A 113,342-nucleotide genomic window follows, 5' to 3' on the forward strand; every position below is an offset into this window, starting at 1 on the left:
CCAGCACCAAAGCAACCCCAGACCATCACATTACCTCCACCATGCTTAACAGATGGCGTCAGGCATTCTTCCAGCATCTTTTCATTTGTTCTGCGTCTCACAAACGTTCTTCTTTGTGATCCAAACACCTCAAACTTGGATTCATCCGTCCACAACACTTTTTTCCAGTCTTCCTCTGTCCAATGTCTGTGTTCTTTTGCCCATCTTAATCTTTTTCTTTTATTGGTCAGTCTCAGATATGGCTTTTTCTTTGCCACTCTGCCCTGAAGCCCAGAATCCCGCAGCCGCCTCTTCACTGTAGATGTTGACACTGGTGTTTTGCGGGTACTATTTAATGAAGATGCCAGTTGGGGACCTGTGAGGCGTCTGTTTCTCAAACTAGAGACTCTAATGTACTTATCTTCTTGCTCAGTTGTGCAACGCGGCCTCCCACTTCTTTTTCTACTCTGGTTAGAGCCTGTTTGTGCTGTCCTCTGAAGGGAGTAGTACACACCGGTGTAGGAAATCTTCAATTTCTTAGCAATTTCTCGCATGGAATAGCCTTCATTTCTAAGAACAAGAATAGACTGTCGAGTTTCAGATGAAAGTTCTCTTTTTCTGGCCATTTTGAGCGTTTAATTGACCCCACAAATGTGATGCTCCAGAAACTCAATCTGCTCAAAGGAAGGTCAGTTTTGTAGCTTCTGTAACGAGCTAAACTGTTTTCAGATGTGTGAACATGATTGCACAAGGGTTTTCTAATCATCAATTAGCCTTCTGAGCCAATGAGCAAACACATTGTACCATTAGAACACTGGAGTGATAGTTGCTTGAAATGGGCCTCTATACACCTATGTAGATATTGCACCAAAAACCAGACATTTGCAGCTAGAATAGTCATTTACCACATTAGCAATGTATAGAGTGTATTTCTTTAAAGTTAAGACTAGTTTAAAGTTATCTTCATTGAACAGTACAGTGCTTTTCCTTCAAAAATATGGACATTTCAATGTGATCCCAAACTTTTGAACGGTAGTGTAATTCTTAGCCGATTTAAGCTAATGGCTAGTTGGGCCATTGCTATCTATTAATTTTCAGTTTTCTTTGAATTAGAGTTATATAAAGTCCAATTAATACAATCTAAAAATACAGGCGAGTCTTATTATATTACCGGAGTGACTGTAATGTCGGTCATAGGGCCTGGAGTTTGTTTCCATAATTTATTATTAACTTGGGGGGGGATCCGACCAAGATGGCATCTGCGTAACGTCAGAGATAAGAAGCTCCGCCGATAAAATTCTGAGTTTACGTTTTTGGCGCTTGATCTTGCTCTTTAACTACTCCGAACGTGTTCTGATACCTTTTCCTTTCTCTTAACATCCACAGTTCAGACTATCTTGTGTTTGAAAGTTTCTGCCAGGCTGTTGTGAACTCCAAGTGATTTGTGGTATACCACATGTGCCGATCATGGGATCCGACGTAGAAATTCTTAACATTATGCACAATTATGCCAAGAAATCATTAGAAACCAGATATGATGAGCTGAAGCAGAACTCGCTCTGCTACCTGAAACCCCTTCCTTTCTCCCTGCTAAGATAAAACCCAGTACCGATACTCCGGAAGCTCCTTCTGCTATGCTAGCAGTGATGCTACATGTGGAAAAAATACAAGAGGAATGTTTGCGGGGACACGTATCTGTGGAAGTGTGTGTCAGTAATAACAGTTCGTCGATAAACAACCTCACTGACTCTCTCAACTCTTTAGGCAGACAGATGGAAACCGTAGCTGAAAAGTGGATTCCATTGAAAGTAAAGTCGTGAACTTGGAGAAAGAAAATGCTACTCTTCGTGGCAAATGTGAAGAATTGGATGCATGTAAGAGAATCTGGAACCTGAGAGTTGCAGACATGAAGGAGAGAGCGGCTGAGAATGTGAAACAGCTTGTCATCAGCCTTTTCAGTGAGATTTCTCCGGACATCGCAAACCAGCTCCCCAACTCGGTGGATATTGTGCACAGACTGGGTCCACGTTCTGATGAGATGGTATCATCTCGGCAGGTAATTATGGAATTTGTCTCTCGCACGCGCCGGCAAAATTTGGAGGGATGCCAAGTCATCAGCTATTCTTAAGTGAAAGAACATCAGGATACTGGAGGACCTCTCTCAAGGAATTGAGGATGCCAGGAACAAGCTTTGGCCTTCAGTTGAACAGGCAAGAAAAAGATGGGGGGAAAAGCAGGGTTTTGAGGTCCGTTTGCCTACATTAATGGTAAAAAAACTCACAGTGAATGATGTGTTAACTTTGTCACACATACCAGAACAAAACTACTACCTCTGCTTAAACTTCTGTTAACTTGAAAATTATCCATCCATCCTTTATCTTAACTGCTTATCCTGCTCTCAGGGTCGTGGGGATGCTGGAGCCTACTCCGGCATGTTTGGGCAAAAGTTTGTTGTATTTGGAGTATGATAATTTAGCTTAGAGGCTGATATCATTTGGAGTGCCCAGTGCCCATAACATATATTTTCTAACTTTCTAAGCTGTTTCTTTTTTGGGATAACTGGTGTCTAGTTTCATCGCGCCCTTATTAACATAATAGTGATAGAAGTAATAATAATATTAACATTTATAATAACAATAATAATATAGAGGCAAAAAGGATAAGAGGGTAGTTTAATAAAGGGTACAAATTACGTGTTTGAAACACTATGCAACTTCAGTTTTGCATCTTTTATTGAAATATATCTTTGGCGGCGCCATCTTGTAGGTTATATTCGTACACCATTTTATTACAACCTTTAGGTGAATTATTTTTGTTTGTTATTGTTTTTATTGTTCTTGTTCAACATATCGTTGTCTTTGTTATCTGTTGATGTCAGGGGGCTTAGAAAAATTGAAAAAAGGAAAGCTTTATTTTTTGCAAAAGAGCACAAGACAGATTTATGTTTTTTTTCAAGCATGTCATCCATCTAAGGAAGATTCTAAGTTTTGGAAATTACAGTGTGGTAATTACGTTTGGTTGGCACACTGCACGCAACATTCAGCTGGGGTTGGTATCTTTAGGAATATATTTGAGGGTGATGTCATAGCTGCAGACTTTGATTCTTTAGGTCACTTTTATATACGTTGTTCGTAACACTAAACCAAATTACATTTATTGCCGTCAACATATATGGTTATAATTCCTCTTTTGATAATAATAATTTTAAACTCTAGAAGATAAAATTTCACACTGATTACAAAAATATCTTACTGCGTCAATCATAATAGGAGGGAATTTCAATGTAACAATGGACAACACAGTTGATAGATGGCCTCCCAGAAATACTACCTCAGCTAATTCAAGATTAAGAGTTTTCATGGACAAATTTAGCCTTATTGATATCTGGAGGGAACAATTTCCTAATATTCGACAGTATACATGGAGTAACAAGAACTGTTTTCACCAGTCCAGAAACGACTATTCGATATTGTCTAGGTGTTTAGTCAGTAACAATATATCTATCAATATTATTAATACCCCTTTGACTGTCCACAGGGCAATCTATATTTCAATCACCTTTTTTCTACATTCTGACAAAAAGACTTCTTTATGGAAATTAAATAATTCACTCCTTCAGATTTCAGAGGTAAAGGAGGTAATTGCCAATCTTATTAATACCTATTGGAACAAGGCAAAAATGTAAAAATTATATGGCTCCAATTGGGAATTACGTAAATATGAAGTAGGAAAATGTTGCAGAAAATTTGGTAGCAACTTAGCTAAAAACAGAAGTGCAGATGAAAAAGATACTCTTTTCAAGTTATCCTCGTTTCAAAGCAATACATTTTGACTGACATACAGTGCATCCGGAAAGTATTCACACCCCTTCACTTTCCCCACATTTTGTTATGTTACAGCCTTATTCCAAAATGGATTAAATTCCTTTTTTTTCTCATCAATCTACACACAATACCCCATAATGACAAAGTAAAAAAGGTTTTGTAGATATTTTTGCAAATTTATTAAAAATAAAAAACGGAAATATTGCATGTACATAAGTATTCACACCCTTTGCTAAGACACTCAAAATTGAGCTCAGGTTCATCCTGTTTCCACTGATCATCCTTGAGATGTTTCTACATCTTGATTGGAGTCCACCTATAGTAAATTCAATTGATTGGACATGATTTGGAAAGGCACACACCTGTCTATATAAGGTCCCACTGTTGACAGTGCATGTCAGAGCAGAAACCAAGCCATGAAGTCAAAGGAATTGTCTGTGGACCTCCGAGACAGGATTGTATCGAGGCACAGATCTGGGGAAGGGTACAAAAAAATGTCTACAGCTTTGAAGGTCCTGAAGAGCACAGTGGTCTCCATCATTCGTAAATGGAAGAAGTTTGGATCCACCAGGACTCTTCCTAGAGCTGGCCGCCCAGCCAAACTGAGCAATCGGGGGAGAAGGGCCTTGGTCAGGGAGGTGACCAAGAACCCGATGGTCACTCTCACAGAGCTCCAGCGTTCCTCTGTGGAGATGGGAGAACCTGCCAGAAGGACAACCATCTCTGCAGCACTCCACCAATCAGGACTTTATGGTAGAGTGGCCAGACGGAAGCCTCTGCTCAGTAAAAAGCACATGACAGCCTGCTTGGAGTTTGCCAGAAAGCACCTAAAGGACTCTCAGACCATGAGAAACAAGATTCTCTGGTCTGATGAAACCAAGATTGAACTCAAACGTCACGTCTGGAGGAAACCAGGTACCTCTCATCACCTTGCTAATACCATCCCTACAGTGAAGCATGGTGGTGGCAGCATCATGCTGTGGGGATGTTTTTCAGCGGCAGGAACTGGGAGACTAGTCAGGATCGAGGGAAAGATGAATGGAGCAAAGTACAGAGAGATCCTTGATGAAAACCTGCTCCAGAGCGCTCAGGACCTCAGACTGGGACGAAGGTTTACCTTTCAACACGACAACGACCCTAAGCACACAGCCAAGACAACGAAGGAGTGGCTTCGGGACAAGTCTGTGAATGTCCTTGAGTGGCCCAGCCAGAGCCCAGACTTGAACCCCATTGAACATCTCTGGAAAGACCTGATAATAGCTGTGCAGCGACGCTCCCCATCTAACCTTACAGAGCTCGAGAGGATCTGCAGAGAAGAATGGGCGAAATACCCCAAATATAGGTGTGCCAAGCTTGTAACTTCATACCCAAGAAGACTTGAGGCTGTAATCGCTGCCAAGGGTGCCTCAACCAAGTACTGAGTAAAGGGTGTGAATACTTATGTACATGCAATATTTCAGTTTTTTATTTTTAATAAATTTGCAAAAATTTCTACTAAACCTTTTTCGCTTTGTCATTATGGGGTATTGTATGTAGCTTGATGAGGAAAAAAAAGGGATTTAATCCATTTTGGAATAAGGCTGTAACATAACAAAATTCGGGGAAAGTGAAGGGGTGTGAATAGTTTCCGGATGCACTGTATGTAAAGAACCCCATTGGATGTTATTTTGTTATATTTTAAATGTATGCTTTTTCAACAGTGCCCCAGCCCTTTAAGTCCTTGCTTTTTCAAAGCGAGCCCCAGTCTCTCTTCCATTGGTTGTAATCTTTCTATAGTTATTTTTCAAACATTTCCTATCCTCCTATTGGTTGCTGTGCACTGTAACTAGGGGCGTGGTGCGGGGCAGTGTGGTATTTATTGCCTGTATCTTCTTTGTTGTTTAACCACCATAGTAGCTGATGAACGTGTGGCACGAAACAGGCTTGTACTACTATGAATTAGATTTTTTTCATATATGTATATATATATATATATATATATATGACATTAGCAGCTGATGAGTGCGCGACGCATGAAACAAACTTGTACTGCTATGTATTAAAAGTTTTTCCCCCTACATCTATCTTGATATTCCTCTCCTCATTTGTTGAGCACTTTTATCAACACCATTGACAGTTTCCAAAAAAAAAGAAATGCTCTCTCTCTCTCTCTCTCTCTCTCTCTCTCTCTCTCTCTCTCTATATATATATATATATATATGTATGTAGTATATATAATTTGTAATTCTTTTAACTTTCATCTTTACTATTTACTGTTAATTTTTGCCTCTTGCACCAACATACCAAGACACATTCCTTGTATGTTCTTGCATTTGGCAATAAATATGATTCCTGATTGATTTCTGTCCTTTGATTAAACATATTGGGGCGCCAAATTGAGGGAAGAGGTTGATTGGATAATGATATTTCCCACAGGATATATTCAGTTGCCGTCAAAGAGGAATAAAACGGACTTTCAACCTGTCTTTCATACTTTTAACAGGGTTTTTTTCTGAATCTTCTGCGTCATTGCTGAAATCGGATGACCCCAAACCATTCAGCTTCTAGAGGTGATTGAATCAAGATTTAAACAGCAGCTGAAAATGCTGTCTGATCCAGATGCAATCCCTTGTCATCCTATTAGAGTATGTTTCAGACTGTAAGGTCTCTTGACATCTTCCTAATTGCCTCCTCTCTCCTTGCCAAATGTAAGCTGCTCGCAGGCCTCATCATCACAACTCCATCCAACAGCCAGACAAGGCTCATCACACAGGGAAAGAGCAGAACTCAGTGTCCTGAGGTTTCATTCTTCCAGCCATGTTTATTATATTAACACGGTGACAATGCTGCGGATTCCTTTTGTCTGTCAGTATTGTGTTGACATACAGCTCGGAGGGGAATTGCATAGCTAACCCATGATCCTAGTGAGAGGGTAAACAAACATGTCTCTGCTGAAAGACCGTTGGTAAGACCATTAACAAGTCATTAACTAGATTGCCCACAGTAGCTGCCATCTATTGTGTGACTCTAGTCGTGTGTGTGTATGTGTGCACGCGTCTCATGTCTTGTCAGTTCTGCCGCCATATACATTATACGGTGCAAGACTGGAGAGTTCATTAGCTCTGTCAAAGCAACAAACTTCTATGACCTCTCATATCCAGCTTTTACTGCCAGCACATATGAGCACCATCACTTAGTATACACATAAAAATATAGTACACTCATAATAGTAACCACTCCCATGCACAAATGCATGTACACACACACACATATATATATATACACTACCGTTCAAAAGTTTGGGATCACCCAAACAATTTTGTGTTTTCCATGAAAAGTCACACTTATTCACCACCATATGTTGTGAAATGAATAGAAAATAGAGTCAAGACATTGACAAGGTTAGAAATAATGATTTGTATTTGAAATAAGATTTTTTTTACATCAAACTTTGCTTTCGTCAAAGAATCCTCCATTTGCAGCAATTACAGCATTGCAGACCTTTGGCATTCTAGCTGTTAATTTGTTGAGGTAATCTGGAGAAATTGCACCCCACGCTTCCAGAAGCAGCTCCCACAAGTTGGATTGGTTGGATGGGCACTTCTTTGAGCAGATTGAGTTTCTGGAGCATCACATTTGTGGGGTCAATTAAACGCTCAAAATGGCCAGAAAAAGAGAACTTTCATCTGAAACTCGACAGTCTATTCTTGTTCTTAGAAATGAAGGCTATTCCATGCGAGAAATTGCTAAGAAATTGAAGGTGTGTACTACTCCCTTCAGAGGACAGCACAAACAGGCTCTAACAGGTGCTATTTAATGAAGATGCCAGTTGGGGACCTGTGAGGCGTCTGTTTCTCAAACTAGAGACTCTAATGTACTTATCTTCTTGCTCAGTTGTGCAACGCGGCCTCCCACTTCTTTTTCTACTCTGGTTAGAGCCTGTTTGTGCTGTCCTCTGAAGGGAGTAGTACACACCGGTGTAGGAAATCTTCAATTTCTTAGCAATTTCTCGCATGGAATAGCCTTCATTTCTAAGAACAAGAATAGACTGTCGAGTTTCAGATGAAAGTTCTCTTTTTCTGGCCATTTTGAGCGTTTAATTGACCCCACAAATGTGATGCTCCAGAAACTCAATCTGCTCAAAGAAGTGCCCATCCAACCAATCCAACTTGTGGGAGCTGCTTCTGGAAGCGTGGGGTGCAATTTCTCCAGATTACCTCAACAAATTAACAGCTAGAATGCCAAAGGTCTGCAATGCTGTAATTGCTGCAAATGGAGGATTCTTTGACGAAAGCAAAGTTTGATGTAAAAAAAATCTTATTTCAAATACAAATCATTATTTCTAACCTTGTCAATGTCTTGACTCTATTTTCTATTCATTTCACAACATATGGTGGTGAATAAGTGTGACTTTTCATGGAAAACACAAAATTGTTTGGGTGATCCCAAACTTTTGAACGGTAGTGTATATATATATATATATATATATATATAATATGATTATGGCATGAAACATACTTGTACTGTCTCATATCTATCTATCTATCTATCTATCTATCTATCTATCTATCTATCTATCTATCTATCTATCTATCTATCTATCTATCTATCTATCTATCTATCTATCTATCTATCTATCTATCTATCTATCTATCTATCTATCTATCTATCTATCTATCTATCTATCTATCTATCTATCTATCTATATATATATACACCCCCCCGGAAACTGTCAATGGTGTTGAGAAAAGTGCTCAATGAATGAGGAGCGGAATATCAAGATGAATGTAGGAAAATAAACTTTTAATACAATCTTGTTTCATGCTTCATGCACTCATATATTGTTACGGCTGGCTCACAGGTTGCAACAAAGAAGGGAGATGCAAACGGATTTAACGATACCAACCAGAATTTGATTAAAGAAAAGCAATTAAATAGTACAATGAGGTGTGGTAGTCGGGGTCAGTAGTGCATGAAAGTGCACGGGTTCAGTGATCAATGTGTGGATGCATATTGTTTGTGTAAAGTAAAATAAGGCAACAGAGGATAAAGAGCAGAGCCGATTTCAACACTGGCGTCTGGGCAGGCGGGCTTAAGTAATCTGGAACACTGGCCAGGTGTTCCCAGCTCACCTGATGGCTCCACCCCCGACCAAGGACCTGCAAGGAGAGAGAAGACAGACCAGTACACCGGCCCAAGGCTTTGGGGCCGTGACTATGTATGTGTGTGTGTATGTATATATATATATATATATATATATATATATATATATATATATATATATATAGTTTCATCCATTATCCAAACCACTTATCCTGCTCTCAGGGTCGGAGGGATGCTGGAGCCTATCCCAGCAGTCATTGGGCGGCAGGCGGGGAGACGCTCTGGACAGGCCGCCAGGCCATCACTAGGCCCACACACACACATTCACATCAAGGGACAGTTTAGTATGGCTGATTCCCCTGACCTACATGTCTTTGGACTGTGGGAGGAAACCAGAGCACGCGGAGGAAACCCACGCAGATGCGGGGAGAACTAGCAAACTCCACACAGAGGATGACCCCCAAGGTTGGACTACCCCGGGGCTCGAACCCAGGACCTTCTTTCTGTGAGGCGACCGCGCTAACCGCTGTGTCACCGTGGCGCCCATATATATATATATGTACTTTACAACATACAGAGCATATTTCAAATTGAATATTTGTTGTAGTTACCGCCTGTTTAATTGCAATGCTGAAAAAGTGTCCCAAAAAAGATAACAGAAAAGCTTGAAAATGGGAAATGGTGGAAAATCAAACAAACCAGTGCTGCCATGAAGACCACCATGAGGACCACCATGATCATCAAGTCTGCCGCAAACACTGACAAGGGTCCAATCCAAACAGGAATAACGAGACATAATAATTACAGACACATCATCGATAGTAGAAAAATGCCAGGAAGAGCAGAGAAACGATGTTTAATTTATTGATAAATTTCCTTCAAAAGGTGAGAAAGGGAAAAAAAGGAGTCATGTTGTAAACTTGACTGTTGTGTCCTGGCAGCCCTGTTATGGTCTTTTTCAATCACCCCCAGTCATCTGAGGAGAATGCTTCAGTGTGCTTTCAGGAGAAAGGTCATGGAGATTTGTATATCTGGCTCGGGAGCATGTTTCAACTGTACCGCCGGCCTCCTCACCTGCTGGGAGTTTTACTGCATGTGGTAAATGAAAATCGCTCAATCCGACGTGGCAGTCAGGATATGAGACGCCTTCGCGGGTGACTTTCAGCAGTCTCTCGTTACTTTCTCTCGACCCCCTGCACCACAACCAAATGTCAACCGGCAGAGGTGTTCACATTTTCCACAGCTCGTTGCCCCCCCCCCCCCCCATGGAGACACACAATAGACCAGGCTGAGATAAAAACAGACAGAATTTAAGAAGAAAGAACGAACAAAGACACTTTATTTGACATTGTACAGTCACAATGAAATGCGTTAAATGTGTTCTCCGCATTTAATCCATCCTATTGTATAGGAGCAGTGGGCAGCTGCAGCACCGAGGAGACCGGAGCACCCCGGAGGAGACCCACGCAGACACGGGGAGAACATGCGAACTCTACACAGAAAGGACCTGGGACGGCCTGGGGTTCAAACCCAGGACCTTCTTGCTGTGAGGCAACAGTGGGCCACCGTGCTGCCCAATTTCCTTAAGCATTTTGCGGCTACACAATTTCTCTGTAACTGGAGGATGTGAAAACCGTGAGGGGTGCTCCATCCCACCATATCTATCCTTCCCAGTATAATCAGGATCCAATGCTGGAAAAAGTGGATTTCATCCCCATGGAGTCACCCATCGCTCTTATTTTCCCGTGCTTTCCCTCTGAGCCTACTCTCGGCTCTCCGAGTTATTTTTCCTGGTTTTCTATTGGGCTGGTACGCTGCTATTTGAAACCGTGGGATTTAATGAATCAAAAGGTTAGTGCGCTTTTTATGAACTCTGATGAAAACAATATCCACCTGGCGCTAAAAGGGCATCTGTAATTTTGTAACTGTATGAGGCCTTAAAAACGTGTCCCAGTTCTTTTTGTAACACGTAAACGGTATAAGTCTTCCTGTTGTTGCGCAACCAAAACATCTGAACACATCCTTTTTTGGTCTCTTTGGATGAACGTGGCATCCCCCCAAATCCCACACAGTTTATAATGCAGTGTGCTCTCTCACATTACATCCTGATGCTCCCGCTGTTCCTTCCCTGTCTTACCATGCAGGTTTCTTCTCTCCTTTCCGCCTGACTTGTCTTGCTATATATCTATCCACTGTCTGTCTGTCTGTCTGTTTGTGTCTGCTTGTCTGTCTGTCCATCTATCTGTCTGTCTCACGGGTCTGTTTGTCTGACTGCCTATCTGTCTGTCTGTTTGTGTCTGTCTGTCTGCCTATCTGTCTATTCAATTCAATATGTGCTTTATTGGCATGACATACGTTTGTGTACATATTGCCAAAGCATGTAAAACAACACAACAGTGATTATATTAATAACAGCAACAACAACAATGATTATTATATCAAACAACAACAGTGGCAATAGGTGCCGTCACCCACTGTCTCTCACTGTCTCTCACTGTCTCTCAGGTTGTGGCAGGAAAATATAAATCTTGCTGCAATGCTCGCGGCTGGCCCCCCTCCCAGGACCACCCGCAGCTTACCTGCGTCCTCCATTTCCTGCTACTCTTGAATCACATGTTCCAGCTCCTGGACAAAAGCCCGTTGCTGTTTTTCAAATTTGTCACATTTAAGGAGGAAGTGCCCCTCTGCCTCTACCTCATCTGTCATGCACTGACCACATGTTCGTTGCTCTTTTGGCAACCACGTCTTTTTGTGTCTCCCCTTTTCAATGGCTAGACTGTCTATCTGTGTCTGTCTGACTGTCTGAATGTCTGCCTGTCTGTGTCTTTCTGTCTAGCTGTCTGTCTGTCTAGCTGTCTGTCTGTGTCTGTCTCTGACTGTCTGTCTGTCTATCTGTCTCTGACTGACTGTCTATCTGCCTGCCTGCCTGCCCGTCTCTCTGTATCTGTCTGTCTGTCTGTCTGATTGCCTATCTGACTGTCTGTCTGACTGACTGACTGTCCATCTGTCTGTCTATGTCTGTCTGACTGTCCATGCCTTTCTGTCTATCTGTTTCTGTCTGTCTGTCTGTCTGTCTGTCTGTCTGTCTGTCTGTGTCTGTCTGTCTAGCTTGTCTATCTGTCTGTCTTGTCTGTGTCTGTCTCTGACTTTCTGTCTGTCTGCCTGTGTGACTGACTGACTGACTGTCTGTCTGTCTCTGACTGTCTGTCTATCTGCCTGCCTGTCTGTGTCTCTCTGTATCTTTCTGTCTGTCTGTCTGTCTAACTGATTGCCTATCTGACTGACTGTCTGACTGTCCATCTGTCTGTCTATGTTTGTCTGTCTGTGTCTGTCTCTGACAGTCTGTCTGTCTGTCTCTCGGTCTGTCTATCTGCCTGCCTGCCTATGTCTGCCCGTCTGTCTGTGTCTGTCTGTCTGCCTGTCTGTCATGCACACCTTAAATCTAGGCTTCTATTGAGATGTGTGTCTGTGTGTCCCTGAGGCAGCAGGCTGATCACACCTGACCTCATTCTGAATCCACATCTTTCCTCCTTGTCTATCGTTTACATATTTATCAAATCCACCCCTAACGGATGATTTATACACGCCATAGAGATGCTGTTCCCAGAATTTGCATGTTATAAGGTTCTGAGCACAATCTGGGTCAAACAGTAACTGCAAACCATTTTCACGATTTGTTTCAGCCTCGCTTGGTGCTAGGTGGGTCAGCAGGGTCACCTAGGGCAAATGGTAATGATCTGAATTAGGATTTAAGACAAAATAACTGTTTGCAAATTATTTTGCACTTTTCTGTTAATGAAATCTTATGTAGCGTAATCTGCACCCTCCTGATGTGCTGAACCCTACCTATCTGGTGCTCCTTGCAGATTTGAACAAACGCATTGGCGAGAAAATCCAGGGTTTTCACCCATTTCTGTTCCTGCTGCATGTGGGGAGGCGAAATCAACAGTACTTGCTTCTCATAGCCGTACTCCAGTTAGGGTGGAGCTGATTGGGCTGACTTTTCCCCGAGCAGTGGTGTGTTTCTGGAGAACAGAGGAAAGGGCCGCCAGGAGCTGGGTTGTGTAAGAGGAGTCGCCTGTCCTCCCTTTCTTCCAGAGAGAGGTCATGTCTTCACAGCGGTGAGGAGGCTTCAGAGGAGGGACACTTACTTTCTGTCGGGGAGGGGAGATACTCCCAATGCCTTCAGACCCTTCCCTTCTTTACCATGGGTGTGGATTAAGTTGAGGACAGACAGCTTTTAGGGTCTTTTTCCCACCATTGTTATAGTGAGATGCAAAACCTGTCTTTGTCAAATGGCCTTGTCACCAGTTGATAATTATCTCCACAAATCTGTGTTGAGTTATCGAATAACCAAATAATCTTACCATTTTTGAGCTACTATCAGAGCTCAGCCCCCCCCCCCACACACACACCCTCGAAAATCATCACAATTTTACCTCCCAAAATATACATTTAGAAAAAAGAAAATGGCACTTACACATGCCATTTGGCACTTATTCATGCTTGCACAATATCATGGCAACCACAGATGAATAGACTCGCTAGCCTGTTGGCTAACGGGTCTGAGCCTTTAGCTGACTGCTCAGCGCAGTCGCCCCGGGTTCGTGTCCTGGCTGCGGCGATTCCCGGCTGCCGCCGGAATTCGCTGCAATATGCTGATATGTGTATGTAATGTAAGCGTGTGGTGCGAGCAGATGGGGGGGAAAAAACTCTTGTCCTGATGAACCCACACAACCAGTTCTACACCCTTGCTCCAGTCAATATACTCGCCTGTCGGATGGACAAAACAGATTTTGTTGCATGTGTAACGACCGCGGATTCGCTGCACACGCCTGAGAATGTCTTGAGCTGAGGGTGATGCAACTCTGCTCTGCTAGAATTCAAGGCACGACCTCTCAACCTCCCCCTCAAACAGCTCACGGCATACTAAACTCAGACCCCCTATGCTGTGGTTGGGGAGCGTGCAGTGTGCTACAGGTTTCTCCAGCAGAATGTAACGTGTGTGAAGGCTCATGCTGTTTTGCCCAGATCCTTCCATAGCCACACAGGCACCCCACTATCTGTAGGAGTCACTGTTTTTGATGGAATCACTGGTTTCAACATTACCCCTGCTGGCTCCCCACCCAGGGGCATGGCTGATGGCATTCCCTGCGACATCTGGGCAAGTCAGAGGCAACACTGGAATCCAAACAGTGAACCGTGGTTTTGGAACTGCAGTGAATGAGTTCATAGCGCCACCCAAGTGCCCAAAGAGCCCTCTTCAGTCGACCAGCGTTGGAGCCCTCCTTAATAGTCTGAGAACTTAATTTTAAACTGAAGCAGTACAAGCATTCGAGACATGCATCAAAAAGGATGCCAAAATACTCCTTTGCAGGACTGCCATTGTCATAATATTATATATTATACTATTATATAATATAATATCCATTCATCCATTATCCAACCATTTATCCTGCTCTCAGGGTCGCGGGGATGCTGGAGCCTATCCCAGCAGTCATTCCCCAAGGCAGCAATATAATATAATATAATATAATATCCATCCATCCATTATCCAAACCACTTATCCTGCTCTCAGGGTCGCGGAGATGCTGGAGCCTATATAATATATATTATATCATATGTTATCTAATGATATTGTCATATCATTATATATAGGTTGAGTTGATTGGCCCATCTACTAGTGACTTTGCTTCAGTGATATATTATGTTTTTACTCTTTTTATCCCAAGGCAGCTGGATATTCACAGATTAGGGCCAAGGTATGTATCCAGATGGAGACAATATCAGATGAATTCAACAAAACACAGTGACAGCTCTAATCTTTCAACTTGCCGGAGATTTGATACAGGGCCTGTTTTTTTTTTTTTTATATAACAGCCCCAGCCCTTTTTTCTCATTTGAAGAACTATCTTATACATACATACACCTTTCAGCCAAAACATTAGAACCACCTGCCTAATGCTGTGCCTAATGTCACCAAAACAGCTCTGACCCGTTGAGGCATGGACTCCACAATACCTCTGAAGGTGTCCTCTGGTATCTGGTACCAAGACCTTAGCAGCAGATCCTTTAAGTCCTGTAAGTTGGGAGGTGGGGTCTTCATGGATCAGACTTGTTTTTCCAGCACATCCCACAGATGCTCGATTGGATTGACTGGTTCCTCAAACCATTCCTGAACAATATAGGCTGTGTGGCAGGGGGCATTATCCTGCTGAACGAGGCCACTGCCACCAGCGAATACCATTGCCATGAAGGGGTGTACCTCATCTGTAACAATGTTTAGGTAATTGGCACATGTCAAATTGACGTCCACATGAGTGGCCTGACCTGGGATTTCCCAGCAGAATACTGACCAGAGCATCCCACTGCCTCCGCCAGCTTGCCTTCTTCCCATAGTGCATCCTGCTGCCATCTATTCCCCAGGCAACTGACACACATGCTGTTCACATGATGTAAAAGAAAACGGGATTCATCAGATCAGGCCACCTTCTTCCACTGTTTCATGGTCTAGTTCTGATGCTCACATGCCCATACTTTCCTAGGCTCGACACTGCTTGGCATCCTCATCATCATATTCTTCATATATATTATACTTCCATTATAATTCTGTTATCTCTTTCAGTGTTGCATTGTGTAAACATAACATCCATTGCACGTGTGTCCGTCTTGGGAGAGAGATCCCTCCTCTGTTGCTCTCCCTGAGGTTTCTTTCTATTTTTTCTTACTTTTAAAGTTTATTTTTTAAGTGAGTTGTTCTTTAAACGATGCGAGGGTCTAAGGGCAGGATGTTATGTTGCTGTAATGCCCACTGAGGAAAACATGTAATTTGTGATAATGAGCTATACAAATAAAATTGGCTTGACTTGACTTGAGGCGGACAGGGGTCATCATGGACACTCTGACCGGTCTGCAGCTACACAGCCCCACACGAAGCAAGCTGTGATGCACTGTATGTTCTGACACCTGTCTATCATAGCCAGCATAAACATTTTCAGCAATTTGAGCTACAGTAGCTCTTCTGTGGGGTCAGACCAGATTGGCTAGCCTTCACTCCCCACGTGTATCAATAAGCTTTAGGCGCCCATGACCCTGTCGCTGGTTCACTGGTTGTCCTACTTTGGACCACTTTTGATAGGTACTGACCACTGCATACCGGGAACACCTCACAAGACCTGACGTTTTGGAGATGCTCTGCCGTAGTCGTCTAGTCATCACAATTGACCCTTGTCAGAGAAACTCAGATCCTTGCGCTTACCCACTTTCCCTGCTTCCAACACATCAACTTCAAGAACTGACTGTTCACTTGCTGCCTAATATATCCCACCCCTGGACAGGTGCCATTGTAACGAGATAATATTATTCACTTACCTGTCAGTAGTTTTAATATTTTGGCAGATCGGTGTAAATTAACTTCCCACCACAGTGATTCTCAGTGATTTACAACTTCAAACTCTTTAACTTCTTGACCGGGGTGCAAGATGGAGGAAGATGGAAGCTATTGTTTGGGGGAAATTTAATCCACTCTGTGCATGACTGTAGTCCACTGACTTCCGGTTTCTACTGCAGTGGTCATACCAGTTTCCTGTTGGCGTGTACTATTGACAATGGCATATTTTTCACGATGCCTGCAAGATTTACCATGGATAAATGTCAACGACAGGCACAGAATTATCGAAAAACTTTCACCTGCACCTTCCAGCAAACGGGTGAAAAGTTTCAAGTTTTACATATCAAGTTATGTCCACAAATATGAGGATACTCATCCTCATGTTGAAGTTATTCAGCAGAGAGGCAATTAGGGTTTCAGCCCTTTGGGCTGGAATGAGTGTCTGAATTGAGCATGAGTAGCTGAAATGAGTATCTGAATTATGAGGATGAGTATCCTCATAATTGTGGATGTAACTTGATATTGTAGCAAGTTCGGGTGGCAGCCAGGAACGGAACCCGTGTCTCCCGCACCATGGGTGACTACGTTAACCAGTCGACTAAAGGGTCTGACCCGTTAGCTAAGGGCTAGCGAGTCTTGTTATCCGTGGTCCTTACACTAACCCCCTCCTTCGGGAAGCGTGTCCCCACGCTTCAGCATACCAGCTCCCTCACGCCTCTGGGTGCACGCGCTTCTGACGGCCTCGCGGGCTCACCCTCTCACTTCTGACGCCAATGTAGCGAATTTTGGGGACAGCCTGGGAATCGCCGCAGCCGGGATGCGAACCCGGGTCTCCCACACCATGGGCGACTACGTTAACCAGTCGACTAAATGGTCCGACCCGTTAGCCCAGGGCTAGCGAGTCTAGTTATCTGTGGTCGTTACAATATGTACAACTTGAAACTTTTCATCCGTTTGCTGGTAGGTTCAGGTGAAAGTTTGTCGACAATTCTGTGCCTGTCGTTGACATTTATCCATGGTAAATCTTGTAGGCATCGCGAAAAATATGCTATGGTCAATAGCACACGCCAACAAACAGGAAACTGGTATGACCGCTGCAGTAGAAACCGGAAGTCAGTGGACTACAGTTATGCACAGAGCCAGTTCAGGTGTTTGCGGCAAAGGTTTTACACATTTCTGTTGCTCCAATTACATCAGATGAATGTGAGTGATGGTTTACACTGTAATCAGCTGTCTTCTGGCAGTACTATCTGCAGCTGAATGAAAGCAGCAAAGCAACATCAGTTGTGAAAGCTCCCCACTGAGCCATCCACAAGGACACATGCATCATGCAAGTAGCACATGATGTGCTGGCCAGGAAAAGATATATTGAAGGTTCAAGTGTGTTTTGATTCTGAGATGCACATGGGACAGTGAAGTCATACCTCATGTATAAAGTCTTGCCTACTGGAGGACACGAGTTAGTTATGGGTGTCAAAGAAATGTCTTCCAAAAATAAGGATTCGCAATCATTATTGTGCTGTTTGTTATTGCGTTGCAAAAGCTAATATTTTTTTCTTGCTTGCCCCCCCCCCCCCGAGTTAAAACCTGCTGTGTGTGCATCCAGTCTATTGAATGATAACAACCATGATAATTCCAGACCAGACACAAGGCAGAATTAATAAGCCATCCATTTGCAATGAGGTGGTTGATAGCAGATCTGGTAGCTTGGACATATTGCCCCCTCCTCCCCCGTACAAAGGCCCCCATTCTGCCCCCATTTATTCTTTGATCTCTTTGATTTGAGATATTTTAACACTGCAGAGGCATTGTCTCACTCTTGAAAAATTAATGTTTCATACATGTAATCTGATTAGGTCCCCTTTTGAGTTATTTATTCTCCAGTCTGTTGCCAAGGCCTTGGGAGGTGACAAGTCTTCAAAAACATCAATTGAGTCTATGTTTGTATTAATCATTTTCTCCTATTAACAAGACCCGGGTTCTTGAAATATCTCTTGGCTGAGGCGAAGAGGAAATTTGATTAAGCATGAAAGGAGAGACTCCATTGTTTCCATAAAAAACAGATTACGCGCTAAATATTTAGTTTGATCCCGTGTTGTAAAAACATGAACCCATATTAGGGGAGGTCCTATAAACCACCTCCAAATGGCTATTTCTTTTTGCCATTTTTTATGCACAAAAAAAAGAAACTTGTACAAAATTAAGTGGCCCATCTGCAGTCTAATTTGATGAGGTTAAGTAAGGCAACACTAGATTTATATAACATCAAGGTATACATGTTTTTATCCCTAAAAGCCTTTGTTTTTCTATGTGTGTCTCAAAGTCATCATTCCACCCGCGGTTTCTCATCTATTTTGAGGCCTTCAAATGTGGAAGTTATTCAGCGGAGAAGCAATTAGGGTTCCCGCCTGAAGACCTGAACCCCCATTGTTTTTGCCTGGTTTATCGTTTTCCTTCAGAAATGTTTGCACAAATTCCCGTGAGATGGTAAATGGGCAAATGCCCATTGACTGGAAGTTGTGTGCAAATGTTGCCCAAGAAATTAGACTCCAATGGGCCAAATGGGGGCCCTATAATTAAAGGCTAACTTTGAAAAGCCATACCTCCTACTCATGAAGTCTGATTTACACGAAACCTGGTACAGACCTCCATCTATCACCCACTCTAGAAATTTGCTTCAAGAAACACAAGAGTCTAGATTTTCTGCCATTTTGAATTTTTTGAATATCAAATTTTTGACATCTCCTAAACCGTGGGTCCGATTGCCATCACATTTTCTGTGGCTCATCATTGAGATCAAGGTTGTCAAAACTTGTATAAAGCTTGTTGATATCTTATTTAGTTTTCAAGATATTTGTAACTGACGCTGGTAACCAGTAAAGTATGTGTTGCTATGACAACATCAGACGTCAATCAAGTGCGTGATGATTGTGCCTTTAAAAATGAAACTTAAGTTTATCTTTGAGATTAGGTAATTTCTTTGTGAGTGAGATTTATTATTTTGCCTTTACCGTTTTTATGTTGATTTAAAAAAAAGCCTTGTAAGTCGATCCGCGCTCAAGGTACAACCGGATGTGTGATCCATTGAAGAAAAGGGCGGGTTAAAACGCAATGCGTGACTGCAGGCACAGGAGAGACAAGATCCCGAGATAAATACTCAATTATATTCTACAGCTGGTCTAAAGGAGCACACGGTAAATATCTATCTAAATATCTATCTGCGCGTTATACAAATCTTGTTAGAGAAATTAAACAATGTAATGTAAAACGTTTTGGCTAAACTGTATGTGAGCACTCGTTTCTTTGTGTTGCCTTGAAATGCACATGCTGGTTGTAGCTAGCTAGCCTACTGGCGCATGTTCGTTTATAACTGACTCGAGATGCTTGTGTTGAAATGAAGTGGTGCAGAAATATCTGTGAATAGGAGTAGCCTAGTGAAATTGCATTTGAGTTGGGGCTACTTTGAAAGAGCAGGCTATCTTGAGTTCCAAAACTGAGTGATATGTGTTTTGTGATATTGGGCTGTACACTGACACAAATTCATTGGTACTTTTTAGCTTTCACGTTGTTCAATGGGCGCTGTTCAATGAAGAATAAACGCCTGAACATCAGTGTGAAGCATGGACTTGATTAATGACCAGATGTGTAGTTAAAATATTGACCAATGACCTTCAAAAGGGTATGGCTCAGAGACCAAAGTCAACAACTGTTGGGCCTATCATTAAAAAAAAAACTTGCAGGACGCGTCCAGGTATGTACCTGAAATAGACCCTGAACGTTTCATTCAAATCGACATGAAAAATGTGGGCATGGGATAACACAAATCAGGCTGTAGATCAGAAATTGTTTTTTTTCCAATCATTACAAAACTCGCAGGATATGTTTCATAACAGTGTTGAACCACGTGTGTAAAACTATTTTGAAATCCCTCAACAGGGGGCACCACCAGTTACTTAATTTTGTTTATCATCTTTTGGGAAATTCTTTGTGTCTGCGTCAACTGTCAAACAAATACAACCACAACAGAAAGACATTACAATTAAAGACAGACATTTAACAACAAAGTGCTAAACAACAACATCACGAACAATTAAGAATTAAGTACAACAAAATACAAGTGACACACTCCTCAAATCATCAGGATTTATTTAACAACGCTGAACTGGAAGGTTATAAAGGATCTCTGGGCACGGGAAGTCCGTAGAGGTAGTACCCTGTATCTCCATCCTGATAACAGGAGGGTGGGATACATTGCCCCTTTCCCCGCCACTCAGGACTCACAGAGCAGTGTCATACTGTAGTTGACCGACAATCTTGCTAGACAAATTAAAACAATTATTGAGTTTGATCTTGTTAACTACAGACAGCGAGAAATACCAAGCAAAAGGGCGGCACGGTGGCCCAAAGGTTAGCACTGTTGCCTCACAGCAAGAAGGTCCTGGGTTTTGAACCCCAGACCGTCCCAGGTCCTTTCTGTATGGAGTTTGCATGTTCTCTCCATGTCTGCATGGGTTTCCTCTGGGTGCTCCGGTTTCCTCCCACCATCAAAAAAGACATGCATGTTAGGGTTAATACTCCTGGCTGTGCCCCTGAGCAAGGCAATGGAAAGAAGAACTGGAGTTGGTCCCCGGGTGCTGCAGCTGCCCACTGCTCCTATACGATAGGATGGGTTAAATGCAGAGAACACATTCATTATAAGAATACAATTTGTTGTAACAATACAATGACAAAATAAAGTGGCTTTCTTCAATAAAGCAGAAAGTTAGAATACTGTCCACAAATGAACGATAAAAAAGAATCAGTCTGTCTGTCCACTCCAAACTGTCGAAGCTTCTGCATGAAGTACTATATCGTTGCAATGCTGTCCTATAAACGACACCTGTGTTTAAATCCCATGACATTTTTTCATAAATTACTGTCCCTACATATTCATTTACGACTTCAATACAGTCACCATTAATAGATACTTGTTGGTGTGTCCTCGTGCTGAAATCAAAGATCATTTCCTTAATTTTCTTGGTATTTACCTGAATAAAACTAGCGTGAGTTAGACCTGCATGCAAATTTGGCCATAAGTTTGTCCAAACTTCACCAAATTTGCTGGATATTTTTAACTAAGCGTTCGAAGCTTTCACCTTCTAATGGTCTGTGTTGGCTTGAACCCCGGAATGCCGTTTGCGGCAAAATTTATTTTTCTTTTTTCCAATTTCATTTCATTTCAATTCATCCATTCAGTCATTTATTTATTTATTTATTTACATTTCCCCCCACGGCCAATTACCCCACTCTTCCGAGCCATCCCAATCGCTGCTCCAATCCCTCTGCCAATCTGGGGAGGGCTGCAGACTACCACATGCCTCCTCCGATACATGTGGAGTCGCCAACCGCTTCTTTTCACCTGACAGTGAGGAGTTTCACCAGGGGGATGTAGCGCGTGGGAGGATCACGCTATTCCCCCCAGTTTCCCCTCTCCCCCTAACAGGCGCCCCGACCGACCAGAGGAGGGTCTAGTGCAGCGACTAGGACACACACCCACATCCGGCCTCCCACCCGCAGACACCCGACCAAGCCGGAGGTAACACGGAGATTCGAACCAGCGATCCCCGTGTTGGTAGGTAACAGAATAGACCGCCACGCAAGCCGGATGCCCCTCGGCTACATTTGCTTTTGTGCTCTGATTATTACTCAGCGAGTGTGTTTTCTCTGTCACCAGGGGGTTACTAATAATTAACCTCAAATTAAAGGATGAGACTATAAATTATTAACCGGGTGTGCATTTGTCTTGTCAAGTGGAGCTCAGCCTAACAAACGGGCATTTTGGCAATGCCGACTGAGTGTTTGGGGGGTGGGGGGGCTTGTCATTTGAGTGGCTGCATTTACAAACCAACACTTGACCTTTGCCTTGTTTCAGTCTGGGGCAAACGTCAAGAGGTTTGAAGCCTGAGGGGAGTAAGAGCCTCTCAGACAAACAGTCACAGACAGCAGCCCAGTATGATCCCCAACCCCAGGCGCGTGGGAAGATATTTTAAGTAGGGGGGGCTGCCAACTAAAACGAAAAGTATTGTGGCGAGCCGGCGTGGGAGAATGAATCGAGAGGCAGAGAGAGACGTCTTTTTAATTGCAACTTCCGTGCCCTGTACACCGCACGACCCCAGGAGTGCTCTTTTATTCACACCGACCACAACTGACAACAAGAACGTAACGAGTCCCCCCCCCCCCCCCATGTCCTAAGTGGCGACATCAGTCACGGTGCTACGGTCAGCTAGTCAGCAAACGGTCTCCCCAATAGTCTGAGTCGAACCCCCCAAAACAACAACAACAAGAATAACCACAACGTGAACAGCACATCATTAAAACACAAAATAAATCTAACATTACCAGTCCCATCAGCCATTGCACCAACGACAGTCAGAGCGACCGCCACCCCCAGTCACTACAGTATGACATCATTGTTTTGTTTGTAAGGTGCGTGTGTAGCAGATTTGGGATGGAGTGTTTTCTCACTTTATTATTAAAAATGTACATTCCACGCAGCCCTAGCCCACTGTTTAAAATAAAGGTATGAGTTTTTTTTTGTACGTTAGGAAAAGTTAGGCATACTGTTGGGTCTAAGATGTTACACAGCTACCTGCCACTACCACCACCTGCCTTTCTGCACTAATGCTCGACCCCTCACCTTGCACCCGAGTGACACCCAAAGTGGCATGGCTGCTGGACTTTTTACCAATCGCAGAAATAATGGGTGGTGGTGGTGGTTTTTTGTTTTTCAGTACAGCATGCCATGGATGACCTTTCAGGATTCCCGAAGCATGTGATCTTTAAGAGGGCAAGGTGGGGTTGACTGATATAATCTGCTGTGTAGCTGGGAGGACAAAATGTATCCTCTCAAAATACATTGGCCCATAAAGTTTGCGACGCCCCCCCCCCCCGTTTCAGTTTGTATGACTCTCCGCACTTAGCCAGGAGGCATAATTAGCTGTGCCCAGTGATTACTGGTTCTCACCTTTTCCCAGGATGCTGTCACTCCCCGCTAAGTCTTTGCAGCTTGACTGTTGTGATGAGCATGTGTCAGCCTTGTCGTTGTGAACATTTTGAGTAAGAAACCAGACGACGCTCTTCATGCACACATCCGGTTTACATGTAATGAATCCACGTATACCCGATGGTTGTACAGAGTGCAAAAAATAGCTGTTCAAGAAATGTTTGCCTCACCTGGTCCATAAAATTAATTCTGACGATCTGATTTGTTTAACTTATTTACACATACGAATACGCATGTTACTGCAGTGGTATCTGAGCAGTGTCTATTGAAACCCCGGAGATTCATTAAAAACAAATTGGGTCCATGCTGCTGTCGTATCAGCACGTTTCCCAGCTGCCAAACAATTAACAAGGGCATTATTATTGATGCAAAGCACTAAGATTGATTTTGTCTCTGTCCATAAAAATGTATTACCTTTGGTACTTCTTTACCTCAGAAACGTATAATTAACTCTTGCATCTTTAATGAGCAGTCAGCAGCCATGTTTTCTAGGTACTTTTCCAGTCTGGCCAGCTGCCCCCCTCACTTCACCAACATTAATGACCAAGTTAGTTGGTTTAATGGTTTGTGTACATCTGCCCTTGATTTTTCGGCTCCATATACTCCCAGGGCTGTCCCAGTTATTACCACAACTCCTTGGATCAATGTAAACATACGTCAAAAAAGAAGGGAATATACACTCACCGGCCACTTTATTAGGCACACCTGTCCAACTGCTCGTTAACGCAAATTTCTAATCAGCCAATCACATGGCAGCAACTCAATGCATTTAGGCATGTAGACATGGTCAAGACGATCTGCTGCAGTTCAAACCGAGCATCAGAATGGGGAAGAAAGGTGATTTAAGTGACTTTGAACGTGGCGTGGTTGTTGGTGCCAGACGGGCTGGTCTGAGTATTTCAGAAACTGCTGATCTACTGGGATTTTCACGCACAACCATCTCTAGGGTTTACAGAGAATGGTCCGAAAAAGAGAAAATATCCAGTGAGCGGCAGTTCTATGGGCGAAAATGCCTTGTTGATGCCAGAGGTCAGAGGAGAATGGCCAGACTGGTTCGAGCTGACAGAAAGGCAACAGTAACTCAAATAACCACTCATTACAACCGAGGTAGTATGCAGAAGAGCATCTCTGAACGCACAACACGTCGAACCTTGAGGCAGATGGGCTACAGCAGCAGAAGACTACACCGGGTGCCACTCCTGTCAGCTAAGAACAGGAAACTGAGGCTACAATTCGCACAGACTCACCAAAATTGGACAATAGAAGATTGGAAAAACGTTGCCTGGTCTGATGAGTCTCAATTTCTGCTGCGACATTCGGATGGTAGGGTCAGAATTTGGCGTCAACAACATGAAAGCATGGATCCATCCTGCCTTGTATCAACGGTTCAGGCTGGTGGTGGTGTAATGGTGTGGGGGATATTTTCTTGGCACACTTTGGGCCCCTTAGTACCAATTGAGCATCGTGTCAACGCCACAGCCTACCTGAGTATTGTTGCTGACCATGTCCATCCCTTTATGACCACAGTGTTCCCATCTTCTGATGGCTACTTCCAGCAGGATAACGTGCCATGTCATAAAGCTCGAATCATCTCAGACTGGTTTCTTGAACATGACAATGAGTTCATTGTACTCAAATGGCCTCCACAGTCACCAGATCTCAATTCAATAGAGCACCTTTGGGATGTGGTGGACCGGGAGATTCGCATCATGGATGTGCAGCCGACAAATCTGCAGCAACTGCGTGATGCTATCATGTCAATATGGACCAAACTCTCTGAGGAATGTTTCCAGTACCTTGTTGAATCTATGCCACGAAGGATTAAGGCAGTTCTGAAGGCAAAAGGGGGTCCAACCCGGTACTAGCAAGGTGTACCTAATAAAGTGGCCAGTGAGTGTACGTAGGAAGGCCGAACACAGATGGAAAAAATCTACTCGAAGTTCATCAACTCCACATGGAGTTATCTAAATTGAATCAAACTATTAAAGATTCAAGAGCTGCTTACTAATCTGACTTGATTTAGGGTAATAAACATAACCCTAGGTTTCTGTTTAGTACTATCAATCAGCTTGTGAATCCCTCGCTTCCTGCCATTTCTGCCTGTTCTGCTAATGACTGTGAACATTTCTTGTCTTTCTTTGTTAACAAGATCGACGGTCTAAGGTCAAATTTTACCCCCACTGCCCCCCGCCCCTTTCAACCGTCTGAATTTGATGTTGTAATTTGCTCCCATATCTCTTCAGTTCCTTGTAAATACTTTAGCCCTTATGCGTCCTTCCTCCAGTCCCTGTGATACATTTCCAACAAAAATTTTAAAATCCATCCTCTCTGGCTTAGGTCCCAGCCTGCTCTGTATCAACAACTGCTCCCTCACATCCGGGTACATACCTGACTATTTTAAAATTGCCTGTGTTCAGCCCCTCCTCAAAAAACCCTCTCTTGATCCAGCAAGGGTAGAGAATTATAGATCTATTTCCAAATTTTCTTTATCCATAATCTTTGAAAAAATTGTTGCGGACCAAATCCTGCAGCTGGCTGAGGGTCATAACGTTTTCGATAAATTTCAATCCGGCTTTCATCACAAGCATAGTACTGACACTGACTGCATTACTAAGAGTGTCCAATGACATTCTTATGCATATTAATAAAGGTGAATACTCTATCCTATTCTCCAAGATTTAATCGCTGCTTTTGATACCATCGATCATGCTATCTGACTTGATAGGTTGAAGAACTGGGTTGGCATGTCTGCTACAACGTTAAATTAGTTTCGCTCTTCAGGAATCAGGAATGAGAAACACTTTGTCATTTTACTTCATGTACTTGTATACATGAAATGAAATGAAATATCGGTTCCCCCAGCCCACAGCACTGAAACACAAAGACAACAACACATATCCAAAAACTACAAGAACACAGAACACATTTATCCAAACTAAGAACACTTTAACACAACAAGAACCAAGGACCACGGCCCTGACCGGAGCTGCGCCCAAAGAGGAAACACCGAGGGTGGTCTGACAGGACGTGGAAGCAGACCGGCTGTTCCTAGTTTAGATATGTGTTAGTTTGGATATATGTGTTCTTGTAGTTTGTGTAATTTTTGGAAATGTGTTTGTCTTTGTGTTACACTGCTGTGGGCTGGGGGAAGTGATGTTTTCCCCTTGGGGATGAATAAAGTATTCTGATTTCATGTGCACAAGTGCATGAAATGAAATTACAGTGTTTCTGATTCTGACATATCCAAACTAAATACAATATATCCAAACCAAACACATACACTATATGTACAAAAGTATTGGGACACACCTCTTAATCATCGAATTCAGGCGTTTCATTCAGACCCATTGAACATGGTGTTTAAAGTCAAGCAGCTAGCCATGCAGTCTGCATTTACAAACATTTGTGTAAGAATGGGTCGTTCTGAAGAGCTCAGTGAATTCAAGCGTGGTACTGTCATAGGATGCCACCTTTGCAATAAGTCAGTTCGTGAAATTTCTCCCCTGCTAGATATTCCATGGTCAACTGTAAGTGGTCTTATTGAAAAGTGGAAGCGTTTAGGGACAACAGTAACTCAGCCACGAAGTGGCAGACCACGTTAAGTCACCCAGCGAGGTCGACGAGTGCTGAGGCGCATAAAAAAGTCGCCAATGCTGTGTTGACTCAATAACTGCAGCGTTCCAAACTTCCTCTGGCACTAACATCAGCACAAAAATTGTGCGCCGGGAGCTTCATGGAATGGGTTTCCATGGCCGAGCAGCTGCATGCAAGCCTTACATCACCAAGCACAATGCCAAGCGTCGGATGGAGCAGTGTAAAGCACGCTGCCACTGGACCCTGGAGCAGTGGAAATGTGTTCTGTGGAGTGATGAATCATGGTACTCTGTCTGGCAGTTTGATGAGCAAGTCTCGGTTTGGCAGATGCCAGGAGAACGTTACCTGCCTGACTGCATTGTGCCAACTGTAATGTTTGGTGGAGTAGGGATAATGGTATGGGGTTGTTTTTGAGGGTTTGGGCTAGGCCCCTTAGTTCCAGTGAAGGGAAATCTTAATGCTTCAGCATATCAAGACATTTTGGACAATTCTATGCATCCAACTTTGTGGGAACAGTTTGGGGAGGGGCCTTTTCTGTTCCAGCATGACTGTGCCCCAGTGCACAAAGCAAGGTCCATTAAGACATGGTTGGGTGAGTATGGTGTGGAAGAACTTGACTGGCCTGCACAGAGCCCTGACCTCAACCACATTGAACACCTTTGGGACGAACTAGAATTGAGGTTGCGAGCCAGATTTTCTCGTCCAACATCAGTGCCTGACCTCACAAATGCGCTTCTGGATGAATGGGCAAAAATTCCCACAGACACACTCCAAAATCTTGTGGAAAGCCTTCCAGAAGAGTGGCGCTGTTATAGCTGCAAAGGGGGGGGGGGGGACCAACGCCATATTAATGACTAGAATGGGGTGTCATAAAAGCTTCTGTAGATGTAATGACCAGGTGTCCCAATAATTTTGTACGTACGGTGTATATCCAAACTAAACACATCCAAACGAAGCACCAAAAAAAACCAAAAATCACTGTCCAAGAGATCCAGCGCCAGCCAGGATGACTGTTGGAACTGCCAGTCTGCATGGGCTAGCAGTTAGCTTTGCCTGTCCCGCTTCTGCATCCTGTCATACCGCTCTGTTTCCTCTTCGGGCACAGCTCTGGGCAGGCTCGTGATCCAGTAGACCAAGCTCCCCCAACTGATCCAACGCCAGCTCTCCCAGCCAGACACTCTCGACACACCTCCCTGCACCCCACATGACAACACCAAAAACAGTCAACGCTAGGCGAGGTTGTCGCCAATTAACATTTTTAATGTCGTAGTGACCAATTTGCAGGTGAGATATTCACCATGTGGAAGAGACGGTCCCTTTAAGACAGTGGGTTTAGGGGTTAGCTGGGGGGGATTGTGGGTAGACATGAGACTGTGGTTTTGATGATTAAAAACTGTTTACTTAAAGGTTGCTGGAGGAAATAAACAACCCCATAGCTGTGTGGCCAAAAGGAGAAGTGGTCTCATCTCCTTTCTTTCATCCTCCACATTGGTGACCGTGACATGAGCCATGGAAAATGAAGCTACCAGTGCAGCGGCAGCGGCGAACACCGTCTCGCTCAAAGTGCCCGACTTCTGGGAGACGGCTGCGGCAGCATGGTTCACTCACATCAAAGCCCAGTTCGCAATTAGGAACATCTCTGTGGATGAGACCAAGTACTACTACGTCTTGGCGGCACTTGGAACATCTATGGCACATCTGCATCACCACCACTGCCCCTGCTCCCCCCCCCCAGTCTATGCCCGTGCAAAGCGCCTCGACCCAGCTAAGCTCGCCATCGCAAGGGAGGAGTTTGCCAACATGGAGCGCCTCGGCATCGTGCGCCGCTCCGACAGTCTATGGGCCTCCCCCCCCTGCATGTGGTCACGAAGGCTAAGGGCAGCTGGCACCCATGTGGTGATTACCGCCGCCTCAACAACGCCACACCACTACCCCGTCCTGCACATCCAGGACTTCTCCGTGCATTTGGCAGGGGCGGTCATCTTCTCCAAGGTGGACCTTGTGTGCAGATACCACCAGGTGCCGGTCCGCTCGCAGGATGTACTGAAGACGGCAGTAATCACGCCGTTCAGCCTGTTCGACTTCCTGGGGATGCCGTTTGGGCTCGAGGGGGCTGCACAGACCTTGCAGCAGCTCATGGACTCTGTGCTGCGGGATATGCTGTTCCTGTGTGTTTACCTGGATGATATTCTCGTGGCCAGTACATCTGCAGCGGAGCACCTCGTCCACCTCCGGCAGCTGTTCGAGCAGCTCAGCCAGCATGGGCTCATCGTCAACCCGGCAAACTGCCAGTTGGGCCTACCAGCCAGACTTCCTCGAGCACCATGTTACAAAGGACGGTGCAACACCTCTCCCCAACAAGGTGGATGCCGTCGCCAGATTCCCACGCCCGAACACGGTGAAGTCCCTGCAGGAGTTGCTGGGCGTGGTGAATTTTTACAATCGGTTCATTCCCTGCTGTTCCCCGAGCGGCTCATCTCATACGCCCCCTGTATGAGGCTCTGAAGGGTAAGGACCCCAAAGGCCCAGTGGTCTGGTCGGAAGAGAGAAACCAGACATTTGAGGACGCTAAGGTTGCGCTAGCTGACGCCGCCTTGTTGGCGCACCCTAGTAGCACTCACCACGGATGCCTCAGATTACGCCGTGGGGGCAGTGTATGAGGAGTGAGTGGGCGGAGCCTGGCAGCCGCTCGCTTTTTTCAGTCGCACAGCAGTGAGGGGAAGTACAGGGCCTTCGACTGGGAGCTTCTTGACCCGTTTCTCGCCATCTGCCATTTCCAGTTCCTGCTGGAAGGCTGCCGGTTCTCTGTGTTTGTGGACCACAGTCCACTTACACAGAGCTACTGATGTTCGCCGTGGCCAAAGCCATGGTCTGGGCACCATGGGGGCTGTCCACTTGGGACTCGACTACGCTGCCATGGTGCAGACCATGTTGCTAACATGGAAGTGCAGGCCTACTGGACTGCTGACACCGAGCTGCAGTTTGATGTTCTGTTCCCCGCCGCCGAGAACACGCTTCTCTGCGACATGTCCAGGGGTCAGCCTCGGACCATGGTGCCTACTGGCTGGCAGCGGCGGGTTTTTGACACCATCCATAGCCTTTCACACCCAGGCGCGAAGGCGTCAACGAAGTTGGTGGGGGCTAAGTTCGTGTTGCATGGCCTCAGGAAAGACGTCAAGGACTGGGCAGGCACCTGCCCAGAATAAAAGTATTCTGATTAGGATAAACCCCTTGAGATTAACTATCTCGTTTTTGAGGGGCGGTCCTAATTTTTTTTATTTCAATGATTTTTCAATTTGATTATACATGCATTAGATAATTATACATTATCAAATGAAAATAAAAAGGAAATCAATCTTGACAAAAGTTTTGATTTAAGTGATGTGGTTCTGTATTACAGTGTCAGATGACAGGAGGGAGAGACCTCCAGCTGTAACGGAGGAAATGAAAAGATGGCGAGACAAGGCAGCTCAGATGAAGGCGATACCCCCCACTGTATTGCAAGAGGGGAGGAGGAAGATCTCTCGTGAGCTATCCTGGACAAGATTGCGTACCTCCAGAAATAGCACCAGGAGAGCTCTACTAATCAAGAGGAACTCCTCTATCAGACTGAGATCCCGTGTCTTCCAAAATCCAAAGAGGAAAAGGCCACTCTTTCTGACAAGGAGGCCATGGAGCAAGTAAAGGAGCCTGCTGCATTTCAAGAATGGATGAGAGAGGTGGAAGATCTCTCGCGAGCCATCCTGAAAAGGACTGCATTCATCCAGAGATGTCAGCAGGAAAGAGCCATGTATCATGAGGAACTCTTCTGTCAGAATGAGATCCTCCACAGAGAGTGTCGCCTCAAATCTGAAGAGGCAAAGGCTGCCCTTTCTACCAAGGAGGCCATGGAGCGAGAAAAGGAGTCAATCCTCCTGGACAAAGATGTACTCCTGCAGCAGGTGAAGGCCCTGCAGAGACGCCACCCTCAAGGAGCAGGAGGGGAAAAAAAACAAAAAACTACTGGTCAAGGAAGGGGCTCTTTGGCCAAGGAAGAAAAGGAGGACAGCCCCATGGACAGCAGTGCAGAATAAAGAGACAAGTATGATCACTGTGTTTCTAGTGGTAGATGGGAAAGAAAAAAAAAATACGCATTATAGACAAGTATACAACTTTGCCATGTGTCTCAGAGAAATGGATCAAACAAGTGTACAGTAGTGGGATATATTATAGTGTATTGACAGTAGAATGACAAGAGTTTTGTACTTTACAGGGCTTCATCTAAGACCTCCTATCAGGGAGAGAACTCCTCCAAGCAGAAATCCAAAGAAGAATCATCCTCCCCTGATCAGAATGCACATGAGGCCAAGGCAGAAACACCCTCTCCTGATGAAGTGGAGGAGGAGGCCAGGGCAGGAACACCCCCCCCCCCCGATGAAGATACGGAGGCCGAGAGCATAAAGTCAAGCACAAGAACGGCCCTCTCCGGCACTTCTTTGAGAGGCTGAGGAGGATATTTCGCCACCGATGTTCCCCCATTGACAAAGCTCTGACTTGGAAGAACCCTCCCCCCTTCAACCCCGCTATCAAAATGCCAAAGTGACAGCTGCTCTCGTCTCTGCACTTACTGCCTGTTTGGTGTGAGTGTTGGTTTTTCCCCATATGGGGTGCCAGGAGCTCACAGAGATGAAGGTAACTCTGACAGAGGTAAGCGTGATGTGTCATCTGAACATCTTCAGTCCGGTCGCTGTCTTTCCACCGGAGTTGCTCCCACCTGAGTTGTTATTTAGTGGTACTCTACGCTAAGCATGTCTGTTAAAAGTAATAGATTTAAACCTTACAACTCTGGTTGTTTGATGGGTCAAGTATACCTCCTAAAGCTGCTGAAGTTGCCATCTTTGGTGTATAATGAACGTTGCTATGGTCACAGGTGTTACCCGCAGCTGTGGCCGGACCGGCTAAGGGAGTTGACTCAGTTTACCCGTTCTTACACATGGTGCTCGTTTCACTCCTGTAACACTATATTTGGACCCAATTGCAGAGAAGCGGCAGAGGCAGTTGGTAAAGTACAAAGTCTCTTTACAGGACTTAAGCAAAACTCATAATAACAAAAGATTACTGCCAAACAGGACAGTCACTAACGCAAACTTGAATAAACATAAAATACTAACTAAGCAACAACACTCTCTCACAACAGAGGAGACGGATGAGGGTTCAGGATACAAGCGCTCCTGCAGACCGATGTGAAGCCTCTCCAAGACTCGACAGAGAATGTCTGCAAAACACACAGTTAAATAGCCCCCAGCACAGGTGCACATCATCACAGGCCAATCAATGCACAGGTGCAACCCATACTGGCTGATTGCAGGCAGATAGGGAAATGTCACCTATTGGCTGCTGGTCCTCTGGCCAGTGATCTTGTCAGCACCCCCCTCCCAGGGACGACACCTGAAGTACCCACGGCCCAGCCCAGGCCACGGCGCCAGAAATCGCGGATGGGGTTCCGGTCCAAGATGTCCCGCGCTGGAACCCAGCACCGCTCTTCCGGCCCATAGCCCTCCCAGTCCACCAAATACTGGACACTGCGACGGACACTCCTAACTGTATAGGCAGACAGCCCATCGATCAGGCGCGGAGGAGGTGGGGGTGGGATGGGGGGGGACAAAGTGCTGGTGGAGACAGACTTCAGGAGAGAAACATGGAACACCAGATTGACATGCACGGAGGCAGGCAATTGCAACCGATAGGAAACTGGACCGACCTGTGCCACCATGGCGAATGGACCCACGAAGCACAGCACCAGCTTCCAATTCTACACACGCATCATCCCTGGACGACAACCACACCTTATCCCCCGGCTGGAAAGGAACCGCTGGCCGCTGCTGTTGGTTGGCCTGCCGACAGTACCTGGACCTGACATGTAACAGCACAGCCCAGGTCCTCCTCCAGGTCAGCGCACACCGCCTCACAAAGTCAGCTGCTGTTGGAATCCCCACTTCAGCCTTCTGGTCTGGGAACAGTAGCAGCTGGTACCCCATCTGGCACTCGAACGGCGACATGCTGGTTAAGGAGGACTGCAAAGTGTTGTGCGCATACTCTGCCCACAGCAGCTGCGAGCTCCAGGAGGATGGGTTGGAAGCAGCCAGACGGCGCAGCATGGTCTCCAGATCCTGGTTCACCCTCTCCGTCTGCCCATTAGACTGAGGGTGGAAGCCTGTAGAGAGGCTGGCAGTAGCCTCGAGGAGGGAGCAGAAGGCCTTCCAAAAACAGGAGACGAACTGAGGACCACGATCTGACACCACATCACGAGGAAGGCCATGCACACGGAACACATGCTCCATCATCAAGGCTGTGGTCTCCCGAGCAGGCGGGAGCTTGGCCAGAGCAACGGCCTTGGAAAACCGATCAACGACAACCAGGATGACTGACTTCTCCTTGGATCGAGGGAGGCTGATGACAAAGTCCACCAACAGGTTGGACCAGGGCCGACATGGGATAGCTAACAGGCAGAGCAGGCCAGGTGGACGCTGGCGTGGGGACTTCTGCTGGGCACAGGTGACGCAGGCTGCCACATAGGAGGAAATGTCCCTCCGCATGGTTGGCCACCAAAACCTGCGGCCGATGAACTCCAGAGTCCGCCTCTCCCCTGGGTGGCCCACTAGATGAGACGAATGCCCCCATTCCAAGACTTGTGACTGGACTGCAGGGGGCACATGCAGACGGTCCTGAGGGTTGCCCCCAGGCCCTGGATCAGTGGGCTGTGCCACTACCACCTCGGTCTCAATCCCCCACGGGACCTGTGCAATGATGCGGGATGGGGCCAGGATGGGCTCGGGCTCAGCACTCCTCCCTGTAGTATCGAACTGACGAGACAGTGCATCAGCTTTGGTGTTTTTACTGCCCGCCTGGGCGGTAAGACAATAGAAAGTCAAACCTATTAAAGAAAACAGCCCACCTGGCTTGCCGGGAGTTCAGCTGTTTGGCACTGCAGATGTTGGACAGGTTTTTGTGGTCGGTCCAAACCACAAACAGATGCCCCAAGCTAGGGGTGTGCGATACTTCAAAATTTGGTTTCGATCTGATACCAAGTAAATACAGGGCCAGTATCCCGATACCGTTTTTTTTCTTTTTTTAAGTGGCTTATGTACTTTCATGGAGGGGAGAGCAGTGTGCCAGGACTTATGAGGTGAATGAATCATCACTAGGCTAAATCTGAATACATTTTCATGATCACTAAATGATTTTTTGATTTATGTTTTGTGCAGCTAGTGAAAGTAGGCTTACCTCTGCTACTGGACACTGGTGCTGCAGTTTTGATGCTCAAACCAAACACTTATAAGTTTTTTGCTCATGCCGCTTGTTATAAAGCCTACATAGTTGTGTAATAAGTTTGCCTGTCCACTGCCCTATAGGTTTAGTTTGCTTCGTTATGATAGCAATTTACTCCGTCCCATCTAAGTGAACTCACCAGAGCTGTTATTTACAGACTTTCCCTGCCGTATTACGATCCAGTGACGTGAACTCTAGTTCAGTTTTCGTATGTGTGGTTGATGTTAAGACAGCAATATTTTTCCTCTCCTGTTTTCGGTATTCACCCATACAACCTCTGTTTATTGCTGTGGGTAAATGCTCAAAGGCCACACAGCCTAAATTAAAGCAGCATAACTGGGAAAGTCCGTTTTCATGTTCCTTAATTGGGACACACATCTGTACCTTGAGCCAACTCAAACCACCAGAGTCCCTGGAGACCCCATCTCCTTTTTACCGCTTAAACTACCCTTCACTGACCTGTGTGGTTATGGCAGCTCTAAGATCACAGTAGTATGCACTCTCCAGCTCCCTGTGCATTACGGCACCACTCACCTGCCATACTTCACATTCCACATCTCCAAGAGGGGTGCCAACATCCTAGGCCTTGACCTATTCACTGGGTTACGCTTCTGCTTCTGCTTCGTCCCTGCTTGATGACAATGGGGCGGCTATACTTCAGGTCACCACCACGTGGCAGGAGACATGGCCTGCACTCTTTGATGGATTGAGCTGTCGAAGAACTTTTACACACAAGTCCTTGGTGAGGGATGATGTAAGCCCTGTCATCCAGCCCCTACGTTGGAGCCCTCTGACGTTGCGTGTGGGCATCACGAAAGAGCTTCAGTCACTGTTGGATGACGACATCATTGAGCTGGTTGCTGCCTCTCCCTGGGTTCCTAACCTAGTCATTGGCAAAAAGAAATCTGGGGGATCAGGATATGTATGGATCTTCACGCTGTCAACAAGGTTATCATCCCAGATAATTATCCCTTGCCCACAGCTGAGGAGCTTACCACCCTATTCCACGGTTCCACAGTTTTCACAAAGCTCGAACTACGGCAAGGATATTTGCAGGTGCCTCTGCACCCTGACAGCAGGGATTGTACAGCATTTGTAAAGCATGCTGGCGTGTTCAGGTACATGCGCATGCCTTTTGGTCTAAGCTCCGCCCCTAGCTGCTTCCAAAAGGCCATGTCCACTGTCCTCTCCAGAATATCAGGGGTGGCAGTGTACCTGGACGACATAGTCGTCCATGGCATGGACCAACACACTCATAACGAGCATCTCCACAGAGTGTTCAGCACCCTGCTGCGCCACAACTTGACCCTGAACAGTGGAAAGTGTACCTTTTCAGCACCGCATGTTGAGTTCGTGGGGTTTGGTGTCTCAGCTAGGGGCATTTCTCCCCTCATGTTGGACATCGAGACCATCCATCGCATCCCGGAGCCAGCGTCAGCCTCCCAGGTAGCCTCATTCTTGGGTATGACGGCCTATTACCTCCGTTTTCTGCCTGGATATTCCCAGACCACAGCGCCCCTCTGCCAGCTCCTCAGGAAGGACGTGCCATGGACCTGGACAGCAGCATGTTCGGAAGCAGTCTGCAGGCTAAAGAACCAACTCACCACTGCACCTGTGCTGGCTCATTTTGTCCTGTCATGCCCTACTATGGTCACCTGCGATGCCTCTGCCAGAGCAGTGGGGGCCGTACTCTCTCAGGAGTAGCACGGCGTCGAGAGACCGGTGGCCTTCACCTCCAGGGCTCCGACTCCCACAGAGCAGCGCTACTTGGTGGGTGAACAGGAGGCACCGACTTGCATCTGGGCGTGTGAACAATGGCATCTTTACCTGTACCGATGTCAGTTCACGCTCCAGACCGACCACCAGGCACTCACCATGCTGCTGTTGGCCTCAGGCTCAGGCCACAAGCCCTTGCGAGTACACAGGTGGGCCAGCCGCCTCAGACAGTTATAACTATGTGCTGAAGTTCACTCCGGGGAGGGATAACGTGGTAGCAGACCTCCTCTCCCGCTCTATTGATGCCCCTACTCTGACTGTTTCACCGGAGGATGGTGAAGCAGAGTTCATACAAATGTTGTACATGCCCCTCCAGCCAGTCATCGCGTTGGATGAGTTCAAACAGGCATCGGAACGGGACCCTATACTAGCAAAACTCTGCACGTACATATGTGCCAGATGGCCATCACAAGTGCCTGCTGAACTGGCACCTTATGCTAGAATCAAACACAAGCTCTCTTGCTGGGAAGTTGTCTGTGCCTCTCAGGGGCTTTGCGCTGTGGTCCCGAGTGGCCTGCATGCGCGTGTTTTATCCATGGTGCATGAGGGTCATTTGGGCATAGTGAAGCTCAAACAGCAATGCAGAGACTTGGTGTGGTGGCCAGGCATCAAGCATGACATGGAAGCGCTGGTCAGGGATTGCGCTACATGCCTCGTCAGCGGCAAAACTGGACCGCCAGCCACACCACCGTTACAACCTTTAGCATGGCCATCCCTGGGACCATGTCCATTTGGACATCTGCAGTGAAGTACATGGGCGAGGGGTCCCTCATCATCAGCGGTTCTTGGTGGTGGTGTACGACCTCCATTCAAAGTGGCCGGAGGTTGTTCCGGTGGGAACAATCACCACTAGGGCCATTATCGATGTCCTTGACAGCTTGTTTGCAAGATGGGGTCTGCACTTGTCCATTACCACAGACAATCTGCACTTGCCCATTAGCACAGACAATGTGCTGCAGCTAACCTCCTAATTCTAACCTACTTTCACCCTCAGGCCAATGGAGGAGTAGAGCATTTTAATCAGACTCTTAAGAATGGTATTAGAGCACACCTGTTCCAGGGGTACACCTGTTCCAGGGGTGCTCGTTCCAGACTGCCCTGAATCAAACGCTGATGTACAATAGGGCGAGTCAGCATTCTACCACTAACACCTCTTCGGCATCCCTAATGTTGGGACGTGAGATGGAGCTCCCACTGGATAGGCTCAGGGCCCGGGGCATGGCAGCACACAGAGCTCGGCGGGCCCAAGCAAAACAGGCCATGGCTAGGCGCCAGAGGGAGACGAAGCAATACTACGACAATGCACTTAGGGCAAGGAAGCCTCACATTCAGGCGTCAGACTGGGTGCGAACCTGTCGGCCCCAGCGAGTCAATAAAATGAGCACATTCTGGTCTCAGCCGCTGCAAGTCACACACAATCTGGGGGCTCTCACATTCAGACTGAGTGACGGTTCACGTTGGCACGCCAGTTGCCTCAGGAATGTGCCTGCACCTCCTCCAGTTTATATACCTGGGTCTCCTCCACATTCCTCTACAGCAACCAGCTGGTCTGAGCCATCGCCAGTACAGCCCGCACCTGACCTTCCACCTGAGCCTCAGGAGCCAGAACGAGAACCGGCCGTCAAGGTTGAGGGTCAGTCTACACGGATACGGACTCGCCCTCCTTAAGGACTTTTGAAACCTCTTTCCAGGTCTGTTCCTTACAGGTGTGTTAGCCTCTGGTTGAGTATTAATAATTGAGCACTGTTTAGCTCCCGGTTGAATAATGATAATTGAGCACTGTTCACATCTTTGTGTTACAGATTCATATAGGATGGGGGGGCGGGATGTTGTGTATGTGAGTACCGTGTTGTGGTGTTTTACGACAGTTGACAGCTTTACGGGAGTGCACGTTGTGAAATAAAGATTTTTTATGTTGCATCGAACTATTGTGTGGACCTCCAGTTTTGTTGTCGGCTCACTGAATATAACATATTACACAAAAACTGCTTTGGGAAAATGCGCTTTACCCTCAACCCTGTCTGAATTGTCCACGTAATGTGGGGGCATTAAAGACGCCATGACCCACGTGACATAGGCAACACACACACACACACACACACACACACACACACACACACACACACAGGGTTCCTTGAATTAGACCAATAAAATATAAGTCGAATAGAAAGGTTACACGTCAGCGTTAGCCACCTAAATTCCCTGGGGAAGACTTGTGAGATGCTAGGGTGTGGTGTTGTACCACACCACCATCACTGTCCTCTTTTTCACCTTTTTAAAAGGTGAGTAGGCGGAGAAAAGCTATGAACGAACGCTTACTCACTCTTTCAAGTGGTCCAGATGTCGCAGGTTTGCCCTAACCTGGCACGCCCGCTCTTCCGGTGAGCTCAAGGATCAACAGATGAAGCAATGGTCTGGAGAAAAACTGCCTGTCACCAGAGAGCCTCGCTTTGGAGGTGAACATGGTGGAAACCTGTTTGACGACAGAATACACAATATGTGAGAAACGAGAGGAGCATTTCTCAAGCTGCTCTTCAGACAAATCCTCGGAGATGAAGGGAGACGCTGGCACAGCTGGCCCTGTTTGAGGTTTATGCTTGGGAAGCTGTTTCACCGGATTAGTTAACAAGGTGTGATGGCTGGATGTAAATTGATAACGAGACAAGTGCCACACAGGCTGTTACTGTATGGAGAAGCTGATCTGAGACTTTTGTATGCAGCGCTACGGGGGGAAAAAAGCCCCCCACCCCTGAATCCGAATCCGAATTCTGTGAGATGGGTGAATATAGCCATTGTAAATGACTCTGGAAAAATACGATTGGCTCTAGTGAGCTGGGGGTGGATGAAAAGTGTTGTCTGTTCTGTTTGACAGGCCTGAATGTGAGCGAAGATAAAGCAGACATCCCACCCACCTACCAACCCCACCCATAAAGCCCATTTCCTTTAGAGCACTATTCAAACCTAGCGCATGTCCACATTCCCCTGCCTGCGGGTGAAAAAAAGGAGACTGTCTGATTAAGTGTGATAAGACGGGAAATGGTTTTGGAGCCAGAGCTGTCTCTTGGCTGGTTTGTTAAGACTGACAGACATGTTGGTTAATGGACACCCTGAGCCAGACCGGGGAACGAACCAATTTTAAGGATGGGACGCTAAACTGAGCCCTTGAGTGTGGGGCTATAGACCTCATGCATTACAAATTCCAACACACGCAGTGAGGCGCGTGCTCTGCCTCTATTCCAATTTTAGTCGGGTACAACCCGTGCTAATAAGATGACCGGTGAATGAAATCTGTGTTTTAATAGGGCCAGTTTGAAGCCGGAAGTACTGTATTTTTTTTTACGGTAGGCGCTGTTGGACTGCTCTGTAAGCACGCGCGGGGGGGGGGCGAGAGAGTGCGAGAGAGAGAGAGAGAGAGCGCGCGCGCGAGGTGTACATCTATCAACTGCGTCCGCACATGACGGTACGTTAACACAGTGGACCGCAACTCCCCACACGGACTTCAGCTTCGCCTCGTAAGTACTCTTAAACCCTCGCCTCTGTTTGTTTCCCCCCCCCCTCGTTTTGAGAACGTGTTGAAGTTAAAGATTCCGGCGGTTTCATCCCGCCGAGGATTTGAGGGAGTTCGTCTGATAAATCATTCCGCGATGTTGTGCGTTGTTTCGCATCTATCGTTCGATGAAACATGTGTAAGTTGTTTTGTATTTGAAATGTATTATGAGGACAGGTTCAGGTTCAGGTTCGAGTACAGCCTAAAAAGACGCAAAAGTTGAGTTTGTTATTCCCGAGTTTTGCACGGCGCAGTCGAGTTGCCGAGTGTGGAAAGACGAAAAGTGGCCCCTGCGGCGAATGGCAATGCGAGGAAAATACGCGTCGCTTCAGCGACCGATCAAACGACCGTGGGATTTGTTATTCTCTCATATGGCGCTTCCTTTGCCCTATTCTACCGGGCTCGTGCGCGCCCTACCCAGTCACGATAAACTTTTTTGTTTTTTTGTTTTTTTCCTGCGTCGGTGTTTTCACAGTCCCGTTCATATTACCCCGATAATGAAAAGGTGTGAGATGCCTCGTCGCCATTTTTCAGTGTATTCCAAGTCCACCGTGACGAGCGTTCGTGTTTGTGGTGGGAAGCTGAAAGCGCCGCCCGAGGGTTCACCATTAACCTCTCACCGCACGCGCGCGGATGGACGCACGGGCCGGTGCGCGCTCCCAGAAGTGAGTGGCCGGTTGATGGAGTGGGGCTTGCACGTAGGCAGAGCACGTTTGTCCAAATGGAGGGTAAACGTTGCCCAATTTATGGCACGTCTCCAAGCTATTTCATAAGAAACCGGTCGTTGACACAGAATGTGTGGAAAATTCAGGGGATATGTCTCATGAAGGTGGTCAGTTGAAATGTAGTACTCGACAGACCCGGGCTGCAGAGGTGTTTGTTGGCGTGTGCTGCTATTTCCAACGACACCTCTTTTCTTTTCTTTTTCTTTTCTTTTTTGCAGCCATACTGTATCTGTCAATGTGACGGTCTGCTCGACAACAAACTGCTGAGATTTGCAGCCGCTGTGTTGTGTCTAGACTTGCCCCAACGTGTGTCTTCACTCTGCTGCAGAACCCTGGAGAATGCATTGGAGATGCACTGGAGATCCTATTCGTTCATGCTATAGCCAAGTAGTTGCTCATATAGCCTTTGATAATTATAGCAATATGTGAATGCAACATTGAATCAAAATTTTACAGTATGCTATCCTTCACCTGCTATGCATGGCAAATGAAGACCGGTTTGACGATTCTCCTAAAACAGCCACGTCTTACAGCTACAATATCAACAAATAGCTTCTTTGACAGGCTTCTTGTAATTGCTGTTGTATTGATGACAATAGCCAATCCACAAACATCCTTATCATGAGCACTTGTGCACGTCGTTATACCCTCAGGTGGGACTTTCTTGGGGAAATAATGTTCCTAGCTTCACCCCTAGTGGCTAAGTGCAGGTAGTTTGAAAGGAGAATTGGGGTTTTTGTGGCTAAACAAGGAAATGTGGCATGCAAACCAAAGTTAAAGACATTTTCAAACAGGGAAGGCAATATCAGTAGCCCATGCTTAATCATGTGTTTTTGTTTGGTGGTGAAATAGCAGTACTGGCAGATGTTACGTTTCAAATCCATCTCTCGGGTTTAGTGTTTAAACACCAGTGCAGTCACCAGTATCACCTCAGGTGATAGTAAAATTCAACGAAAATTATAATCTTCAGGATTGTGGATTTAATTTATGACTAAGCACAGATCTGACAATAACTTGAACACAGTTAGCCCAAGTATACAGATCATTAAGAAAAGCTTACCCAAACATGGGTCAGGCCAGTTGCCTGGGGGGGTGGGGATGAAAATGGTTGCTTAAGCTGTCACAAACAATGAAAGGTGAGGAGCGATACATGAGGTGTTTATATCCACCAACAGGAAACCTTGTGAATAGCATGCTTGGTTTTGACTTTTTCATGATGTGGGTCATATTGAAATGGCAGTGGTGGAAGCACCTTGCTCTAATCATGTAGAAATCAAGAAATCAGCATGTTGTGCCTACCCTGTGGGTGGTGGTGGTGGGGTCTGCTTGACCAAGAAGGCCAGAGATGGAGGGGAGCACAGCAGCTCTGATCTTTGTGCCCATGATGACCAAGTCACAAGATTGTGGAAAATTGATAGAAAACATTAGGTGTAGGCAGTAGGTTGGTGGATACTTGTTAAAGATAGTAGCTCTAGTTGGACATCACCGTTTGTGCAGACTGACGTACAGGAACTGATGGCAGACTTTGTTCACATTCTGTTTAAAAAACAAACATGCATTAACCAAGGTGTTTAATGTTTCGTACTCTTACCAGTTGAGCGCTTCATTCAATAAATGTAGAAGTGGTGGTGTAAATGGGTTTGACGTTGTCTAATGAGGAGCCCCCCCCCCACCTTTCCTCCCCAATTGTATCTGGCCAATTGCCCCACTCTTCCGAGCTATCCCGGTCACTGCTCCACCCCCTTTGCTGATCCGGGGACGGCTGCAGACTACCACGTCTCCTTCGATACATGTGGCGTCACCAGCCTCTTCTTTTCACCTGACAGTTAGGAGTTTTGCCTGGGGGACGTAGCACATGGGAGGCTCACGCTATTACCCCCAGTCCCCCCCCCCCCAAACAGGCACCCCAATCGACCAGAGGAGGCGCTAGTGCAGTTACCAGAACACATACCCACAGCTGGCTTCCCACCCGCAGACACGGCCAATTGTGTCTGTAGGGACGCCCGACCAAGCTGGAGGTAACTCGGGAGGATTTGAACCAGTGATCACCATGTTGGTAGGCAATGGAACAGACTACTATGCTACCCGGATGCACATGAGGACCTTTTTGACCTGTTTTTTCCCACCACTCCCTCTGACAGCAGGGTACTGTCACCTCAGCCAGACTTTTCTCTCTCTAAAACACACTTTCAAGTGATTCTGCACTCATTCTTCTCATGGCTGTCATAGTGAATAGAAGCATGGCCGGCCTGGTTCATTACTATAGAGATAACACACAGGTTACCATGCAGTTCACTTATCTCTGTGACCAGCTCGTAATCACAGAGATAGAAGTATAGGCTAACTGATCCTCCAGCTAAAAAATCAAGTCTTGAAATGATGTCATTGCATCATTACTTTTCACATAGGCAGTGTTGTTAAGACTGTTGCTGTATAAGACGTGGTCAAGAATAGATTTTTATTTGTTTGTTTGGTCCTTTAATCTTTCTGTGCTGTGGTGAGGATACGTCGATGTGTCCCAGTTCAACCAATGCAATCCACCGGGATTGGATAGCGAGATAATCTGGTGTATGTGGAGCAGGGCTGTGAAACTGAATTGAGCCTTGGAGAGTTAAGCAGCAGCGGCATTCGTACACGGCTGGGCACTGGGGAACTGAGGCAGGCAGGCAGCAGCACGGAGTACAGTCCCGGACCATCCCAAGAGGCCCTTTGTGCTGTTGGCATGCCTCACGCTGGATAGCCCTGGCAGATGGTGACCCCCTTTTTCCACATTATGCGCACAACTGCCGCCATGGGCTATGCGTGGCAAATTGTGGTCACTCACTCATGGACGACCTAAGTGACGTTTAGTAGGGACAATGTGAGCGCCACTGCCGCCGTGGGTTATGCATGACAAATAGGCAAATTGGGCAGCACGGTGGCACAGTAGTTAGCGCTGTCGCCTCACAGCAAGAAGGTCCTGGGTTTGAACCCTGGGGTTGTCCAACCTTGGGGTCATCCCAGGTCGTCCTCTGTGTGGAGTTTGCATGTTCTGCCCATGTCTGCGGTGGTTTTTCTCCGGGTGCTCCGGTTTCCCCCACCATCAAAAAGACATGTTAAGGTTAATACTCCTGTCTGTGCTCTTGACCAAGGCATGGCAAGACAAACTGGAGTCAGTCTCCGGGTGCTGCATGGCAGCTGGCCACTGCTCCTAGCTACATAGCTATGATGGATTAAATGCAGAGCATAATTTCCCTATGGGGATTATTAAAGTATATCAAAAAAAAAAAAAAAGGTCACTCACTCATGGACAACCTGCTGACGTCTGCTGTTGCCCCCTTTCTCATTGAACACTGTCTTGCTGCACCTACAGGTGCGGTACAAGTGCACCGTGGGTCTGGATGGTTTCATGCTTGTCAAGTTTAACCCCTCAGTGATTCATTCTCACTCCAGTTCACAGCACAGTCCACTGCTTGATTACTCAAAACCAGAGGCACGACATGTGCAGACCATGAACTCAGACCTTACTTGTGTTGTGTTGGGTTGAAGGCTGTTTTTATTTTAAGAGGTTGACGTCTTGTCTGTGGTTGGTGTGCTTAGAGTTGACTCTGCCTCAGGGGGCCCTGTCATTGAGAGATCAGGGAAGTACAAGGTGTATGTTCTCTCGAGAGGAATGTTGAGAATCCTTATTGAGGACAATGATTCCTATCCCTCCATGATCTCAACAAGTTGTTATTTTTATACCTGCGTTCTCTTACTACATCAATAACGAAGACAGGATTGTTGGTTTTTCTTTATAGTGGACACTGGGCTCCGAAATAGGCTTTTGCTGCAGTTTCGCCCAAGTGTTTGCTTCAGCTTCATCCTTAAAATGGCAACAAATAGGGTTTTCTTCAGCAACAAGATGCTAAGCTATATTTAGTTTCATCTTTCTGTACTGCCCTCTGGTACTTCTCACTGGGGAGCATGTGTACCAGCAGTCTTGGTGTATCACAAAGGAAGGCTTTATTCCTGGCATCCTCTCTTCTAATTTCAGGGTTTATTTAATTTAATTAAAATAATTTGATTTTAGTAAAATAGGGATTGATTGGCCACTAAATTGGCAGAAATCAGAAATAAATTTATAAAAAATAAATAAAAATAATTTTATTTATTTTTAACTGAAAAACTGAACTTTGGATGAATGTTTAACATTTTCCCTCTACTGTCCTTAAATAAACTCACAAGCACAAACAAAAGCATATGCAACTCAATGGCTTATTTAGCTGACCATGCAACACAAAGACAAAAACATATCCAAAAACTACAAGAACTTCAAGAATACTCATACCAACTAACACATATATCTAAACTAACACATATATCCAAACTAAAAAAATGAATAAAATAAATCACTGTCCAAGGGAACGAACGCCAGCCAGGATGACTGTCGGAACGGCCGGTCAGCATGGGCTAGCAGTTAGCTAAATAAAACTCATAAACAAAGATTATAAGTTTCATCCCAGGTGCTGCTCTACTAGATGCGACTTTAATGCAGTTTATTATGTAATAATCAATGCAAAAACACTTTCTGAACTGCCCTGTGGTACTTCTCACTGGGGAACATGTGTACCAGCGGTCTTGGTGCATCACAGAGGAAGGCTTTATTCCCGGCATCCTGTCTTTTGATTTCCTAACTGCCTTGGTGTGTCAGTGTGCCACAGGCTGTGATGACGACCCTGCAGCAGATGCGCTTCTGTTTAGCTCCAATAGACAACGTTAGGGGTGCCGAGCCCTTCTGCTGCTTTTCAGACGCCGTCTCTTTTGGCGTGGAGAGGCCGCCAAACTCTACCGCGGTTCCTCGGGAGGACAGACAGAAAAACAATTCCATCAGTGAGAGGCGTTGTACAGCTGTGGAAAAATGCTGTGTAAGGGGGTGAGGTAACACCCCTCTGGCGGCTCCAGGTGTACACACACACACACACACACACACACACACACACACACATACATACATACACAAGAACACCTGCTAAAATATTATTTTGGGGTGATTATCTGACATAATCCCTCAGGGTCTTTGGCATTATGGAGCGTGGGCTGTTAGATTTGGCTGTGGTTTGTTTTCTGATCTTACAATGGCTGCGCCTTGCCATAATCTCCTAGTTATTATCCGCAGCCATCAGCGGCTTCATTTTATCAAATTTTTTCTTGGGAAAATCTTTATGCAGCCTTTTTTGAGAAGTGCAAAAAAAGTGTTTGTAAAGGATCTTTGTATTATTATAGGAAATGTGTGTGTGTGTGTATACTGTTTAAAAGAAACACTCAATGGTAGGGAAAGTGCTCAACAAATAAGGAGCAAAATAATCCAGTGAGTCAAGTAAATTCTTTATGAGACAGTACAAGCCTGTTTCATGCCATCAGCAATCATCAGCTGTCAATTATATATATATATGTAGCGTTTTTTTTCTGAAACCATCAATGGTGTTGTAATTGCTCAACTGACGAGGAGCAGAATATCAACACGCTAAGACATTAGCAGCTGATGAGTGCGAGACGCACGAAACACGCCTGTACTGCAATGCATTAAAACTTTTTTTCCTGTATCCGTGTTGATATATATGGAGCAGCATGGCAGCACAGTGGGTAGCACAGTCGCCTCACAGCAAGAAGATCCTGGTTCGAGCCCCGGGGTAGTCCAAACTTGGGGGTCGTCCCGGGTCGTCCTCTGTGTGGAGTTTGCTTGTTCTGTCCGTGTCTGCGTGGGTTTCATCCGGGTGTTCTGGTTTCCTCCCACAGTCCAAAGACATGGAGGTCAGGGGAGTCAGCCGTACTAAATTGTCCTTAGGTGTGAATGTGGGTTTGTGTGTCGGCCCTGTGATGGTCTGGCGGCCTGTCCAGGGTGTCTCCCTGCCTGCCACCCAATTACTGCTGGGATTGGCTCCAGCATCCCGCGACCCTGATTGGGATAAGCGGCTTGGATTTATATATATATAGAGAGAGAGAGAGAGAGAGAGAGAGAGAGAGAGAGAGAGAGAGAGAGAGAGAGGAGAGAGAGAGAGGAGAGAGAGACGAGAGAGAGAGAGAGCGAGAGAGAGAGAGAGAGAGAGAGAGAGAGAGAGAGCGCGAGAGAGAGAGAGTGTTTTTCTCCAGAAACCGTCAATGGTGTTAATAAAAGTGCTCAACAAAGAGGCACGGGAATATTAAGATAGATGTAGGGGAAAAAAACTATACAGAGCAGTACAAGCCTGTTTCCTGCGTCACGCACTCAACGGCTCATGGCCAACTTGGCAGCTGATGAGTGCATGAGGCATTAACAGGCTTGTACTGCTCTGTATTAAAGTTTTTTTTTCTTCCTACAGCTATCTTAATATATACACTATCGGCTGCTCCCATTATGGGTCACCACAGCGGATGATCCGTTTCCATGTCTTCCTGTCCTCTGCATATTTCTCTGTCCATATATATCAGTGTATATTTTTAACAAAACACATCCTACCCTTTCACTCAGCAGGTAACGCTTTGGGGCACGCTGCAGAATACCTGTCTTAAGAGCATCGCCATCATCATCGTCATCGTCATCATCGTCATCACTGTCCTTAATATCGTCATCGGCTGGATTGAGGATCTAGGTGTGAATTCCTGTTCCTTGACATTCCTCGCTATCTCAGTAAGCCAAAGCTTTATTATTGCTTCTGTTTATTGACTAGCTGGTCACTTGGCGCTTGTGTGCTTATGCCCCTAGTGGTGTGTTGCATCACTGTGGGCATAGTTGTGTGTGTATGTGTGTGTGTGTGTGGTGTGTGTGTGTGTGTGTGTGTGTGTATTCCAACCAGCAACACTTTTTATGACATGTCACAATTCTTGTCGCCGTTTGGACAAAGTGTCCTCTTAGATTTCCTCAGCAGCGATATTACACCATTTCAGATGTTTTCAACACGACAACAGTGGTGCGGCAGTGAACCCCAGGGATACCTTCCACTCAGAGGGCTTTTTCTCCAATGAGCAGATGAAAGGAATTGAAGTATCTTTTAAATAATTGTGAATACTCAAGCGGTCAGTTGTCTTCAACCTCACGTGTCGTGTTCCTGTCCCATGTGAATGGGCAGCCTCATCGCTCACAGCCCTGTCTCCATTGACAAAATGTCTGTCATCACAGGCATCCCTGCAGAGGGATCCTTAGCCCACTGCTCACACATGGATTTCATCACAAAGTGGGAGTTTAAACAGTGGATAGTTGCTCATGTTTTTGTCCTGCTGGCGTTCTGGTTCATGCATGATAATTTAATAATATAATATAATATAATGCTGGCTTTCTGGTTAGGGATGGCCTGGTTGTTGCTGTTGCTGTAGAGCATCATGAGCTTAGTAAGGCGGATTCTCAAACAAGAGGCAAAGATCAAAAAGTAACTTGGATTGGACCAGGGATCAGACAGCTTTGGAGGTGGATGTGAAATTGTTAAAGCTCTTAGATTTCTTTCTTTTTTTATCCTTTTTTAGTTAAAGGTGAAATAATTTGTTGTTATCACCAACGTTGAAAATTCAAAAGCCTCAGTTTTTTTGCATCAAACGTGTATATTGCTACCTTTTTGAGAGACGTGGCCTGGTTACCTGAGGATAACTAGTTCAAAATTCCCTAACATGGTTGAGGAAAGTCTCCCCTTACTCACTAACTACCGTTGCGATGCCCTTGAGCAAGGCACTCAAACACCCAACAGTGGAGCTGCTTCGTGTTAGACGACTGCTTGAGTGGGATAGGTCGCAGGTGTGGAGAGAGAGAGAGAGAGAGAGAGAGAGAGAGAGAGAGAGAGAGAGAGAGAGAGAGAGAGAGAGAGAGAGAGAGAGAGAGAGAGAGAGAGAGAGAGAGAGAGAGAGAGAGAGAGAGAGAGAGAGAGAGAGAGAGGAGAGAGAGAGAGAGAGAGAGAGAGAGAGAGAGATTGTGAATTTGAGGTGGGGTGTTGCTGGGTTAGAGCATGTAGGCTTCGTTATTAATTTTCACTGGATATCAATAGAGGTTAAAATAAAACAACTAATGAGCATGTCTATGTGTAGAATTACCGCTTTCTCCCCCGTCTGCCAGTAATTGTGCCATTCTCTAGAGAGACTACACCAACTATTTATCTGTAGGGAGGATCTAGTTTGAGTAAATTGGGCTGTCTAATGAAATGAGGGTGAAATATTAGTAATTTCAAACTGAACATTGGTTTCCTGTGCAGTCATCATGTCTGTTGGACATTCTGAGACAAAGAGTGGTTGTAGTCGGCCGTGTGTTTCCCCGCGTCTCGCCACAGTTTGCGTGTACTTCTCAATCCTGTTTCCTGTCTTTAGATAAGCAGGGTAGTCATTTCTCGGTGACGCAATTCCCTAGTTTTGATTCAGTGTTTATGTGGTTCATCGTAGTAATTGTCTTCTCAAAACAGCTCAGGCAGAAGGGTGAGGGGTGTGTTCTTCTTGGCCCGGGTGGAGTCGGGGAAAAGTGTTGAGAAACACATCCACTGCGCAGATTATGTGTGCACTTTCAGTCATGCTGAATGTAGGATGGTTTATTCAGCGATCCCTCCGTTCTTCTTTGGGTGTTAAACCGGAGGTGTCAGAAGAATTACCACGGGGATGGATGGCTCGTTTACAGTCTAACGTTTGTACCAACACCACTTTTTAAACCCTTGACATCAGTGATTCCTGTCGCTGCTTGACAGAATTCATCCGGGGGGGGGGGGGGGGCGTCCGGGTAGCGTAGCGTTCTATTCCGCTGCTTACCAACGCAGGGATCGCTGGTTCGAATCCCTGTGTTACCTCCAGCTCGGTCGGGCATCCCTACAGACACAATTGGCCGTGTCTGTGGGTGGGAAGCCGGATGTGGGTATGTGTCCTGGTCACTGCACTAGCGCCTCCTCTGGTCGGTCGGGGTGTCTGTTCGGTGGGGAGGGGGAACTGGGGGAATAGCGTGATCCTCCCACGTGCTACGGCCCCCTGGAGAAACTCCTCACTGTCAGGTGAAAAGAAGCGGCTGGCGGCTCCGCATGTATCGGACGAGGCATGTGGTAGTCTGCAGCCCTCCCCAGATCAGCCAAGGGGGTGGAGCAGCGATCGGGACGGCTCGGAAGAGTGGGGTAATTCAGATCACCCTCCCACCAATAGGGAGGGTGATCTGAACATGAGACAAGTTGGTTATACTTGACGATGACGACGTGTTTTTGCAGTAGTATTAAGTGAAAATACCCGAATTATTGTTCTTCAGGTTGAAGCGGACGAGCGTTTGCAAAATTATACCTAGAATTATTGAAAGAGGAATGGCTGACACTGTGGTGAACAAGACTGCTGGGGTTGTTTTTGCACTAAACAAGGGAAATGAGACACACCTTTGGCGCTGAACAATTCTCACTACAGAAACTCCCTTTTTTATAAAGATTTGGGCCTCTTTCACACCTGGTATGCCGAGATGAGCCCCCATGCTTGTGGTGTAATCACAGTGTAAAATCTCCCCCCTCCCTCTTGTACACAATAAATCAGCCTGGCGTTGGCCTCTCACACGTACGCTGTGTATCTCCAGTGAGAAAGGAAATAACAGTTACTGCCCTTTCTTGTGGCCTAAAACTTTTTCTACTTTGCGATGGTATCTCTCACTATTCTAGTATTTTCGTTCGCACCCTTTTTTCCCCCCACTTGTTTGTCTTTATTATTAATCACTTGTGGTAATCTTGTTTCACTGATAAGATTTTTTTGGGGGGGGGTTTCTCTGTAATATCCTGCAGCTTTTTTAACTAGCAAATCACACATCCCGAAGCATGAAACATGCTTAATGCAGATATATGCAAATGCGTGCTAACAGCCCGGACCCCTGTTGTGCAAAACGATGACATCCAGGGTGCCCTGCTTCGACTCAGCATGAAGCCCTGCCTGCCAGACCTGACACATCAACAGTTACATGTGGGTGTGCATGGCTGTGTGGAGAAAATGCTAAAGGATTTTTCTAGACACTGTTGGGATGGGGGGGATGGGGGGCTAGGTGGTGATGGTAACAGTGGCAGTCCTGATCTTTGAAACTCAGCTGGCCTCTAATGCTGCTGCTCCACAGGCCTTTAATACTGCAGCTTTACTACAAGACCCTCTTTGTTAAGATGGAGCTTTATCGTCAAAGGACCGTACAGTTTTAGTGCTCATTGACTCATACTATGTCCCACCAAGTGAAATACCATTTGAAAGCCAATTTGCCCCGTAGAGCTGAAGAATAACCCCCCCCAACCCCCGGCTATGCTCATTTCTGTCAATAAGAAAATTTACTTTTGTAAATTGTGCTGCCACATTGTGCTGCCACTTGCCACATGCCTGCTCTCGAGTCCTTATATAGTCGAGGTTTATCTTTTGGATTGTATCGTGTACGACAGATTTTTGTAATCAAAGTGTGTTGTGTCGGGGCGTCCGGGTAGCATGGCGGTCTATTCCGTTGACTGCCAACACAGGCATCGCCTGTTCGAATCCCCATGTTACCTCCGGCTTGGTCGGGCATCCCTACAGACACAATTATTGGTCCTATCTGCGGGTGGGGAGCCGGATGTGGGTACGTGTCCTGGTTGCTGCACTAGCGCCTCCTGTGGTCGGTCAGGGCGCCTGTTCAGAGTGGAGGGGGAACTGGGGGGAATAGCGTGATCCTCTCACGCACGAAACTCCTCACTGTCCGGTGAAAAGAAGCGGCTGGTGATTCCCCCTGTATCGGGGGAGCCACGTGGTAGTCTGTACTAGCCCTCCTTGGATCAGCAGAGGGGTTGAGCAGCGATTGGGATGGCTTGGACGAGTGGGGTAGTTGGCTGGGTACAACTGGGGGGGAAAAGGGGGGGAAACCCCCCTCCCTAAAAAGATAGTGTATTGTGTCCTTTTTTTCCAATAGTTTCTTGGAGTTTATCAACTGAATGTTGAGTATGAAAATGTGAAGAGTTAAAACCTGCAGGAATCCAGTTTCAGAGGCTGAATACTAGCAAGCCAACCAGTAGACAGTCTTAACGCATTCAACCCTCATTTGTAGCTCATTCATTATTGCATGAAAAAGACAATTTAGTGGTCCCGACTGGCTGTTTCAACTAGAATGAAGCAGAGGCAATAAGAGGCCTCTTGTCCCATCACAAATCCCTATTTTTTCCCTAAATAGGATGCAGTCGATACTAACTAGGCTCAAGGGAACAGAACAAACCCGCGGCAGAATCTTAAAATTGGCTGGTGAGACAAATGTAACCTTTTACCTGACCAAACATCTACCTTGCCCTTACCCTAGCATCTTCTGTGCTATGCAGCCATCGATTTGCCCCTAGCTGGAGTTGAGTCCCCTCGTTTGTTTCTGTGTAAACTCACCTGAGCCCTCATGGCATTTGTGGTACTAAGTGAAAACCTGATTTGCGAGCTGCACGGGTGTTGCTGTATGCACCCACAGCTAGCATTTGCCGTTAGTGGATGAGTCACACTAGTGGAGGCCGGGACCATTGTGAACCATTTTTACGGACAAATAGCAGTAACATATAATCAAATATCCATTATCTTTTTTTTTGAGCAGGAAATTATTTTGAGCTGTAAAATATTTTGAGCCGGTACACAGACACACACCCACACACCTCATAACAGTATGTTATTAGGTTAATTTACCTGCCATCACCTTGTGGTTCACTGCATTCTGCCTCACGAATGAAAGAGTTCTCATGATCAAATATCTGCTCATTACTGCAGCGGCAGTGACCTGCTGAAAGAGAGTCTCCTGTTACAGTAGCAGCCTATGTGAGCTGCTGCTGGCAGGGTGGTATGGGTTGAATGCAAGTGGGCAGTGGAGCAATTTAACTCTGATGAAAAAGCCTGGGACGGACAGGTTTAAACACACATACAAACACACACATACACACACACACACACACACACACACACACACACACACACACACACACACACACACACACACACGGTCTGATACTCTGAGGAAGTTGTGAGGAGCTGGATTTGTTCTATGGCATAGAAAACTTTTCCACACATAAGCTGAATTCTGTGGATGTGTGTGTGTCTGTGTGTGTGTGTGTGTGTGTGTGTGTGTGTGTGTGTGTGTGTGTGTGTGTGGGCCCTGTGATGGCCTGGCGGCCTGCCCAGGGTGTCTCCCCGCCTGCCGCCCAATGACTGCTGGGATAGGCTCCAGCATCCCCGCGACCCTGACAGCAGGATAAGCGGTTTGGATGATGGATGGACGGAGTTCAGAAGAGGGAGAACTCTTTCCACAGATGATGATCATAATAATAATAACAATAACAACAATAATAATAACTGTATTTATATAGAGTTTCTCTAAAACAATGATGAGTTTATCTCTCTCCACGTCTCTTGTTGAGCTTTAGACAACAGCCTTCTTCCTGTACAAAACGGAAAGGGGAAAAAAAAAACCTAACGTTGCCACATGTGTAATGAGCCCCTCAAAGGAAATGTCAGGAACGCTCTCATCAGATTATTTTTTTTTCCAAAAGGAAATGCCTCCACAACTTAACTAGGGCTTCAAGATGATGGTCTTATTCATGTAAGTGGGGGGAGTTGTTTTTCCTAATGTCAATTATAACATATGGAGGTATTTTCCTGTGTTTTATTCCAAGCCTTTCTCTGTAAATAGCCCGCTGACAGGCTTCCTTTTCTGTGACGGTTGTGTTTGGAGAGGGGTAATAACATGCCACAGCCCCTGTATTGATTTTGTGTCACCCAGAACCTTTATTACTTGTGCTCTGTCTACTGAGGAGGCAGCAAGATGGATAAACCAATCATAGGTGCCATCACCAGTGTAAAAGTAGTATGTCAAACTTTCTTGCCAAACACAATTTGGTGTATACATAAGCTAAAGCACTCATAAAGCTGTCTATTTTTGTACTGTGTGGGTATGGTATGCTGGGGCGCTGTAAGGGGCGGGGGGGGGGTTAGAATGATTCCAAGGGCCCAGCACTGACAGGGGCCCTTCAGAGAAAAAGTTACAAATGAAACAAACTTGTGTTTTGTTTCTCAATTTTTGGCAAAATTATCAGGATGGATTGGCCTTATTTCACCCCTCTCTCTATGCATTGCATGGTTCAGTCTTGCAGAGCGCGCTAGCCTAGAACAGTTGATTCCAGCAGAATAACATTAGGTGAAGAGATGTCGCCCAAACCTAAATCAGGTTGTCAGAAAAGAAAAGAAAGACATTAAGGGGTGACAGCTAGTCACAAAGATTTTTTTCAAAAGAAAGGTCCCTTCCTTTGGTGCCCATAACATGTAGCTAGCTAACTTAGCCAATGTAGCTATTCTGTGTGGCTTAATCACTGCGTGGATGATCTAGTTAACTTCAAGTAAAGTTAACTTACAGTGCAGTGTCAGGATAATTTCAGTTAAATATTTATTGCCACCGAAAATGAGATGAGTGCAAATTTGCTCCAAATATAACTAGAGCTCAGTGAATTTGTAGCCTATATCCAGCGACTGGTATGCTAGGCTAGCTAACTACCATAACGTTACATGCTCACAAGCTCCTTAATCACGTCTGCCCTCGTCATGCACAGATGCAGCCTCAGGATCAGAAACCCTTCCCTCAACCCACCTCCCAATTGAAGGAGAAGGAGGTGAGCAGTAGGGGTTTGGGGTTAAGACTCATACAAACTGATTTTGAATATTTTAATGTATGATGTATTACCATGTGAGCAGGTAGCTAGCTTGCAAGCAAGCATTGAATACAACTTTAGCTAATAGTCACATTTAGTTCATCTAGATCTTCCAGTAATTGCAATAACATTGACCACTGGCACGTTAAAATAAGGTTGTTGGCTAGCTAGATAACATTTAAGATAGCTCATCTGGTGTAATATATTTATGTATTACTATGTTAATACTATTATAGGACAGATTATGAATGATGTACCTTATGGATACTCTAGAGCCAGGGCCCTCTTCAAGCAAGGCAGCCAGAGAAGAGAGCAGAGGTAAAGAGGCAGAGGCAGAAGAAGAGGCAAAGGACAGTGACAGCAGCACAGATGAGGAGGAGGAAGAGGTTCCATGATGAAACCTCTGAAAAAACAGGTCAAGAGGACGGGCCAGAAACAACATTTCGTAACACTGTTTTTCACTGCCATGGACCAGATTATAAGTGACTTGGACACTTGGTTCCAAGCCACAGCAAATATTGTCGAAGAATTTGTGGCCATACTTAAAGTTGGGCAGTTGAGTGACAGTAATATTGCTTCTATGTGTCAGCCACTGATAATGAAGTACACAATGGACCTCACACCTCGGTTTGAGAGTGAAATCAGGCATCTTAATACAATATTTTCTGCCACTTTCCCCTCTGACTGTACCTCTCTTCCTCTCCTGAATGCAATCTATAAAATGCAGCTCCAGAGCATTTTTGGAGAGGTTTGCATTGCCCTTAGGATTTTTTGCACTCTCCCGGTTACCGTTGCCGGTGGAGAAAGGGTATTTAGCAAACTGAAACTGATCAATCTGAGATCAACAATGTTTCAGGAGAGGTTGAACAACCTTGAAGTATTGTCAATAGAAAGCAATTTGGCTTTATCAGTTAACTTCAGGGATTTGATTCATGATTTTGCTAGCAAGAAGGCCCGGCATTTGGCTTTTGGCATTTAAGTCATGCGCTGGAAGAATAAAATTTAGTTTCACAGCTATAGACCTACTGTAACAACTGCCCCGGCGTTGTTACATTGTAATAGCCTACGTTTTGCCGGTTGCTGATTACATTGTAAACTAGAGATAAACTAGGCCAGGAATAGACGATTTCGGAGAACGTAAAGTAGGCTACAGCTTTATAAGTCAAACGTATTTCCTCACCTTTGACACTGTGGATTAGTATTTCGAAGACCATGCAGCCAAGAGCTGTATGGTAAACCAACAGCCATGGACTCCACATAGTTTTATAATAGTGCTTCTGTTAATTAGATAGAAATACCACCCCATTGAATTTATATTTTTACTTTTTGTATGGTTGTACTTGTTGTCCTTGTATTTAAAACTTCATTTAATTTAATAAGTTGATGAATGGTGAGGTCATGTTTTTTTTCTGGATTGTTGATTACTGTATTTACTGTATTCTATTAAATTTACAAAAGATAACCTTCAGTGGATTTCTTGCAGTGCATCAAGTAATCATCTATCAATGAAATATTTCTTCATCAAACATCAAATTCAACTGGGTTTTCTAGGTTGATGGGTGGTTTAGGTGGGTGGGGGGATGGGGGGCCCAGTGTGAGACTCTTTCATGGGGCCCAGAATCTCTAGCGCCGCCCCTGATGGTATGTCTGAAAAATATTTTAACAGTGTAATTATGGATCATATCACTGCAATGTAACAGTTTCCCACATATTTTTTTATTGCTCTTTTTGTAGCTGACATTATGCCCTTTGGTAGAAGCCAAGGTGTTTAATCAGCTCCCCAACCCACTCCACCTCGTCACCCGACCACCACCACCACCATCGAACTGGGGAAACAGGCCATTAAAAACAAGATATAGAACTGAGTGAGTTTGAAACCTGTGGCAGCCGGTCTTAGGTATTTTCATTTTACAGACTGAATAAAACAGCAACAGGAGATGGTAACCTGAGACCCTTAAGTCTCATCTCAGTCCTTGAAGACCCCTCTTTCTCCGTAAACACTCTGGTCATTTCTCTCATTGAGGCAATTTCATCCACTCATTTCAACAATTTCTTCCATGGGCCAACGGCGTGTGATTATTTGACACTGTTTGTTTTGAGTCTCACAACATATCGTTGAGTGTAAATGAAGGGCCCATTGCATTATCTGAAACAAATGGGCACGGCGCTAGTGGTGAGTCTTCTTCATGACACGTGTGCAACGGCCAAAAAAAAAACAAAAAACAAAACAAAACATCAGACATCACATAAAGCAGATGAAATGGAGAAACCTTACTGGAATGAGTGAATAGACTGCAAAATGTTGATAAACATGAGGGAATATTTTCGATTCATTAAGTCATTATCATTAAGTCTGAGCAAAACTAAGTTTATGGTTTTTGCTAATCAGAGAAAGGATGAACTTTTTTTATTGTCTATAGATGGAGTTGTTATTGAAAGAGTATCTGAGTTTAGATTTTTGGGTGTAATAATGGATGACAAGCTGACATGGAAATCTCATATAGCATATGTAAAAACAAAGATGTCTAAGAATATTTCTTGCGGATTTTGTACTGTTCACTTATTTTGCCATATTTTAGTTGCTGTGTAGAAGTGTGGGGCAACACGTACATGAGCAACATAAAGCCACTGGTTATATTACAGAAAAGAGCAGTAAGAATTATTCATAAAGGGGATCGAAGAGAACACACCAGTCTTGTAGTCAAGTCACTAAACCTCAAGTCCAAGTTGAGTCTCGAGTCCCCAGTGTTCAAGTCTGAGTCCGAATCCCCAAAGAAGAGTCTGAGTCAAGTCCCCATTACCTGAGTCCGAGTCATCAAGGTTGAGTCTGAGTTGAGTTCCAAGATGGGCTCCAGTGCTCCACTCTGGCACGATAAAAAAGCTGACATACAAATTAAAAAGGTCTACATTAAACAAAAATGACACAGCTGTCACCATTTCAGAGGGAGTTTTTTAACTTTGTGACACAATAGCCAAACAAAACAAAAAAAACTAACAAAAACAAAAAATGTCTTTATCAATTAACAAGTCCGAGTCCGAATGCAGTCAATGCTCGAGTCCAAGTCCGAGTCATCAGTGCTCAAGTCGAGTCACGAGACCTGAAAATCAGGACTCGAGTACTACAACACTGGAACACACCAACGGACTGTTTATTAAGTCAGGATTAATGAGACTTAAAGATTTAGTTGAGTAGCAGACATTGTTAGTTATGTACAGGGCAGAAAGCAGAGTATTACCAGAAGATTTACAAAAAATATTTGTTTTTAGTTCAGAGGACGAGGACCATAGAAGGAAATTAAATTTTAAACATCAGTATGCACGTACTACTTTAAAGCAGATGTGTATTTTGGTATGTGGCGTCAAACTGTGGAATTCTATAGAGAACGATCTAAAGGGTTGTATAAATAGCTTTCAGTTCAAGAAAAGGTATAAGGAAAGAATAATTAGGCAATATGGAGTTGTCCGGTAACGGGTTTTCAGTTGATGGTGAATTATTGTGTATGGCTTTGTGATTCTTTTTCATTTCTCATGTTGCTGTAAGTGTTAGTTGTTGAGTAACTGACTGACAGACCATCTATTCTGTTGTTTATTTATGTTTGAGTAAGGGGCAGGCAAAATAAGATTTTCTTCCCCCTGCTCCTTTCCAATCATGGAATGTGTAAATTGAGTTGTGTTTGATCACGAGTTGCGTGTTTCTCTCTGGAGCTGTGCATTACCATGAGCGGAGTAATGAAATGAAATGAAAGTGTTTCTGACCTTTTGCAAGGCAATTAAAGCCAAATCGAGAAAACCTTGGTGACGCAGACTGAGCCCTCAGTCAAATATCGAGTCATTCAGCCAGCCTGCCTAGCAACCAGGGATGCCTCGGCAAACAAGACTGGGCCCAGTAAGGGGGGGGGGGGCAAAGTCGAAGGCTTGAAATCAATCACCGCGTGACACCTCAGAGATCAATCTTCTTCACCACGGACACTCTTCAGTTTGTAATAACGAAAAAAATGATGCTTATTGATGTTATTGTGGTGATAATATTTTCTAACTTAGAGAAAAAAAAACAAACATGACAACATCATTTGTGCTTGGCTGCACCGATTGGCCCGACACGTCAGCGGTATTCCTCGGGGCCTTTAGTTCTGTTCCCTAATGAATACCTCGCAGTACACGGTGACGAGGAATTCTTCAGCTCGGTGACATGCTCGATTGAGTTTTCTTAACAAGGTGTGCGTGACATGAATTGTAAGATCTGCCTCTCGCGGTAGGTTATGAGGTAGGGTATGAGACAGGCAGATAAGTCTGTTGCACTTTGATGGCGTCAGGAGGAACAGGAGCTAAGTGAGCTGTCAGCAGCTCTTCAGGGGCCATTACCTGATCCGGAGCTGCTGCTGCTGCTTTAGCCGTCCTGCTGCTCACTCGTCGATGGGGTAGAAAATGCCATTTTAGCTCCGTAGTGTCTTCGTGCTCCACATTACTGTGCCCTTTATCAGTCCTACACAGGGAAGAAAACTTAACTGTGGCCCAACTTTTTTGTCCGCTTCATTTATACGTCCAGAAATGCAGCAACTGGCTTTACTCCTTTTATTAGCCGGATGCCCTTTTTACGAATGAAGCCTCCAAAACGTGGAGGATTTTGTGCCACAGTGACAGGTAGAGTAAACATTAGAGAGAAACTGAACATTAGGCCTGAGGCCGGTGCTTATCTTATACACCACCTGTCACATCACCAACCCACCAAGCTAAGTAGCACAGTTGTTGAGCTCAGAAACAAGAGTAATACTATTCATTGCTGCAGGGATGTTGTGTGTGTGTGTGTGTGTGTGTGTGTGTGTGTGTGTGTGTGTGTGTGTGTGTGTGTGTGTGTGTGTGTGTATTGTATGCACATATATCAGGGTAATACAATAACCCTGATATAGAAGTGTGCATCATAGTCTACCCATCTAACATCCAGTACAATCTGTTAATCACTAATCAGGAACAATTTATTTGTCATTTCATCTTATGTGCTATGTACACAAAAGAGACGCAATTCCGTTTCTCCAAGCCCACGGCAGTGCAACACAGAAGACAAAAACACATATCCAAAAACCTCCGAAAACAACGACACCAAAAACATAGAAAAACAGAGAAAACAAATGAAAAAAAACCAAACAAACACACAAACAGCCAACAACACAGTCCACCCAGTGCAACACAGTCCAAAAACTCCACCGTCCAGAGAACGAACGCCAGCCAGGATGACGGTCGGAACTGCCGGTCTGCATGGGCTAGCAGTTAGCTTAGCCTGCCCCGCTTCTGCGTCCTGTCAGACCGCCCTCGGTGTTACCTCTTCAGTTACAGCTCCAGGCAGGGCCGTGGTCCTTGGGCCCATTGGATGCAGCAAGACAGACTCGCCCAGCCGATCCAATGCTAGATCTCCAGCCAGACACCTTTGACACACCTCCCCGCACTCCACACAACGACACAAATGCAGACGCAGACAAAAACACTACACAGTAGACACTAGGCGATTCCGCCGCCAGACCGCCTCGGTGTAATATGCCTTGGTGTATAATGCTCATTATCTGACACAGCTTGTGGTTATTGTACAGCTACTAATATTTCTTGGGGCCTTTTCCACATTATGCTTTTTATGAGAACACAACTCTTTTGAGTACAACAACAATCCTTTTCTCTAATGCTTCAAGGCAAAATCTACGTCAAAGTACTTTGAGAGGCACCACCGTGTCTGGTGCTGCATGTGTGTGTATGTGTTGTCCATACACACACACACACACACACACACACACACACACACACACACACACACACACACACACACAAATACACAGCAGAATGACATAGTCGTATTTTGTGTCACATGTTCCAACGAAACCGCTGTCTAATATGACACACGTGACATGTGCCATATTAGCTTTGCATACTGTATTCACCTGTGCTGTTTACATTGAAGCTCACATGACAAATAGAAGGCTGTAATAAGGAACTATTTCATATCTGCTATGGACCTGGACTTTTATAACTGTAGGCCATTAAACTGATGTCTGGTGTAAGGAGCATTATGAGTTTGGAGAAACAGAATGCTAATCCTAATGGTAAAGCACGCCATAAAGACATTTAATAGCACTTACAGTGTGTTCATTACAGGGTCTGATATAACTACCCTTTGTGCTTTTGTGCTATCCTTTTTATGGAGGTGGTTGTTGATCTGTATGGTGTCGTATCTAATGATGAACTGTGTTTACAGACCATAACAAAAATGCACAGTACAGCTACCATACCATGTGTGAAGCTTTGTTAGTCCAGCCTTATATAAACTGACTGAATGTCCGCTTCCGGTGTTGGAAGATGGCGGCGCAAATTCATGTTTGCGGTGGCCTCACCCAGTACCATCCATGCAGTGTGTTTATCCATGTCTGTGTCTAAGTTTGTCTTCATTTGATGGCTGGTAGAGCTGGCACTGGATCGGCTGAGAAAGCCTGGTCTGCTTCATCCTGTGGGCCCAGGGACCACGGCCCTGCCTGGAGCTGTTCCCGAAGAGGAAACACCGAGAGCAGTCTGACAGGACGAGGAAGCGGGACAGGCTAAGCTAACTGCTAGCCCATGCAGACCGGCAGTTCCGATAACACTGAGGGAGGTCTGGCGGCGGTCTCACCTCGCTTTGACTGTGTTTTTAGTGTCGTCGTGTGGAGTGCGGAGAGGTGTGTCGATAGTGTCTGGCTGGGAGAGCTGGTGGAGGAAACACCAAGGGCAGGATGTGGAAGCGGGCAGGCTAAGCTAACTGCTAGCCCATGCAGACCAGCAGTTCTGATAACACTGAGGGTGATCTGGCGGCGGTCTCACCTCGCTTTGACTGTGTTTTTAGTGCCGTCGTGTGGAGTGCGGAGAGGTGTGTCGATGGTGTCTGGCTGGGAGAGCTGGTGGAGGAAACACCAAGTGCAGGATGTGGAAGCGGGCAGGCTAAGCTAATTGCTAGCCCATGCAGACCGGCAGTTCCGACAGTCATCCTGGCTGGCGTTAGTTCTCTTCGACAGTGATTTTTTATTTTATTTTAATTTATTTTTTTATTTTAGATATATATGTGTTAGTTTGGATATATGTGTTCTTGCAGTTTTTGGATATGTGCTTTTTTCTTTGTGTTGCACAGCTGTGGGCTGGGGGAAACGATGTTTTGTTTCATTTCATGTGCGCAAGTGCATGAAATGAAATCACAAATAAAGTCTTTCTGATTTGTGATTCTGAATTTGTAGTGTCAATGTTTGTTGTAATGGTTTTGCAATCTGATTTGTCATGCTGTTTCACCAGTTCACCACTTCATCAATATCAGTTATGATAGCCATCTAATTTCAGTTCACTCGATACAACACACTGCTACAGGGTATCACGCTCACGAGAGACTGGCTGAAGAAACTTTCAATCACCCTTTTCCAGGACTATGATTAGTCAATGCCGGGAAGATCCTCCCTAAGGAAGCACACGTAAACTACCTCATTGTCAGTGTTCCTCATGCTTTCCATTCTTCATCATGCTGAGTGAACCTATCTGTTAGCTTAGTTTGAGACACATGCTACAGTTAGCATGTCTTCTCACATGAATGATGCTGTCACAATGGAAGCTGTTCATCGCCACAAAGGGCACAACTGTCTGGGTGCTTGCCGCCATAATATTGCAGATAAAGACTCACATGATGTTTTCCTGGTGTGTGTACGTCTTGTGGATGCAAGAGCAGTGATGTTGCACAAGGTGGTATGTGCGAACTGTTGTCGCCTTTGTTGGTCCACTTGCCAGCGTCAACATGTCTTTTCTCCGAAACCTGGTCCGGGATCACCCCCAGCAGCAAGATCCGCCAATATTGTACTCCAAAGCTCCCATTTCTTTGGGTTCAGTAAAGGAGAATTTGGGTCATCTGTTCTGTGTGATATGGCTCAATGTGAGGATACTGGTGAAGTGTTTCAATTGAGCTACCCCATGAATGGAACCGAGTTGGAAGAGGTTAGCCTGGATGACTCTTTATCCGTTTTCGCTTTGAATGATATGTCAGCACAAGCCAGTATCTCCTCTGCCCTGAAGGGCTCGGGGAAGTGCTGCTTTCAGCACCCTGGCATTAGAGGATTTTGTGCTTTGTGCCAACATTGTGTTGTGTGTTTGGGAATTGACTGGCCCTTCTTTGCCTGCTGTCCCCCCAAGACAGCTAGGCTTGATGGTAATTATCAACCACAGGCTTCATCTGTGATAAAACAAAAGATGCTTATTTTCATGGACCGTTTATAGATGAGATTAAACTTGGATGGGTGAAGCCCTCCTCCAATGTCCCTTCACCTGGCTTCTCTGAAGTGTATAGAAGATGCTGGTCTGTTGTACTCTCTGCTGATGGAGCAATCACTAGCAAGCCACTTAGCCCTCTCTGCCAATAGAGGTGCACCACATATTTCTACCACGCTTCTATCAAAACAAGATCTGTCCTTGTGCTGCACAATTAGCACACAGCCTGAAAGCCTCCACTATGTTTTTGGCATATCAGGTGGAACTACAAGCTGACATGGTGGCACTGGAGAAGAAGAAGAAGAAGAAGAAGAGAGAGTTTATTTTACAACTCTCTCTCTCTCACTCACTCACACACACACACACACACACACACACACACACACACACACACACACACACACACAAGGAGTGGTGGCTGAAGAACTATTTCCTCTGCATAATTTTCCCATCCTTGCAGGGCAGGAGAGCCGTCTGCATGTTTTTATTTGGCTTCTTTTTTTGATGCTGGATGATCTCCGTGTGTGAGCATGGGGAAAACATGCAAACTCGACTCAGAAAAGCCCTCAGACATGAGATAGCCCACCTGAGCATGGGGAGAACACGCAGATTACACCCAGATAGTCACTGCACACCGAAAGGCCTGGGGAAAAAACCCAAACTCCTCCAGTGCCAGCCTCACCCCAGGCAGGAACTGAACCTAGGACCTTTTTGCTGTGAGACGGCAGTGCAAGCACTGCACCACAGAGCCAGATACAGACTGGCAACCCAGCACACGGCTTACTGGATGAAATATGTACCATCCAAGATATTAGGTCCTATGGTTATCCTACAGCACTGCACATACCATATGGTGGCGACTCACAGACACCTTTGGCCTTAACCACTCTGACATGCTGGATGAAAAGATCAGCAAGGCAAATTTATTATATAGCACATTTCGGCAACAAGGCAATTCAAAGTGCTTTACATAAAACATAAAAGGCATTAAGAGAAACAACGTAAGGCAATAAAAAGACTTTTTCCCCATTTGTCTCCCCAATTGTTCTTGGTCAATTACTCCACTCTTCCAAGCCATCCTGGTCGCTGCTCCAACCCCTCTGCCAATCTGGGGAGGGCTGCAGACTACCACATGTCTCCTCTGATACATGTGGAGTCGCCAGCCACTTCTTTTCACCTGACAGTGAGGAGTTTCGCCGGGGGCAGGATCACGCTATTTGAACAGGTGCCCTGACTGACCAGAGGAGGCGCTAGTGCAGCGGCCAGGACACATATCCACATCCGGCTTCCCAGCCGCAGACACGACCAATTGTGTCTGTAGGGACGCCCGACAAAGCCGGAGGTAACACGGGGATGCAGGGAGACACCCTGGGCAGGCCGCCAGTCCATTACAGAGCCCACACACACACACACTTTCACACTTGGGGACAATTTAGTATGGCCAATTCACCTGACCTGCATGTCTTTGGACTGTGGGAGGAAACCAGAGCACCCAGAGGAAACCCATGCAGATATGGAGAGAACATGCCAAGTCCACACACGACGACCCCTAAGGATGGACTACCCCGGGGCTCGAACCCAGGATCTTCTTGCTGTGAGGCGACCGCGCTAACCACTGCTGATTGAACTGTAAAACATTATGCACAGATAACCATCAGATCAATTAATTAGACGAGGCTAATTGTTACCGTTGGCTACAAACAGTCTACAACCTGTGTTCCTATCCATCTGTGAACTTTAAGTGACCGTGACAGTGTGATAACGTTGTAACCGCATAGGTGAACAAATCAACAATAGCTGTTTGCCGTAGGGTATTAGATAATTTGTGGGAGGCTCTCTTGCAGGACTTAGTGTGTGTGTGTGTTTCCATTATTCCTTTTTCTCATACTATCTTCCAGCTTTCACATTTTAGCTAACGGCGAGCCTGTTGTGTTGCTCGACATAGCACCTCTGGGTCTACGGGGCACAAAGGAGGATAATCTTTGCGATACCTGTGCTTGCATGCAGGTTTAAGGGTGTAGAGTTCCTTCTCCTCGCTCCGCCCTAGCATCTCCGGATCTGCTGAACACATGAGAGAGGGATCTTCCTGTGTAAATGTGGGTTTAAGGGTGTGGATTTGTACTTCTTACTCTGCATGTGCCGGAGCCCTGCGTGGCTCTTACAGGCTTACTGCTCACACATGATTCATTTCCCTGCCGCGAGTGTGCAGAAAGTGTCAGTTCTGCTTTACCTCACCGTGGCCCCTGCTGCGCCTGCACTGGCTTCACAGTGAGCCTGTGTCGGCAACCCGACTCACGAGACGGACCTGACGGCCTTCAGTGGCCTCGCACTACTAGAGACACCTTTCACAATCAAAGACCCCCAAATGGTTAAATATCACCCGGGGGTCCATTTTAACAAATGGACAAATTAATCACGCTTTTTTTGTTTGTTGCCCTGTGTCGGATTAACGTTGACAGTTCGTCTTCATTCGTATTATAATGCACTATAATGCATTATGACTTCAATCTGGATTTTAAGTACGACTGCCACGTTTTCACTATTTTCTATTTAAAGTTGTGTGTCATTGCATGTGTCACCGAATTCTAAGAAAATGACCTGCATAAACAAGTGCTGCTGGGATCATTTCAGCCATCATGTATAACTGGTTTAGGATTTGAGATTTTGTTTTTTCCAAACCCCTAACCATTACATTAATGTTGCAGTTTCAAATTATCCACATTAAAAGATAGCGTAACTGTTTGAACAGAAATAAACAATGCTGTTGTGTACTTAAAACTCACTCTATTTTAATTCATTTATTGAAATTCATTCATTTATTTAATTTAATTTATTATTTGGTAATTTATTTAAATGTTAATTTATTTAAATTCATTAAAACTGAGTTGAGAAGACGCAGTTCTCAGTGATTTAACTGAAAAGAAAATCTTTTCGACTGAGCAAAGAGTAATTGCATGGAGCTTTTCGGCTGGATTGCTACCACAGTGTGCTACTCCATGTGTGGTGCGGGATCGATGAGGGTGTTAGAGCAGGAGACGGGGGGTGGAGGTCTGGCTGGCAGGGGGTCAGTGAGGCCCAGCTGGGCTGCTGTACTATGAAGCCAGTCAGAGTCGCTGACGGCCCATGAAATTGTTGTTCTGAAATCGGCAGCAGAAACGCACATCCCTCGAGCAGCGAGCGCCGTTCAGCCCCTCTGTAATCCAGCCTGCAGCTGGACGAGTGGGCCCGACGGGAGCCCTTCCTCCTGACACTTATGTGACACGCTTGTTGAATATTATTGTCAGCGCACAGCGAATGCTCACTGAACGCATACAGTCACAAAAGTTGATATGCCAGTTATCGTAACCTACTTTTGCAATACTTCACATCTTAATACTGCAAGACACATATACGTATGAACATATTTTTTAGCTATTCCATAACACCATCGCTTAAGGGACATGAACCTTTTTTATGTTAATTCAGCAGGCCCCCCCCCCCCAAAAAAAACTACTTCCACTGTAGGAACCACCAAGGAGTAAATTAACCAACAGCAGAGTGAAATCTCTTGTACCGTGATGCAATAATCGAATATTGGACAGGGAAACCCCCTATTCCCAGAATTCATTAGGTCTGGTTCATTCTTTTGCTAAATGGCCCCAGAAGATTTAGCCGTGTATTAATCCTTTCTGCGTGGCACAACAAGGCTGTGATAGCGGCGATGAACCAGTTCCCCCCGCAGACTGGGTGCACAGATTGTTTCTCTGTATTGTTCTGTGCAGTTTCCAGTGCGTGTTGTACCGGTGGCCTGCTCTGACTCAAGATAGGAATTCACTGCTGTCACAGTCATTCTCTTTGTTTTTAACCAGCTGTCACAAGCTTTCCTTTTGTGTTTTCTTCCTTTTCCTCTGCTCTTACACACCCCACAGAGGATCACCGCCAATGTCCACATTCACAGTCGAGCAACTGTCGGAAAATGAAATTAAAAAGAGCAGGGTTTTAACACCCCTCTGTCTAGCTGAGTTTGTTGATGAAATCCGCAGGCTTTCCTGGGCCCAATGGGAATCACTCATTTTTTATCATCAAATGGCTTGAATGACTTTGAGAAGTTGTGACTGTAGCGCTCTTTTGCTCGATCCCTAAAACGTAACAAAGCCCTAGACTATTTTAGTGAGTTTGCTGACATGTACAGGTTAAAAACCACGTGAAGGTTAAAAACATGGCAGGCTGGTCTTGGTGCTCTGTGATGTTAGCATAGCAGGATAAACACAGCTGCAGCTAAATGGACTGCATTTTACATAGTGCTTTTTAGCTGCAATGGCCACCCAAAGCAGTTTGCAATTAATTATTGTCCCCCCACCCCCACCCCACACCCCACACCCCACACCCCACACCCACACCCACACCCACACACACACACACTCATACACCAATGGGAGTGTCAACCATGCAAGATAAGAATCAGCTCATCGGGGGCAGTTAGGGGTGAGGTGTCTGTTCAACATTTTTGCCAGCAGGAGCCAAGAATCGAACTGGCAACCCTTCAGTTAACAGAGGACCTGCTCTACCTCCTGAGCCACTGCCGCCCCAATAATGACATTGATAATTGATGTAATGCAAGTGTGCAAAAGACGCAGCATTGAGCCATTGACAGTACAATCAATGCTGATATGGGAATTGGTGCACCTAAATCAAATGGAGTCATTATTAATGTTATCATCAGAGACATAAGACCAACTCATACTCATGAGATATAGAGAGGTCACGAGAGTACTTCAAGTACTACAACTGGCCTGGTCTTCAGGAAACTCAATTTGCCACAGGAAAACTGTTTTAAGGTCACCGTGATTAGGGATGTCCTGGTCAATCTGAGAGGTCGGTATCTGAGCCAATCAAGGCTCATAACAATTGATCATTATCAGCTATTGTTAACTCGATCAAATTTTGATGCTTTTTTTCTCCTTTTATTTTACTGCCTTATTCGCCAGCCATCATATGGGTGTCATAAGTGCTCCATTTCACACATGTGAGAGAATTTTGCCTACAGGGCTTTCTGCCTGAAAGCCTCAGGAGGGCTTTCTGCCAGAAAGCGCTGAAGCTAACCTTAACCAAACCTAACCTAACATAACCTCAACCTAACCCTAACCTTAAAGAGAAATTTCACTGATTTTTATGTGGATGTCCAATCATTGTTGATGGCAGATGTAGTCAATTGAAGCAATAAATTCCTCAGTGCATGCTATATTGACCGAGAAATCTGAGTTCTTGTGGTCGAGGAGCCGTGCCGGCAGTGCCTACATGTACCAAGATGCATTGCATGTGAACTTCTGACACACAACCCCCAAATCCTTCCAAAATCCGCCCAGCTCGTGGAGGTGGGAATTTCTTGCGGCTGTGTGTACAAAGGAACCGTGTCTTAAAACCTCCATTCTTCGATCAGAAAAATGACATAAATTGAATCAAACTGGATTAGATTTATCGACAACAAACATGCCTTGCTCATATACATGCCCTGAAACATGCCCTGATCATATACTGTAACATTAGCAGCTAGTTGTAAACACAAAACCAGGCCCATCGCCATGGGCGGGCCTTAGGGGGCCAGGCTCGCCTCCACTAGTGCTAGTGCCCCCTCCCACTGGTGCCCATATGTAGTTTGAATATTTTTATTAATTCAGCTATATTATGTTTCTGTTAAAAATAAGAAATATCAACTTTATGTTTCCTATAATTAAGACATTTAAAATAGAGAAGCAATGGTGTGTTTTTGATTGACGGGGTTCTGTTATGCAAGCAACAGCCTATCTCTGGCCGGCCACCATCCTGAAAAAGGAAGTTATGCCAGTATAGTGGTTACCGCACGATTTCAGTTGGGAGTGGAGCTGAGCTAGCCGAGCTGTTTTTCTCAGTAGGATTGCTTTTGCTATTTGCTTAAGAATGGACGTTCGTATTTGGTTTAAATCTCCAGTCTCTTCCAACTCTTCTAACGTTATATTGGAGGAATCAGATTCTGCCTCCAAATCGGACACTGCACCCAAGCCCCTTGATGTTGATGCTGGTGGAGATGGCGCCGCCGGAATGCAGCCTAGCACCAGCAGCGGCTGCCATGGATCTGAGACAAGCCCAACTACTAGCCTTGCTGCTGCAACCACAGGAACGGTATTTGGACCACAACTGCCTATTGGATAATCGGAGGATGACATTGGCACAGACAAGCCTAAACAGGTTTTCCTCTAGCTGGTATAGTAACAGGGACTGGCCTGAGAACTCTGTGAAAAACAACTCAGCGTTTTGCTATCCGTGCAGGAAATTCAAATCGGTTTCATCAGATGCAACCGTCTCCGTTAGGGGATGTAATGGCTGGAAACATGCCATTGAAACGAGCAAGGGTTTAAATAAGCACGCAGCATCAAAAGAGCATTTAGCCTGTGAAGCAATGTGGAGGGAGTTGGAAAAACGTAGAGAGACGGGGATAGAGATTTCCACTCTCGTAAATTCCGAACAATTGGCACGCAACAGATATTACATGTCAGCCATAACTGATATGCTCGAGTTTTAAATCAATTGCCCTTACGTGGAGATAATGCTGGTTTTGACAGCATGGTGCTAGAAGATCATGGCTCCATTGGGCTGTTCTTGTCTCTGTTTGAGTACACCATGCGTATAGATCCAGAAATGACAAAGATTACATAAACAATTCCACAGAATGCACACTATACCAGCCCACAGATACAAAACGAGATTATCGAACTGATGAGCGATGTTGTGACAGATGATATAGTGAGACAAGTAGGGGATAGCTGGTACACAATAAAGGTAGATGGGAAACGGGATCCTATAGGCCAAGAAAACATATCTTTAGTCATGCGTAACTACGGGGTATGTGAGCGCCTCTTGGTAATGGCCACGTTGGAGAAGGGGGATGCAGAGACATTAACAGGCGTGATCATCGATGAGCTCACAAAAGCCGGACTTGGCCCCAACAAAATCCTGAGTCAGGTTTATGATGGCACGTCACTAATGTCTGGTAGACATGGTGGCGTGCAGAAATTGCGACAAAACAAACTGGATCGTGACATACCATATATCCATTGCTTTAATCACCAACTTCATTTGGTGGTGATTCATGCCATGTCCGGTGAAACGGCTGTCGAAGAATTTTTCAGCGTATGCAATATGCTGTACAAGCTCATCAGGAAGCCAACTGTCGCTATTCAATACAAGGGCGAGACCCTGAAATGCCTCTTTGACCAGAGATGGACTGGTCATTTGGCAACTGTCAATGTTGTGGTGAAGATTTTCCCCACTATATCCACATCACTGACTGAGGTGGAGGAGAACACACGGGGCCATGGAGCTGAGGTGCGGGTCGAGGCTACTGGGCTACTTCGTGCCATATCGCAACCCAGCTTTCTTTTATTGCACACACTTTGTTCAGAAAGTTTTGTCACTTTTCGAGCCGCCAAACAGACTACAAGCCGAAAATATGGACTTGTTCACCGCGGTTACACTTGTGAACAGTGAACCCGAATGCTTACAGAAACTGCGTACAGAGATGAGTTTACTGCGCTATGGGATCTCTGCGCTCCCTCTCCAGCCACTGCCGAGACTGTGCCTGCGACAGATCCCCACTGCCCAAGCAAGAGAAGATGCACACTTAACAAGAACCTTTGTGAATTTGTAGTTGAAGAAACAGTTGGACAGCCACAGAGCGACACAGGCGAAAAGGCTGATTTAATGAGATTATTTTACAATGTTATGGATGCTGTACAAGGAGAGATGGATGCGCATTTTGGAGAGCGCAGTAGCGAGCTCATTGGCGCGCTGGCTGCTTTGAACCCAGAGGCCAAAGAGAATTTCATGGATCCATCGAAGGTGGTAACCTCTCCCCTGAGATTAGCTGGCACTGAAATGGTTGAATCGGAATATGCTGTGGCTTGTGAGTCCCTAGTGAAGAAGATGACGGAGACCTGGATTCCCCCCAAAGATGAAAAATGGACAATAGCCAACATACTCAGTACATTCCACTGTGCACTCTAGGCCATGCCCACTGTCATCACAGCTTATACCCTTGCCCTAACTTTAGAGGCATCTACCGCAACCTGTGAAAACCCCTTTTCAACCCTTAAAAAAGCTTTTTCCAAGCATCGGTGTAGTATGTTGCACAAACGCAAGGCTCGGCTTATTCAGCTTGCCTTTCAAAAGGATCTTACTCACAAGTTCAAGGATGAATGGATGGACATTTTGATGAGAAGATTCAACACTCAAAAACACTGCCTTCAACTTTTCTGAGACTGGGAGAACGAGAGCGCTCCATTCAGAGTAAGTTCAGATTGTGTGTGTGTGTGTGTGTGTGTGTGTGTGTGTGTGTGTGTGTGTGTGTGTGTGTCAGCACCCGCTGTGGTGTTTTTTTAAAGAGTGGTCAGCTGCTTTGTACTTCTGACGTTAGTTAAATGTGTTTGGTGCTTTGCATATCCCTGTGTTGACTGCTTTAAATTATTACATCATGATATTATATAATAACGCATCAGCATCCGCTGTGGTGCTTTTTTAAGCCAAGAGATGTGGTCTGCCTTGCACGTCCGGTGTTATATTTAATGTCTTGTCTAGTGCTTTGTGCATAACATTACCTCTGTGTTGACTGCTTTAAATGACAAGGACTGATGTCATATCTTCAGGCTGGTCGTATTTGCTGTCGGTCATACTGTATTGTATTTGCAAGTGCACTGATTGCGTTGCCAACCTCCCCCCATTTAGTTATTGTAGCCCAGGCATCTATTCATTTTCTAAAGGAGCCAATTGTTTACAAAACCTTGTAAGTGCGCCTGATTTGTGCCAGTTGTCTAATCAGTGAATGTCTGCATTGTGAATGCGTAAGTTTTGTTGCCGCTCTCTCAGCATTATAATCGTAATTTACTGCATTTGAACAACTTTAAGCCACAACATCGGGACATATTAAATCTATTTGAGACCAATTTGGTTAGTATGCGACCTCAGTATAGTTAGTATGCATCAGCGCTGCACGAATACAATAGCATATCGGATTATCAAACATATTTAATAATAATTGTGCCCCCTCATGCAGTTCGTGTGCCCCACTGAAGACTGAGCCCTGTTGACGGGTCTGCACAAAACACAGTGGTCATGTAATTTCAAGCTACCTAAGTCCATCCATCATCCAAACCGCCTATCCGGCTCTCAGGGTCGCAGGGGTGCTGGAGCCTATCCCAGCAGTCACTGGGTGGCAGGTGGGAAGACACCCTGGACAGCCTGCCAGTCCACCACAGGGCCGACACACACACACATTCACAGCTAGGGACAATTTAATATGGACAGTTCACCTGACCTTCATGTCTTTGGACTGTGAAAGAAAACTGGAGCCCCCGGAGGAAACCCACGCAGACACGGGGCGAACATGCAAACTCCACACAGAGGACGACCTGGGACAATCCCTAAGGTTGGACTATCCTAAGTGAAGTGATTACCTAAGTGAAGACAATAAATAACGTAAGGGTGACGATACACTGGGTGACTTTTTGACCAGTATGAAAGGGCAATGTGCTTGCCAACAGGAAATTTAGCTAGATGTGGGAAAATATACTATAGAATTTATCTAAATAACAAGAGGTTGCCGTGCTGTCAGTACAAATGTGTTGAGAAAACCACTTGTCCAACATTGCTGTGTATCACCACATTAGCCTATAGCTATTACTTTGTTGGCCAAAACATAGTGTACTTCCGGAGCCATCTATTATTTGAAAGCTGCGACCCAGACCCATGCAGAACAGAGAAATGTCAAACCCAAAGCCGGCCAGGAGAGACGGACCTGATCGGCACTGATTTCACAGTTGATTGCTGTTAACAGGTTAACGCTAACGAGGTTTTTTGCCTTTGATATTGTAACGACTATGGATGACTAGACTCTAGGCGGTCGGCTAAAGGGTCGGACCCTTTAGTCGACTGGTTAGCACAGTCGAGCGGGCGACCCGGGTTCGCATCCCGGTGGCGGCAGATTCCCTGCTGCCCCCCAAATTCGCTACATTGGTGTCAAAAGTGGGATGGTGAGACCGTGAGGCCATCAGAAGCGCGTGTGCCCAGAGGCATGAGGAAGTTGATATGCTGAAGCGTGGGGACGCATTTCCCGAAGGAGGCATGTAATGTAATGGCCACGGATGACTAGACTCACTTGCCCTTGGCTAACTGATCGGACCCTTTAGTTGACTAGTTAGCTCAGTCGCCCGGGCGACCCAGGTATGTGTCCCGGCTGCCTCCTGAATTTGCTACAATACTTTAGCAATCGGGGAAGACGGTCGTTAGACTGATGGCTATGTGCTGGGGAAGCGCTGGGGATTCCGGGACTGTTGACATTCAAATTCAAATTATTGTTTTAGTGATGTTGTGTTAATGTTTTGATTATTGTTCTGTTGGTTGTTTGGGGGTTGACTCGGACATGATAGATGACTATGTTACTGACTGACTGTAGGACCGTGACCAAGATGACTGTGTTCAATAAGGACCTTATTAGTAGAAGCCATTGTTCGGCAACCATGGAAAGAGGCAGAATAAAGGAGCACTCCTGGGGTCGTGCGGTGTAGGGGACATATGAACTGCTATTAACTGAATCCTTTGCCTCTTGCCTCTCCTTTCCCATCAGTTGTGTTCGGTTCTGACGGCATGTACAAATTAAACAGCACTCGGGGTCGTGCGGTGTATGGGACACAAGAGTTCCGAATGAGAGATCTTTATCCCTTCTTCCACGCCAGCTCGCCACAATATCTTAGTGTATTTTCACGTATTGATACCATTTACTACTAATTCGTGTGAATAGGAGGTGTAACGTGAAACGCACTTGTGAGAATGTCATCTCTGCTTCACCAGAAATATCGACTTTCTTGTATTTATATCTAGCCAGTTCAGATCAATGATTCGCAGCGGAGAGTGTGTATTTTCAGAGCAGTGGGCTTTTATTTTCAGGATAACAGGCTGCTGGACAAAAGGGACATTGTTTGGACTATTGGGGTTTTAGAATAATGGGCCATTGGATATGGCATGGCACCTTAATAAAAAGAAATGGCTATGTGCTTCTTGGTTCGAACTGGCTCCTTTGGACAGGATACGCAGGCACCACGAGGGGTCCTATTGCATTGCATAACTCATCAAATGTTAAGCAGGTCATTCTGAAGTTTTGGATCCACAGATCCTTGCTCAAAATGACCTCCATTAAATCCCTGGTACGTGGCCACTGTCAGATTTAAGGGATTTACCCTTTTTTCATTGCGTGCATCACATGCCCTCATCGCCTTCGATTAAACACTATCACGGCTATTGTGGTGCATGAAATCGAAATCACCATGCCAACACTTTTCAGGTCTTGGAGACTATCGTGAGAGGCGAAAACCCAGCTTTAATCGCATACCATCACTCAATGGAAACATAGACCATTCATAATTGTCTGTGAATGTTCTCATTCATCCAGGTCATGGTTATCCAAAGGAGTTGAATCAAGTGGAACTGGACTTGGTATGTATCCGTGAAGACATACACAAAAAAGAGCCACGCATATCTATGGCTCTTTTAGCGACGGGCGTTGTTAAACATCGGGACACAAAGAGCCACGCATATCAATAGCTCTGACAACGACTCCTAGAGGATAAATTCTGAGTCTCATCACCAGCCAGTCAGACTAGCTTGGTCTAGTCAGAAAGGCACGAACTGAGTAAGCCTCTTGGATGAGAGGTGAAACGTCTTCACGGATATATACCAAGTCCAGTTGCACTTGATTCAACTCCTTTGGATAACCATTCACAATTGTGTTTTGTTGGCTTTTTAAAAAAAATCGCTTCTATTTTGCGCAAAACTGCAGTGGAAACCCATCTAGTATTGTATGCAGATCTGACTGGTCTACAGTGGTGCAGAGAAAGTCTCCAACTTAATTTCATTTGCCTATTAGTGCATTTAATGACCCGTGTCTCAGATCCTTACCCTGACCTCAACCACACCGAACTTATAACTAAACTTAAAGCTTTGTCAGTTAGAATCAGAATTAGAATTGAGAGTGCAGAACCAAGGCTGCCATCTGTGGCGCCGTCTTAGTGGATCTTAGTGACTTTCTGACCACTGGTTGTCAGAAGGTATCGCAACAGAGACTTAAAACCAATACACAAATAAGCTGCTCCTCAGCCTTCCATTCCTGTCCCTACGGTAGCCGAACTATAACAAACAACATGCTCACGATCCATTTTTTCAACTGTCTAGTGGTCTGGGAAGATTCAAAAGTGATGGCCATGTTGCTCTTCTGGCCATGTAAGTACACAGCTGTTTATGAACATGTTAGCCCAAGAACTTTCTAACCTTCGACATATTTCTGTGTTATAGCGCTTGCTTCCTCTTCTCTGTTTGCTCCGCCATAGACCATGTTCTCAACTTGTGAACTGTAAATTCTCGGTTTTGAGGGCTGGTCAAATTACCATTGATGCAACCCCAAATGACTTTGCTTCCTTCAATGAATATGGGTGTGGCAGGATAAGATGTCTTGGAGGCTCCCAACCGGATCGGTCAAGGCCCGGGTTAACAACTGTCCCTCACAAGGTACCGATGGAAACTCTAAAATCTGCTGTGGTGACCGCTGAAAAACAGGGAACAAGCTGAAAGAAGAAGAAGAAGATACTAGAGGGACAGCTCAGGTTGGATGGTTTGGAGACAAAGCAAGAGAGGCAAGATTGAGATGGTTTGGACCTGTGTGGAGGTGAGATGCTGGGTATATTGGGAGAAGGATGCTGAATAGGGAGCTGCCGGAGAAGAGGAAAAGAGGAAGACCAAAGAGGAAGTTTATGGATGTGGTGAGGGAGGACATGCAGGTGGCTTGCGTGACAGAGGAAGATGCAGGGGACAGGAAGAGATGGAAACGGATGATCCGCTGTGGCGACCCCTAATGGGAGCAGCCAAAAGTAGTAGTAGTAGGATGTTTCTTGTTACAGGAATAGCCTCCATCCACGCTTTGTAAACAGCACAGAGAGCACTAGCACTGTCTCTGTCGGCACTGGCTATAGGTAGCTGGTCCAGCCTTTGATCACAACTGAAACACATACCGGGAGGCTAAAAAATGCAGATTAAATAGTACATATGCATACCATCTGCTCAGGTTTCCTGGGACACATGAAAAAAAGCAGCCTGTTTTGTTCTGCATATTGCAGTCATGCAAGGAGCAATTATGACTACACGAAAATTAGATTCCTTCATGTTTCTTTTTTGTTTTAAGGGTCACAGTCATTTTGAGGATCAGTGTTGGGTAAATGTGTTTATGTCATACGAGTTCGGGGGTCAAAGTTCACCAGGGTTGAACTTTGGTATGGAGCGAGCCCTGTTCCATCACTCCACATGTGTTAGAATTGAGGTCAGTGGGGCACAAAAATGTAGCGTGACCGCCACTTTAGTGTGTGTGTGTGTGTGTGTGTGTGTGTGTGTGTGTGTGTGTGTGTGTGTGTAACTGGAAAAACTAAAGCTGAAAGTTAAAGAAAACTGTAGAGTGGGGTGGTGACTCTCAATACAGTCAGCAGTACTAGCAATCCTTAGAAACAAAGTCCTTGTGTACATTCCCTGTTAATATTAGTGGATATGTTGGCAAAACACCTAACAAAACAAATCCCTTTCTTAACTTTACATTTGTCAGTACTATATAAAATATGCCTAAAGCCTGTAAGATATGCTTCTTTAGAAGGTGGTACGCATGCCCACATTTTTTTTTGCCAAGTTATCTGTTTTAACATGATTTTAAAAAAAAAAAGGGAAATTTGTTTCACCCTCTTGTCAAACCATGCGCTCACATGGCTCTGCTTCCGTAAAGGAAGTCCCGCCTCCCTTCAAAGCATCACACCCATTCTAGCACCTCATTGGATAAGTCACAGACATGTGACATCATGTACCACAGTGTGCAGAGGGCTCAACCTTGCTCCCCAACCGCCAACACACACACACACACACACACACCCACACACAGAAAAAAGCAGCTTCTCTTATTCCCAGTTCCTGGCCCTAGGAACCTCCCTCAAAAGCAAAGCTCGAGCCGGCGATCCGTGATGCATAAGGAAGAAACTCAGACAGACAACTCCTAACACTGTTAGGACATCTCGAATTCAATAAGGCCGTGGTAAGCCTGTTCTAATCCCATCAAAACATGGGAGAATGGGTCCTGCTGTCCTTGGCATTTTACTTCTATTAAGGAGGTAATGCATGAGAGCTCCTCTGGCCACAGCGAGTGAAGACCTCCACTTTAAGCTACCCGCGAGTAGTAATGCATTTACAGGTTCTAAAGGCACTGGAGGCAGACATTTAGCCCAGGATAGAGTCTTGGGGTCTATGTCCGGTCGAGTCTGTTGGATGAGACGTTTTGTTTAGGGACCCACTGCTGTCTTTCCAGATTTTGATTTGATGTGATTTAGTTTTATTTCAAATATTTTAAAAGAAGAAAACAATAGAATAAAACGGATAAAAACAAAACAATGATATTAAATTCAAATGAAAAATCAACCTATGCAACAAACTCAATAAGCAAACAATCATGAACAACACAAATTTGATATTACATATTCAGAAGGGGTGGCGCAGTGGTTAACGCGGTCACCTCACAGCAAGAAGGTCCTGGGTTCGAGTTTGCGTGTTCTCCCCGTGTCTGCGTGGGTTTCCTCCGGGTACTCCGGTTTCCTCCCACAGTCCAAAGACATGTAGGTCAGGTGAATCGGTCATACTAAATTGTCCCTAGGTGTGAATATGTGTGTGTGTGTGGGGGGGCCCTGTGATGGCCTGGGCACCTGTCGAGGGTGTCTCCCCACCTGGCACCCAATGACTGCTGGGATAGGCTCCAACATCCCCACGACCCTGAGTAAGGATATGCAGTTTGGATAATGAATGAATGTTCAGAAGGGAGTAGGAGGAAGTATACACTTAATTATTCCTAGCATTTCTCCACTACTCATCAATCAATTCATAATCTTTGTCTTATATACAATTTATAAACATCCATCCATCCATCCATCCATTATCTGAACCGCTTATCCTGCTCTCAGGGTCGCGGGGATGCTGGAGTCTATCCCAGCAGTCACTAGGCGGCAGGCAGGGAGACACCCTGGAGAGGCCGCCAGGCCATCAATTTATAAACAATTATCCAAATTCTATGTACAACCCAAATATCAGCCAGTGTCAATAATATGAAACTTAAACAGTTATCACAACCCTTCCTCATCTCTATACCGCTTAAAAATAAAATTTTGTACATCTTTTTGAACTGAATGATGTTTGTACTTTGCTTGAATTCCACATCCAAACCATTCCACAAATTCACCCCATAAATGGAAAAACACATACTCTTCATAGTTGTAAGAACATAGTGTTTCATTAAATTAAACTTTCCTCTCCAATTATAACCTCCGCTCTAAGAACATTTTTGTATATTACCCGGTAGTAAATTATTTCCTACTTTATACATTATTTATGCTGTGTTAAATTCTATGAGATACATGAACTTCAAGGAACGTAACTTTAAAAACAGCTTGTTATAGTCCGCGGTGGTGTAGCGGTTTAAGCATCAGCTTTGTGTTGATGCAGTTGTCCACTGGGGGACCGGGGTTCGCGTCTCTGTCTCGTCCGATCCGACTATGGCCGGACCCGATGAAGCAGTAATAATTGGCAACGCTGTCTTCGGGAGGGGGGGGGGGGGGCGGAGTTGGCTTGTGTTCGTCACATGAATGCATCTCTGTGTGTGTCGGAAAAAGCAGTGCTTCGGCCTGGAGTTGCCTTGTCACGAAAGTGGCGAGGCGTCCCCTTTGAGACTGCCGGCCAGAGAGATGCAGTTGGTGAACGCATGCAGTACGAGGGTGGGTGTTTGAACAAGAATAGGGAGATATTGGCCACTAAATTGAGAGAAAAAGGGGAAAATCAGAAATAAATGTAAAAAAAAAACTGCTTGTTAGTGTATTTGTGAAATGCTACATTTTACATTGTTTTTATCTTCTTTTTTAATCATTTACCTTGTCTATTGCTGCTGGTCTGAGAGTCACCAAATGAAATTTGGTGACTCTCAGATATGCACACAATGACAAAGTATCATCTTATCTTATCTTATCTTATCTTATGACCGTTTTTTGCAATATGCATGATGGATGTAGGTTGCTTTTTTAGGTGTTACCCCATACCTCCACACAGTAATTCAGCCATGGCAATACAAGTGAACCCGATAGTGTGTACTATGCTTTATTCAGAATGTGCCTTGTTTTCCCCAGGACTGTAAAGCTGCTTGCCAGCTTTGCTCGCGCATATTTTATGAAGCTTCCAGCAAATTTTGTGGTCTATAATCACACCAAGACATTTATTTTCCTATACTCTTTCTATGTTGACATTGTCTATCATTTGTACTTGTGTTTATTTTACAATTTCCAAACAATATAATCTTTGTTTTGTTCAAATTTAATGATGATTTGTTTGTCAAACCACCTTTTTGATTTTTTTGATTTCTGTTATGATCACCCCCAAAAGCTGCTGTAAATTCTCTCCAGAACAGGAAATATTGGTGTCATCCACAAATAGAACAGATTTCAATATTTTTGATACTCTACAATACCTCATTTATGTACAGAATAAACAATTTTGGGCCTAATACTGACCCCTGAGGGACTCCACAATAAATATCCATGCATGTTGATTTATGCTGCAGTATCCAGTACCTTGGAGAATTGGGAAAGTAAAGATACAGGCTTGCAATTTGTGAAGTGGGGTCTATCCCCAGTTTTATAGAATGGTGTGACTTTTGAAAACTTCATTTTGCATGGAAATTTACCAGTTTTAAAAAATAAGTTACAGATGTTACTGGTTTTGCAATACCATTGATGACTTTTTTTGACTATTGACATATCAATTTAATTCCAGTCAGTCTACGTTTTATTCTTACATTTGCTTATAATATCCATGATTTCCTTTTCTTCTACTGCTCTAAAAAAAGTTGAACTTGGATTTGTAGCACTATAGTCATCATCGGTCCCCTCTTTGGTTGTTTCTGGGTCATTGATATTTTTTTTCCTGCCAATTTTGGTCCCACACTTAAAGAGAATTTATTAAAACCACTAACCACATCATCCTTATTGTTTATGGTCATATTGTTGTCGATAAAATACTGAGGGTAATCCGAGTCTCTAGATCCTTTTCTAATAATACTGTTTGATATACTCCATATACCCTTAACGTTGTTTTTGTTATTCTATAATGTTTTATTCTAGTATTCCTTCTTACATTCCATCTTACAGATGTCCTGGGAAAGGTGGAAGTTGAAAAGAGGTTTTTTTATCTGCCTGGAATTAGGTCTTCTGTTGTTATGAAAAGAAAGGACAAGCAGGGTATGGAGTAACACATTGGCTCACAGCTATTACTACCTCACACCCATGCAAGGTGCTGTGTTATTATGATGAAAAGCTCATGTGTGTATATATATATATATATATATATATATATGTATGTGTGTGTGTGTGTGTTAAGATAGATGTAGGAAAAAATTCCTACATCTATATTCCGCTGCTCATTTGTTGAGCACTTTTAACTACACCATTGATGGTTTCCAAGGGGAAAAAATGCTCTATACATGTGTGTGTGTGTGTGTGTGTGTGTATATGTATATGTATATATATAAAGAGAGAGAGAGAGAGAGAGAGAGAGAGAGAGAGAGAGAGAGAGAGAGAGATCCCATCTTGCCACTTACTAGCAAGATAGCTCTGAGGGAGTTCACATCTCCTCCATAATAACACCTCTGAGAGAGAGACCTAGATTTGATGTATTCTTAACTCCAGGTGGCATCCCTTAATTCATATTCATATGTTGTGCGGTGATAAAAGTCCATTACCTTTCTTTTTTTTCTTTTTTTTTTTTAGCCCAGGGGAGGTTAACAATGACGTCATGCCAAGACATGTTTAATCACCACAGATAGCGGGAACACAATTCACTCGGGATATATCCGTGAGCAGCTTTCTAGGCTTCATCAGTTGACTGTTTTAGCACCTTTCGTAGCTTTACTCACTCAACACATTTTTCATCTGCATAAATTTCCTGAACACACGTAAGGCTGTTGAGGAATGCATTGTAGGGCTAAGCCTTTCTAAGATAAAATAGTGCCTCCTGATTCTGCCCGAGAGTCTTGTGTGGTGTACAAATGAAGGCCCTCACATACTGTTTAAACCTGTTGAGTGAAAGGACCCTGGGTGTTAAGTCAAGCTGTTTGAAACTGAAATCTTTCCACACCTTTGAATTCCCTCAATTAACGCTCTATGTAGAATAAGATCACTTTCAAACATTTGTTAAAGGAACAACGTAGTTAGTTGTTGCTTGTTTCCAGTCCTGAAAAGCTATTTCTTCCCTTTAACCTTTTAAAATTTGACAGGTCCACGTTATCATTTCGTTTAAACTGTTATTTCTCTGCTTTGAAAATCCAGTCTTGTGTGTCAATCTGAATTTTGCACTCTGCATGTCGCTTCATCTGTTAGTATTCCAGACAGCTGCGTCCGGGTGGTGTAGTGGTCTATTGTGTTGCCTACCAACACGGGGATCGCTGGTTCGAATCCCCGTGTGACCTCCGGCTGGGTCGGGCGTCCCTACAGACACAATTGGCCGTGTCTGCGGGTGGGAAGCCGGATGTGGGTATGTGTCCTGGTCGCTGCACTAGCGCCTCCTCTGGTCGTTCGGGGCACCTGTTCGGGGGGAGGGGGAACTGGGGGGGAATAGTGTGATCCTCTCACGCTCTACGTCCCTCTGGCGAAACCCCTCACTGTCAGGTGAAAAGAAGCAGCTGGCGACTCTAAATGTATCGGAGGAGGCATGTGGTAGTGTGCAGCCCTCCCTGGATTGGCAGAGGGGGTGGGGCAGTGACTGGGACGGCTCGGAAGAGTGGGGTAATTGGCTGGATACAATTGGAGAGAAAAATTCCTATAAAAAATTTGTTTTAAAAAGTATTCCAGACAGCTATACTTCATATTTAACTCATGTTTGATTGACCACAGTTTCAGACATGGCAAAATAAACGTAAAAAGATTGGCTGATCAAAAACCCCTCCCCTCCCCTATATCGCTCGGTAACAAATCAAGCGGTGTTGATCCACATTTGTCGTCATTCTAAGCTTAGCCAAGAAATATGTAAAATAATGATATCCAAAAACTCTCTTTGTATGTACAATATGTCGTTTTGAGGAAAAAAACAGATTTCAGCCCATCATAGTGTGTAAGGTCCCGTTTGTCCATGGCATTAAAAATCTGTGTAGATAGAAGGATCAAGATTAGGTTGGGATTGGGCTCTTAGACATTTAAAACTAAGATTAGAATTTCCTCTGGATTGCATTTGTAGACTTGGTCTTTGTAGCTTGAACTCGCTTGTCAAGGCAGCATCTTGAAACGTCTTCCGTCTTCCATCTCTATTAAATTCAAGGATTTTCCACCTTTTCTGTTCTTGCGTTTTCTTCCCCAGCATCCATTCCTCTCCTTGTTTATCTTCCTCTCTTAATTCCCTACCCTTAATTTTTCCATACTTGTCACACCACATCCAGGAGGGATGCTGCTTGTTTGTTACAATGTCAAGCTGTTTTCAAGTTTTTGTGTTTTTTTTACTACATAGAAGAAAGTATTACTCCACCAGTCCTGTCTATATTTCACCTTGAGGGATTTTGTCAGTTCCTCTCCCTGGCTTTGATACTCTGGCAAGAAACCATTTGTCAGAGAAAGACACAACCCACCCCTCTCAACTCTGCAGACGTCATGCATATTAAAGTGTGACTTAAGACTCAAAAACATCCCCTCGAGTCCCAGCAAGGAGAAGAGCAGAAGAGCTGTGGCTGCCTCCCCGATAAGACCTCATCACCAAGGCTACTTTGAGTAATGAAGAAGCTGCCGCTCCATTGACGGTTGCTAGGCAACTGCATAAGCATTACTCTGCCAAGTCAAGGAGCACTAGTAGGGTGATGAAGGGGAGAGAGACATGCAAGGGTATGTGACCATCTTGGAGAAAGCCATAGATTTCTGAGAATTCAAGTAAGGTGCATTTAATTCGCTGCACCATCACTAATTTTGATGGCGTCTGGGATCTTGCATGATGTAAAGGGAGTTGAGTGGCCCTGAATGTCATTTACTGGAGTCGTCTCAGATTTCCTTGGAGGCTTTTGGTATCTGGTTAATGCACTTTCTTTTGGTCCCACAGGCGAGATAAAATCTATGGTGACTAAAATGGCTAGCTGATGGTTTATGCTAAGCTTACTTTGCTTTGAATGATGGGGATTGTTGGTTGAGATTAGATCTCTTTCCTTGGAATGGAGTTAGGGTAAAGAGGCATTGGTGAGGGCCACCAGACGGCTCCCCCTGGGGTTAGGAATGGAATCACCTACATCAGCGTTTGCCTTCTACTCTCACTCATCACTCACCCTTTGCTCCCTCGTTTCCTTCTATGGGGCTTTTTCTTGAGTTGAAGGAGAGGGGAAAGCCTGTGGCTGTGTGTGGTTGTGCTTAAGTGGCATACTTGGCAACAGAAGCCTGAACACATGCTATGTGACCTCTATTGAGCTGTGCAGGAACTGTTTAGGCAAGCAGTATGTGCAGAGAAATGTTCATAAGCCTTTACCATACGTCGTCCTAGGCAGAAATACAGAAATACATCCCCAGTCAGTATGCGGTGCTCTCTTGGTGCAGTATGGTAATGTTAGGGACTCAAGGCAAGATAATGGTGGCAAAACATTTATTTCTGTGCATGTGTGTTTGTGTGTATGTCTCTCTACATTTGTGTGCAAGCATATATGGGTTTTTTATGGATCTATTTTTACTTTCGCCATCAGTATCTTATCTCTTTTTTCTTTTTGGTCTCACGTAAAGTGGGGCAGTTTAGTTTGTGATGAAAACCAACAGTCTCCACTGTCATTGACGCTTGCCCTTGTGGTTCTATCAGAACCGATGCACTTTCAATTTATTTTCCCAGTGCCATCCATGTGGTGTCTTTGTCCACGTCTGTGTCTAGATTTGTTTTGTCTTCGTTTGATGGCTGGGAGGGCTGGCACTGGATCGGCTGGGAGAGCTTGGTCTGCTGCATCCTTTGGGCCCCGGGCCCGCGGCCCTGACCAGAGCTGTGTCCGAGGATGTAACACCAGGGGCGGTCTGACGGGACGTGGAAGCGGGGCAGGCTAAGCTAACCGCTAGCCCATGCAGACCGGCAGTTCCGATAACACCGAGAGTGGTCTGGCGGCGGCCTCGCCTAGACTATGTTTTTGGTGGTGTGGGGAGGTGTGCCGAAGGTGTCTGGCTGGGAGAGCTGGTGTTGGATCGGCTGGGGGGGGAGCCTGGTCTGCTTCGTCCAGTGGGCCCAGGGACCACGGCCCTGCTGGAGCTGCACCCGAGGAGGAAACACCGAGGGTGGTCTGACAGAACACGGAAGCAGGGCAGGCTAAGCTAACTGCTAGCCCATGCAGACCAGCAGTTCCGACAGTCATCCTGGCTGGCGCTCGTTCTCTGGACAGTGGAATTTTTGGACTGTGTCGCACTGAGTGGACTGTTTTGTTAACTGTTTGTGTGTTGTTGTTTTTTTTTTTGTTGCTTTGTTCTCTCTGTTTTTGTATGTTTTTGGTGGTGTCGTTTTTGGGAATTATTTGGATGTGTGTTTTTGTCTTTTTTGTCACACTGCTGTGGGCTGGGGGAAACGGAATTTTGCTTCTTTTTGTGTACGCAAGTACATGAAAGAAATGACAATAAATTGTTCCTGATTCCTGGTTTAATATCCCGGGTTGAAGATTGAGCATTTTGGGTTTTCTTCGGCGCACTACGGGTTTTTTTTTTTTTCCTTTGAGAAAACTCAATGTTTGGAGGATAGTGCCTGCATAATTGCCTTTGTTCTGTTCCCATAGAAAACTGCCCTGTGGAGTTGCCGTCACTTTCTGGACATTAGGTCCCATTTTGTGTCCGCATGAGTGTGTGTGCATTTGCCTCCAGCCAGGCGCTAGTGGAGGTCACATCATGAAGTCGATGCCAGTCTCTTGTTACATCACGTTGGCTTGTTCCCGTTGAGTCCGTGGACTCTATTTATTAACCCTGATCAATAGGGCCACCGCAGCCTGCCCTGCTATCATGGTCAATGGTCCACACAGACAGACAAATGCAACTACGAGTCAAACTATATCATTTAATCTGTCACCGTTGGGTGAATTCATTCAGTCGGATGATTGGGTGATTTATTGAGTGGCCCCTTTTAATATTAAGTGTAGTAATGGGGCATGTTTGCTTTTTGTTTTTTTCACCAGGGAGAACTGACCTGATAAAGGCCTGTGTACCAAACCGTTGTTATTAAATATCTCTGACTGCAAGTATAGAGGACAGTGTGCAGGAGTCTTTTGGTCTACTATGGAGAACTGCAATTACAGATCAGATCATTATCAAGCAGCTATCAAAATAATTGCTTGAAGACTAAATCTAAACTTGCAAAGCGATAAGGTAGAACATCCTGCACTTAATGTGTTGAAGACACTCAGTCACCTCCCAATTGTATCCGGCCAATTACCCCACTCTTCTGAGCCATTCCGGTTGCTGCTCCACCCCCCTCTGTTGATCTGTTGATCCGGGGAGGGCTGCAGACTACCACATGCCTCCTCCGATACATGTGGAGTCGCCAGCCGCTTCTTTTCACCTGACAGTGAGGAGTTTCGCCAGGGGGACGTAGCGCGTGGGAGGATCACGCTATTCTCCCCAGTCACCCCCCCCGAACAGGCGCCCTGACCAACCAGAGGAGGCGCTAGTGCAGCGACCAAGACACATACCCACATCCGGCTTCCCACCCGCAGACACGGCAAATTGTGTCTGTAGGGACGCCCGACCAAGCTGGAGGTAACGCAAGAATTCGAACCAGCGATCCTCGTGTTGTCACTCAGCCATTTCTTAATATCTGCTTATAGCGTGTGTTTTTTTTTCTCAGGCTTGGACGTCAGTGCCGCTGCTGTCGTCTTCGCAAATCACAGCCGCACATGGAGGCCGCAAGTTGGCCAAGTAATAAGGACTTGAAACTAGAAACTAGATAAAATAATGGCTTACACACAGTGAATACTTTACAGGGGCACATCTGAAGGACTGCTGAGGATTAGTTTCAGACAACAAAGGGATATGTGATCAGCCAAGGTTATAACATAACCACCCACAAGCAGCTGACTCTGCACCTCCACTTGACAGCTCCATTTACGTGTGTTGTGTGTGTGTGTGTGTGTGTGTGTAATAGATAGCCAGCATCACTGTCAAATCCATTTGCTCTTGGAACAGGCACCAGTGTCTATTGGCTTCTCAGCAGATGTGAGGGACATCAGGGTTCAGGTCCCAGACTGACTGCAGGGTGAAGCTTTTATTATCGACTAGCCTCGTGTGTATAAGATACACCAGGGTTATGTAACGGAGTTGCCTAAGTCGAGACTTCAACCTTGTAAAAGTCCAGGAAAGTGCCTCTCCTTCACTGTTGGGTTGGATGTCTCCTCATGGGGATGCGGAGCAGCAGATCCTCTGGCAAAGATAATTTATTTTTGTTTTTATTTTCTATTTTGATATACTTTATTAATCCCCATGGGGAAATTATGCTCTGCATTTAACCCACCCTAGCTGCCTAGCTGGGAGCAGTGGGCAGCCACCGTGCAGCACCCAGGGACCAACTCGTCGTCTTGACATGCCTTGCTCAGGGGCACAAACAGGAGTAGTAACCCTAACATGCATGTCTTTTTGATGGTGGGAGGAAACCAGAGCACCCGGAGGAAACCCACGCAGACACAGGGAGAACATGCAAACTCCACACAGAGGACTACCTGGGATGATCCCCGAGGTTGGAAAACCTCAGAGTTCGAACCCAGGAACTTTCTTGCTGTGAGGCAACAGCGCTAACCACTGGGACACCGTGCCGCCAAAGAGCTTTTTGTTCAAAGCTCTGCTCATAGGCTGTCTCTTAAGTCCTTATTCACATTAGATGAAATGATTTCAAAGTTCCCCTGGCAAAGCAAGGAATTCCCTCCAGGAAAAAAGGGTGCCACACTTATCTAACCGGAAAAAAATAGTACAGGGCAGCCGTTCTTCATTGGATAACTGAAGAAAAAGAGACATCGTCGTTGTACTGCAAAGTTCACGTCCAAGTGTGCTTTTAGAGCCACTCCAATTTTTTGGACAAAAAAAAAAAAAATTAGTAAAAGAGTCATCAAAATAAATGGATGAAAGTCAATTTTAAAGTGTGTTCCACAAAATAGACACAACCAAAATTCCCCACCTCGACACCCAGAACTACTTGAATTGCAACAAAAACTCACTTTGTTCCATGTAAATGGGATCCAGAATTCAAGAAATTGGTATGTAAGGGTGCTCAGGTGCTTAAAATTAGACATCTCGGACGTCCCTACAAACACAATTGGCCGTGTTTGCGGGTGGGAAGCCGGATGTGGGTATGTGTCCTGGTCGCTGCACTAGCCCCTCCTCTGGTCACTTGGGGTGCCTGTTGGCGGGGGGGGGGGTAGCGTGATCCTCCCACATGTTACGTCCACCTGGTGAAACTCCTCACTGTCAGGTGAAAAGAAGCAGCTGGTGACTCCACATGTATCGGAGGAGGCATGTGGTAGTCTGCAGCCCTCTCCGGGTCGGCAGAGGGGGCAGAACGGCGACCGGGACGGCTTGGAAGAGTGGGGTAATTGGCCGGATACAACTGGGGAGAAAAGGTGGGGGGGGAGTCCAAATAAATAAATAAAAAGTAATAGACGTCAATGTGAAAAAAAAATGCCACACACAATTCAAACAATGTAGAACAGATTATTGTATATCCGTGATGGAAGGAAGGACATTATTATTGTCCCAATTGGGAATTCAAAATTAAACGAAATTAAACAATAGAATAAAAGTCCAGAGAAAACCTTCGAGGAACGACCTGACCATCCGTCATGGAGGGAATTGAAATGTGGGTTAAGATGAGCTCCTGACACTGAGGTGACACCTGTCACATAGGGTCATACATATGTTCTGGGCCCCCAATGACCAGAAGACTGTCAAGGCATCCAAGCAGACATCGAGTTGTTTCTATGGCTGGATCTGCCTTTAGAGCCACAGCATATCCTGCCCGGGGTGGGACCTGAGGGTTGGATTTCCTAAAACATGACCTAACCCCTCAAGATTCTGCTTTTGACGGCAAAGAAAAGGACCGTGGTCTCCTGGTGAAAGCCTCCAACAGCGAGACGATGGAGAGAGGATCTCAGGTGTGGGTGTGATGGAGAGCTTTACCGTGGCACCCCAGCTGAAAACGGACACATTTACCAGATCCAATCTGTCATAATGAAACTTTCTACCTATGACACATGAAAATTGTGCCTTTCTTCTCAGATATTGTCGGTATTTTTTCTTTTCTGTTTTCTTTCGTGTGTGCATGCAGAATATAAATGAACAAAACTGTGACTAAAGATAACATTTCCTTTTTGTTTCGATGAAATTCTGTATGTCGTACTTGTTTGTGTATGCATCGATCTATTTATCTGTCGTGATTTTTCAACGCGTGACTGAATGTATCGTATAAAGACAAAATGGATGACTCATTCTTTCTCTCTCGCTCTCTCAAATTCAAATTCAAATTTGCTTTATTGGCATGACAAACATTCTCATATTGCCAAAGCATTAATAACATATGATACAAAATACATAATGTCAGTCCGCGGTGGTGTAGCGGTCTAAGCATCGGCTTTGTGTCGATGCAGTTGCCCACTGGGGACCGGGGTTCGAGTCCCGGTCTCGTCAGATCCGGCTATGGCCGGACTCGATGAAGCAGCAACGCTGTCTTCGGGAGGGGGTCGGAGTCGGCTTGTGTTCGTCACATGAATGCGGCTCTGTGTGTGTCGGAAAAAGCAGTGGTTCGGCCTGGATTCGCCTTGTCCCGGAAGTGGCGAGGCGTCTCCTCCGAGACTGCCGGCTGGAGAGATGCAGTTGAGGAACGCATGCAGTACGAGGGTGTGTGTTTGTACTAAAATAGGGATTGATGGGCCACTAAATTGCGAGAAAAAGGGAAAAATCAGAAATAGATTTATAAAAAAAAAAAAAACTTAATGTCATAACAAACAATACAAGATAAGATGGTCGAAAACAAACAAACACATATATTAATGAAGTGATTTTAGTCACTCGTTGTCCCTGACTTTGTGGCCGCTGCTACACACTTTGCTGCCAACCATGAACATTGGGCTTTCTCACCTTATGAGTAGGGGGTTGCATGGGCAGGGTCAAAATGTATTTGGGTTTTTGTATTTTTGTGAATTTAGGGTGGTATTCTTTTTTGTATTTGTCACATGTGGTCGAGAAGTGGAGATCTGTCCCCGCCACTCCTTGACCACAGTGAGACACTGCCTGTCTGTCCTCTCTGGGCAGCAGGTTTGTGTGTGTGGGTCTTTCTCCACGGCCAGGCTGTAAGACTGAGTGTGTACATTGTCAGTCCAATAGGTTTCATAATTTTGTTTTTGTTGATTGACAGGTTGGTTGGGTGGATTTGTTGAGGGATGATGTCACTGTCCTGAGGCTGGTTATTATCGGTGGCGTTAGAAGGGTCTCATGTTAGTCTGTTGAGCATCAGGACCAGTTGACTGAGGGGACTCTTCTCTATGTTCATCTCTTGGCTTTTGAGGGATTTATAATGATAGGATTTGGGGTCTCTCTCTCTCTCTCTCTCTCTCTCTCTCTCTCTCTCTCTCTCTCTCTCGCTCTCTCTCGACGTGTCCCCTTGGTTAATTTTCTGATAGGTCAGACAAAAATGAGCATTTGTCTTAGCAGAAGGAACAAAATGAAAGGCACAGGGTCCACGGATGCTGCGCTCACATTCAGGGGTCTGGTGACTGCTCGGCTGAAAATTGAATTCATGTTTTTCAAACTTGGAAGAATTTATTTCTATTTGGGGACATGGGGGTGTGCTGTGCACAGTGGAAGACCAAGTGCTTATTCTTAATCTTTGAAAAAATGGAAAATAGGGGGAAGGTGTATCCTTTTGTTTTCACTGTGTATGGCAATTGTTGTGTTTTTCCACTATGAATATGAGTTTTTGTGTTGATGTTATCTTGATGTGACTGAAGAATTGGAACATTAAAGGCTTGGTTAAAGGTCAAGGTCTCTCTCTCTTCTCTCTCTGCTCTCTCCTCTCTCTTCTCTCTCTGCTCTCTCCTCTCTCTCTGCTCTCTCCTCTCTCCTGCTCTCCTCTCTCTCTGCTCTCTCCTCTCTCCTGCTCTCCTCTCTCTCTGCTCTCCTCTCTCTCTCTGCTCTCTCCTCTCTCCTGCTCTCCTCTCTCTCTGCTCTCCTCTCTCTCTCTGCTCTCTCCTCTCTCCTGCTCTCCTCTCTCTCTGCTCTCTCTACTCTCTCTGCTCTCCTCTCTCTCTGCTCTCTCCTCTCTCCTGCTCTCCTCTCTCTCTGCTCTCCTCTCTCTCTCTGCTCTCTCCTCTCTCCTGCTCTCCTCTCTCTCTGCTCTCTCCTCTCTCCTGCTCTCCTCTCTCTCTGCTCTCCTCTCTCTCTCTGCTCTCTCTCTCTGCTCTCCTCTCTCTCTCTGCTCTCTCTCTCTGCTCTTCTCTCTCTCTCTGCTCTCTCCTCTCTCTCTCCTCTCTCCTGCTCTCCTCTCTCTCCTCTCTCTTCTCTCTCTGCTGTGCTCTCCTCTCTCTCTCTGCTCTCTCCTCTCTCCTGCTCTCTCCTCTCTCTCTCTCTGCTCTCTCCTGTCTCTGCTCTCCTCTCTCTCTGCTCTCTCCTCTCTCCTGCTCTCCTCTCTCTCTGCTCTCCTCTCTCTGCTCTCCTCTCTCGCTCTGCTCTCCTCTCTCCTCTCTCTCTCTCTGCTCTCTCCTTTCTCCTGCTCTCTTCTCGCTCTGCTCTCCTCTCTCCTCTCTCTCTCTCTGCTCTCTCCTTTCTCCTGCTCTCTTCTCGCTCTGCTCTGCTCTCCTCTCTCTCTCTCTGCTCTCTCCTTTCTCCTGCTCTCTTCTCGCTCTGCTCACCTCTCTCCTCTCACTCTCTGCTCTCCTCTCTCCTGCTCTCTTCTCGCTCTGCTCTCCGTTCTCCTGCTCTCTTTTCGCTCTGCTCTCCTCTCTCCTGCTCTCTTCTCGCTCTGCTCTCCTCTCTCTCTGTCTGCTCTCTTCTCTCTCTTTGCTCTCTTCTCTCTCTGCTCTTCTTTCTCTCTCTCTCAGTTCAATTCAAATGTGCTTTTATTAGCATGACAAATATACATTTGTATTGCAAAGCATTTTCACATAAAGGACAATAAGAGCGCACAAATACAGCACATATATACATCAACACATGCAATAAAACAACTCACACCGCTACGTCATGGCAACAAGATCCTCTGAGTGGATGTGCGTGAATTTGTCAGTCTCTGCATGTGTGTGTGCTGTGTGTGTGTGTGCGTGCATGTGAGAGTGTGTTCACATAAAGGACAAGAACAGCATACAATACAGAACACATCAACAGATGCAAATAAAAATCTTTTTGCCATCGTCTGTGTGCCCCTGTGAGTGTGTGTGTGTGTGGGGGGATGTTCGTGTGTGTGTGTGTGTGTGTGTGTGAGTTTGTGTGTGTGTGTGTGTGTCTCCGAGTGTTGTCCCGGTCCTCCCCGTTGGGAAGGGGTATGGGGTATCACACGCTGTCCCTCAGACGGTGGCAGGCTAGGACATACTGTGCAGCCACAGTACAGCTGTCCCTGTGTTCACCTAGTATGTAGGGCAGTTTTCTGGGGTTTGGCAGGGCCGTGAATTTGGGGTGTCTCTCCTCAAATTTCTGAAAGTAGTAATCATGGAATTTCCCGGAATGTCTTGCATTCAGCTAAGAGGTGCAGCTCTGTCTCGACGACATTGTCTTCACACCGTTGACAGAAACGTTGGCCTTTTGGCATCCGGGTCTTCTTATGTCTGCCTGTTTCTATTGCTAGGCGATGCTCACTGACTCAGTATTTCGTCAGTATGTTTCTCACATTTGTTTCTTTTATTTGAATGAGGTAATCAATCTGCTAATGTGTACTCTCTGTCCAGGGCCAAATAGCATTGCATCTTGCTTTGGGATTTTGTTTTAGATTGCCAATAATTGTCTCTCTCTCTCTCTCTATCTAATTTCACCATCTCAGCTCTCTTCTCTCTCTCGTTCTTTCAAGCACTCCCTGCCTCCCCAGCACACTCTCTGACATGCACATGCAGATTCTATCACTCATTTCATGTCTTTTTCAGGTGTGTGTGTGCGCGTGCGTGCACCATGACGTCTAAACCTCACCCTCCCCTGATGAAGAAGCACAGCCAGACAGATCTGGTGAGCCGTCTGAAGACCCGTAAGATCCTCGGAGTTGGAGGCGAGGATGATGACGGAGAAGTGCACCGTTCAAAGGTCAGATCCCACCATGTGAATGCCTTTCTTTAGCTATTTATGGTTCTAGGTCATTAACATCCACCCATTATCTACTATACCTGCTTAATCCAGTTCAGGATTTGCAGGGGGACTGCAGTCTGTCCCAGCAGGCTTTGGGCAGAAGGCAGGGAGACACCCTGTACACAGGTCTCAAGTCAAGTCAATTTTATTTGTATAGCCCAATATCACAAATTACAAATTTGCCTCAGCGGGCTTTATAGCAACACAACATCCTGTTCTTAGACCCTCTCATCGGATAAGGAACAACTCCCTAAAAAAAAAAAAACCTTTAACAGGGAGAAAAAATAGGAAGAAACCTCAGGGAGAGCAACAGAGGAGGGATCTCTCTCCCAAGACGGACAACGTGCAATGGATGTTGTGTTTAAACAATTTACAGTCCATCACAAGGCCCACATACACAGTCCCTCACACACCTATGGGGCAATTAAGAGGTCTCCAATTCGCCTGACCTGCATATCTTTAGACTATGGGAACAAACAGGAGTGCCCGGAGGAAACCAGTGAGAACTTGGGATACATGTTAACATTCAGACGCCACACAGATGGGCTGGAATTTAAGCCAGGACCTTCTTGCTGTTGGCCTACAGTGCTCACCACACCATCACGGTGCTGCCGTTGTGTAGTATTTATGTATGTATTGAGGCGAAAACTTGCATCTTTCACGTTGCCGCCTTGCCATGCAAGCAAAAGTAACACCACATTTGTATTCATGAACCCTGAGAAGAGGCATCGATTTTAAAAATTCACCGTTGCCTGCTAATTGGCTCGCTATTCTTATGGCGGTCCATAGTGTGTAGTTTCTTCTGACGCTCCAGTGAATCTATTGGCTGGAGCTCCAGTAGCTCCACTGAGAGGAGACCGACCTCCCCTGGGAGAGTCTCTGCTGGTTGCATCCTTCCTATTCTCTCCCAAGCACACATGCAGATGCATACAAACACATGCACTTAGCACAACAATGTGTTTACCAACACAATGTGCACAAAAAAACACTTGTGACACCTGCACCCATATTGAGAGTCAGTTAGATATTTACTCGACCTGCATCGTGGAAGTTACAGAACAAGATTTCTGGCCTTCCTTCCTTCCTTTTTGTTTTGTTATTTTTATTATTTATTTATTTGGATCACATTGCGTTAGACGAGCCTAGCCTGAGCCGACTGCACCGAGCTGAAATATTCATTAGTCGAGAGGCAGAAGAAGCGAGCCGAACAGGCTGGGCTGTGACGAGACGTCGGCTTCCTTTCATTCCACAGCCCCGCTCTGTGTTTGTGTTCTTGCTCCGTGTTTTAGCGAGGGGTTCATCCCAGACATCTGCCGCTCGCATCCCTCTGCTCGGCTCGCTGCTGCTAGCGCTCACAGACAAAGACACAGGCAAGAGTCACACGGAGTGTAGGGGATTAATGTACACAGATACTGATGGTTAAATACGGAGTCAAAGAGCGGCGGTCGAGCACGAGGCTCCTGCACGGTAGCGGCTCCTGCTGCTGGCTCACTGTGGTCCATCCTGTGTGCTGCAGTATGTGCCATGAAGACGTCATGTATAATGTGCTTTTCATGGTGACCCAGTTTGAGAGAAAATGTTAACATTGTGCTTTCTCTCTGATGCCACGGCGTTATTTTGGACTTGTTAGGGTTTTTTTTTTTTAGATGTCTTTTGCCACAATTGTTTGCGGTAGAGAGGCCTAAGGGATTTTGCGATAAGGTTATCTGCGTAGCAGGAGTGGGTTTGAAGGGGAAACGGTTGTCACGATCCCTGGGGTCCCTGTAAACAAAGGAGGGAAGTGCTGCTGCAGCCTGTCTGTCTTCCTGACTCCCTCTCTCTCTCTCTCTCTCTCTCTCTCGCTGCTTTGGAGCAAGAAGGATTATTCCTGCCTCTGTTCCTTTGGTGAGAAGGGAGAATCTTTTTGTGTGTGTGTGTGTGTGTGTGTGTGTGTGCCTTTTTTTTTAACCTTCATTACACAGCAACATTGAAGAGGCAGATAGGAAACTGGAGAGAAGTGGGGGGGGGGGTTTACATGCAATAAAGGTCACCAGCTGGAATCGAACCGACGACGGTTGTGACCATATGGTATGCTCTGTAACCATTTGGCTGCGGAAGCGCCCCAGGAAGGGAGAATCTTGCGTGCTTTCTCTAGCAGTGTGTACAGTAAACGGCAGTGTGTGTCTGAATACTGGCCCTCTAGATAGGCGTCCCACTCTTACAAACTGGCTGTCCTGCCAGCCGACGCATACACGTGCATCCGTGATGAGCCGCCTCATGTTTTTGCACCTTGGATGTTTTGTCGAGATCAATGTAGAATATTATAGTTATTTTAAAGCTGCTGTGAAGAGTTTTATTATTGATTTTTTTTTACCCAATCAGTATATCTCAGTATATTTATTAGTCTCTCAATATATGACCAACATGCAGTAGCGGTAGATGACCAACATAAGCAAATTAGGCCATCAGTGAGGAAAATCAGATATTGGTATTTAATGATTCCGAGCGTGTCTGCGGGTCAGACTTCCTGCAAAATCTGACAGAAGCATTTACAGCACATGCACAGCCACAATTTAAGTTAACTCATTGCTGTGTATATTGCAAACAACTTGGGCCTTATGGATAAACGTGCACGCAGAAAGCCTTTGCATATGCAAGTTCTCACGCACACACAGGCTTTATAAAAAGAAAAGCTGATGTTAGTGTGTGCACCACCGTGTGAACTTTGACCCGTTTCTATGCACATTTTGGAGACAGTCAGAAATCCTTACTCCTATAACAGAGTAATGAAATAATGCACAATAATAATAATAAATCAAACTTATATGGCGCTTTTCTAACAAATCGCTTTACAATAAACGACGGTGAAACAAGACAACAGATAAACATAACACAGACATACAGGGGTGGATGGGAAGGGGGGGGGCTATGAGAGGGAGAAGTGGCAATGGGGCATCCAGATGGCATAGCGGTCTATTTCGTTGCCTACCAACACAGGGATCGCTGGTTTGAATCCCCATGTTACCCCCGGCTTGGGCGGGCATCCCTGCAGACACAATTGGCCGTGTCTGCCGGATGTGGGTATGTGTCCTGGTCGCTGCAGTACTGCCTCCTCTGGTCGGTCGGGGCGCCTGTTCGGAGGGAAGGGGGCACTGGGGGGAATAGCATGATCGTCCCACGTGCTACGTCCCCCTGGCGAAACTCCTCACTGTCAGGTGAAAAGAAACGGCTGGCGACTCCACATGTATTGGAGGAGGCATGTGGTAGTCTGCAGCCCTCCCCGGATCAAGAGCTGCAGAGGGGATGGAGCAGCGACCGGGATGGCTCAGGAGATCGGGGTAATTGCCTGGATGCAATTGGGGAGAAAAGGGGGGGGGGAGCACAATGGTATTTAATTTCAATACATTTCACTCTGTCAAAGTAAAATTGGTTTTAAACAAATTATGTATCACCTATATAGACATAGCCTATAGGCAGTTTATGATGGTCCTTCTATGAAAAGCACAGTGACCACCTTCCCAATTTGCATAATGCATTGATGCTTTAATTAATGTCTAATTCAATTTATAATTACAACGAATATGTCTACAGGGTTCTGCTAACCCTGTAACCATCTCACTGTGTGCATTTATTTTAACACGTTATTGTTCATCTATATGCTAAATAAATCTAACCGCTCTCAGATGACAGCACCTGCACTACATAGACTCACATTATCATAGAAAACAGAGACTTGAAAGGACGATAGATGATCTCTGACCCTGTCCACCCAACATGCAGCACATGCTGCCACAGTTTACACACTTTTAGATGTCATACGTGGAATTTACATGAAATGGCAAAAATTATTTTTACATTTATTTAAATTAAATTTATTTTTTAACAGGTTTTTTTTGGGGGGGAGGATTTCCCCCCTTTTTTCTCCCCAGTTGTACGTTGTACTTGGCCAATTATCTCACTCTTCTGAGTCATCCTGGTCGCTGCTCCACCCCCTCTGCCCATCCGGGGAGGGCTGCAGACTACCACATGCCTCCTCCGATACATGTGAAGTCGCCAGCCGCTTCTTTTCACCTGACAGTGAGGGGTTTCACCAGGAGACGTAGTGCATGGGAGGCTCACACTATTCCCCCCCAGTTCCCCCTCCCCCCCATCAGGCGCCCTGGCTGACCAGAGGAAATGCTAGTGCAGTGACCAGGACACAAACCCACATCTGGCTTCCCATCCGCAGACACGGCAATTGTGTCTGTAGGGACGCCCGACCAAGCTGGAGGTAACACGGGGATTCGAACTGGCGATCCCCGTATTGCTAGGCAACGGAATAGACCGCCTCGCCACCCGGACGCCCCTTAACTATGTACAGCTGACATCCATGAGTACTCTGAATGCTTGTCCTGCAGTAGTCTGTTGGTGCTGGTAGCATTCAGCCGCTCTCCCGTCTCCACCCACAGCCTCTGTCTCCGTTACATGTCGGTCTGTAAAATAATAAATTCACTTGTATGCGCAACCTGTTCTCTATAAATTATTTAGAAGCATTTTGAAAACTGAGACGATGTTTGTGAAAGCTGTTTAAAAATGAGAAAGACTCACCATCAGCACTGATAATGGTTTGTCCTACAGTCTTAGCTTCTCCTTTATGGCAGCAATTCTGGAGTCAGTTGCAATGAACTATGGCGTCTCCTCTCCCCACCAGTGGAGGGACACTTCCACCTACATGGGGGCCATTTCTTAAACTCGTTCACAGTGTGAGGCTCAGAGCTGGCTGTATTTACCACCTCTGTGACAGTAGGACGCTCGGCACTCATTCTGATGTTGCGACTGGGTTTACTGAAAAACCTGAGCTATCAGTCTGCACTTGAATATTAAAAAAAAGGCTGTTTTAACATCCATTTTTTTCATGTGTTGGGGTAACTGGGTGGGATGAGAAGCTCGTTCACATGCACACAATTTCAAGTTGGTTTGGGAATTATAAAGTGAAAGTGTGCAGGATGTGGTGCACGCAGGGTATTATAAATCTAAATATTTTTGAACGTACAAAGTTTTCTTGTTCGGTGCATACGCAAGCTTTTAGTGTGGAACCTACGCAAAGTTTAACACGCAAGGCCCTATTTTTTCCAAAATGCCGCTACATCTCTCACTGCTCTCTTCAAAACAAATTTACGAGCTACCGGGGGTTGAACGGAGATTTTTGTGACGAGGCAAACATTCAAAATGAAGTCACTCTTCCACCAAACACCACTGCTTTTGTCCACAAGAGCACGCAAAACAAAAATCCAAAACTTGTCATAGCAGCTTTAATATAAAATACCTCATCCCATCCCATCTCATCTCATCTCATCTCATCATCAGCCGCTTCTCCGGGGTTGGGTCACGGTGGCAGCAAGTTAAGTAGGGCACTCCAGACATCCCTCTCCCCAGCAACGCCCTCCAGCTCCTCCTGGGGGATCCCAAGATGTTCCCAGGCCAGATTGGACATGTTATCCCTCCAGCGAGTTCTGGGTCTACCTCGGGGTCTCCTCCCAGTTGGACGTGCCCAGAAAACCTCCAAACGAAGACGCCCCAGGAGGCATCCTAGTCAGATGCCCGAACCACCTCAAATGGCTCCTTTCGACACACGGCTCTATATATAAATATGTCGTCTATAATATAAAATATGTCCTGTGTAATGATGAAAACTTATGCATATTAAACAGGCTTATAGGAAGCCAAAGACATTAAAGTAGGAGCTTGTTTGGTTCAACCAAGGCGTGAACCCAGTATGTCACTGCAGCTGGGACCAGTTCAGTGGGAGACAGAATGGCCTCTGGCTCTGTGGTCATCAAGGTCGACCCCGACTGGCCTGGGCTCAAGTCCTGTACCACCAGTCCTATTGATAGTATCCTGAGAAAAAAAAATTTAATCCTTCATTCTCCAGGGTTGGAGGACTAGCTGGCGGCCAAAAGGAGAAATCCCTGTAATGGGCAGTTAACACATACATCACAATGAAATGGTTTGACGTCCTAAAAATTGCCGTAGGAATTCTAATTGGGAGCTCTGTCTATATAATGTATAACCACCATCATCTCAGTCTGACTGAGCAGAAGGACCACAACAGCCCAGTATGTGGAGGAAAACAGCTTAATGACAGAGCACGTATTGAGGCCTGTGGATAATGGAGTACATTTCCTCTAAACATTATTTACACTGTCTTGCTGAAGACGGCTTTTGTTTGCTAAGCGTGGCTCGCCGGGTGATTGACGGCAAGCCCAGGCAATAACAGCCCTGATAATGCCTCTCTCCAAGTACTTTAGTGTTTCTTCTTTCTCATGTCACCCACCCACCCACCCACCCACACACACACACACACACACACACATCCACACACACACACGCACATCCACATCTCTGACTCCACCCAGCCAGCAGCCCTGTGCACAATGGTTAGTGCTTGGTTCCTGCCATGTTTCTCATGCCCGTCATTAATAGTTATGTCTTCCTGTCAAAAACAGTCCTTTAAAACCATGGTACACCTAAGCTGATTCACCAGGTCACATGATCGCAACTAGCACAGGCAGGAACCAAAGACAAATTCAAGCATGGGCAGATCAGCCAACCGGAGATTTTACTGGAACTGGTCCATTTCTCAGTCTGTTATTGAGTTTTTAGGAATTAACATTAGATAGTCTTTTGCTGTAAAGGCAATATTGGGAATTCAACGCCAGCTGCAGCCACAGATGAGAGAGAATATTTAAGGATCAGGAGGACATCAGAGAAATGACAAGAGGTCGGCAATGAGGCTGGTTCAAGAGTCCAGACAACCCAGAGATTCTTTTATCCCTGTAATCATAAAACTGTTTTAGACTTTTGCATTTTTAACCCTTGTTTATTTTGGACCTCTGAAAATTACAACTCTGGGGCTAACTAAATGTCATGTTTCTTGTCCTTTGGCATGGTTCCGTGTCGATGCATGTCTGCAAAATGTACAATTAAATTTGCGTGTATTATCGCTGCATTATTGTGCATAGAGTATGCATATCGTGCATTATCACTGGCACAGTGGCGAAGTGGTTAGCGCTGTTGCCTCACAGCAAGAAGGTCCTGGGTTCCAACCTTGGGGTTGTCCAACCTTGGGGTCGTCCCTGGTCGCCCTCCGTGTGGAGTTTACATGTTCTCCCCTTGGCTGCAGTGGGTTTCCTCCAGGTGCTCCGGTTTCAAAAAGTTTCCATGTAGTTTCCAGTTTCTTTCAAAAAGACATGCATGTTAGGGTTAATACTCCTGTCTGTGCCCCTAACTGAGGCATGGCAAGACGAACTGGAGTTGGTCCCCGAGCGCTGCATGGCGGCTGCCCACTGCTCCCAGCTACACAGCTAGGATGGGTTAAATGCAGAGTGTAATTTCCCCACAGGGATTAATAAAGTAAATTAAAATCGAGCCAAAATAAAAAAAAAAAAGCATCACTTCTGCCTATTCATGTAAAGGTGTTTGGCGCCATGTTAGGTCAGGGTGGCATCCCTTGCTGCCTTCCAGAAGACTAAGGAGCCATCATGCCAAGTTCTCCCCAGCAGGAGAGTCTTGGTTATCTGGTGCTGTCACAGCCATGACTGATCACAGCAAAATGGGCCAAACTTAGCTATGGTCAATGTCTTTATTTGTATACCAGGAAAGTTCAATGTGCCTGAGCCTTTTCTTTCATGCTACCTCCTACTGTGAAGTCTGACACATTCCAAAAAGGACAATGAAAGGGAGAAAATAAGGTCTTATCTCTCCTTTGTGGGAATTGGTGTTTCCTCAAGTTCATGGTGGAATTCAGTGTCTGGCTGTTAATGGCAAACAAATTGGTTATTAGAGTTTGCTAAACTCTTAGACCATTGCTAGGTTGTTGGAGGAAACCATGTGACAATCCTATCTCATCTCTCATCATCAGCCACTTCTCCAGGGTCGGGTCGCAGTGGCAGTAAGCTAAGTAGGGCACTCCAGACATCCCTCTCCCCAGCAATGCCCTCCAGCTCCTCCTGGGGGATCCCAAGACGTTCCCAGGCCAGATTGGACATGTAGTCCCTCCAGCGAGTTCTGGGTCTACCTCGGGGTCTCCTCCCAGTTGGACATGCCTGGAAAACCTCCAAAGGAAGGCATCCAGGAGGCATCCTAATCAGATGCCCGAACCACCTCAAATGGCTCCTTTCGACACAAAGGAGCAGCGGCTCTACTTCGAGCTCCCTGCAGGTGTCCGAGCTCCTCACTCTATCTCTAAGGCTGAGCCCAGACACCCTACGGAGTTTCCTGCATGTGACAATATGAAACCCAAATGCTATCCTTCCTCGGCTCATTATTAATGCAAAAAGAACTGGCTCAAAAGAATTTTGTGAAAATTGAAAGGTTGCTAGGTCCAATCACTTTGGTCAAAAGTTAAAATAACATGGAGCTTAACTTCTGTTAACATAAACTTTGCCATTACTATAAGATGTAAAAGTTATTGGGTTTAACCCGGTTTTCTCTGAGAAGGTCTCAGATATTTGTGCGATGGCACCTACATGCATGAAAAACAGTGAAAGGGAACACTTTGTATCTTTATGGCTCAAGAAAGTCACATGAATGCCTGTTTCATTCACTCTGACATTTTACTCATGCGGAAAACCACTTTCCAACTAATAGTGACTGAAGCTGTCTTTAAACATGGCCGCAGAGCAAGAGACAGCGAGGGAGGAAGATGACAGTCATCTGAAAATGAATCTGTCTCCCTGCCTTTGTGGTTTTCATACCTTGTCTCTCAGTCAGAGAAATTCTGAGTCTCTCTTAAAAAAAGTATGAAGTGCTTCTCAAGCAGCCTTTGTTAAATGGTGTAGGGTTTGTCAGAGGTATAGGAACTACAGATCTGGAATGAAAGCGTTCACCGTTGCTGCAGCCAGTCAGCAGTTGTGATGGACGTGTGTACTGCTGTGTGCTCGTGTAGAAGACACGGTGCATTTCCTTCCACCTTCCAGCCCTTGTTTCTGTGGGTCAGTTCATTTGTTTGTCTCCCTGCTCAAGTGACTCAGGAATAATACTAAAAAAAAGAAGAATCATCTGTCCCTCAGCACATCAAAACCTGAATTTTACTGAAGAGAAGCTGGAGTCCATCACATAGCACCAAGATGGAGGCGTCGGAGCTCTCTACACACCTCTTTCTGTGTAGTTACGTTTGCTGTGGATGATGTGGTTGCTGGTTTTGAGAACAGGGTCTTTTTCCATGGAAGGCAGTGATTTTTTTTTTTTAAAGCGGCATCGAGGTCCAACAGATTACTTTCCCTGGGGTTAGGAATGGAATAACCTACATCAGCATGCTCTCACTCTCTAATCATTTGCATCTTTTGTGCAGCTTGCTAGCTTAGAGGAGCACCAAATATCCAGGGTCCCTTCATTTCCAATAGCGCATTGCACCACTATTTCCACTCTGTGAAATACAGAAAGCAGAGCAAATGGAAATTTGTTGTATGCAATCAGCTGGCATTTTACGTATGATTTCCGAACAGCCTACACTTAAATGATATACCGAAGGGTGAGCCTTGGAAGAATCTGCTTGCAATTGCAACAGTTCAACTATATCGTCCATATTATTGGAATGGGAGGTAAAAAGAAAAAAACGCGCTTCTGATTCATAATGAAAGGGTGTAGTTCCACAAGTCTGCAATGTTAAAAGTCCCATTGGCTTTGAGTGCAGGCCTTGTTATATTAGCCCTCCAACTGTGGCTTAGTCAGTGCAAGCTATAGTTTTGCGAAGGTGTATGAGGTGAATATTATAGCAAAATATTTACAAACTTGTGTTAAAAATGTAAGTCACAGAAAGGACTTGGTATCAAAGTTAATTTCCACAAAGGAAATGAAAGTTGCAAACTTGTAATGCAGTACTGGCTCAGTCTTTGTAGCGGCGTTTCAGTGTTTATGTACAACCTCAACTTAAGTACAACCTCTTTAATCTGTCGTCGAATCAGGAACACCTTATTTGTCATTTCATTTCATGTACGTGCGTTTACGAAATGAAACGAAATATCGTTTCCCCCAGCCCACAGCGGTGCAACACAAAGACAAAAACACATATCCAAAAACTACAAGAACTTCAAGAACACATACTAACACATATCTAAACTAACACATATATCCAAAAAAAAAAAAAAAGGTCACTGTCCAAGGGAATGAAAGCCAGCCAGGATGACTGTCAGAGCTGCCAGTCTGTATGGGCTAGCAGTCAGCTTAGCCTGTCCCGCTTCCGTGTCCTGTGGGACCGCCCTCGGTGCTTCCTCCTTGGGTGCAGCTCCAGGCAGGGGTCATGGTCCTTGGGCCCACCGGACGCAGCAGACCAGGCTCCCCCAGCCGATCCCAACGCTAGCTCTCCCAACCAGACACCCTAGACACACCTCCCCGCACTCCACAGGATGACACCAAAAACACCACAGTCAATGCCAGGCGAGGCCGCCGCCAGACCGCCCTCTGTGTTATCGGAACTGCCGGCCCGCATGGGCTAGCTGTTAGCTTAGCCTGCCCCGCTTCCGTGTCCTGTCAGACCGCCCTTGCGCCCTTTCCTCCTCGGGCACAGCTCCAGGCAGGGCCGTGGTCCCTGTGCCCACAAGACGCAGCAGACCAAGCTCTCCCAGCCGATCCAACGCCAGCTCTCCCAACCATCAAACGAAGACAAAACTTAAACGCAGACAAAGACACTGCATGGACGGTACGGGGTGATGCCGCCGTAAACATGATTTTGTGCCGCCATCTTCCCACACCGGTACTGGGTGCTTTGCAAATGCAGTCTTCCGCATCACCGAGTGTTGTGTGAATCTGCACACGTGGTGCTTGCACTTATGCTTCAATTTTTGCAAAGAAACTTAAGGCAAAAAGCAACTTGTGCACCTTAGTCCACTGTCGTTATTTAACAAAAAGCCCCCTGCTTTTTCCCATCAAACCAGAGCAAAGGGGATCCAGTTAAGGAACCAGGCTAACGTTAAAGTTACCTTACAATAAAACGTCATCTCTGAGCCATCGTATGATGACATTCAAAGCTTTCCAGCACCTCTGCTTCTGAGAGAATGGAATTGATTTGAGGTTCCATTACAAGCTGGTACCACTGAACAGCATCACTCGGCTGGACAGTGACATCGGCTCTTAAATGGTTGAGTAGCGATCAGCGCGTTAGTTCAGTTATTTCATTTGCATTTATTCTTGTGGGCCAGTAGCCAAACGCTGGCGCCGAAGCAGCTCTAAGCTACGCACTTCCATTTTGTAGCTCACAACCCCACAGCGGGCCCAGTGCTTGTGAGTGGTTCATCTGGATAGGTCAGAGTGGTGTGAAACAGGCGCGGGAGATCAATTTGACCGTCTTTGGCATTCTGCTGCTCTGCGGACGGTGATAAATGGCGCCGACCCTACCAGATGCTGTCTGGAGAAAATATTTACGCGGGGGTTCTCGGCACGGTTTGCAGGGATTTATGCTAAGTCTCAATGGTTCTGTGAGTGACATGGGAAACTAACTGTACGGGTATTTCGGTGAAGTAGAGAGAACAATTGGTCAGCACAGTGTGACGCCTTAAGCCTTCAAACTGCCAAGATCCTATCGACTTCCCTGATGACACATCAAACAGTGTTGCGAGTGTTTCAGCAAACGGTCTGACTTGACTTTTTTCACCAAATAATAACGCGGCTGCTTCCTCTGTATGTGTGGGAGGTGATTATGGTTAAGATATGTACGGTCTGCAAATTAACTTCTTCATGTGTGCCACGCTTTCCTGCTCACCGTCTTCCACTCTCGCTTTCTCGCTGTGGCTATGTTTAAAATGTGCCATTTGTGTCCGTCGAGGTGGTGTTCAGTCAGAGATTGTCGTGAATTAAAAACAAATATCGGCTCAAATGATGGTCGTTCTTTGAATCTCTGTTTTGGCTGACTCCATCCATTTCTGCCCCCTTTCTGTCTCCTCTCTTGTTTCTCTAATTCACAGATCAGTCAAATGCTGGGGAATGAAATCAAGTTCGCAGTGCGGGAGCCCGTCGGACTGAGGTGAGATCTCTGGCTGTTCGGTGGCTGGCTGTTCAGGCTTTGGCTGTTCAGTCACTGGCTGTTGAGTGGGAAGAGCTCACAGCAGTGAGCACCAGCTCATCTGTCTGTCACCTCCGGCAGATGTTCTACCTCTGATGCTCTTTGTGGGAGTCAGTATTGATTACAGACAGGATAGATAATGTTTCCTGCCCCTCTCTCTCTCTCTCTCTCTCTCTCTCTCTCTCTCTCTCTCTCTCGCCCTCTCTCTCTGTCTCTCTAGGGTGTGGCTCCTCCTCTCAGCTGTAGCGTTCACAGTTATGGCCATAATGGTAAGTGTTTGGCTACTAGTGAACAAAACAAGCTCCTGTGTTAAGCTAGACGGCCTGCAAGTATTTTTACCAGGTTCGGTCACCCTTAATGTCGTTGCTCTTTTTCCCAAACCACTGTCGGCAAAAGATTATGATGAAGTGCTGCATGACAGACAGCACTGGGTGCTTAAGTATTGTGGGAACAGCAATCTCTCTATATGGGAACAACTACACCAGGACTGTGGTGCTGTAGACTTAACTTCCTGTAACTTATCAGTAGAGGACATCTGGCAGAACAGCTCAGCCTTTGTCTGTCTGACTACCTTCAGGCTCAATGTTCTCAGTGTACAGGGGCATCCACACACACACACACACATACACACACACACACATCCATGCCAGGCAGCTAACAGAAAGGGGGTTGTCTTTTGTAACTGCTGCTGTACCGCGGGGAGATTTGGGGGAAGAACAAAACGCCACTGTGCCGATATGACAGACTTGTGTTGTGTTTTGGTCTTCACTAACAGGCCCTGGTGTTTCCGAACCAGCTCTATGAGGTCGTGTTCGAGGAGGAGCTCTCCACGACCAGCATCTCCATTCGCCTTTATGGAGGAGCTCTGCTAAGTGAGTCTTCGCTGCCACTCACATTCTCTCTCTCTCTCACCCTCGCTCGCTTTCTTTTCTCGTTTGCTCGGTCGTTTGCTCGGATATATATATATATCTGTTTCTGTCTCGCTTACCGTCTCTCTTTTCCAAAACAAATGCATAGCTTACAACACTTGCTCACTCATGCGTTTCTTACAGTGCATCCACACAATCTCGATTCTCACACACACACACAAACGCACACTCATGATATAGTTCTATGCATGCATGCTCTAATGCAGCACTCTCTCGTTGGACTGTGTATGTTTGTATGCTTTCAATGTTTAAGTAGTTCATCCTCATTTTTAAACACAAACTAGCTGTCTTGGTGCTCCAACTAAACGTCATAAGGCTACATAAAGAAGACACGCAACTGAAATTAGGTTTAATGACTTCAATCCGATCCTGCACAATAATTTGCAGGTTGGCTCCAGTCAGCTCTGCTGGTGCTGTCTGCACCATTCCCCTCTTGTTTCAAAATCCTAAGGAAGCACAGCAGAGGACAACGGCTGGTGTGTGTGTGTGTATGTGTGTGTGTGTGTGTGTGTGTGTGTGTATGTGTGTGTGTGTATGTGTGTGGAGGTCGGCCTTGGAGTGGAGGCAGTATATTACTCTAAGCCATTTAATTACACATTAAATGGAGCTTTTCTGCTTTCCGCTGCAGCACCATCGACAGCAGACAATAGACGCTCATAAATGTGCTATGCAATTATCCCCCCCAACCCCCCACCCACCCATCCCATATGTACATACACCCACACACACTCTCTAACATTAAGAACATTGCAGAGATGTGAGCAATTATTTTAATGGCCTTAACTTGAGACAAGACGGCCAGGCGGGCCAGTGAGGCGGTCGGTCAGTCACTGGTTCATATTGGTTTGTGAGGAGGAACATGGTGACTGCGACAGGGACGACTCGACAGGAAAATGAAGCATTAGCTATTGGGGGGGAAAAGACACAAAGCGAAAGAGGCACGCTGCAAATTTGATAATGCTCAGCAGGTTGTCACTTGAAAGCATGGTGGGAGTGCAGCTTATGTCAAGAGCCGTGAACCGTCAGCGCCTCCCCGTGCTCTGATAGCTTCATAATGGGCCTGGCATCCATTCTCCTCTACATCTTGGATTTTGATTTCGGCGGAGCATCTTGGTCAGTGGTTCTCAATCCGGTCCTCAGGTACCACCAGTACTGCTGGCTGTCCATTCTGCCAGGCAGTTGTATACATTCACCTGTTGTCCCAGTTATTCCAGCCTCCAGTCAGCAGGGGTTTTTTTGAAGACCTGAACGAAAAGTTGAATGTAATTTTAATTTAAAAAAAAAAAATTTTTGGATCCCCCCCTTTTTTTTTTTCTTCCCAATTGTACTTGGCCAATTACCCTACTCTTCCGAGCCATCCCAGTCGCTGCTCCACCCCCTCTGCTGATCTGGGGAGGGTTGCAGACTACCACATGCCTCCTCCGATACATGTGGAGTCGCCAGCCGCTTCCTTTCGCCTGACAGTGAGGAGTTTCACCAGGGAGACGTAGCGCGTGGGAGGATCACGCTATTCCCCCAAGTTCCCCCTCCCCCTGAACAGGTGCCCCGACTGACCAGAGGAGGTGCTAGTGCAGTGACCAGGACACATACCCACATCTGGCTTCCCACCTGCAGACACAGCCAGTTGTGTCTGCAGGGACACCTGACCAAGCCGGATGTAACACAGGGATTCGAACCGCCGATCCCCGTGTTGGTAAGCAATGGAATAGACCACCACGCCACCCGGATGCCCTGAAAATTTGAATGTAATTTACTTCCTGTCAGGACCCTAACTCAGATTTAAAGGAAACTGCACATTCATTCCTTCAACTTGATGAGTGAACGATTCATCCACATCTTCTTGATGAATCTGAACAAATCGAGAGCTTATTCCATCTTCGGTTATAGAAACGGTGGAAAGCCGAGGGAGAGAAAAGAAGCCTTTTTAATACTGTAGCTATTGTGGGAAGAAAACATGAGTTCACTCAAACCATCTTCCAGTCTCCTAAGGCTAATGAGCGCCAGGTCTCCTTCTCTTGTAAATGTCAGCAGAATTGTGAGGATTAGCGAGGGAGCAGGGTGACGTCTTACAGGTCAGGGAAAGGTAAGGGGGGGGGGTCCTATCTGGTATACAGATGGTGCCTTCCAAGGAGAGGATCCAGTCCTTCCTGCCCACTCCCATAGGCTAGATAGATGGTGTGCATGTGTCTGTGTGGTGTGTGTATGGAAGGAAGGAAGGATACCAGAAAATCCTAGATTTCCCCACCGACAACGTCCCCACTGACACAGTGGCCAGGGAAGGAGTGATATCCCACATTAAACAGGCCCTGGTTAAGTGTGGTCATCCTAACTGGGCGTTTGTCAAAGTTAGGAAGACGCCCAAACAGTGCAGCCGCTGATCGAAGAGAGGAGAAGGACAACAGCTGCCTAAGTGTAAACCAGTGGTGATTCTGTATGTGGTGGGAGTGGTGGAACAGTTGAGACGCATATTTTCCAAACACCGCGTCTCAGCTGCTTTTAAACCCCAAAACACGCTGCGCCAGAAACTGGTCCACCCCAAGGATCAGGTCCCCCATCACAAACAGAGCAATATAGTGCACGCTGTTAAGTGCCGGGAGGATTGCCGTGACTTGTACATCAGGGAAACCAAACAGACGCTGGCCAAGGGGATGGCACAACACAGAAGAGCTAACACATCAGGCCAGGACTCCACGGTCTACACCATCTACAGGCCAGTGGCCACTCTTTCAAGGATGAGGGTGTGCACATCCTTATTTGGGGGGAACGCTGGTTTGAACAGGGAGTCAAAGAGGCCATCTATGTTAAGAGGGAATGACCATCCCTGAACCGAGGGGGAGGCCTAAGAGTACGTCTGTCACCATCTTACAGTGCTGTGATTGCAACTATTCTCCAATCCTCTGGGAATAGTACACATGGCCATTGAAACTCTAGTTAATGGTCAGGGTAATTTGCATATGAAATTGGTCGTTGGTTTCGGTCGTTATGCCACTGTGTTGTTTATAAGAGTGGGGGTAGCTGCAGTCAGCTGAGACTGAAGAGGTCACTTAGACGAGTGATGAAACGCGTCTCTGTCAATAAACATTGTGTCTAGATTAACTCAGGAATCAGGAACATGTACAAAGCAAAAAGACAAAAGAACACAAACGTACACATTGTTGTGTACAAATGTACACAAAAGAAGCAACATTCCGTTTCCCCAGCCCACAGCAGTGCAACACAAAAGACAAAAACACGTGATTCTGATGAAACTGATTCAACTTCCTTGGATTTCCTTACCTGCTTTATTAAGCATGCATAAAGACGATACCTACTACTACGTTTCCATCTCTTCCTGTCCTCTGCATCTTCCTCTGTCACACCAGCCACCTGCATGTCCTCCCTCATAACATCCATAAACCCCCTCTTTGGCTTTCCTCCTTTCCCTCTTCCCTGGAAGCTCCATCTTCAGCACCCTTCTCCCAATATGCCCAGCATCTCTCCTCTGTACCTGTCCAGTCAATCTCAATCTTGTCTCCAGAAAATCAATTTGAAGGAATGAGAAATGTCGGCAATCACAACATCCCATCAGAATCAATGAGTCACAGCAGTTCAAAGAATGAAAATCAATCTGTCAGCTATTGCTGTGTACGTGACCACATGCAGATTACCCTGCGATTGCAGCTGTAAGATTGGGTATTCGTGGGTTAATTTGGAGGTGAGAAAATGCTCTGAGGCATGCAGGAGTTTCCTTACCAAAGCTTTTTCTGTTTCTCTTTCTTTCCATTCCCATGTCCTTTAACCTCTCCTGACCCCTGACCTCTTCCAGGCCTGGCCCTCATCATGTGGAATGGGCTCTATACAGCAGAGAAGGTCATCATCCAGTGGACTCTGCTCAGTGAAGCCTGCTACTTCGCCATACAGTTTCTAGGTGACTAAAGCTTTCCCAACAAAACTGTTCATCTCTCCCAGTTCATCCTCTTACTACCGTTAGACCCACAGCAACTTTGTGTTGATTTTATGTGCACAGTTCGGTGCGCTGCCCTCCTTGCGCAAAGAGACATGTTAATACAGCCCCCTTGTGGTCAACGTGTTGAACCACAGCTTTGCAATTATACAGTGTTTCCCAATCCAGTCCTCAAGGCCCCCGTCCTGCAGATTTTCATCGTAGTCCTGCGTATTTAGGCCTGCTTTTACTTACTCAGCCAGTCAGCACTTAAATATGTCAGATTTTCACACCTGGAATAATTAAGTACTACATGATTGGTTGAATACGTACAAGCAGGCCTACATATGCAGGGTGACGATGGAAATCTGCAGAACAGGGGGGCCTTGAGGACCGGTTTGGGAAACATTGATGTAGAACATCTTTCCAAATTTAGGTGCCATTTGTGAGGAATTTTAGATTTAAGTACCCAAAGAGAAAACCCCTGCAAACACACCATGCACTTAACGCTCAACTACAAACACGCTTTCTATAAAGTGGTATGTGCTGTTTTGTATTTTCAGTGACATCCGTCACCCTGGTGGAGACTGGCGCCATGTCGAGCAACGCTGTCCTCCTGCTCCTCAGCCGACTGTTCTTCCTGGCGGTGGCGTTGGCCTACTATTACTGCCTGGGTCGTAGATCCAAGAAGATCTGAGATTCCCATGTGGCATTTGCCAGGGAGGGGACAGTTGAGAACAGATCATACATGTGGTGTCAGAAGGTTTGGAAACTTGTCGCATCGGGGCTTTAGTGCGTTGATCTTCTGTCATGTGCACTCAGCCCGAATGCAGTGTGACCTATTATTTTATTACTTCTGATTATCAACAAACAGGAAGTCAACGCCTCCCAATCCAGACTGTATGAGAACAGGAAATGACTTCATAAAGAAAGTATATGACTTTTTTTTTTTATTGGCCTGTGAAATCAATCCCCTCTTGACATTACTCCTATGTGTAGTTCTGAGTGTGTGTGTCTGGGGGGGAGGGGGGTGGCAGACTGTAGTACTCTTGTCCCTGTAGCTCCCAGTCATGTGATTTATATGTACAGAGTAATTTCAGATACTAGACTGTGTTTCTGTATATACCGCTACGGGGAGTACCTTGTTCCTTTTTTTTTTCAAATTCAGTGTTTAGTGTGATCTGTGTGATTTAAATAATTGCATTTTAACACCGCTTCTCGCATCTTGCTCAAGGACCAAAAGGTTTGTGTTTGAAAATGTGTTCCTCTTTAACAGTGTCGATGTTTATTCTTATGTGTACTAAAGTGAAGCCTGGATATCTGTGCTCTCTCCAGCTTTTCCACCGGCGCCCCGCTCGAGTACGTCCGCAATTAAAAAAAAAAAAAAAAAAGAAGCACCAAAACCTAGTGAATGTATCTGAGACGTACGCCGGTGAGAGGAAGAGTCAGGTTCACTTAGAGAAGATTAGAGCGGGACGCTACGTTAACCGTACGTGTTTAACAGCTTCTGTGGTCGGCTAGCTCTTTTGAAGGTCGACTTTAACCATTTTTAACCATCCCCCCCGTCAGTCACATTCAGATTTAAGACTACAGGAAACGCAGCGCTGAATTCAGACCTTCTTCAGGGACGAGAGCTTTTCAGACCTTTGACATCATTCCAGAGGATCTTCCTCAATTAGTGAGTCCAAAAGATTGTGTATCACCTTGCTTGTGCAGATGACATGGTTGACTATAAGGTAGATAGTGGGGTGTGTGCACAAATAGCGGGGCGTGTGTGCTCTGTGGCATGGCCGGACGATTCTGTTGTGATCTCCAGAGAAGTTCCCAACACACACCCAGCTGTAAGATCATGTCGCCACCCGTCATGTGGGTGTGTAAGACAAATAATGCATTTATCAGTGATGTAGCAGGGTTTGTTTTGTTTTGGTTTTTTTACACACAACATATCTTTCGTCTTGCCTTAAAACTATTTAAAAGAAAACGGTCACAGCGTACTGTTTCTTGTACATATGTAAGTAAAAGTATTCGCTACAGTTGGCTGTTATTTCGAACAGAACAAGGAAGCTTATGTTCCTCGTTTGTTCAATGGTTTTCAAAGGATAATCTTTCTCGTGAATAATCTTTCATCGGTTGGTTGTGTCCAGAGTCTCTTATTTATACTTATTTAAGTGGTGTTCGTGTTTTTGGAATCCCACTATTTGGCAACTGCATGCGACACCAAGTTCCTGTTTATCAAAAAGTAGAGAACTTTGTAGCAAAGCGTTAAGAACACGGTGATTAGTACGCCAGCCAAGGTGACGAGCGTGGAATTACAGCGGTGGTGAACGCAAGTGTTCGGCATACAACTCAATCAGAAAAGTGGAAACTTTCGAAAAGTTATTTTTGTGCATTACGCAGTTGCACTGTATGTGGTTAAAAACAGATCCCTTCCGAACCGGGCAGTGTCCGTCTTAACATCAGGTGGACCAACCCCTTCCTCGACTGCAGTACCTTGTCTACCTCCTAACTGATGGACAGATCCTCGACAAAGAAAGATTCTTGCCAAAAAAATGCCACACTTTCACCTCCACTCCCTGCAGCTCCAATGCTTTTGTGCACAGAACCAATTTACAGGATACTCCTCAGATAGACAGTTTGGTTAGAGTTTGGACCTCACTCTTAGCCAGACAAGGAGCACAGGTTTCTTCTGGCAGTGGTCCATACTGTTGTAGAATGACTCAATTTCAGCCTCGCTCCAGAAGGGAGTAGTCCCCAAGTCGAGCGGCTGTGGGTTTGTGGTTTAGTTTGGCCAGTTCTGAAGGCAGATGTGCCTGTTAACTTGGCTGGGTGCTCAGTTCAGATAGGGAATGTGAAACATGGGTGAGGTCCCCCATGTTCCTGAGAAGTAGTCATTATCTTTTTTCTTTTTTTTCTTTTGCAGTGTTTAATTAGATACAGCTCTCCTGACTGACATTGTATGTCCCAACCTACCGTTTGGCCCTCACTAACATGGTAATTATGAAGCGCAACCAAAATGTCTTTCTGTTTCTGTAGATGTGAGAGGCCTCAAATCATCGGCCCCCATGAAAAGTTCAAATGACTTAGGAGCGAGTTATTTTGGGAGAGATGAGCAGCTCCGTCACAGGAGGACAGGCAGAGATGAAGGCCAGCTATGACTGGATGACTCCCTGCATCCTCCCCGGTGCTCTGCCACACTTTGAATTGCTGCATTACATGTCTGCCTCTTACTCAATGGACACGGCGAGACCAGGACTAGACCAGAACTAGATCAAGACTAGACCAGGACTAGACCAGGAACACTGATTACTGTGGAGGGAAGTGTAAACTAGTAAAAAGTGTCACATTTGTAAGTCACGTCTCCTTGACAATTTAGGAAAACGGCTGATAATGCAGTCCCTGTCTCTCTGGTGTGTATCTAATCTGTCCTGTGCTACTGAGGAGAAGAAATCGGGTCGACTTTGTTTCAAGCTGTAGCATCAAAGAGTGTTTTGTATGTACTGTATATATGTGCTATAATGTATCCAAAATGGAATTCTTGTTATGGATTTACATCAGTTAGTTTGAAATAAAAATGACCATTGTTTATTTTGCAGAGTGAAAATGACGCGTTGTGTTTACGTCTTCATTGTGCTCTCAGTTGAGATACCTCCTCCTGTGCAGGAGCACCATACAGGGGAACTGAACAGCACCCTTTAAATCATGCCAGCCGCACGGCCCATGTAAGGAAGACACTTCTACACATGGTTTATTAAGGGAGCAGTACAATTTAATAGACACACACACACTGCTTAGGCAAGATGCATGAAAACATCATTTCCATACGGGCAGTATAATCATGGTTTTTAAAGTTAAACCACTGTTGTCCAAATAATTTGACCCAAAGTGACATTTTAAAGCACAGTAGTGAGTGAGTTATGTCGTAAGTTGTTTGATGCAGGATGTATTTATATCATCTCCACATGGACAATTGGAGACTAATGTACTAAACCAGTTCTTTTGAACTCTTAACCGGGAGGTTGGGCCATGTCTGAAATTAAATGTCAGAGAAGGTTGGAAGTCTGCAGCCAAAGACGCAAAATTGTTAAAGGTAACACTAAACAGCGACTACAAGCCCAAATGTCCCCAATTTGAAGCCCCGTGAGATGGAAAAAGCTCCTGTTATGTACATTGGTTCTGTCTTTTTGAGATGAACTGTAGGATAAACTTGACACTCTACACTTGAGAGACACACACACACACACACACACACACACACACACACACACACACACACACACACACACACACACACACACACAGAACATAAACAGGATGCCGTATCTGACGTGAAAGTGGAGAACCTTCTCAGCGAAACGCTTGGGTTGATTCAACAAATCACGTTACCTCCAAACACAGCGGTGGGAGAGCTGGCGCTCAGATGCCCGGCATGTCTCAACAGACCCAAACTGAAGGGCCACGTTGTGTAACCCTGGTTGTTGTTAGTTTGTTTTGTTTTGTTTTTTTCTTTCTGTAGTTTGGAACAGGTCATGACATGACATGAACATCTCTTAGGTGTGCAAATGATCAGCTCGACCATCTCACGTTAGGGTGAAAAGGCTGTTGGCCCAAAGCAGGAAATTTGGGTCTGTGTGCGCGTATGTATGTATGTATGTATGTATGTATGTATGTATGTATGTATGTATGTATGTGTGTGTATGTGTGTGTGTGTTGTTTTGGCAAGAGGCTCGTGTCCCTGTATAGCCTACATTTTCGCCATGCTTTCTCCTTCGATACATTGAGTCCAAGTTGTTCTTAATTCAATTGACCTTTCGCAAAGTCCCGCCCCCCTTGGTTACTGTTGCTATGCCCGTCAAGCATTTCAGAACTATCCAGGAAGTAGCCGGAAAACACCAAAACATGAAGGAAGAAATCAGCGCATTGTGTGGGTAAAAGTAACAGTAATAATACGTTAG

General features: G+C 45.5%; 1 protein-coding gene across 3 annotated transcripts; it reads left to right on the forward strand.

The window, feature by feature from the left end:
- The first annotated feature begins 39,385 nt into the window (after positions 1–39,385).
- tp53i11b (tumor protein p53 inducible protein 11b) lies at positions 39,386–111,984 on the forward strand. Of its 3 annotated transcripts, XR_008810388.1 has the most exons (9): positions 39,405–39,507; positions 46,737–46,895; positions 91,328–91,481; positions 103,442–103,500; positions 103,760–103,808; positions 104,315–104,411; positions 108,274–108,375; positions 108,954–110,068; positions 111,424–111,984. XR_008810388.1 is itself a non-coding variant. In XM_056282137.1 (8 exons), the coding sequence occupies exons 3-8, from the start codon at positions 91,353–91,355 to the stop codon at positions 109,085–109,087; spliced, it is 570 nt and encodes a 189-aa protein (XP_056138112.1). In that variant the 5' UTR covers positions 39,386–39,507; positions 46,740–46,895; positions 91,328–91,352; the 3' UTR covers positions 109,088–111,984. The 3 variants fall into 3 exon arrangements, 2 of the variants coding, with proteins under 2 accessions (XP_056138112.1, XP_056138110.1); XM_056282137.1 differs by having other exon boundaries at positions 39,386–39,507; positions 46,740–46,895; positions 108,954–111,984; XM_056282135.1 differs by having other exon boundaries at positions 108,954–111,984.
- The last annotated feature ends 1,358 nt before the right edge of the window (positions 111,985–113,342 follow it).

The sequence above is a fragment of the Lampris incognitus genome, chromosome 6 (genome assembly GCF_029633865.1).
Source record: "Lampris incognitus isolate fLamInc1 chromosome 6, fLamInc1.hap2, whole genome shotgun sequence".
Classification (NCBI taxonomy): Eukaryota; Metazoa; Chordata; class Actinopteri; order Lampriformes; family Lampridae; genus Lampris; species Lampris incognitus.

Excerpts from the sequence above, each read along its gene's own strand:
- tp53i11b (XM_056282137.1), top strand. The coding sequence starts at position 91,353 with ATGACGTCTAAACCTCACCCTCCCCTGATGAAGAAGCACAGCCAGACA. Across the intron at positions 91,482-103,441 it reads GAGAAGTGCACCGTTCAAAG|ATCAGTCAAATGCTGGGGAA; the intron begins GTCAGATCCCAC and ends TCTAATTCACAG. Across the intron at positions 103,501-103,759 it reads CGGGAGCCCGTCGGACTGAG|GGTGTGGCTCCTCCTCTCAG; the intron begins GTGAGATCTCTG and ends CTGTCTCTCTAG.